At 36.4% G+C, this 124,121-nt stretch overlaps 1 protein-coding gene across 1 annotated transcript; it reads right to left on the bottom strand.

Moving 5' to 3' along the window:
* Positions 1-3,332: 3,332 nt before the first annotated feature.
* On the bottom strand, positions 3,333-89,422 carry LOC127809565 (uncharacterized). Its single transcript, XM_052348439.1, has 11 exons — positions 89,190-89,422; positions 88,519-88,660; positions 62,881-63,807; positions 62,668-62,792; positions 46,340-46,498; positions 45,232-46,195; positions 35,949-36,467; positions 35,538-35,860; positions 14,938-15,036; positions 14,710-14,835; positions 3,333-5,574 (listed from the first exon to the last, which is right to left on the bottom strand). Exons 1-11 carry the CDS (start codon positions 89,313-89,315, stop codon positions 3,799-3,801), a joined length of 5,286 nt encoding a protein of 1,761 aa, XP_052204399.1. The 5' UTR covers positions 89,316-89,422; the 3' UTR covers positions 3,333-3,798.
* Between the last annotated feature and the right edge of the window lie 34,699 nt (positions 89,423-124,121).

The following is a 124,121-nucleotide window of genomic DNA, read 5'->3' as shown; positions in this document are numbered from 1 at the left end:
TTCGAGTGATAGAAAGAACCGGAACAACTTACCCTGATGGGCCTATACAAACTTTCCAGGGGGTCACCCATCCCTGGATGACCCCAGGTTAAGCACGCTTAACTTGGGAGTTCTTTGCCAACATTCAGCCCAAAAGGTATCCAGCTGGTGTTGTTTCCTTCCTTACACTATCCTCGATATGTACTAACTTCTCTGGGCTCATGGGGTATTACAAGGTAGACCATACAATTTAATATCAAAGTCCAATAATTTCAAAAGAAAAAAGAAATCTTGATATCATTTTTAGTATGAATAACACTTATTTATCTTGCATACCAAATCCAAACTGCTATTTGGGTTCATTTATCTTCCATGAATTTTCCTCAATCATTGTTAGGTTTAGCTTTCACTCATTTTTGGTGTCTCTCGCCTTTTTATTTGTTATAGGTGCCTTTAATGTGTTTTATAACTTTTTAAATTATATTATCAGATGTTGTCGATCATCTTGTGTTTTAGTCTATGTTTTATGTAGGATCTCTTGTTAGGTACTCTTTTGGGTTCCAATCGACTCTCATATGCTTGTCTCGGCCCCTATTAGCATGAGCTCTCCTTCCCTTACTTCTCTTTCTCCACCCCACTTCTTTCTTCCTTTCATGTCGTGTTTGTAGTTGTCTGGTTGTTCCATCTAGCCAATTTTCCTTCATATGCTGAGTCAATCGACTTAGTACCATAGAATTTGACAGTTTGCTTCTGCTTCAAATTTCGTCGCCAAATGGGGTTGTCTTCGATGGATGGAGGTTCTTAGAATTGACGGTTCCTTCATCCCCTCAAGCTAGTTATGAAGTTCTTTGGTGGCTTCTGACTAGCTCGTTTCCTTCCTCTGTTAAGGTTTTCGGCCTAAAATCGTGGAATTTGACAGCTTGCTTCTTCTTTAAATTTCATCGTTGGATGGGGGTTGTCTTTGGCAGTTGATGGTTTCTAGCTTAGCTCGTTCCCTTCAGGCCTACTTTACTATTCTCTTTGGCCCCTTTACTTTTTGGGGCAGTTGTTGCTGGTCTTCTTTGTATCCTGGTTTCTTCATTGTACATGGTTTCTACCTTGCATGTTTGATACCTGTTTTGTTGTTAGTTGTTGCTTCCAACTTCAACTAGTGTGATGTTGTATTGTTTCTTTGTTTTAGGCAAGGTATGCCCTCCCTAGTTGTTCTAAATGCTTTTGCACTTTTTTTATTTAATGAATTTCTTATTTATAGAAAAAAAACCACTTATTTAGCTCGACAAATTAGCCTAACACACCACATCAGTCGGTAAAAGTAAGGAAAATCGAGAAATCCATCCCTTTCCAAACGCGGCATAGAAAATTTAACATCTTAGGGCATGTAATTGTAGTGGAAGTGAGGTAATTTACTCAAATATTTTGCACAAATTAATTTTCATCTTATTTTCTATTGTATAGTTTGTATTTTATTTTTTAAAAAAATAAAATCTACTTTAAAGCACATATAAATATTTATATATTTTGTAGAAATATTTTATGTAAAAAAATTTCACCTATATATTTGTGATTTCATTATCATCATAATTAATATCAATTGTACTTTTATCTTAATTAAATTAGAACTAGTGACACTACTTTAATAATCTATCTAAAAGGATAATGTTTCAAAATTTTAACTCAGATATCCTTTCTCACACAATTATCTAAAAAAAAAAAATGATAAGATAAACTTTTAACACCGTAAAAATTTCATTAGATAATGATAAATGAAAATAATAACCATCGTCCTATCATATAATTAATATTATGAAACTAACCAATATAATATTAAAACATCACATGTATATATTTGTGATTTATTATTAAATAATAAAAAATTTAGTGTCAAGTCTCAAAACGTAAAATGACATACAAAAACGTTTTAGGCAAGTCATTTTTTTATATTTTGATGTAAAATATTTTTATTTAAACATAAAAAATAAGTGTATTTTAACAAATAGTTTTTTTTTTCATTTTTTTGTATTTGAATAATAAAAAATTAGAACATTTTGTAAAATTACATTTTCTTTGATAAAATGCAAAAATAACTTACCAAAGAGAAATTTTGTTAAGTCAATTTTCTTCTCAGACTAAAATCAAAACTCTAGGAGTAGTTTAATTGTAAAAAATATTTTTGATTTTCTTAAAATTTATTTTTTATTAAATAATTAAATTTTCCATTAAAAATAAAAAAATTGATTCTTCAATTTTATATTACAAATTAAAAAAAATTATTTTTAATATTTTCTAAATTTTTAAAAATAAATATGATGACTCTTAAACATAAAATTTTAGATAATCTTTAATTATAAATTCAAATTAATTTTTTTAAAAATAGACCTTGCCATTTTAATAAAAAACAAACATTTTCTTACCAAAGAAAAAGAAGTCTTTTGTATTTGACTTAATATTTTTGTACACAAAAAATAAATAAACAATATTTTAATATATGTGAAAAATATTGTTCCGATGTACATAGTATGTGTATGTCCTGAAATCAAACGCTGCACTCCACATGATGATGGTTACAAATTTTAGTAATTTTTTTATTGGGTAAATTGCAAGCTTGAGATTTGACAAAATTATGATTTTTTTTTTATAAAAAGTAACAATAAACACTCATGCTGTTACATTAAAAAAAATAAACAATTTACTTTTTATTTTATTTTCTTATTATATTAAAAATAAAAAAAATGTCCAATAACTCTCCTCTCATATTGAGGAATTAAAAAAAAAAATAACCCACAGCCAAAATCCGATGCTGACTTTATCTCAAACCTAAATTTGAATTTAATAAATCTAAGTTTCAATTCGAAGAAGATAAAGAAAAGAAAGAAGAAATCAAATAGAGATACAAAAGGAAATAGTGAATGAAACGATTTGTTTTTTGGGTTCGAAAAAGAGAGAAAAAAAGAAGAAATTAAAGAGAGAAGAAAACATTTCATCTCAAATTTAGATCCAGATCTGAATTTGAGATGAACAAAAAACCTATTAGAGAGGAACAAAATAAAAGGAAAATAAAACTAATGTCTGCCGTTATCATTACTGTCATGACCAGTTGCCCCATTATTGTCACCACCATAACTATCCTCCACCTTTACAAACTGAGTGAGAAAAACAAAGAAAATAGAGAAAGAGAAAAGATGAACCACAGTCATCATCTTTAATCGAGAGAGAAAGATTAAGATAAAAAAAAAAAAAAGATTTGAGAAGAGAAAGAAAAGTGAGAAAAAAAATTTGACTTAAATATAAAAGTATTTTAATCATTTTATAAAATTAAATGATAGTTAACTACTAGTAAGAAAGAAACTGAAACATAATATTAAATCTCAGAAGTACTCTTTGTATTTTTTTTTAAATGTGAAATATCCTTTTTGCAATTACCCTAAACCTTAGGGTAACCCTAAACCTTAAAAGAGTTTTTCCTTTTTATTTACATGTTGACGGTGTTGCTGTGATTGCTCATAAATATACTAGCAAGAACATGATAGAAATCAGAAACCAAAGACACAATTCTAATATTCTAAATTCTAAATTCTCCGCCTCTTTCTAAAACCTGTACAACACCAGCAAAATGTCATTTAAAAGAGCATCCATCCAGGCCCCTTCAAAAACTTTGACCAGGTGGTTATCCCAGATTGGTGAAAGCTACAAAATCTACCAATCTCCTCCTCCTCCTCGCTATACCTCCTCCTTTTCAGGCTCCCCCTATACTTTGGAATCAAGAACCCTATAGAGACTTACAATTTTACTGGTTACACCTACAAATTCACACTAACAATGTCACTCGAGTTTGATTCCCCTTTCTCCTGCTGCTTCTATCACACAACTCGTATTTCCTGTGATCCGAGACGAGTCCAGATAAGATTTCCACAGTTTGATGGAGAATGGATATACGGATAACGCACGCTTATGGAAACTCTCAGAGATAGACTGAATCTCTGACAACTCGAGCAAAATGCCAGCTGCTTCTACCCAGACAAACTCCGCTGCCACTGGAACTGCTCGAATGAGGGCATTGACTAGGAGTGAGCTAGCCCAAAAAGAAACGCTGGCAGATGTCAGATCAGCAGGGTTGGAGCGCCTGCTCAACAGTTTACATACAGACATTGCTAGCTGATAGTTGGACGGAAGAATGTCTATAATGGATTCAGTCATATCCACCAGGTCCCTTATTTTACCGAATGTTTGGGGTAAGAGAGATGGGCCATGGCATACCTCAAGTACCGCATTTACGAGGGAGGAATCCGATGACAAACCACTCCATATGTTGCTAACCAGTTGCCGAACTCTTGGCTTCTTGATCCTCTGAATGAACTTTCTAGACAATGGTTGAGATGGGAAAGCCCGAGGGTCTACCATATAACTTTTCAAGAAGTTCAATATTCCATCACTAGAAGCATCCTCCAATTTCAAACCAGTGGCAAGCAAAAACATGGAATGCTCTCTCACGCAATGCTTATAATCCTCAGCAGAAGCAGCCTTCAATGCTCCATAAATGGCTATGCGCGCTTTAATGAGATCGTTCTGCACAAATTTATGGAGAGAGAGATTTAGCAGCCCGAACACAGCATCTATCTCACTAGAATTGGAAATCCAAGTATCAGGATCTAATGTTGAAGCTAAATTTGGCGAGGTAAGGGAGTTGTCTCCATCCATTGAATCTGCTACGTATTGTTGATATTGCACTTGCCAAACACAATGGAACCACCTATCCATTAGTTCTTTTGCAAAGTCAACTCTGCCATTCTGGAGAGCATATTCAGCATACTGGTTCCAGATGCACTGAATTCCTGGGACTTCTTCCGGCCAATTAACAAGAGCCTCTTCAAAACCCAAAAAACTTGCATTCCCAAAATCAAGATCATCTTCCCGCATCCGGGCTGACATTAAAATAAGTTCCAAGCAAGAAGGGTACAGTTTGATGTAATTCTCCAACAAGTTCCTACTGCATTCTAAGCCTTCAAGCACTGCTATACACCTAACGTGGTTGAGAGCAAACATATGTGATGCCTTGAGGGCACTTTCATTCACAAGTGATCCTCTGTCTATGCATGAACCCAGAGAGTCTACTGCCATATCCATTAGAGTAATTGCCTGCTGCTTCTCGTTGACTGTTAGATCCACGGAAGGCCACTGCATCTCAGAAAGTTCTTTCTCACATTCAAACCGCTGCACTATAACATCAGGCAGTTTCCTGTAGACCATGAAATACACACAGCAGAGCCATATGACATATTTATCATGCAGGGTCAAGCATGGAAGGATATCAGAAAGCAACAGAGAGTGGGGCTCGTCAGAATTCTTGGCAGATGGAAAAAGCCCATATATTTTGTCAACGGCCTTGCCAACATTCCCAGAAATGCACAGACAGTTCACCAGCTGCAAGAAAAGGTCCAAGATGCATGCACTTGAATGCAATGCATCACTTTCGGTGGCAGATGCATGGCGACAGAGAGCCAGGATTGCAGTATCATATGCAACTAAACGATCCTCGAGTTTTATCCGACTATTGATGTACATAAGCCAAAGTTCATAGGATCCTTCAGTTTCTTCAACCTGTAGAACAAAATAAAACTGTTTACAGATGATTTACCTTCCAATTCTAGAATAAAACACGAAGAAACAGTAAACTAGACTGAATCAAATATATAATTGTCAAAATACTAAGATAAAAACAAATGAATCAATAGGGAGGTCTCCAGATGCATATGATTGTGTAATGCCTGTTACATTCATACGTGAGTCTGTCAATGTAACAATCACCTCCAAAATTGTAAATGAAGAGGCTCTTGCTGGAGCCTGTTCGTTGCTCTAAGAAATAAAAAAACCAGACTTAATCACATTAACTATATCAACATTAGCAGGCAATTAAATTTTTTTTGAATCATTTTGATTATGGCAAAAAAAGAATAATGAAATAAAGTTCAGTAGTAATGTAGGACAGAAATAAATTGAAGAAAATAGGCGTGGGAAAACCTGAGAGAGAAGAACAGAGGAGGAAGCCAAGGGAAAGAGAAGAGGAAAAAGCTGAGAGGGAGAGCGAGTTCAGGGAGAGAGAGAGATCAAGAGAGGAGATAATTTTTATTCAAACTCAACTGTGTCAATTGTTTACATCCCCAATCCCTATTAATAGACTAAAATCTTATCACAAAATCTACAAATTCAAATTATGATATTTAAACAGAATCTACTAAAATCCAATCATAAAGCTATCAAATCAAATTATTAAATTCAAACAAAATCTAATATTTCTAACTGCAGTGCCCCAACCTAGTCTTAAACTTAGATTCTATAAAATCCTTCATTTTCATTAAAAATTCTTGCGTAATTATGTGCATGATAAAATTTCTTTGTTTCAACACCTAATTGCCTTTGGTACCCACATTTTTGTTGTGTTTCTTCCTATAATATTTTGTGAGTTTGCTACTTGATTTTCTTTGACATAAGAGTTGTAGCAAATGTTTTGGCTATAGCTACCTTTTTATCTCTAATGACTTACATTTTCTTTGTTGGATTCTTCTAGTTTTGTCCTAAGATTTTGGTTTTCTTTTTCAATTATATAGATCCTCTAAAACTTTTTGGGTCTTTTCTCCTTCATCATTTAAAACTTTTAATTCTTTCTTAAGTGATTTGTATTTCTAAATAAATCCATGAAAGAACTTTGTATTCTTCTACTTCTATCTTAGCATAATAAATTTCTTCTTCTTCTGTTGCTATGGAACATACATGGCCTTGATGTTGAACTACAGATTTTGAAGATGAAGGTGATCCGCTTGAATCATCTGCATCCTGTGCCGCAAAGCTCTCTTCTTGAACTTTTCTGCCTCTTTCAGCTTTCTTGTGCTTTCTCCTCCTCCTCTTTAGGCACTTATAATGTAAATGTCCTAATTTTGTGCATCTATAACATGCAGGAGGGGCATTCTTTTATTATCTTAGCCTCCAAAATTCATAGTTTTCGATCAGTTTATTGTTTTAGTGATGAGAGCAGTCCCTCTCACTACCACTACTTGACTCTTATTCTACCTTAAGCGCTGAAGTCTTGCCTTTAGTATCTTCATTTATCTTTCTCATCACACTAGTTTTGAGTGTGAAGATTTCCAATTAATTCTCCAAAATTAGAATGTAGTCATTATAGCCCGACAGTCAACTGTGGGAATGACTAAGATAGGAAGATCAAGATAAAGGTAAATTATAATCTCAAGGAGATACACTGTCATCATGGACATTTGACTCTCAAGTCAATTCCTGAAGCCTGAGTGAAAAATATATTTCCAAAAAGGTCAACTGAACCACTCACTGTCAACTGTGATGTCAGCTGCCAATTCCAGTGACCAAAATACCTCGGCTAGTTTTAAATGACAATCAATTGTTCTTCGGCTACACCAGCACGTTCCCTAGAACATGACTCTAATGCACAGAGAGCTTGTAAGATCAAATGCTAAAGTCAGAACAAAATTTGGTCAACTGAAGGTTAGCACCAGGAACCAATGACCAACAGAGGTCAACTAGTCATCAGACAGTTTCCCACTGCAACAAGTGGCCAAAAAAGGTTGGTTGACTCCCAAGCAGTCAACTGAAGGTCAACTGTGAAAACTAGTGACTAAAAGAGGTGATTCTCCCATCCAACAATTGACTGTTGGGTTGATTACTAGAACCAGTACTTGTAATAATTCGACTGTCACCCCAATAGTTAACTGGGTAGCTTCACTAGCATCTTTGAAAGACATATGATAGACATACGATAGGGTTACGTTAGGAAAGGTATCAAAAAACGGGATGAACACTTAATTACATACAAAAATGTCACATCAAGCACCTAAATAAATTACTTCCTCATGAGACAAGAGGATCGGTTATGTTGTAGGGATTGTAAGGTAATACCGGAAGATTGTTTGACTACTCATGTAAGGTGATACCAGAGGAGTGTTTGACTAGTCAACATAGACTCTTGGTACTTGACGTCTAAGTAAGAAATTGGAAGAAAAAAAATTACATAAAACAAAATCCAAGAATTAGGTGATGCGATTTAAAAGGGGATAAACAATTAATCTTCAAAGAAAAATTAAGAGGTAGAAGGGAATGGAATGGAGAAGGACAAACAAACCAAATATGGAGGGAAATGGCTACTGCCCTGAGAAGTACGACAAAGATAGTCCTTGGAGAGACAAGTGGTAGACCCCAAATCTTAAGGAGTCTTGGTGATGGAATGAAGAGATACAAATGAAAATTAGAAATAAGAAAACTTGCTATAAGGCTGTGTATTAGTGCAGCAATGAAGAAAACCTAAAAAATTATAAAGAAACGAAAAAGGCGGCAAAAAGAGCTGTTAGTGAAGTAAGGTCAAAAGCATATGAGAATCTAAATAAATGACTTGATACAAAAGATGGAGAAAGGGATATATATAAATTAGCTAAAGCAAGAGAAAGAAAAACAAATGATCTAAACCGAGTGAAATGCATAAAAGATGAAAACCAAAATGTATTAGTAAATGAGGGAGCGATTAAGGAGAGAAGGAATGAGTATTTCACAAAATTATTCAATAATGATGGGGACACAAGAGTTAAGTTGAGATATCTTAATAACTCCGAAGGGAATGTGACCTATACATTTTATCGACGTATAAGTTCAAAAGAAATAAGACAAGCATTAAAAAAGATGAAAAGTCAAAAGGCGGTGGAACCGGATAATATACCAATAGAAGCATGGAAATGCATGAGAGAAGAGGGCATATCCTGACTAACGAAATTATTTAATGCGATCCTTAAATAAAAAAAGATGCCAGATGAGTGGAGGAAGAGTACTTTGGTTTCTATATATAAGAACAAAGAAGATGTTCAAAACTATGAAAATTACAGAGAAATTAAGTTAATGAGCCTTACCATGAAACTCTGGGAAAGAGTAATAGAGCAGAGACTCAGAAAAAGAAATAGACGTCTCTGAAAATCAGTTTGGTTTCATGCCTGATAGGTCAACAATGAAAGCTATATATCTACTGAGGCGCCTAATGAAAATGTATCGGGATCATCAGGACCTGCATATGGTGTTTATAGATCTAAAAAAGACCTATGATAGGGTCCCTAGAGAAATATTATGGAGGGTTTTAGAGAAAAAAGGAGTCCGAATAGCCTATATACAAGCTCTTAAGGATATGTATCACGGTGCAGAGACAAGAGTTAGAACATGCGGAGGGGATACTGAACCGTTTAAAATTACAATGGGACTGCATCAAGTATCTGCACTAAGTCTATACTTATTTGCTTTAGTAATGGATGAATTCACTAAACACATTCAGACAGAAGTGTCATGGTGTATGCTATTTGCAGATGACATAGTGTTGGTGAATGAAACAAAAGAGGGAGTGAACACTAAACTTGAATTGTAAAGAAATAATTTAGAATCTAAGAGATTTAAATTAAGTAGAAAGAAAACAGAATATATGGAATGTAAATTTAATAAGAATGCAAGAGTAGAGGAAGTTATAATAAAATTAAAAGACCAAATCATACAAAGAAAATACCATTTTCGATATTTGGGATCAGTAATTCAAAGAGATGGAAAAATTCACGAGGATGTCATGCATGGAGAAATGCATCAGAAGTGTTATGTGATGGTAAAATTCCATTAAAACTGGAAGAAAAATCTATAGGACAGCTATAAGATTAGTTTTGTTATATGACTCAGAATATTGGGCAATCAAATATCAGCATGAACAAAAGACGAGCGTAGTGGAGATGAGAATGCTAAGATGGATGTGCGGCCATACAAGAAAAGATAAAATTAGAAATGAGGTTATTCGTAATAAGATAGGAGTAGTGCCAATCGAGGAGAAGATGAGAGAGATTAGACTAAGATAGTTTGGTCATGTGAGAAGAAGACCAAGAGACACTCCTGTGAGGAGAGTTGATGAAATGGAACAATTAGTCAAAAAAAGAGATAGAGGTAGACCCAAAAAAACTTTGGGAGAGACATTAAAGTTTGATATGAAGTATATGAACCTAAATAAAGATATGACAAAAGACAGAAATACATGGAAGTCTAGAATTCATGTAGCCGACCCCACATAGTGGAATAAAGGCTAGATATGTTGTTGTATTATTCTTTTATGGACTTGTATAGTTAATGTGACTTTTACAAATCAATTGACTTTATGAATGTCATGCCACCAAAACTAACTCGGTTAGGATAAGGTGGGGTAGATGATATTACGTGGAACCAAATGCTAGGCATCGTCAACCACAAACCAGTGAAGCTCAAAAATTAAAATGAGGATGGTGTACATATTATATGATTAATGGGATGATTATAGCTAATAGGAATTCAAAACTAAAATTCAAGTAGGAACGTATGGCTAAATATGGAAATAAGTCTAGGAAAATCTTAGCACAAAATAAACACAAAATTCGCAGAAAAAAAAAAAAAAAAAAAAAACCACCACCACCAACCCAAGAGGAAGGAAAGAAACAACAAACTGCTTTTAATCAGAGATGGTTACCCTGTTGAGTGGTCTGCTGCTTGTATCTTTTTTCTAAAAACTGAACAGGAGTTTATTTTGTTTTTATTTCTTTGGCTGAACTACAATTTTTTTGGGGAAGCCTGCTTTGTGTGGGCTGGCTACTAGGGCTCACTGTAGGCTTGGTCTTTGCAAATAACCACACTGGATTCGAATAAAATATAAAATGGATATGTTTAAAGGATTCTTGGGCTAGGGCTGTAAGGAATGCTTAAAGAAATCAAAACAGTTTGGGTCAGGAGAAGAGCTTAAATCCTTAATGACATCCTGATCTGAGACTTCTCAACTTCTCTCTTCTTTTCTATTTCTATCATGTTCTCCTTCAGACATGAGGACAAATTCAATGGCAGTCAATGAAAGGAGAGTTGATCACAAGGATCGAGAGAGAGATCAATCACCAAGAAGTCAGGAGAGTGGTTATGGGACTGAGAGAACATCTCACTGGAAGTTTCTGCAACTTTGGCATTTGGTGCAGGCAAATGTAGTGCTAAATGTGTCAAGGGCTAAACCTAGTTCTTGTGGCTGTTACAATAGAAGTCACAGATTGATGAGCAACAACAAACCGTAATCCCGAAGAGAATCCTTAGCAGAGGTGGAAGGAGATGCAATGCTGGCTTTTGATGTAGGCATGCTGCAGTGGCAATGGCTCCAATTGGTGCTATGGAGTGCATCTGTGTGTGTGATCACAACTGGTGAAGAGGAAGAGGAAAGGTGACAAAAAACAGTTTGTGACTACTAGATGATTAAATTTTATGCCAAAGTTTGGGGATGATTTATTGGATTGTTGCTGAAAGTTTTCTGAGTAGATGAAGAATTGCAACAATAGTTAATGTTGGTAGGAGAGGAAAGGAGCTGTGATGTTAGGGTATTGTGATGGCTACAACTGGCACTGATGATGGACTGAGCTGTGCTCTGAAACCAAATTTGATATGGGACAAGAAAGAAATTGCAGAAGGCGAAAGAGAGAAAGAAGTTGGGGAAAGGGGGAAGAAAAGAGGAAGAAGAAGAAGAAGGAGAGAGAAAGAGAGAGAGGACAATGAAATAATCTTATTAAAGCCAACCTTCTCAATTGTTTAGATCCCTAATACCTACTTAAGGACTAATATCTTATCACAAAAGCCTTTACAATTCAAATTAAAATCTTCGAACAAAATCTACAAAACTCTCATAATAAAATCTACCATAAATTCTACCAAATCTAAATTATAAAATTTGTTGAGTCATAAGTTTTGATTTGATGAGAAAACAAGAAGATGCTTGTTGATGATGATGATCAAAACAATATATTAGAGTTAGCAGATGATAGAGAAAATAATCGAGTAAGGCTTATAAATCAATCGAGTATATCAATCTTTTTAATCGAGTACAAATCCATGTTACTCGAATAATATACTGATTAAATCAAGTCAGAAATTCTATTTTCTTAATCGAGTATAAAGTCTTACACAATTGAGTAACCTTTTGTATCCCATCTTTTAATCAAATAAAATTGTTCTATACTCGAGTAATGTACTTGTTTAAAATAAGCCTGAAAGCCAATTCACTTAGGTTTACCTTTCTAATCGAGTAAAGTTCATTTGTAATCGAGTAAGCTATTTTTGTCTAAAAGATAATCGATTACAAGTTATGGTGTATTCGAATAAGCATAAGTTTATTCATGACTAAATATACATTTGAAATCGAGTAGATAATAAAAGTTTTTGGCAAAGCAAAATTAATCGAGTACTTAAAAATTGTAAACGAGTAATCATCTAAATGTACTCGGGTAAATATCATTTGTAATTGGGTACTTATTCTCCAGAAAGTTGTTAAGTCTTTGGTACTTTGATGTAATCAAGTACTTAAATTTGTAATGAGTAAAAGTTTAATTTCACTAGACAAAATTGAGTTTTCCAATCGAGTAAGCTTTACAATTTTCTATCGCAAAAATTTTAATCAAATAGGAGTTTTTGTAATTGAGTAAATTAGAAAAATAGTTGAATACAAACCTCCAATACTCAAGTAAACGTACAACTTAGTCGATTAAACTGTTGTTTATAATTGAGTAATATTTGGCAATTTTTGAATTTATAATCGTTACAGAGCATTTAATGCACAGTTTCTACTTTTCAAAATATTAAGTGTTGATGAATACTTTTCGGACAATTTGTGCATGAAAGTTGATTTTTTAACTGATTTGTGAGATGTTGTAGAGACAAAAAATAGTAGTTAGACACAAAGAACATTCTTTTATTCAAGGTATTCTAAAAGATGCATTAAAGACAGGAGCACCATATAAAGGGGCTGGAGTCTGAAGAAAAAAAAGAATGTTGAAACTAATCCACACGATTCTCTAAAGCCTTCAACTGCCTCATTGCCTGTGATCTTTTGAAAGGAAAAGAAAAGGAGAGCGTGCTTCCATTCTTATCTGTTTATCTCTTGCACACCCAAGAGAAGTCTTCAACTTTCTTGTATATCTTGAAAGCCTTCTCTTGTATCTTTTACTATCACTTTATTGTGAAGTTGTAAAGGTTAACCTTTACCTTTTTTGGAAAGGCATTAATTGCGGCTGATCCAGTCATAAAAGCGATTTGTTGTAAAGGTTTGTAGCTAAGTCTACTGCAAAAGCTACCCAAAAGTAAAGTTTGGATTGACTAAATCCTTGATTGAGAGCCAAGGTAGTGGAGTAGACAGGTTGCTAAATCACTTCAAAATTCTGGTGTGCTGCAGTCTTTTATTCTTTGTTCACTTTCAGCTTTAACTTGTTTGAAAATTTTATAAGGGTTAAAGCTTAATTCACCTCCACTCTTAAGCTAACTGTGTTTTAAAAAATTCAAACAAAAGATTCTAATATCAGAAATTAAAATTTACTAATGCAAAAATTCTTATCAAGTAGCCTACAAGTGCTCCAGAGACAGATCTACCCTTTTTATGTTATTTAAATGATGTGACAATACCATTTACCAGACCTAACAGGAATCAATATTCGTTGCTGCAGTCCATCTATTTCCAAGCCAAGCAGAAAGAAGCACAAGTGTTCTTATCTTATTTTGAAAGTTGATTTTGATTTTAGCTCAAGTCAAACCCAGTTAAATACAGGTTAACCAAGTATGCATAAACCAATGATTTTGCTTGCTTTTCACCCCGAGCTGCAGCAGTAAATGGTTTTCCAGGGGGACAATTCAATTCTACTTGAACAGGTCTTATCAAATATATGTTGGAAAAAGGGATCAACTTGATAACCAAAGTCAAGAAGTAAACATTCCGAGCACCAAAAAAGAAGTAAAATTTTGGAGGGAGAACGGTAAGAGACAGAAAAGAGGAAATTCTGCAGTTCTCATCTCCAGCATTCTTGCATTTGTATGGATTGCGACATCACAGCATCACAATCACAACAATTCTGGTAAGATATGAAAAGCTGACATAACGCAAAAACGGGAAAAGGCTCATAATCCCCTAGCTTTGCATTGGGATAATTCATTATTAATGATAAACAGTTAATAGATAATATCTGACAGGCAGAAAAAAGAAACTTCACATCTACAGAATGGATTGGAAAACTAACGATGCCTATGAACAGGTAAAAAATGTTTCAGTTTAATAACACCACCCAGAACCAAAGTTCCCCATGGAAGAAGTAAATTATAGCACTTTTAAATGGACCCCTCTACTCCTAAAAGAGAAAGGTAAGAGATACACATATTGTGCTCATAGCTAAACAATTTCAACTACCCAATAAACAAATCTTAACAGTAACGACCTGAAAAACATAAAAGAAAGGTCAGATTTCAGAAGTCGAGTAGTGTAAAATCTCAAGTATAAGGTTGTTTCCACAAATTGAACCCATGACCTTACAGTCACAAAAGATCAAACTTATCATTGCTACCAAGGGTTGCCCTCCTCTTTGCGAAGTAAAAAAACCCTCCTTCAATGCTTGCAAAATGGGGAGCCTCATGCACTGGGGGTGCCCCTTTTAATAAATCAGTCACAAATGACACCATCACAAAAAGAATAAGGCTGTTTTAAATAGTGCACATAACCATATCAGGCCAACCAAACTAAACAATAATACAACTAGGGGCCTCCAGATGACAATGGTGTCCAGGTGAAAATAAAAGCAAACTAACAGGAGTGTTGAGAGCCTCATTAAACAATAATGTGTGTGTGTGTGCGTGAGAGAGAGAGAGAGAGAGGCAACATACAGCGACATGAAAAATGTCATGCTTTTGCATTGACTTCTCACTGCTGTAGTAAATATGCAAATAAACTACCCAGAGAATAGTAGACGATGGATGGGCTTCAAGGGCTCGAACAAGCACTTTGAGAACCTTCATTGGAAATACAGAAACATTATGTAATCATGTAAGTGAAAACATTAAAATAAGTATGACATTACACTTTCAAATCCTCTGTGCAAATAACAAAATTACCTCTATCCTGGCCTTTATCTTATCAGCCTCCTGGCTGAGATGAAGAAGAGCCATTTCCAGAGCTTGGTCATCATCAGTAAAATGTTGATCAAGTTGATTCTAAGTACACGTGGATTGCATGAAGTTAGAATAAGCCATAGCCCATAAAAGAAATGATACTGCTCACAACATATTATGGATATTAAACACCATGAAGGATAGGACATATCGAAGTTAGGGAAAATACAACCTTGATCTCAATTTTGCAAATATATATATATATATATATGTGTGTGCGTGTGTGTGTGTGTGCGTGTGTGTGTGTGGCATCATCAGCAATATTATAAAGGGAAACATTTTTTTTGCACAGCTCCAGGGCGGGCAGGGGTGGTGGATTAGAGAGAAAATTTAGCAAAGACAGGAAAGCCAACCTCCATATGAATTATAATTAAAAATTGAAAGTTGTTACACAATTGAGTTGACCAATAAAATTTGCAAAACCAAAAGAAGATTCACAGAAGTGCTCCTTGGGCCCTATCAAACCTGCTAGGTATCTGTACATCCTCAGTAATGTGTGTTCCTCAACCAACATACACATGACATCGAGCACATAGGAACCCACCATTAACACTTCTCCAGGTGACACTTGCCTCTAGTCTCGAAGAAATGTACTAGTGATCCCACCATACCCCAATATTGCATATCATGAATCGAAAAAGCATACTCAATGAATCCCTAGCCACTTTGCTAACCAGAAAAATAAAAGCAGTTCGCATCCAACTCAAAATGTTATAAATGTTCCATAGTCTCCTCAACTTTCTTATACACACTGTAAACCTTCCCGTACTGACATTAAGAATATCACATCTAATATACAATCCAGAAAAGAAATCCACACAAGGAATCCCTGTTTTCCTGTTGCCATGCCCTGCATAGAAGCTCTCGCTACCACCTAACAAATAAAACAAACTAAGGAATTGAATTAAAATTTATTTGTTGGGTGAATTCTTTTAAAAGTTTATTTTCTTTTTTTTGTGGAGTGGGACTCCCCCCCCCCTCCCAAACACACACACACACACACAAAATAAAAGAATTCATCCACCACCTCCAACTCCACATAACACTGTAATCAAGATAGGAATCAGAGGATCCCAAATAATCCAGACTCAGTCGTGGCTGTAAAAGAAGAGATGAAAGAAAAATTGAGAGAGAAGTTGGAAGAAAGAATTGAAGCCTCACATTCTTAATCACGATCTCAAATGATACAATGAGACTAGTTGAGTTTATATACTACTCAACTGAGTCTCTAATAAACTAACTGTTACTGACAGCTGACAGTAGCAAATTGAGCAGGTAACTGCTGTCGGATCAAAACTAACTTGCCATGTAGGCTGCCACATAGACAACTGAGAATAAAGCTGCCTATTGCTAGTAACAAACTACATCATCTCCTCTTCTTCTCTTCTCTTATTCGTACACAGCAAGAACTAGGCCTATCCTTAACATTCCCCCTCAAATGACACCTAGAAGCTTGCATAGAAGCATTTTACTCTGCTTGCATGTGTCATGAATTCTTTAAGACTTTCTTTTCAACATTTCCTTCAAAACAAATTGAGGAGAAGTCTTTAAACATAATTTATTACACACAGTTAAAAATCTATCTCGAGGTGAACCCTTTGTTTATCAGCTGTCTGATGCTCAGATGGTAATATCTGATATCAACATCACGATACTCTGCTATTTTCTCTGACAAAATGAATAGCAATCTCAATATGTTTGGTTTGAGAATGAAAAACAGGATTTTCTACTATCCTCTTGGCTGCTGTATTATCACACCAAAGAACTGGTGAACTGGAGAAAGAATATCCAAGCTCAGTAAATAAAGACTAACCATAATATTTCTGTAACCCCTTGAACTAAGGCTCTGTATTCAGCTTCACCAACTGAAATTGCTACTACAGACTGCTTATTTTAACTCCAAATGAGCAGATTATTATCCATATATATACACACAACCCACTGGTAGACTTTCTAGTGACTTTACAGCCAGCACGGTCTGCATATGTGAACACCTCAATGGTCAAAGTATAGGTGAAGGAGTGAAGACAAGACCCAAACCATGTGTCCCTTTAAGATATCTTAGAAGTCTTTTACAAGCCTGCACATGTTGCTGTTTTGGACCCACAAGAAACTGATTGAGCTTGTTTTGCACGTGTTGTCTAGTATAGGTCAGATATTGAGGTGAACCAGTTACTTTTCTATGTAAGGAAGGATTAGGAAAAGGGTCACCTTCATTAGTAAACTGAGTGTTAAAGGAATTAAGTTGTATTCTGCTCCTTAGTTTGTATACGTTAGCTTTCTGCTTTAGCAGTTAGCTTTCTGTTGTAATTTGTATCAGTTTGCTTCCTGTTTGTATCCTAAGCCTATCATATAAATAGGCTTATTATTTCAATTTTTAATAACAGTTGGACGAGGCATTATTTTGCATTCTCTTTTCCTCTCTCATTATTTCTCTCAACTCTTTAATCATTATTACATGGTATCAGAGCCTTGCGACAAACGTCCATGGCTTCGAATCATAATTACAGTGCCTCATCATTGCCTCGATCGGATTATTCTTCTGATTCGCAAGTCGATTTTCCATTGGTTGCAAAATCTTTAAATTTTGTTCTGATCAAGCTTGACACCAGTAACTACTTGTTCTGGAAAGCTCAAGTGCTTGCAACTATCTGAGCCTTTGATCTTGTTTCATTCATTAACGAGTCTCAATCGCCTCCGAAATATATTCCAGATCCGAATACGACTACAGATGTCTCAGATCAAACGATTGTGAATCCAGCGTATCTAACGTGGATTCGTTCTGACCAGCTTCTTCTTGGCTGGTTGTTCTCGATGATAGACAAGGAAGTCTTTGCTCAAGTAATTCACTGCGAGTCGTCGAAGGAGGTATGGTCCTCTCTTGAGACTCTTTATTCACAACAAACTGTTGCCAAGTCGTTTCAGTTGAAGCAACGACTTAGGTCGGTTAAGAAAAACTCTCTTTCAGTGAATGATTTCATTTTACGTATCAAGACTATTGCGCATGCTTTAGCTGCGATTGGTGAACCCTTAGGAGATAAAGATTTGTTATTAGCCATCTTAAATGGATTGGATCATGACTATGATACTGTCGTGAGCCTAATTACTTATCAGATGGATGAGATCAATTTAGAGAAACTGCAGTATCCACTACTTATGCATGAGTAGCGTCTTATGTCTAAGAATTCTGGTGATTCTACTATTGATTTATCATTTGTGAATTTTGATTCTGCCGCCAATGTGAATGTTGCAACTCATGGTGGTAAATCTGGTAATGGTTCTGTCAATAACTTTAGAGAAAGATACATGTCTTGTGGAGGAGGTTTTGTGAATCGAGGCGATAGAGGCAAAGGAAAATTTGGTGGTCGACGGATTTATTGTCAATTATGTGGCAAACCTGGCCACTTCGTTGACAAATGTTATCATCGGTTCGATAGAAACTTTCAGCGTCCTTCTAGTCAAGAATTTGGTCAGGTTGGTTGAGGAGGTGGAAGTAATTTTCAGAATCAATCAGAGCCATATGCATTTTTGACTAGTCCAAGCGAGTCTAACGAAGTGTTTATGGATGATCAAGGTTCTACTTCCTCCTATAATTCTCCAGCTTCTTATCCAGGCTCAGTTTATCCGTATCAATATAATACTCAAGCTTCTTATTAGCCTTCTACATTCAACTCTCCTTGTTTTGTTGATTCTGGTGCCACAAATCATATCACAACCAGTCTCAACAACTTGTCTTTATCGTCTCCTTATCAAGGCACTGATAAGGTAACTGTTGGTGATGGTAAGTCCTTACCTATCTCTCATATTAGTGTTGGTCATTTACAAACTCAATCCAATTCTCGATCTGTTCTTTCTTTACCTCACATTCTTCATGTTCCTCATATGAAGAAGAGTCTTCCTAGTGTCTCTCAACTCACAAGAGATAACAATGTTGTTGTTGAATTTAACTCTACTTCTTGTTTGATTAAGGACAAGGACTCTGGGCTGGTGTTACTCCGAGGAACTCTTAGAGATGGTCTGTATCAACTGGTTTCAGCTTTTGATTCTGCTGTGCCTACAACATCTATAGCATCTCAGATTGTTAATTCTTCCAAACCCTCTGACATTGCTGCCAATCATTGCTTCAAGACCTCAAATGTTGTTTCATCCTTTCCTAATAATAATTGTATACAGCAGAATCTGATTTTACCAGATTTCCCTTTGAATGCAAATGTAGCTCAAGCAGTTTGTGTAGGACAGCAGTGGCATGCCAAATTAGGGCACCCTACATTTCATGTATTGAAGCATGTCTTGAATAAAATTCAATTTTCTTGTCCACAATCTGCTGTTTCATTTTGTGATTCATGTAAAATTGGAAAGTCACATAAACTTCCATCTTCCAATTGTCCTATTTCAGCTAAACATCCTTTGGAGATTGTTTACTTGGATGTTTGGCGTCCAGCACCTGTTGTCTCCATTGAGGGTTATCGATACTAAATTGTTTTTGTTGATACCTATACCCGATATTCGTGGCTTTATCCTTTAAAGTTGAAGTCTGATGCCCTCCAAACTTTCATTAATTTTCATAAACTTGCTGAGTTGCAGTATAGTTTTAAATTGAAAGCTCTTCATACTAATAATGGAGGTGAATTTAAAGCCTTTTTACCCTATCTACGTTCCTATTCGTGTCCTCACACACCTTAATAGAGTGGCGTTGCTAAAAGAAAGTATCGTCACATTGCTGAAATGGGTCTAACCTTACTTGCTCATGCTCACATACCTTTGTCTTTTTGGGTTTTTGCCTTCCAAACTGTTGTCTATCTCATTAACCTTTTGCCCTCTATTGTTCTTCATTTTCATTGTCCATTTGAGCTGCTTTATCACAAACAGCCTAACTATCTTGCTCTTCAACTCTTTTGCTGCACATGTTTTCCTTATCTTAGACCTTACAATAAACACAAATTCGACTTTCATTTTTCTAAGTGTGTTTTTATTGGATATAGTCATGATCATGTGGGTTATAAATGTTTACATCCATCGGGCATAATTTATATTTCTAGATATGTTCACTTTAATCTTGATGAGTTTCCCTATCCTTCTTTGTTTCAGTCGCTTGGGAAACCTTCATCTATGCCTCTTCCTTTTGGACCGTCAACTACACTCTTTCATCCTCTTCCTTCATTTTCCTCTAGTGTTCCTCGAGTGTCTCAGTCAGTTGTTTCTCCTTTATCAAATTCTGATCCTGTAATCTCAGCAGACAACTCTCCTGTGTCCTTTTCGTCCTCTAGTTCTTCTTCAGATCATTCTTCAGTTCAGCTTTCTCAACCTCCTCGTATACCTAAATATCGACTTCCTCCTGCACCATCTGTTCATCCCATGCTTACTTGTTCTCAAGCTAGGCAGTCTTCGGTTTCTTCTCCTCATGTTCTTTTTACTTCTGTAGAACCTAGTACAATTCATGAAGCTCTCCTAGATTCTCACTGGACTAAAGCTATGCAAGAGGAATTTACTGCTTTGCAGTCCAATCACACCTGGGATTTAGTACCATTCTCCTTTGATATGAATCTCATCGGGTGCAAATGGGTTTTTCGTGTTAAGTATAAATCTGATGGCTCCATTCTTAGATACAAGGCTCGGTTGATTGCTAAAGGTTTCTTACAAACACTGGGTATTGATTATGGAGAGACTTTTAGTCCAGTTGTTAAGGCTCCCACCATCCGTGTTCTCTTTTCTCTGGCTGTCAGTTTTGGGTGGCATATTCAGCAAGTTGATATCAACAATGCCTTCTTAAATGGAGACTTGACCGAGGATGTTTACATGACCCAACCAGAAAGTTTTACTGATTCTCAGTTTCCTTCTTATGTTTGTAAGCTTCGAAAATCTCTTTATGGCCTCAAGCAAGCTCCAAGAGCTTGGTATATTAAGTTGTGGCAGGCTTTATATGGTTGGGGTTTTGTTCGGTCTGTATCTGATGCATCTTTGTTCATCAAATGGACTGCTAAGGCAGTATTATTTCTTTTGGTGTATGTAGATGACATTCTTGTCACTGGCTCAGATTCCTCTACTCTTAAAGACTGTATTCATGATTTAGATACTTACTTTGCCCTCAAAACACTAGGGTCAGTTAACTATTTTCTTGGTTTTGAAGTGTTTTGGAATGAGAGACTGGGTTGTATCTCACTCAGTCTAAGTATACATTGGATTTGTTGCATAAAGCTGGTATGCAGGATTGCAAACCATGTGAAACACCAATGGTTTTGGGGACTTCTTTTACTGATGAAGGTGCTGATTTCTTGGATCCTTCTCTCTATGGAACCATTATTGGTTCTCTTCAATACTTGACCTATATCAGGCCTGATATCTCTTTTGTGGTAAACCAGTTTAGTTAATTTCTATCTGCTCCTAAAGAGCAGCACTGGACAGCTTGTAAGCGTTTGCTTCACTATTTGAAAGGTTCCATTGGTTTAGGGCTGTTGTTTACACTTGCTCCTTCTGATTTGACTCTAACAGTGTACACAGATGCAGACCATGTTGGCTGCAAACTAACCAGAAAATCAACCAGTGGTGTTTGTGTTTTTCTTGGTTCTAATTTGCTGGTTTGGAGTTCAAGGAAACAGTCCGTTGTCGCTCGTTCAGTAGGAGAAGCCAAGTATCGTGCCATGGCCCAAGGTATTACAGAAGTTATGTGGTTACAGTCCTTGTTTACTGAGTTAGGGTATTCTTTATCCCAAGTTCCTGTCCTATGGTGTGACAACCTAGCAACAAAAAGTATAGCCGAGAATCCAGTATTCCATTCTCGTACAAAGCATATTGAAATTGACGTTCATTTTGTTAGGGAAAAAGTGGAGAATGGTGAAATTGATATCCGGTATGTGCCTACTATGTATCAGGTTGTAGATATTTTTACTAAAGGTTTGTCAAGGGACAGGTTTTCTTTTCTCTGTAGTAAGCTTGGGCTTCGATTCTCTCCTGTTCATACCACTAAATTGAGGGGGAATGTTGAAGGAGTCAAGCCTTGTCAAGCCTTGTTGACTAGAGGTTTATATTGAGGTGAAATGTTAAAGGAATTAAGTTGTATTCTGCTCCTTAGTTTGTATACGTTCGCTTTCTGTTGTAATTTGTATCAGTTAGCTTCTTGTTTGTATCCTAAGCCTATCATATAAATAGGCTTATTATTTCTATTTTTAATAACAGTTGGACGAGACATTATTTTGCATTCTCTTTTCTTCTCTCGTTATTTCTCTCGACTCTTTAATCATCATTACACTGAGCACCAAATGTAAAAGGTGCAGAACAAGGTTTACAATTTTCTATTCCAGCTTTGAGTAATAGATCAGGATAAGCTTCAAATCCCAAGAAATAATTGACTGAACCAAGAGTTTGAAGAGCAAAGGTGCTATCATGATATGAATGAAGGACTGAAGAAGTTTAGGATCAGATCTAGTAATAAAAATATCATCCACATATACCAAAACAAGCAAGACTGATGACTGCACCTTTTTGAGGAACAGAAGCATTAGACACTGCATTGTGAATACCTCAAGATTTGAGAGCTGTCTTAAAGTTTGGCATACCAAGCTCTGGGTGCCTGATTTAGACCATAGAGACTTCTTAAGTCTACACACATAAGAAGGCCGTTGAGGATCTTCAAATCCCTTAGGTTGTGACATATAAACTCCTATGTTCAATCTCCATTAAGGAAAGTATTGCTAATATCAATCTGTTGCATATCCTAACCAAAAGTGACTGTGGTTTGATGAAAACTCTTAGCAACCAACTAAGCCTTGTACTTTAGAACAGCACCATCTGGGTTATATTAGATCCAAAATACCCATTTACATCCAATCAGATTCAAGTCAGAAGATTGTGGAACAAGCTCCCAGGTTCCATTATTCTGTAAAGCAGCACATTCTTCTTGCATAGCCTTAAGCCACATAAGGTCTAATAAAGCAGCTTTAACTGAACGAGGTTCTAGTTCATTCACTAAGGCAAGTGGCGATGCAGATATAGGTTGAGGAACAGTAAAAAGAGTAGCTTACTCTTTGACCAAGTGATCATAGGATGAATAGGTCTAGAGTAGGTTGTAATGTAGGCTGAGATGAAGAAGGAAGTATACTCTGTGGCTGCTGAGAAGAGATAAAGGTCTCTTGGTAAGAACAAGAAGTACCTGGAGACTATGGCTACAGATGCATAAGGAGATGAAAAAGACTGAAGATAGGAAATAGGTAAACTAGAATAGAAATTGAAGGAACAGGAGATGATAAAAATAAGACTTTATAAGGAAAAAAAATTCAGACACATTAAAAATACCATGTCTGGATATATATACCTTTCCTGAAGGAAGTAGACACTTAAACCCAGCATGTATTTGACTATATTCAATGAAAATACATTTAGAGGAATAAAAATCAAACTTATGGTGATTATAAGATCTTAGGTAAGGAAAGCAAGCACAACCAAAGGGCTGAAGAGATGAATAATCTGGTTGCTTGTGATAAAGCATCTCAAAAGGAGGAGAAAATTTTAGAGCTGAAGGTAATAGATTGATAAGAAAAACTGCAGTTTGAAATGCTTCCACACAAAAGTTCAAAGGCATACAACATAGGTTGAATAACATGTTGCTGAAAAATAAGGAAGAAACACCTTAAATTCACCACCATTATCGGATTGAAAGGATTTTAGTTTGGTGTTATACTACAAGTTTATGAAACCTAATAAGAGTAAAAGGGCTTCAGACTGCAACTTCAAAGGATATAGCAAGTATACCTAGTATAGGCATCGACAAAGATAATATAAAATTTAAATTCGTCAGTAGCAAGATGAGGAGCTGGTCCCCAAAGATTAGCATAGACAAATTCAAGAGGCTGTTTGGCTTTAATTTCATAATCATTAAAAGGTAGCAGATGTAATTTGCCAAAGTTACATGAATCATAAAAAAGAAAGAGATGAATGAGAACAGGAAACGTTCATTTTATTCAATATCATCTAAAGTACAAAAAAAATTTGAATGATCCAACTTTGTATGTCGAAGGTCTGATAAAGTTTTATTTTGAACTGTACTAGCTGTGAAAGCACTGGCATTGCAAAGCTTTGAGCCAGAATTCAACTTTATAGAAAAAGGCTGTACGCCTGAATACAATTGTGGAAGCAAGAGAGAGTCTTCAGTGGTAGAAACTGAGGCCAAACTGGAATGAGAAAATAGAATGGGATTTGAAAGTAAGGATGAACTTCTAAAAGATGCAGGTGCAAGTTGATAAAAGTCCATCCCTAAGTTGACCTACGAGTAGCACAATTCATGTTTCCTTGTCCTTAATCAAACAAGGATCAACATGAAACTCAGCAATAACAGTATTTTCTTTTGTAAGTTTAGAAACACTGATTAGACTCTTAGTCATTGCTGGAACATGTAAGACATTGGGTCAAGAAAGAGTGGAGGTCTCTTTCCACTTGGAAGATTCTTCCTCAGGGTGAACAGTCATTTCAATCTTTTTCTTCCATGAAAGAAAAATCTGTCAATAAATGATGAACTCCTGGATCAATTTTTATTTTTCTTCCGGAGTGAAAAGGACATCTGACCCAAGGTTTTTTACTTCACTCCGGTTTGATGGAATTGAATCCAGTGCTAGGGACAGTTAATGCTCAATCAAGTCCGAAGGTTCCGGCCGGTAAATCGGAGATGGATGACCACAGTCCTGACCTTACCAGCACCGGAGGTGTACTAAATGAAATCCACACTTTGACACCTGAGATTTCTAGCTCATAGTTCAATTGGACATGTAGCTTATATTCGTATTGGTTTCTCACAGTAAAAAGGGAGCAAGAAAAAAGATGAGACTTACTAAGCCAGAAAGGGGCAGTGCTTCTCTGTTCGCTAGGCTTTTGCACTAGAAGAGGCAAGAATCACCAAACCAGCGCCTGCTCCTCCTTCAGGAGGAGGAGAAGCGGGGCTTACTCAGCCACTGAAGTCGTGGTCTCAGATCGAAAACCAAGCGGGATCAAAACTAGCCAGAGGCAAGTCATCACTAGCAATCCTAAGTAGTGCTATTCTGTCTTCTGCCGGCTAGTTTAGTTTGTGTAGGTAAATGACTAAAACCAACATGTGTAAAATAGGTAACTTCTTACCATTTCCAACAACAGCTTTTTCAGTGCCTTGATACTGAGAATGAAGAGTTTGATTGTTGAGATTTGAGGTGATGTGCTTTGTTTCACCAGAATCAACAAACCAGGATGAGTCATTTAGGGTTTCAGGAGAGGCAAAGAAGGCTTCAGGTGTGCCAGAAAAGTGTGAATATCGAACCAAACTTGTCCCAGGTAAAGACACTCCAGTTGAACCACCAGTAGCTGTTAAATATGCTTATGATGTCTGAACAGCAGATTTACCAAAACTGGTAAAATTTGCATGCTGAAAGTTTCTATCAAATTGATGAACATCTATCAGCAAAATGGCCTGGTTTACCACACAGCTGACAATAAAACTTTCTTGAACCAGATCTACCTCTTCCTCTACCTCCTCATTGTTAAAGCCACCTCTTGTATTATTATTGACATTTCGTGACCAATTAGAAGGAATGTTGACTAAAATATTTCTATCAAAAGAATTAGCCAAATTCTGTATACTCAATCTTTGTTCATGCATAAGTAACAAGTATTAAATCTTTTCTAGCATTAATTATCTCATCCATTTGATATGTGATGACAGAGACAACTCTCATAATCTAAATCTAACCCACTGATAACAGCCAATAGGAAGTCTTTATCAGACAGGTTTACCAATAGCAGTAAGAACATGTCCAATTGTCTTAATCTTCAGGATATACTCACTTAGTAACATAGAACCTTTCTTAGTTGATCTAGGAAGTTGCTTTAGTTGAAAAGACTTGGCTATGGTTTGTTGTGAGTATAGGTTTTTGATGTTGAATAGGTGAAGCATCAAACGGTGCCATTTGGACTAGGAGATAGGAAGGCCACGTGTGGCAACCGTAGGCTGCCTTGTGACGCCTGCAGGATGGCCACACGCGGCAACCATCCCCTTGCTCCATCAGACGCCCGATTGCCATTTCGTTGGAATATTGATTGTGTTGCACAATTTAATCTCGGCCATTCATCCTATCTTTATGAGGCTCCATCTTAGCCGTCCATAATTGCTATTTATCTCTCGTCTCGGGATTTGAAGCTACACACGAGAAAAAGGGAAAAGGGAGAGGGTGTCTTCTTCGACCAAGGGTTTTGGGGGTTTTCTCTGTTTTTCTGTAAATGCTCTGTATATGCTTCTTTTCTTGTTCTCTAGTTCGATAGGTATAAGCCTCTAATATGTATTTGTGATTATTGGGCAATTTTGTTAGTGAACCAGTGATGTACAGAGAGTGTTTGTGAGCCATTTTCGAGAGTGTAATCTCCGTTTATCATATAGTGTAGTGAACTCTTCTCACTGGAGCTCAACGTGGACGTAACTCTGATTTGGGGTGAACCACGGTAAATCCTTGGCCTCTCCTTTATTTTTTCGGTTTACGTTTATATTTCTTGTGTGTTTGTTTATGCTTCTAGCCATCAAAGGCATTTCAGATAATCTATGATTGTTTTTATTCTGATATATGTTTTGAGTCATCTGCTATCCGTAACAATGGTATCAAAGCATGGTTATTAAGATCATCTCTTAGGGTTACAAAGTTCAATCAGAAATTGGTCGATTCAAATCTAGGGTTTCGCCTGTTTGTGTGGTCTAGGGTTTTTCTGAGAGTCTTTGTCAGCGGGTGTTTGTTGTGTGTGTCTCAGTTAGAGTCTAGAGTCTCTTAGGTTACCTTCGTGCAAGGCGAAGATGGCGTCTACTCGATTTGAAATCGAAACATTTGATGGCAAAGATGATTTTGAAAGCTGGAAAAAAAAAGGAGTGTTTCTCTCTCATCATAAGGTGTTGATAGCACTCGAACTGGATGATTGAAAATGGTCTGTAGATCAACTTGCTAGGATCAATGAGATCAGAGAGGAGGTTCTTAATCTGATATTCCTCCATTTGGGTGACAGTGTAATCTAAAAGGTAGACGGTATCTCCAACCCTCTTGACCTTTGGAATAAACTTGATTCTCTATTTTCTATTATGACTGCACCTAATTTAGTTTATTTGAAAGGTAGTTTATTTGAAAGGCATGCTGTTTAATTTTAAGATGAATACCTCTAAGTCTATGGATGAAAACATTGATGAATTTACTAGACTTGCATTGTTCTTAAGAGGTACTAATTAAGCATTAGGCAACACCAGTGAAGCTATGATTCTGTTGAATTCTTTACCTGATGACTATGATGTTAAGCATACTTCATGATATACTAGTATTGTACCTAGTTTGGATCTTGTAATTTCTGGCATTAAGGCTAGAGAATTGGAATTAAGCACATCTAAGAAATCGGGCAATAACATGTTTGTTAAGGATAAAAATGATAAAAGACATAATATAGGGAATACTGATCAATTTGGTGGGTCAGGGCTAAAGGGTAAAAAGAAAGAAAAGAAGTGAAAGCAAAAATGGAAATGTTATCACTGTGGAAAGGAGGGGTATATTAAAAAATAATGCTATGATTTCATCATAAAACAAAAACAAGGGGGGAATGTGACCACAACTGCTAATAACTCAAATTGTTTGGCTGAAATGCTTAATGTGTCTAATTTCTCTGTTGACAATAAATGGATTATGGACTCTAGTTGTTCATTTCATATGTGTCCTAACATTGATTGGTTTCAAAATTTTAATAACAAAGAAAATGGAACTATTTATATGGGTAACAACCATTTTTGTAGTGTTCAAGGTATTAGTGACATCACTCAAACTGGATGATAATAAAACAAGAACTCTCACTGATGTAAGATATGTACCTAGTTTGAAAAAAAACTAGATCTCTCTTGGTACCTTAGATGAGTTAGGATTTTCTTATAGAGCAGAAAATGGTTTTTATGCATAGGAAATGATTTAATCTTAACTGGTGCTAAGAAAAATGGTTTATATGTTTTGAATGGTTGTTATCATCCCTCCATCAACATGCATTCTATCTGCATTATTAATACTGATAAAACAGAACTATAACACTTGAGGCTCGGTCATATGAGCCTGAAAGGTCTACAAGCACTGTCAAACCAAGGCTATCTTGGATCAGTGTCTGTAGGGTCCCTTGATTTCTGTGAACCATGAGTTCTGGGCAAGCAACACAAGCTAAGCTTCCATAGAACTCTCCTAGCAAAGGCATGCCTAGAATACCTGCATGCAGACCTGTGGGGACCTTCTTAGGTTCCTACTCATGGTGGTAAAAAGTATTTCCTATCTATTGTAGATGACTTTACTAGGAAAGTTTGGGTGTTTCTACTAAAAACTAAAGATCAGACTTTACAAAAATTCAAAACTTGGAAGAGCATAGTAGAAAATCAAGCTGATAGGAAAATTAAAATTCTAAGAACAGACAATGGTTTAGAGTTCTGCAGCAGAGAGTTTGATAAATTATGTAACACTCAAGGTATACTTAGGCACAAAACAGTTAGGAATGGACCCCAACAAAATGGGATAGCTAAAAGAATGAATCAAACCCTACTTGAAAAAGTTAGGTGCCTTCTATTCACTTCTAATATGCCTAAGTCCTTTTGGGGTGAGGCTCTCTCAACTGGTGCTCACCTAGTAAATAGAAGCCCTTCAACAGCATTAAATCTTAAATGCCCTGAAGAAAAATGGGCCGGTAAAAAATTAAATCTAAATTACCTAAGAGTGTTTGGTTGTGAAGCTTATGCTCACAAATCTGAAGGAAAATTAGAACCTAGGTCCACAAAGTGTGTGTTTGTTGGTTACCAAGAAGAGACCAAAGGCTATAGACTATGGGAGAGACAATCAAGTGGAGTTAAAATACTTATCAGTAGAGATGTCATATTCAATGAAGCCATTTTCCCGTGTAAATCACTAAATATAGAAGAAACCAACACACTGAAAAAACCAAATTGTGTCATTTTAGGAGGCTCTCAAATTGAGGTGGAGTAACCTACAGGAAGTAACAACCTGCCAGCTGCTCCTACCTCATTAGATCCTAACCAAGGAGTTCCCTTACCTATGTCCAATGAGGATCATACCTTTGATCATGATGATGATCAACAGGAACAAGGCGATGACCCTGAGATTAAGGTGGAGCATCATAACTCACCTCAAAATCTCAGTGACTACCAATTAGCCTGTGACAGAAGCAGGAGGGTTATAAGACCTCCTACTAGGTATGTTTATTCAGATTTGGTTTATTGTGCATTAGTTGCAAGGATAGAATTAAGAAACAGTGAGCCATCCACATATGAGGAGGCTATCAGCTCCAAAGAATGTAACAAGTGGCAATAGGCCATGGACGAGGAAATGACATCTCTCATGGAAAATGCTACCTGGAAATTGGTCCCTCGACCTGAGAAGTAAAAACTAATCCAATGCAAATGGTTGTACAAGCTAAAGGAAGGTATGTCTCCCACTGACCCAATTAGATATAAAGCTAGATTAGTGGCTAAGGGGTTTATACAAAGGGAGGGTATAGACTATAATGAAATTTTCTCACTTTTAGTTAAGTTTAAAACAATCCGCATGATGCTTGCTGTTGTTGTTCAATTTGATTTAGAATTAGAACAATTAGATGTTAAAACAACATTCATGCATGGTGACCTTGAAGAACAAATTTATATGGTTCAACCAACTGAATATATTGACCTTGTTAAGCTTGAGCATACATGTTTGTTGAAAAAATCTTTATATGGCTTAAAACAATCCCCAAGAGAATGGTATAAAAAAATTGACAGCTTTGTCCTAAGGATTGGTTTTATTAGGAGTCAATATGATAATTGTTTTTATTTTATGCTCTCTAATGTTCCTATTTATCTATTGTTATAGGTAGATGATATTTTGATAATTAGCAAGTCTAAGTCAAAAATCAATGAATTAAAAATCAATCCTAAATACAAACTTTGATATGAAAGACTTAGGACTTGCTAAGAAAATTTTAGGAATGACAACAGAGAGAGATAGAAGTAAATTCAGCTTAAAAATTCATCAACATGACTATCTAGTAATAGTTGTTCACAAATTTGGCATGCATAACTGCAAGCCTGTAAGTGTTCCCTTAGCTGGACATTTTCTTCTGACTAAATCTTAACACCCTACATCTAACTCAGAAATTGTTAAAATGGAAAATATCCCATATGCTAATGCAATTGAAACCATTATGTACTCAATGATTAGTACTAGGTATGATTTTGCATATGCAATTTCCTCACTCAGTAGATTCATGTCAAACCCTGGGAAACCACATTGGGATGCACTAAAATATTTGCTAAGATATATAAATGGTTTTGTAAACATTGGTCTGAGTCATAAGAAGAGATATGATACATTTGATCTTGTTGGTTTCGTAGATTCTGATTTTGCCGAAGAAAGAGATACAAAGAGGTCTACAACTACCCTCTTTTTCATCTTAGGTGGAAACTGCATCAGCTGAAAATCACAGTTGCAGCCTCTGGTTGCACTGTCTTCCACTGAGACGAAATACGTGGCTGTGACTGATGCCTTCAAAGAGGTCGTATGGCTTCAAGGCCTTTTAAAAGAGATCCACTTGCTTCAAAGCAAAGTGGTGGTATTCTCAAACAATTAAAGTGCCACTCACCTGTCTAAGAATCCGATGTACCATGAACGAACAAAACATGTGGATGTCAGGTATCATTATGTAAGAGATTTGGTAGCTAATGACATTGTGAATATTCAGAAGGTGCCTACAAAAAATAACCCAACAGATATGGGTACAAAGGTGTTGACTGCAACCAAGTTCAAGCATTGCTTGGACTTGTTGCATGTTAGAGTTGGTTGATCAAACAATCAACAAGAGCAGTGAAGGTGAGAATTGAAGCATGCTGCACAAATATGAGAATGTGAGTTCACCTGTAGTTTGATGCTTCAAGGTGGAGATTGATGTTGAATAGGTGAAGCATCAAACGATGTTGTTTGGACTAGGAGATAGAAAGGCCACGTGCAGCAATCGCAGGCTGCCTTGTGGCGCCTGTAGGATGGCCACACACGGCAACCATCCCCTTGCTCCATTAGGCGCCCGATTGCCTTTCCGTTGGAATATTGATCGTGTTTCACAATCTAATCTCGACCATTCATCCTATCTTTATGAGGCTCCATCTCAACCGTCCAGAATTTCTATTTATCTCTCGCCTTGAGAATTTGAAGCGACACATGAGAAAAAGGGAAAAAGGGAAAAGGGAAAAGGGAGAGGGTGTTTTCTTCGGCCAAGGGTTTTGGGGGTTTTCTCTGTTTGCTCTGTATATGCTTCTTTTCTTGTTCTCTGGTTTGATAGGTATAAACCTCTAATCTGTATTTGTGATTATTGAAAAATTTTGTTAGTGAACCAGTGATGTACAAAGAGTGTTTGTGAGCCATTTTCGAGGCTGTAATCTCTGTTTATCATATAGTGCAGTGAGGTCTTCTTATCGGAGCTCAACGTGGACGTAGCCCTAATTTGAGGTGAACCATGATAAATCTTTGGCCTCTCCTTTATTCTTTCGGTTTATGTTTATATTCCTTGTGTGTTTGTTTATGCTTCTGGCCATCAAAGGCATTTCAAATAATCTATGATTGTTTTTATTCCGGTATATGTTTTAAGTCATCTGCTATTTGTAATAGTTTTTAAGAATATACCACAACACAATTCACATGATGACTCACAACGAACAACTTGAGCAGCACTTCTTTGCTGATTGTAGAGAATAACCAGCCTAAAAGTAATTGATTTGACCTAAGCCACGCAAGATATCCTTCATTCACCTTCTGATCATCTGGATTTCTGGAATTAGGATCTTGAATATGCTTCACAGGAGGTTTCTCCAATTTTGTGATGAATTGAACTAGGTCAAAGGTTCTAAATTTGGCAAGGATTTGAGCCTCCCAAAAGAGATAGTTATCTGTCTCCAATTTTATTGGATTATAGTTCAAAGATTTTGCAATTGAGGAGAAATCAAATTGCAACTGAGAAATAATAGAAGTTGAATGGAGATGTTGAACTTGAACTTTGTTAATGATTTCTCGCCATTGATGTGAATTGTTACAAACTCGATAGTGACAAAGTATGCAGTTTACTAATCCGGTATGAATTAGAAGGTCAGTAGGGATCTTAGGAGAAGACGAAGCAAGTGAGAGAGAGTTTTGAGAGGGAAGGAAAAAGGAAGAGAAAACAGAGAGGAGTTAATGAAGAGAAAGAATAAGATTTTTTTGATTTTTCATGCCTCTACAAGCTGGGTCTGGAGGGTATATAAGCCTCTAGCATGAGTGCTGCCACAGCAGATCCCATCCCTAATAACTAACTCTTTTGTCTTTTTCTAGGCCCCTTTACACGTGGACCCCTCCTCTAAAATATCCTATCTTCTTACAGCTACCATATTCCCAACGAGTACCATTGCATAAAGTAAATGAAAACATAACAATATAGCATAAAAGGAAAGACCACTAAGACAAATTCGAAGCGGCTGATATCACGCCATTGTCACTGTGTGTGACAATTGCCCCTCCCTCGAACAATTTCTTATCCTCAAGAAATGCTGAGGAGGCTGGCCCTGGGGAATCGCTGAAGGAGACTTGGCAAATATTCCCAGGTGCTGTTTCCCTTGTCTTCGCCCTGCCACTTGACCAGCACCTGAATGAGAGGGACCCCATGGTTATGGATCACTCTTCTATCCAATATTGCTTCTAGTTCTTCCATTCTTTTCTTTTCCTTAGGCAAGGATGGCAGCTCGGGGTTGACATGCTCCCTGCCTGATGACCTTTTTAAGAGAGAAACATGGAAGATGGGATGCATTCGGGATCCTTCAGGGAGTTGCAACTGGTAGGCCACCTTTCCCACCTTAGCTATGATAGTGAACGGGCCAAAATATCGGAGAGTTAGTTTAGTAACCGGTCCTTGAGTAAGAGACTTCAAATGGGGATGCTTCAATCGCAAATAAACCTTCTCCCCAACCTCCAGTTCTCTGTCACTCCTGCTCAGGTCTGCATATTGTTTCATTCTGTTTTGGGCCGAGGCCAATTCCTACTTGAGTTGTCTAAGTACCACCCTCCTTTGCTACAAATATTCTTCCACTGATGCAACTCTAGTCTACCCTCCTATGGCCGATAATATTGGGGGTTTGTAACCGTAATTAGCTTCAAAGGGAGACATTTTAAGGTTGGTGTGGTGGGTAGAGTTGTACCACCACTGGGCCAAAGTAAGCTATCTGTGCCACTGGTTAGGGTGTAGAATACAAATGCACCTAAGATAGGTTTCTAAACTCTGGTTTACCCTCTCCGTTTTCCCATCCGTTTGAGGGTGGTAGATAGTCGACATGTTGAGCTTTATCCCAATTGACCTCATAAGTTCTTGCCACACGATGCTGGTAAATATTATGTTCCTATCTGATATGATCACATTCAGCACCCCATGCAAGGCCACTATTCTGTCCATGAAAGCTCTGGCCACCTCTTGGGCCGTATAGAAGTGAGTCAACCCTATAAAGTGTGCAAATTTAGTAAACCTATCGACCACCACTAGCACACTATCCTTCCCATCTGACTTGGGTAGTCCCTCAAAGAAATCCATGGACACACTAGTCCAAGCTTGGTCAGGTACTGGTAAGGGCCGGAGCAACCTGAGGTAAGCAACATTTTCATACTTGCACCTCTTGCAAGTATCACAAGATAATACAAACTTCTTCATGTCAAACTTTAATTTTGGCTAGTGGAATAGTCGTTTAATCCTTAAGTAGGTGTTTTGGACTCCCAAATGTCCCCCTAAGGGAGACTCATGCAAACTCATGCAGCGACTATAGTATTTTTTTCCTTAGGTCCCCCTTACAGCCTATGACCACTTTGCCTTATAGTCGTAGCATTCCTTCTCTCGAAGTGTAACCCCCAGCCCCTTGTGGTCTCACCGCCACTTCTTGCATGAGATCTTGCACCTATTCATCCCCTTCATAGCTATCCACTACCTCATTACACCAATCCGACACTACTATAGTAATGGCTGCCAAGTTTCCATCTTCATAACATCTTGAGAGGACGTCTGCTGCCACATTCTCCTTGCCCTTCCAATATTGTATTGAATAGTCTAACCCCATTAACTTAGCCATCCCCTTCTTTTGTAGTTGAGTTTGCAATTTTTGTTGCAGTAAGAATTTCAAGCTCTCATGATTTGTTTGGATTATAAATTTACCCCCCCCCCCCTCTAAATAATGACGCCATCTATCCACTACCATTAGAACAACTAAAAATTCTTTCTCATATATACTTAGGCCTCCATGTCTCCCACTTAGAGCTCAACTTAAGAAGGCTAAGGGTCTTCCTTTCTGGGATAGTACTGCTCCAATACCATTGTCACAAACATCTGTTTCTACTACAAACAGTTGGCCAAAATCAGGTAACCCCAAAACTGGAACCTCACTCATTGCCCTTTTCAAAGGTTGTCTTGGCTTCCTGCTCCCAATTGAAGCCCCCTCTCTTCAAGAGTTCGGTTAGAGGTTTGCTTATAGTTCCGTACCCTTTGACAAATCGCCAATAATAACCGATTAGCTCAAGGAACCCTCTCAAGGCCCTCACGGTTGTGGATTTGGGCCAGGCCAACATGGTGTCCACTTTTTTAAGGTTGGTGCTAACCCCTACCCCAGAAATTAAATGCCCCAAATACTCCACTTGATTCTGCCCAAATGCACACTTTGACCTTTTGATGAAAAGTTGGTTAGCTCTAAGGACCTCCAGGGTGGTTTTGAGGTGAGATATATGTCGGTCCAAGGTGGGACTATATACCAAGATGTCATCAAAGAATACTAGGACAAATTTCCTTAGGTAAGGCTCAAAAATTAGGTTCATGAGGGACTGAAATGTTTTCATTTTCAATTTTTTTTTAAAAAATTGGAAAAATCACAAACAGAAAGGTGTTTCCACAATTTCCATTTCATTTTCATCTTACTGCCTTCCCCTCCCCAAGATCACTAGAGGAGTTACTGAATTCCCATTGACCCATATAGGAGTCATTGACAACTCCCAGAGAGTTGCTGAAGTCCAGCGATTCTGTTCTCTGTTGGAGAGTCGAGGCAAAAGAAGAAAGAAAACAAAGAAACAAAAAAGCAGAAGGCAAAACCCAAAATGCTTATTGAACAACATGTTAAGCTATAAACGAAAATTGAACACAAAAGAAAAATCAAAATAAAAAAATTAACTGAAAAATCGAAAGCCCTGTTCCCCCTGCCACCCTACAACTGGCGCTTCCCTTTTGAAGTGTCATAAAACTGACAAAGTGGGAGTTTTATACATAACAGCACAACATTCCTAGCAATCCCTTTGGGAGTCAAATAAAGAAAACCCATGAATTATCAAATATGCTACAGCTTGAGTTATAGAACACAAGATGGTTTGAAGAATTTCTGGCAGCTATACACATGCTCGCGCACACACAGAGTCAGAAGAAACAAAATAGATAAAAAAAAGACTAGAAATGGAGAAACAATACAAGTACTGAACAAACAGATTGAATTAGTGCCAACATACCATTTTGCCATTTTTACTGTGGAAGTATAATGATTGACTATTCCAACTCCCGCAGACCTCAATACGAGCTTCACTGCCATGCAAGAATGCTTCATCTGTAGATGAATCTGAAGGAAGCAAACTTGACAGAACCAAAGTAGTACTGAAACATTTCTGCCAGCACTGTCCACCAGTTAGGGCGAGGACAGATCCATAGGTATGGACATCAGCTTTCAGTGTCTCCAAGCAAACCAGATAAGTGGGTGGGGCCAAATCAAAATATTTGCAGGTATTTCTTGCACCATTAAAATTTCCTATGTCGGTTGATAGCCCAACTAGACAATCTGCAGAAGAAAGTGGTTGCAAAGTCAATTAAAAACAATAAAATTCAAGTTTCCAAAGTTTGTACAGATTTTCAGCAAGTATTCGTACCAGTACTATCAAAATTTTTAAGCTTCATACTTCTGCTGCTGTAATCTTTGGCATGCTGCCTTAAACACTCATCATTATTGCATTTTCCTCGGAGTTCAAACATACAAAGCGGCCAAAATGGATCAATTGCAAGATTGCAGGAGTAACAGCCAAGTTTCTCAGCAAACATATTCAGTGAAGTCTCATCCAATGAGTTTGAACTCAAAATGCTGGGTTGAATTGCAGCACAGGTACCACTATTTTCCTTGCCATTGCAAATATCATAATTGTGATTTTTTTTATTTCTACCCTGTAATGCAACTAAGCTGATTGTTTCCACAACCTTCAGGTGACCAAATGCACTCCCAAGAATGGAACATGAAAAGGTAGCAGATCTTGATGATTGGTCAGCTTCTGCGGAAATACAGCTATCCACAAGATCAGCAGTAGGGGATGCATATGTAGAAGAAAAGTTCTCAACATGGCCCTCATTGTCAATATGAACAGGAAGCTCAGACATGCTTTTTGCCCCACCATTACCTAATTTTTTCAACAAAACACACAACAATGAAAAAAGACCGACTAGCTTTTTAATCATCAAAAAATCAAGTCATTGAAACTAACAAGAAGACGGGCAATTATTTTTCATTGTGAAATGGCACAATGTAGAGATCACAATACCAAAACTAAATACGACGCTATAATCAGAACATCACATTAAATGTCAGAGCTGATAACACCACCATCCACCCTAAATCCAATATAAAACATCATGGCAGGACCACAAATCTACTGACCAGAAATCCACAAAGCTTTAAAATAAAAGTGCAATTACAACAAAATCAGAGTCATGCCCTGATCATGCCCGTAAATTACAAACTGCACCACCATACCCCATGATGGCTTGCAAACCACATGGTAACACAGATGCCAAGTGCCAAGGCACCTATGAAGACACAAGACAAATGCTGAAATGTTAGCTTCAAGGTGCATGTTTAAGGAGATAGCTTTGCTCTCTCGAGTAGGACATGCTTCCTTATGTGTTCACATGCCAACTTATGACCACTTATTTAGCCATCAAGGTAGTGGAAGAACCCACACATATTTTGTCTTACAACTTGAAATCCCAATAGAGCTTGAAGTAGAGGATTTTGATGGTGCTTCACACAACTTAGTATAAGAAATATTTTCATTTTATTTTCCAAGGACCAATATGGTTACTCAACTGGGCAGAAACTGCTTCCGTGTGTGAAAGGAAGTGTTACTTGAAGCAAGCTGTGCTTTGCTTCTTATTATTTTCTCCTCTTCTAATTATATTGTTTTCTGTGAATGTTGGTAGTCCTAGCTAGCTTAATTTCTTACTGCTATGTGCGACTTATGTTAGCGCATTTTCATTTCAGCTGCTGAGTATATAGGCAAACTCCGCCTGGGGATGTTATTCACTGTCGGTCCCAAGCCCGAATAAAGAAGGAGGGTTGTGTTAGGTAGCCGACAGCCAACGTAAAACTTAGTCAGATCCAAATCATGAACTCTAGACAAATTATGAAAAATCGTTTGAGCGTGGGCATAACCCTTCATAGCGACGCGCTACACTGCCCCCGTGTAGTGACAAGTGAGCTAGGGCCGCTGCATCGGCGCTCGGATATAGTGATAAATGAGCAAGGGTTCCCGCATTTGCCTGGACGGATGTGGGTAAAGAAGCTAGTCCAAATCAAAATCAAAACCAAAATCAAAATCAAAATCAAAACCAAAACCAAAATCAAAATCAAAATCAAAAACAAAATCAAATTCAAAGTCAAGGCCAAAAACAAAATCAAATCCAAAGTCAAGGCCAAAAACAAAATCATAGATTAAGGATTGGGTCATGGAACATAGAAACATTAACAGGCAAAGCTATGGAAGTGGTGGATGTGATGATTAGGAGAAAAATTAATATTATGTGCCTTCAAGAGACGAGATAGGTAGGGAAAAAAGCAAAAACTTTATCAGAAGCTGGATATAAAATATGGTATACAGGAACTGATCGAGCGAAAAATGGAGTGGGGATTATTATGGATAAAAGCTTAATAGATGAGGTAGTGAATGTAAAGAGAATAGGGGATAGGATTATTATGGTGAAGATTAGTCTAGGAAGAATGACTATGAATATCTTTAGTATATATGCACCACAAGCGGGGTTAGGTGATGAGATAAAAGCAAAATTCTGGGAGGACCTAGAGGGACTCATACAAATGATACCAAGAGGAGAGAAAGTGATTATAGGAGGTGACTTAAATGGGCACGTGGGTAGAGACGGAAACGGATATAGAGAGGTACACGGAGGGTATGGATTCGGGAAAATTAATAATGAGGGTAAATCTATCCTAGATTTTGCTATGGCATATGGGCTCATTATAACCAATACTAGGTTCAAAAAACGGGACGAACACTTAATCACATATAAAAATATCACCTCAAGCACCCAAATAGATTACTTCCTCGTGAGACAAGAGGATCGGTTATGTTGTAGGAATTGTAAGGTGATACCGGGAGAGTGTTTGACTACTCAACATAGACTTCTAGTACTTGACGTCCAAGTAAGAAATTGGAAGAGAAAAAATCACATAAAACAAAATCCAAGAATCAGGTGGTGGAATTTAAAAGAGGAGAAACAACTAATCTTCAAAGAAAAATTAAGGGGTAGAAGGGAATGGAATGGAGAAAGATAGACAAACCAAATGTGGAAAGAACTGGCTAATGCTCTGAGAAGCATGACAAAGGTAGTCCTTGAAGAGACAAATGGTAGAGCCCCTAACCTTAAGGAGTCTTGGTGGTGGAATGAAGAAGTACAATTGAAAATTAAAAATAAGAAAACTTGCTATAAGGCGGTATATCAATGCAACAATGAAGAAAATCAAAAAAATTATAAAGAAGCAAAAAAGACAGCAAAAAGAGCTGTTAGTGAAGCAAGATAAAAAACATATGATAATCTATATAAACGACTTGATACAAAAGATGGAGAAAGGGATATATATAAATTAGTTAAAGCAAGAGAAAGAAAAATACGGGATTTAAATCAAGTGAAATGCATAAAAGATGACAATCAAAATGTTTTAATAAATGAGGGAGCGATTAAGGAGAGATGGAAGGAGTATTTCACAAAATTATTCAATGATGGTGGTGACACAAGAGTTAGGTTGGGACATCTTAGTAACTCTGAAGGGAATGTGAGCTACACATTCTATCGACGCATAAGTTCAAATGAAATAAGACAGGCATTAAAAAAGATGAAAAATCATAAGGCAGTGGGACCGGATAATATACCAATAGAAGCATGGAAATGCATGGGAGAAGAGGGCATCTCCTGGCTAACGCAACTATTTAACGCCATTCTTAAATAAAAAAAGATGCCAGATGAGTGGAAGAATAGTACTTTGGTTCCTATATACAAGAACAAAGGATATGTTCAAAATTGTGAAAATTATAGAGGAATTAAGTTAATGAGTCATGCCATGAAACTCTGAGAGAGAGTAATAGAGCAGAGGCTCAGAAAGGAAACAAAGGTGTCAGAAAATCAGTTTGGTTTCATGCCTGGTAGGTCAACAATGGAAGCTATATATTTACTAAGGCGTCTAATGGAAAGGTATCGAGATCATCAGAAGTACCTACATATGGTGTTTATAGATCTAGAAAAGGCCTATGATAGGGTCCCTAGAGAAGTATTATGGAGGGTTCTAGTGAAGAAAGGAGTCAAAATAGCCTATATACAAGCCCTTAAGGACATGTATCATGGTGTAGAAACAAGGGTCAGAACATGCGGAGGGGATACTGAACCATTTACAACTACAATAGGACTGCATCAAAGTTCTGCACTAAGTCCATACTTATTTGCCCTAGTAATAGATGAACTCACTAAAGATATTCAGACAGATGTGCCATAGTGTATGCTATTTGCAGACGACATAGTGTTGGTGGATGAAACAAAAAAATGAGTAAACATTAAGCTTGAGTTGTGGAGAAACAATTTAGAATCTAAGGCTGCGTTCTCTTTGCTTTTCAATTTTCAGTTTTGAGTTTTGAATTTATTTTCAGTTTTCTATTTTGATAATCTGATTTTAGAAAATTGAAAACGCGTTCTCTTTGTCATTTTGAAAAACTATTTTTCAAAACAGAAAATTAGAAAACGCGTTGTCTTTGAAATTTTGAAAATATTTTTTTAATGATATTTTATTCAATAAATTTGATTATTAAGTAAATTATAAATATTTAATGTTAATATATTATTAAAAAATATATACATTTTAAAGTTAATGAATTTTGTAATATTTTTTTTCCATTACAATAATAAAATATGAATAAATAAATAAATAGATGTATTTTGAGTTTAGAGTTTGTTTTTGATGAAAACACTCAAAATAACTTTTTGTTGTTTTGAGTTTTCTTTACAATTTTTTTTTTTGTTTTCAAAAATGTATTTTTAAAAACAGCAAAGAGAACGCGTTTTCATTATTTTAGAAAATTGAAAATTAAAAATGACTTGAAAACAGTAAAGAGAACGCAACCTAAGGGATTTAAATTAAGTAGAAAGAAAACAGAATGTGTGGAAAGAGAATTTACTGCCAACTGTGTGGTAAACCAAGCCACTTTGTTGACAAGTGCTATCATGAGTTTGATAGCAACCTTCAGAGGAGTTTTGTGTATAATCAAAATGTTGGATGGCCTCAAATGGTTTCCCAATCAAATACTCAAGCTTATTCAACTTCCCTAAATGGTTCTAATGAGGTCTACATGAATGAGCTAGGTTCTATTTTAGGAACTTCTTATAATCAGTTTTCACAGACTCCTTACAACCATTTTTCACAGCCTATTGATAATGCCTCTCTACCAAAGTCATCTTTCACAGATCCTGTTTGGCTCGTTGATTCTGGAGCTACAAATCATATAACTTCTAATCTTGGAAATCTTTCACTTCATTCGCCTTACAATGGCAATGAATGTGTTTTTGTTGGAAACGGTAAGCAACTGTCAATTTCCCATATAAGAATTGGACATTTGTATGCTCAAACTAAACCTGCTTCTTCTATTTCCTTACCCAATGTCTTACATGTCCCTAACATGAAGAGGAACTTAATCAGTGTGTCTCAACTAACTAGAGAGTATGACCTTGTTGCCGAGTTTAATTCTAGTTCTTGTTTGATTAAGGACAAGAGTACCGGGGCAGTGCTACTCCTAGGACATCTTAAGGATGGGTTGTACCAACTAAGTTCAGCACTTGCTCCTGCTGCTTCATCTTCCTCATCCCAGTCTATTAAGTCTCAGCCTATAGCTTGCAGTACATCTTCTTTGCAAAGTACTTTTTCTTTTGAAAATAAATGTAAGAGACCGTTTCCATTTTGTCATGGATTGTCTCCTGATGTTCAGTTAGCATGTAAAGAACAATTATATCATAGGTGGCATGCCAAGTTAGGGCACCCATCTTCCAATGTACTGCATTTGATTCTTAATAAAATACATTTGCCTTCTTCTTGTTCAAGAGTTATTTTCTGCGATTCTTGTAAAGTTGGCAAGCTTAGACAATTACCTTTTGTTGATTGTCCAATTACAGTCACTAAGCCTCTAGAATTAGTTTACTCTAATTTGTGGGGTTCGTCTCTTGGATTGTCCATTAAAGGATATCAGTATTATATCATATTTGTGGATGCTTATTCACGATATACCTCGCTATACCCATTGAAACTTAAATCAGATGCCCTTTCCATCTTCAAAATCTTCACAAACTTGTTGAAATCCAATTTCAAACGAAGCTTAAGGCTTTACAAACTGATAATGGGGGAGAATTTAAGGTGTTTTTGCATTATCTTCATAATTGTGGGATCTAGCCTCGTTTCACATGTCCTTACACCCATCTAGAGATGGGAAATGGGCCGGGGCGGCCCATGGGCCGGCCCGCCTCATAGCCCGGCCCGTTACTGTAGCAAACGGGATGGGCCGGGCCGACCCGCCTAGCAAAATGAGGGCCGTGGCGGGCTAGCAATATGTGGCCCACGGCCCGGCCCACCAAAATAGCCTGTGGGCCAGCACATCAACTGGCCCGGCCCGGCCCGGCCCGCCTAGGATATAAATGCTTGCATCCATCTGACCTAGTGTATGTTTCTCTACATGTTCAGTTTAATCCTGATGATTTTCCATTCCTATCACTATTTACTTCTAATTCTGTTTCTAAGTCTTGTTCTCCCAGTTTTTCAACTTCATATTTTGAATCGATTCCTTTGTCAACCTCTCTTGGAGTAGCACAACCTGAGTCTTCTTCCTTGTCAAACTCAACTTCTTCTCAGTCCACAAGGTTTCTTTCTCATCAGGTTACTAATTCTCCTATTAATCCTCAACCTGTATTGTCTATACCTCACCCTTGTTCTCAACCTATACAATGTGTTTCTAAATACACAACTCCACCTCAGCCTTCTACTAATCCTATGCTTACTAGGTCCAAGGCCAAACAACTTCAATTGACTTCTCCTCATGCCCTAACCAGTTCCTTAGTTCCTAGTTCTGTACATGAGGCCTTCTTAGACCCAAGATGGGTTAAGGCTATGACAGAGGAGTTTACAACATTAAAACATAATGGTACTTGGGAGCTGGTTCCTTATTCTGATAGTATGAATCTCATTGGATGTAAATGGGTGTATAGAGTTAAGTACAATCCTGATGGATAAGTTCTTAAATTCAAGGCTCAGTTAGTAGCCAAAGGATTTCTTCAAACGCCTGGTGTGGATTATATGCATTTTTGAATGGTGACTTGACAGAGGAGGTATATATGTCTCAGCGTGAGGATTTTGAGGGTAGGAATTCTCCCTCACATGTTTGCTGGTTAAGGAAATCTCTTTATGGCCTTAAACAGGCCCCTAGAGCTTGGTATATCAAGTTGCGAGTTGCTCTTCAGTCATGGAGTTTTGTGAGATCAGTGTCTGATGCATCTCTCTTTATTAAACACGCCTCTCAATTTGTCATGTTCGTCTTGATCTATGTAGATGATATTTTGGTGACTAGCTCAAATTCTCAAGCTATTTCAGATTTTATTCATGATTTGGATAAAAATTTTGCTCTCAAGACTTGGGGTTCTGTGCATTATTTTCTTGGATTTGAAGCTCATCAAACTAACGCTGGAATTTATCTTACTCAGTCCAAATATGCTCAGATTTGTTGACAAAGGCTAGTATGATGGACTGTAAACCCAGTGACACACCTATGAATTCCACTAATTCCTTAGCTGATGAGGGTGAGGTGTTTGATCACCCATCACTTTATCGTACTATCATTGGCTTTAATATTTGACTTATACTAGACCAGATTTGTCATTTGCTGCAAACAAACTTAGTCAATTTTTGTCTTCACCGAAACAACAACACTGGGTGGCTTGTAAATGACTTCTACGATATATCAAGGGTACTTTGAATCTAGGTTTATTCTTTGCACCAGCTCCTATTGATTTACCTTTGGTAGTCTATACAGATGTAGGTCATGTTGGTTGCAAAGTCAGAAGGCGATCTACAAGTGGAATATGTGTTTTTTCCTTAGTTAGAATCTGATTGTTTGGAGCTCTCGGAAGCAAACAGTAGTGGCTAAATCAGTTAGAAAGGCAGAATATAGAGTCATAGCTCAAGGAGTAACTAAAATCTTATGGCTGCAATCTTTGTTTTTGAAGTTGGGTTATAGTTGTGGTTCTACTCCTATAGTGTGGAGTGATAATATGGCTGCAAAGAGTATTGCGGAAAACCCAGTATTCCACTCTCGCACCAAACACATTGAAATTGATGTTCACTTTGTAAGAGAAAAGGTTGAAAATGGCATTGTTGAAATTCGGTGTGTGCCTTCGTTACATCAGTTGGCTGATATTTTTACTAAGGGACTACTTGGTAGCAGATTCAGATTTTTATGTGAAAGGCTCAATCTCAAGAAGTCACCTATACAATCAGCCTCAAGCTTTGATGACTCTACAAACAGACAACTTGACAAAGGAGAGTCACAATTGAGGGGGAATGTGAAAGGAAGTATTACTTGAAGCAAGCTGTGCTTTGCTTCTTATTATTTTCTCCTCTGCTAATTATATTGTTTGCTGTGAATGTCGGTAGTCCTAGCTAGCTTAATTTCTTACTGCTATGTGCGACTTATGTTAGCGCATTTTCATTTCAGCTGCTGAGTATATAAGCAGCAACTCTTCTGTTTTCAAGTATTCTGAATATTCTGAAATTAGCATCAGTTCTCGAATCTCTCTCTCTGTTGTTCACTCCAGTTACTATTTTTGTTTGCAAATTTACACCATGTCATTACAAAAATATCTCAAAATGCTACTATATTGTGGCTCCCTCCTGAGCACATTATACCATTTAAAGGTACTGTTTCAGTATAAAAAATTTTAAACTCATTTAAAGAGAACCATTCTATTATTTACTATTATTATTTAATGTTTATTTGTCTTTTGTGAGAAGAAGAAGACTGAAAAAGGCACCTACGGGGCAAGTGAATGAAATGGAGAATGTTTATAGCAAAAAAGGGAGAAAAAGACCAAAGAAAAATTGATGGGAAACCCTTAAACACGACATAAAATATAATGACCTTAAACATCACATAAAATATATGGCTCTGGACAAAGATGGTTGGAGGTCTAAAATTCATGAACTCGATCCGCCTACTGAGATTAAGACGTGGTGTTGTTGCTGCTGTTGTTTTGTCTTTTCTATTGTATTTTGATTCATGTTCTTGCTCAGACTCCTGGAGTAGGCGGTACTTGACAAGCTTCCCCATTGGACTAGGCAAGTTCAACATATCCACTACTAAACACAAAAGCTTCACATGTGCAATCCTGCCCCAACCCAATACATACACACACACACACACACACATATATATATATCATGTTTTGCAAAATCACCTACCAGAGCATGCCAAATGAAAGGGAAAAAGACAAAAAAAAAAAAAATGTTTTAACATATTTCCCCAAAAAAGTTTTTCGAAGAAACATAGTTTACCAGCTTCCCTGTATCCAGTACATGTTAGACAATAGAAGATGTGTTCATGGCGTCTCATCTCTTTCAGTCAAGTAACATCAATGGTGAACTAAATTAAAAACCAATTTATGTTGATACAAGTCAGAAATAACATTTTGTACAATATAAGAATAAATATGTACAAATGCAAGAGGTATAAGAAAGCAAGATACACATAGATCTTTTTCCTCTTTACTGAGCATGCAATTCTAAATCTGACATTACTACTTAGCCTCTATACCAAAAGATAACTCAAAAAAAAAATCTTGATAAAAAGCTACCTCCCGAGACAGATCTTTGGCTTTGCACCATAGAGAATGGCACATTCTTGACACTTTTTTCTGCTTTCGTAGCAGCACCGCCATGTTCAAGCCCAGTTCCCATGGCAGTCTCCGTGTTATCAGTTTGATCCTTCTTTGACAGTCCTTTAGTTGCTAGCCTAGCAAAGAGTTGAGACCTTAAGGTTGCTTCAAGAAGTAATGAATCTTGAGAGCCATCAAGAGAAAAGTTTCTTCTTGCCTCATCATTCATATTCATTGCCCTTCCACCAAAATTCTGCTCCTTTCTCTGACAATCACGGCTCAAATGTACAGATTTTTGGTCAAATGAAAACATCTCTTCATCTTCATCTGCAGATGCATTAAAATTACTGCATGGAGAGCACACTCCATCTGCCATCATATCATCTTTACTATGCTCACACATACTTGTATCAGGCTCACTGCAAGGATTAGAAGTGAAGTCATGACCATCAGCTTGCTGATCTGATACAATTTGAAGAGCATTGTTGGCAGTTTGGATGTTTGAAAGATGGCCTTGCTGATTATGGACATTGAATTCAGCCTGCATTTGCTGGCTAGATGAAGGCAATTGATGCATATTATCTTCAGACATGTTATTTGGGGGATTTTGCCCAGCTTGAGCACAATTATGTAATCCAGAGGACCAGAACAGACCCAGATTCTCCATTATTGCAGATTGAACATGAGCTCCATAAAGTTCTCTTTTCTGGTAGAGATAAGAGCATCTAGCATTAGCCTCAATCAAAGCTCTTTGGGCATTACGATAAGCTCTTAAAGCATTTCTTTCTTCAATTTCACACTGACGCCGGTGCTCTTGTGCCTCCTCCAACTCCTTGTCTTGCAATTCCTCAATGTCAAACAATGACTGCATATCCATGTTTTTGTCCTGTGAGATGCTCACCGTACCAAAACAACTGTGAATGCCTCTATTATTGAGAGATACCTTCCATTCATGGGAAAAAAAAAAAGGATCAATCACAATTAGAACAACATTCAAGGCATTAATACAACAATATCCCATTGAAGGCTGTCTAAAACATACATCAGAGGTCTCCAAGTTGCTATCTGGAACATGGAAAGAGCATACCTGATGCGAGTTATTCAACAAAGGGTTTGATGACTTCTCAGCAGATTTAACTTGGCAAACCTCACCATCTCGTGTTCGGTGGTGGCTGGAAGTTGCTTTTCCCAAGGTCTGTCTATGACAACAACTAAGCTCTCTAGAATTCTTGAACTCCACAGGACTCTGCAAAGGAAGAATCACAAAGGGGAATGGCATGAGCAGCACTACAACATAAACAACAAAAGCCTTAATCCCACTAGGTGGGGCCAGCTACATGAATTCTATATCTAATGACTTAAGCAGCATTAAATGTTGAAAATGGATACTATTTGATTGTAGGCTTATCCATCTGTCACAAACCCACGCTAATAGATACAGGTTTAGGTGCATAGAGAATCAAAAACCTCTAAGCTAATTCCCCCCCCCGGCTGGGAGCATTCCAGTTTTTCTTGATGGGTCACTTGAGTTGGTCAATTTCAAAACTAGAAGACTTGATATATCCACTAAGTTAAGAGGATACTACAACACTCTGTGATGCGTAGTTTCTCATAGGCAGAAGGCAAGCACCCCCCCCCCCCCCCCCCCCCCCCCCACAAAAAAAAAAAAAAAAAAAGCAAAAAGCAAAAAACAAAATAACGACACATGATGAACATGTAGACTATAAACACTTCATAGCAGCCACAACATACTAAACCTTAATCCCACTAGGGTCAGATACATGGATTCTAGATGTCCTGTGATCTTTAACTATAACTTCTGTAAGAATTTCTTACCAAGCTTTTCTTGGACTTATGCTACCTCTTTTGCTATAAACTTTTTCCATTTCATGCACTGCTCTCGCTAGAGCATCTATTGGTCTTTTGGTCACATGACCAAACCATCTTAACCCCAGTTCACACATCTTATCCTTATTAGGTAATACTCCAACTTTATTATGGATAACCTCATTTCTAATTTTGTCCTTTCTTATATAGATGCACATCCACCATAACATCTTTATCTCAATCACAATCATATTTTGCATATGTTGGTACGTATCTAACATTTCATGTCATACAATAGAGCTGGTCTTGTACTCATCTAGTGAAACTTCTCTTTTAGCTTTAAAGAGATTCTTTAATCACATAAGACACGAAAAGCATTTTCCCATTTTAACTATCTTGCCTTAATTTTGTAAATAACATCCTCAATAATCTCTTATCTCCCTATCCTTTTACACAATTGATCCAAGATATTTGAACTAATCTTTTCTTAAAATGACCCAATCTTCATCCCCACTTTTATTTTTACTAAACTTAAATTTCATATATTCAATCTTCAATCCACTTGACTTAAAAGTTTTGGATTCTAAGGTGTCCCTCCATACCTCAAGTTTAATATTCATATCCTCTTTTACCTTATCTAACAAGACAATGTCATCTTCGTAAAACATACACTGAGGGACTCCTTCTTGGATGTACTTGAGCAAAGAGATAAGAATCCAAGGTTAACCCTTATAATCCAATTATAAATAAAACACCTCAGTATTTCTTTTACTAGTTCTAACTCATGTTTTTCATCTATAGTACATGTCTCTAATAACTTGTATATATGCAGCAGCAACTCAAACTGCCTTCTTCCTTAAAATCTTTAGAAAACATTTTTGATAACTTTGTCATAAAACTTTTTTCTAAATCTATAAATGCCATAGATAACTTTTTTCACTTATCTCTAGATTTTTCCATCACACAGGTTTTGGTTTCTCTTTTTTAACTTGCTCAATTACCCTCTCTTAAAGTTTATTAGTACAACTCATTAGCTTGATTCCTCTATAATTTTCAAATTTTTGAACATCTCCTTTGTTTATGTAAGTAAAAACTACAATATTCTTTTTTCATTTGTCAAACATTTTCTTCAATTAAGGATGACATTGAATAGTTCTATTAATTACATTCTTATTCCACATGTTTCCTTGCTTCTATCAAGATATCACCCAGTAGAACTATTTTACTTTCATCTTTTTCATGACTTGCTTCACATATTTCAAATAAATATTTCTATAGAATATATAATTCCTATTTTTTCAAAATTATTAAGATGCCTCAATGTAATATTCATTTCTTCACACTCATTGAGTAGCTTCAAGAAATATTCCTTTCATCTCTCCCTGATTGTCCCCTCATTTGCTAATACTTCTTGATATTCATCTTTTATGCTTTCACTTGGCTCAATTTTTTGCTTTAGCCAACTTATGCACATCTCTTTCTCCATCTTCTATAGAATATATATTTGCACAACTTATGTAAAGGCAAAAAGGCTGTGAGGTTGTAGGAGGAGGCGAAAGGCCTGGTGCCAGAAGAAGAAGAATAGGAGATGATCTGGCCATAGTTGTGTCGACAGCAGAGGCAACAGTGGTAGAGATCAGATCTGGTTGTGGGAGAAAAAGACAGATGGTGGCAGAAGACAGACAAGGAGGAGGCAGTCAGTGACGAAAGAAGGGGCTAGATCCAACTTTGGTTACGATTGTGCTGCTGGTGGCGGTGACTAGATCTGATTGTGGGGAGAAGGAGGCAGTCAGCAATGGAAGAAGGGCACCAAATCTGGCTGCAGCAGTGCCAGCAGTGAAGGTCACAACCAAATCTAGATACGAAGGAGGAAGAAGAAGGCAAGCTTAAATATGTGACAATTTGTAATTTGAAGAAAGAGTCAAGGGTAAAAATGTAATTTTGGTACCCATTCCATGGAATGAGTAGGATATGCATCGACTTGTTAATGGAAAGTCATTCCATCAATTGGAAGAAGAAGAAGGCAAGCTTAAATATGTGACAATTTGTAATTTGAAGAAAGAGTCAAGGGTAAAAATGTAATTTTGGTACCCATTCCATGGAATGGGTAGGCTATGCATCGACTTGTTAATAGAAAGTCATTCCATCAATTGGAGTGAATGGGCCATTCTATTCCTTTGACGCAACCAATTGCATTTTCAAGGGAATAATTCCCATTCCCTCACCCTCGACTCTGCCCAACCAAACATAACCTTAATAGATTGAAGTTAAGCCCTATACCAATCGATGCAATAACCAACAAAGAACAAGAACAAATTCAAAGAACACTTAATTAGAAATCATAAAAATCAATATCAAAGCTATCCCAAAGTATACATCCCAAAGAGATTATATAGTCTATTACTCCTATAGGAAAGTTTAAGTAATTCCCTAATTGGGATTCTAAATAATTGAAACATAATAAAAGATTTAACTAGGAAAGAAATAAACAAAATATGATAATTTCTATATTTGCACCTACAATAATCTGTCTGAATACATTTGCTTCCAAGCCCTCAATAGGAAAAAAAAAGGAAGATATAGGTGGGGAGGGGCAGACTCAGGAGACCGATAAGTTTCAGCAGGGAAAAATTTCAAGAATTGTATTTTAATTCAATAATTACCTCTATTACATCATTGCTACCTGTCTATGAGCTAAGGTTTATCCAAAAGGGATAAATCAAATTTCCAAAGAACTCTTACTAAAAATAAAACTAAAATCTAAATAAATTTTACTAAAAATTAAAGTTGAAATCTAAAACTAAATTCCACAATTTAAATAAAACCTAAACCTAATATCAAAAATTAAAATGTAATATTTCAAATTTCTCATCATTCTCTGTACACTGACCAAAAAAATCCAACCACGAGTTTTGTGTAGATTCTCATTGCTCAATTACCCAACCATAAGAAAAGTGGTTGGACGGTCTTCTGTTGTCTGCAGTGTACTCAAGTTCCTGGTGGTTAAGTGTTGTCATCAACACCAACCTACTCAAGTAGGAATAACTTGTTCCTATCATATAAAGTGTCTCAAAGAGGTTGGGTGTCAAGCTACTATAATTTAGCTCCTTAGGAATCTATGTGCAGTCTAAATTTGGGGAATTCACCCAGCGAACAAGGAAATGTTGAATCTGTCCATCCCTAATAAAAGAAATCTGCTCACCTAAAATAATGTCAATTTGTAACAAAAGGACAACTGTAATAGAACTTTAGGCTCTGGATCAAGGTCAACAAAAGGATCAGTTAGAAGAGTAGAATGACCTTTACATGCAATAATGTACTTGATATTAAATATAGAGCTAAACCCAAAGTTAGATGGCATATCAGTGAGACATATGATTGGTACAGCTTGGTTTGGTCTAGGTTGCATTATAACATAATTCTATTTGTGAAGTTTAAGTGTATTAGCTTGTAACTATTACTTACTTTACAACACTTTCAATTGGTTTTCTATAGTGAGGAAAATTAGGAAGCATCACTCGTGGGACAAAATTTATGGCATGCTAAAGATAGTGAACAGGAAATGGTATTCTAGGAAATTCAGAGGAAACATAATGAGATTCTTCAAGTCCCTGATAGATTACTTCCAATACTACTATTATCTTAGGAACTTCCTTAATTGCTACAAAAGATTCTCCCATTACCTTGTGCTCAACCTCTTTTGGGTTAGTGAACTACAATTTTTGTCAGTTTTCTTAGAAAATTATCCAATACATCAATATTACGTTTATGGTTCTGTTCTTGCAGATGCTCATCTTCACTTACTCCTTTATGTCCTTCATAATTAGGGTTGATAATTAAACAAGTAGCACATAACTGACCAAAAACCTTACTGTGATTGTGACTCGACATTTGAGGTTTCAGTCATTTGTCTCCTTTCCCTCTTGAAAGTGGCATACTAAGTGAAAGAGGATCTACCATTAACTTATTGTTCATAGAAGAAGAATGGTCCACATGAGAAAAGTTATCCCTACACTTCCTATATTGAGTTCTAAACATCTCAATCCTAGGGTTAATTTTGCAACTTAAGCTTGTATCTCCTATTCAGAGGCAATCATCTAGCCCAACTGGACTTCTGTGCCTTTAACACGCTGTAGCATATGGGCTAGTTGGTTTGACTCAAATGCACCAGTAAAAAATAAGGTAATTATTTTTGGAAATTCATTTAGAATTCAACAAATGTTTTTACCAAAATAACTAGTGAGACAAAAAGCTAGACATTGTCAACCACTTAAGGGAAGCTCAGAATCTAAACGAAGACAATTATGAATGGTATGATAATGATCATATGCATTTGTTCATATGGAACATATGACTTAATGGGATTAGTGAAAAACAGGATTATAAATTGTAAATGGGTAAATATGACTACAGGGTAGAGATAAGTCTACAAAAAGTTAGCACACAAATACAATTAACACTAAATGAGTAAATACAAATTTCAACCAGAAAAAGAGAAGAATACGACATCTTTGTTAGTAGTAATAGCCCTATCAATAGGTTTTGCTTGTGGGATAGAAAGTTAATGGGTTTTAATAGTGGTAGGCTTGGTTTTTGCAAGGAATTGGGCTAGATCAATTGGTGATATGATGTGGTTTTAATTTGGTTGCGATGGCTATCGAGGTACAATTAAATGTAATGGGTTCGCTTGTGGGGTTGATGGTCTCTATAATAAGATAATGGGTGAAAGGTGGGTTAAAATGCTTGGTCAGGCAGTTGTATCTAGGTTAGGCCGTGAAATCAAAATTTTAGGTATATCTCCAAAATTAGGTTTATGGGCTTAAGGGAAAAAAACACAAAGCAGATTGATTTCTGGACTAACGCGTTAATAGAAGGTTAAAATCTAGGTTGGGTTCCAAAATGGGTCGTCAAGATTGCACCAATTCATAGATTGGAAATCTATGGCACATCTCACTTTTAATCTAGGATTACAACAATCAGGGTTTATTCAACAAGAGATGGATGAAGGATTAAATGGCAAGTTAAACAGTTTTTGGAAGTTGAAAAAAGATAAAAAAAAAAAAAAAAATGAGGGTTGGGAAGCCTTTACATCTTGACATGAACTAGATTCATCAAGGCCAAGAGACTTACAACGAGATGGTGATGAATCATCGAGGCCAAAGGTGTGAACCGACAAGAAGAGTCTGGTTTCCCTAACGACAGTAACAAGAATCGAACAAGGGTTGTCTAGGTTTCAACTAAACAAGGGTATCGGTCAGGGGCATTCAACTTTGAGAATGTGTTGGTCAAGGCATTCAATTGTGAACAAGAGAACATCGGTGTATCTTGATTGATGTCAACAATGGTGAACACAAGTGTTTCTAATGGTGATATATGGTGACTTCAATGGAGATGGTTATGGCTCTAATTTCTTTGATTCTCCAATGTGTTCACTTCTACAAGTTCCTGATGGTTCAAAGAAGGAGATGATGGCTTTTGCAATGGTTGGATTCTAATACCAACTTGAAGATGGTGGCTCCGATGACTTCGGATGATCCAATGATGGTCTCCACAAAGGCTGTGATGAGTTTTATCAGGATGTTAGACTATTCAGGTGGATTCTTTGTTGTTTTGATGGATTCAGTGATGGTGTTGATAGTTTGATGATATGGTGTTGTAGCTGGTGGCGCAATTCATTGGATTGTTGCTGGAGGTTTTATGGGTTTGGAGTGGCAATGGTTGTTATTGCTCTGCTATTGTTGTGTGTTGTTGGTGGACTGTTGTTGCTCCATGATGGGTTTTGTAGATGTTAGAGTGCAAGTTTTGATGTCAATATAGCTGGCTTTGTTGGATTCTTGGAGGTAGAATGCTGTTACAAGTCTTTTGGTTGCTTCAATGGCAGAAAATTGATGGAGTGCCATGGATGGGTGTATGCTCTAATACAAAAATTGATGCAGGACAGCAGGGATTTGCAGAAAATTGGGGAAGAAAAGAAGAGAATATGAGAGAGAGAGAGAGAGAGAAGTTTCATGTAATGGTCCAAAGAAAGAACAAACAGGAGCTCAATGTAAGAGAGAAGTGTGTTTGAGCGCATGCAGACCTGAAGTGGCAGGTTTAGGTATACCTATAAGTACCAGGGGAAAAAAAGGGAAATGGTCTCCAGCTGGCAGTTGTAATGCAAGGTAAGTAACTCACTTCTGTCTTCCTTGTTGGTTCATATACATATAGGCTCATTGTGATACCTTGTCATGTACCTAGGGTTCGAATTGGCAACCGGAAGGATTCGATAGAACTAAGTCTAAGAACAGAGGGAATTAGGGGAAGATTGGACAGAAATTGGGAAGAATTTAGAGATAAATGCGGGAAAGCAGTAGAGAGAAACAAGAGGGAGATTGGAGAGAATTGTAGAGAGAGAATTAGAATTTCATGCAAACAATTCAAGCATAATCTTCCATCTTCAGCTGTGGCTTATATATAGCCAAACAGCCTCCCACATGCACTCATGTGCAATATAACAAACAGTCCAACTACCTATTAGCTAAAGACAAAGCCCTATAACAGAAAATACAAAAGGAAATGTAAACTCCTACTATTATATTTACTAATCTATCCTTGGGCAATCCTTAGGGTCATGACATACCCTTGGCTACCACCAATCAAATAGGCAAGAACTCGGCACTGAAATGGCCACCTATCTGACTGAACAAACCAAAAGTAGAATCTTTAACCATAAAAAATGAACCAGAAACCCCTCCCATTGATCTCAGTCAACCTCCATAACCATGAAAATCCCTTCAAAGGTGCAGGATTCCAAGACCCCAAGCTTGGAAAACCATACACCAAAAGGATCTTGGCCTTACTTTGATTAGAAGCCCATCAAATGGGTGCTCAAACCCCCCCCCAGGGGGTTCAACCCTAGAGTTTTGCCACATCAGCTCCCTTTCTTGCCAACACCTCCCCCCCCCCCCCCCCCCAGGGGCCACTGGCCAAAGGCCTGTGCATGTGCAAGGCTTGGAGAATCAAGCTCAGGGCAAGAAAAGTTACCTGACCTGAGACCAGTAAGCCACAAAACCGACCTAAATATGAAAATTCCACTATCCAGATTAAGTGAAGCTGACCCAAATGCTTAAGACCCTGACCAAAATGGATTAAAACTAAGTTATATGGGATTCAAGCTTGAAACCAACCGAATGATGGAAACCCAACCCAAAACTTGTTAAAATAGCCAAAAAACTGACCCAATTTCCTTCTTCTTTACCATGGCACAAATAAAACTTTTACTTAATTAAGACAAGGCATAAATTAATTTAAACCTACTAAATCCAAATGATGAATTAGGATAGAATGGCTCTTTTTAGGTTGACAGAAATATTAGAATTAAGACACAAGTCGAATTTTTGGTTAAATTATAAGAGGATTGACATGATATAAGGATTATTTTGTGTTTTTAGGTGCATCAAACAGGCCCATGGTGGGGCCCAACTGAGTACACACACTATGTTAGGACTATGAGTAGATTATTTATGATCTAATGGAGTTTTTATTCATTAAATCTTTTATCATGCATGATTTAAATTGAAAGTTTATATTTATGTATTATTCAAAAATCACTTTGCATGAAATTATTTTTCATACTAGCTATGTTTTCTTAACTACTGAAGAGAAAAAATGAAGAATTAATCGAAAAAGAGGTTATGTCAGCTTCATTGATAGACTTTGATTTATACAAGATTAGGAGATAGGAATCCTATCTATTGTACAAGTTTAACTTATCTAAACTACAAAACATAATTAGTTTAAACTTATAGATAATCTGAAAACAAAATAAGCTAAATAAAAGGAGAGATATTAGGCCTTATCTTCAGCTTTGAGAATTCCAAAACTTTAGGAGTTTTATCTCGATTTTCTTGAGGATAAATCTTCTGAATTTTAGTTTAATTATCCACACTCCCCCTCAAGCTTGGGTTGAAAAATGTTGTTCAAACCAAGCTTGGAGCTCATTCCATCAAAAATTCTTCTCGGTAGAGCTTTAGTTAGTATATCAACAACTTGATTTGTAGTGGGAGTATATACCAGCTGAAACATTTCTTCTTCCAACTTCTCTTTAATAAAATGCCGGTCTATTTCAACATGTTTTGTCCGATCATGATGGACTGGGTTCTTTGCAATGTTGATTACAAATTGATTGTCACATAGAACTTGAACTGGTTTAGGGATAGCCACTTGTAGTTCTTGAAATAATCTCCTCAACCATATTCCTTCAAAAAACCCTTGAGCGATAGCTCGAAATTTAGCCTCCGCACTACTACTTGTGACCACGGACTGTTTTTTGCTACGCCAAGTAACTAAATTCCCCCAAACAAAAGAACAATAGCCAAATGTTGACCTCCTATCACAAACAAAACCAGCCCAATCAGCATCACTATACACTTCTATTCCTCAATTATTTGTTTTTTGAAATATCAAGCCTTTTCCCAGAGTCAATTTTAGAAACTTTAAGATGTGATAGACAACATTCATATGTACTTCTCTAGGATCATTCATAAATTGGCTAATACAACTTACTGAGAAGCTTATATCAGGCCGCGTGTGGGATAAGTATATTAACTTTCCTACCAATCTTTGATACCTTCCCTTGTCAACTGGTGCACTTTCCTTGCCAAGATCTAACTTTGTAGTTGGATCCATAGGTGAATCAGCCGGTTTGCAACCCAACATTCCAGTTTCTTTTAGAAGGTCTAGAGTATACTTTCTTTGGGATACAGAGATACCTTCTTTTGATCTTGCAACCTCCATACCCAAGAAGTACCTTAGATTTCCGAGATCCTTAATTTCAAATTCCTTTGCAAGCATGCCCTTGAGATTATTTATTTCCAGTTGGTTATCTCCTGTAACAATAATATCATCCACATATATTATAAGAATGGATAATTTACCTCCCATGGTATGTTTGATAAACAGTGTGTGATCAGCTTGACTTTGATTGTACCCTTGTTATTTAACTACCTTTGTAAATCTCTCAAACCAAACTCTAGGTGATTGTTTGAGTCCGTAGAGGGATCGTTTGAGTTTGCATACCTTGTTTCTCATATGATTGGATTCAAAGCCATGAGGAATTTCCATGTAGACTTCTTCTTCTAGAGTTCAATTTAAAAATGCATTCTTCACATCTAGTTGGTGAAGAGGCCAATCTAAATTTGCAGCTAGAGACAATAGGATTCGGATGGTATTTAACTTTGCCACGAGAGCAAACATCTCTTGATAATCAATACCATAGGATTGAGTGAACCCCTTTGCTACTAGCCGAGCTTTGAATCGGTCAATCTGCCCATTTTCCTTGTACTTTACTGTAAAAATCCACTTGCAGTCGACAGGTTGTTTTCTAGGAGGTAGAGAGGTTATCTCCCATGTTCCATTTTTCTCCAAGGCATTCATTTCATCAAGAACAACATGTTTCCACTGTGGCTGTTGGAAGGCTTCTGTAATTGTATTTGGCACCTGCACCTTATTCAAATTTGATAAAAACACACAAAACTTTGATGATAGATCCTTATAGGATATATAGTTGTGTATTGGGTGCTGAGTGCAAGATCTTACGCCCTTCCATGAGGCAATAGGCCAGTCAATCTCATAAGTGGTTGCACTATCTAAACTATCCCCAAGATGATTACCACCGTCACTTAGAGAGGAATTGGGGCTAGTTTCTTGGTCAGGCCGATTGCAGGATTGGTGCTCTTTTTCTTGTTGGGACTTCCTTCGAGAGTAGACCTGAAATTCTTTGGTGGTAGGAGGATCTGGATGTATGGGTGCAGCAGATTGCAAAGTTTGTTGCTGCATAGGAAGAGTTTCCCAAAACTGATATTCTTGAGAATTATAGGAATGGTTCTCCCCCTGAATATTAGTTTTGGGATAATAAGATTGATGTTCAAAAAAGGTTACATCCATGGAGTTAAAAATTCGTTTATGCTTGGGAGAGTAGCACTTGTAACCTTTTTGATGAAGAGAATAGCCGATGAAGATGCATTTAAGAGATTTAGGGTCAAGTTTGCTTCGGAATTGCTGGTGTACATGCACAAAAATAGTACATCCAAAGATTTTAAGTGGGATATGAGACAACAGTCGAGTGTGAGGATAGAATTTGAGAAGGATTTGGCTCGGAGTATGATGATTTAGAGTTCGAAAGGGTAACCGGTTAATGAGCTAAGTGACTGTGAGAATGGCTTCACCCCAAAAATGTTTAGGGACATTTGTAGAAAATAGCAAAGAACAAGCCACTTCTAAGATATGCCGGTTTTTCCTTTCGACTACACCGTTTTGTTGGGGTGTATTCACACAAGAACTTTGATGTATAATGCCATTATTTGAAAGATAGGAACCAAGGATTAAAGAAAAATATTCCTAGGCATTATTGGTTCTGAGGATTTGAATTTTGGTATTAAATTGTCTTTCCACCATAGAATGAAACAATTGAAAAATGAAACCAACTTCTGATTTTTCTTTCATAAGAAATACCCATGTAAGTCGGGTATGGTCATCAATAAATGAAACAAACCAACGGAACCAATTATGTTTTTAACTCTAGAAGGTCCCCATACATCACTATGGATCATAGAAAAAGGATGTGAAGGAGAATAACTTTGACTAGGATAATTATTTCTCACATGCTTAGAGTATTGACAGATTTCACAATGTATTTTCTGTGAATTTTGACTCTCAAACAATGTTGGAAATAATTTCCTAGGGTAGACAAAATTTGGATGTCCTAATCTATAATGCCATAACATAATTGTATCATTATGAGTGGTGGTGGAATTGGAGAAACAAACTGAAGGAATGACCGAAGAGGTGTTGTTCTGAACTAGGTTATCTTCGGAGTTGATCTTAGCAAGGAGATAGAGCCCCAATCCTTCTTTAGCACTGCCAATCATCTTCCCCGAAGTCCGCTCTTGAAATTCACATACATTCTTTGAGAATTTGGCAATACAATCCAGTGTTCTAAAAGGCGCTAGGAGCTAGTCGGGCGCCAGGCTGGGGCCTAGCGCCTAGAGCGCCTAGGCAGGGCCTAGGCGAGGCCTAGGCGGCGCTTAAGAAAACTGCTATTTTTTTTATTTTTTAAACTTTGTGATATAATTTGATGTTATTTTTAACTAAATCAAAGTTGAAAAATATTAATAATGCAACATAAACCAATAATATATAGAATTAAGCATGAGAAATAAATTATTGTAATTAATAAATAACATTTTAATTAGTCATATAATCAATACTATAAGCAAATAGCTAAGTGGATTTTTTAGAAATATTATAGAATATATATAATTAATAATAAAACTAAATATAAATCTATAATTATATATAAATATTAAATAGAAAAGAAAAATAAAATAAAATAAAAACAAAAAACAAAAACGGAGCAAATGCCCCAATAACCACACACAGAGACGGGGAGACGGGAGAGAGAGAGAGAGAGAGAGGTTACGACAGATGGAGCTTGCCGTAGCGGAGATGGAGCTCGACGGCGAGGACGGGGGCGGCGACGATGACGCTGAGGACGACGATGACGCGACAGATAAGAGGCGGTGACGATGAAGCTTGGCGGCGAGGATCGAGCTGGACGCAGCGACAGTGGTGAGCTATTGGCGGGCCGATGAAGCTTGGCGGTGTTGAGGCGACAGCGTTGAGGCGGCGACAGCGTTCAGGTGAGAAGAGAGAAATAGGGAGATGTTGAGAGGTTCGATTTAATGATTTAGCAAAAAAAAACCCTAAAAATGGCTGAGCCAACGAGTTGGGCGCCAAGGCGCGCAGGCCGACTAGGCGCCGCCTGGGCCGCCTAGGCACCCAAGCCGGCCGATTACTCGGGCCGGCGCCTAGGAGGCCCGACTAGGGCAATTTCGGGGCGGCCAGCAGCCGCCTAGCGCCTAGGCGGCTGCCTAGGCCGATTTTTAGAACACTGATACAATCTAAATCAAATGTTAGTTTACTGATAGACAATAGATTGCAATCTAGATTAGGCACTAAGAGAACCGATTTCAGCACAATATCCTTGGAGATAGTAACAATTCTGGTTCCCACAACTTTTGATAGAGAGCCATCGGCCACCCTAATAGTCCAGTTCTTGTCACATGGCTAGAAATTGAATAACAAACTAATTTTCCGGTCAAATGATTTGAGGCCCCTGAATCAATCACCCAAACAGTAGATAAATCTCTTTTAGTGACAAATGCATGTAAGAAAGTACCTTTCTGGGCTATGGATCCAAATGCTATGGTTGAGAGCTAATTAGGTTGAGTCTTCTCAAACATGGACTTCAGCCACTCCATTTGTTCCTTGATGAATGGTGTTGGTGTTGCAACTGTAGTGGTCTCTTCTATGGACACTAGGTTGCCCTTACCCCTTCTCTCATGAGCTGGCTTCCAATCAACAAGTTTTCCATGTATCTCCCAACAAGTATCCTTGGTGTGTCCTGCTTTGGGGCAATGATCACACCATGGTCGTCCCTTCCTTGGTTTGAAATTCTGTGATGAAGTGCCTCTGGTTACTAAGGCTGAGTGTTCCAGATTTGATGTTGCTGGCTTAAGCATGATTTTCAGCCGGCTTTCCTCCCTTCAAACCTCAAAAAAAGCCTCTCGGAGACTAAGGAGCGGTTTTGTACCGAGTATCCTTCCTCTAACACCATCTAGATTCTTATTCAAGCCCATTAAGAACTTATACAGCCTCTTTTGTTCAACAATCTTCTTATATTTTGTAGAATCTTCTGTGTACTTCCATTCAATGTTATCAAACTTATCTAGTTGCAGCCAATATTTATTCAAAGAATTGAAATATTGAGTCACATGTGATTCACCTTATTTGAGATCATCAAGCAAGCTTTCAATCTCAAACAATTCAGAGGTGTTTTCAACATGTGAGTAAGCCTCTCTAGTAGCCTCCCAAATCTCTTGGGCTATATCATATAACAGAAAATTTTCTCCTATATCATTGACCATAGAATTAATGAGCCAAGACATTACCATATTATTCTCTGCTTGCCAACTCCGATATGTAGAATCTTTCTCTGCTAGTTTGGTTGATGCCCCAGTCAAGTAATCATCCTTTCCTTTCCCTTGTATGAACATCAAGATGGATTGAGACCATTGTAGGTAATTTTGCCCATTCAATTTATGTCCAGTAACAGTGAACATATTATTGTCAATGAGGCCTTGATTGTTGGTGGGTAAAGGAACGATTTCTGATGGCTGAGTACTCTTGCCAGCCATGTTGATAAGAAGGATAGAGATGAACTGGAAATTGAGGACACGCTTTGGAAGAAAGAACGGGAGGAGGACTATCGGGAGATTCTTTGGCCAAAGGGTGGCTCTGATACCATGAAGAATTAATTGAAAAAGAGATTATCTCAGCTTCATTGATAGACTTTGATTTATACAAGATTAGGAGATAAGAATCCTATCTATTGTACAAGTCTAACTTATCTAAACTACAAAACATAATTAGTTTAAACTTATAGATAATCTGAAAACAAAATAAGCTAAATAAAAGGAGAGATATTAGGCCTTATCTTCAGCTTTGAGAATTCTGAAACTTTAGGAGTTTTATCTCGATTTTCTTGAGGATAAATCTTCTGAATTTTAGTTTAATTATCCACCAAAAACATAGATGACATTTGATGACTATGACTTGCTACATGTTGATACACGGTTCTTGATATGATATGGTTGTTCACTTGAGATCTGACATAAAATTATGACATGATGTACAATATTGCTATATCCATACTTACTTTTGAGACATGTTATACGACTATGACTATGTGATTTGAACACAATAAGACATGATTTATTTACATAATAAAATATTTTAGTCCTACCAGGGGCATGATTCACACTTAAATACATATTGCATTGAGAAGACTAGTTAGGACACTGTAGCCAGTAACAAGATATGTTATACATTGGTGTGCACCACACCCATCCTATTTAAGAGGATAATGGCTAACCCCATGTGTTACCCAACTCACATGGCACGATATACAGTAGGAGTAAATTGAAAGATATTGATACCTAGATACTATGAGTCAGTTGAAGGACATTGACGCCCTAATATAGTATGAGTCAGTTGAAAGACACTGGCACCTAGATATGACTATGTGCTACTAGCTCTATCACCACTTGTTTCTTATTTTTTTTTTATGAGTTATTATGTATAAAAATCCTATGTTTAAGTTATATATATATATATATACACATATATCTCCTTTTTCTTTTTTTGCGAAGTGCATTATCAGAAGTTTTCTTGCATCAACTCCTTTTTGCTATATGCATTCACTTCTCTAAAATCCATCTTAATATAAGTTATCTGCTCACTGTGTCCTAGTGACTCATCCTATGTGTGTGTGCGTATATTTCATTAAAAAAATTTTGAGAGCGAGAGAGAGAGAGAGAGATTCTTTTTTAGAAGAGGCATTTTACTCAACAGAAGAGAAACCAAGTTTTGGCAGGGGCAACGTGGACAGATGTCAGGACCCTAGTCCTAACTGATGTTTCCTTAGAAGATAGAACTAGAAATTGAGGGAGAAATAGCAAGAATTGAGGGGGAACACACTGAAATTAGGGAGAACTGACAAAAATGAGGGGAGAATCCAAAAAAATGGGGGGAGAAAAATAGATAGAACTTGAGGGAGAACAGAGAATTCAAAAAACTTGATAACTCATACATTGATATCCTCAGCTATGAGGGTTATAGCTGTGTATATATAAGCAGCCCACAATTTTATAGAGCAATTACCACTACTCCAAACTGCTCCTAAATCACTCCACTACCCCCCACTACTCCATAACTGTAAATAAACACTAAATAAATATATATAACAACTGAAGATAAAAATAAGAAAATATCTTCTTAATTCTCAGAGTCATGACAATTCTTTCATTTATGTTTCTTGTTTTCTGTTATGCATGTTCCTGAACTCAATATAAAGAAGTAAATTTTGGTATTGAGGATACAATTATATGATATAGACAGATAGTAAGTATATTTACATAGATAAGACTCAGATTCACAGATTAAGCATTTGGCTCTATTGGATTTTGTTATCTAGGTGTAGTAACAGGATTTTCCACTAAGAATCATATGATAATGTATTTTACATTTCATATGCAAGGTACATTATTGACAAATCACAATCTTGACAGCTTATGTATAAAATAAGATTGTTTATAGGACTGGATTGTTCAATGGCTTTCAAGCCCCTACAGCAACCTCCGCCTCCCTAGAGATCAACACGGTGAAGCTCCCGCCCCCCCAAATTTATGGTCATGACATTTTACATCAGTAATGTCCATCTATAAGCTAAAGTATAACTAAAAATATAAAGCAAATCTCCAAATAATTCTTACTAGAAATAAAAGCTAAAATCTAAATAAATCTTACTAATAATAAAAGCTAAAATCTAAACAAATCTTACTAACAATAAAAGCTAAATCTTATTCCAGAATTTAAATAAAACCTAAATCTTAATATCAGGAATTAAAATTTTATACTTTACATTTCTCATCAAATGTGATGTACATAGAAATCAGAGGTAACAAATATGACTCTTCTTTTGCAGCTTACCGATTTCTTTGAAAATGTTTTAGCACTGTTATTTGCTATTCTTTCAGTTTGCTCAGATGATACAGGAGGATCTACTGGCCTAGCATTTTTATCGCACAGATTGCTATTAATGATGGCAGCAGCAACTGCAAAGCCAAAAGTATCCAATCGTGAGGTTCCCATAGTTCGATAGCAAAATATGATAAAGCAAGAAGAAACAAGCAGAATCTTGACCATCCTTAATGCAATTAGATTGATTTCCTGAAGAAATAGGGCCCTGAGCATCATCTTCCTTTTTCTTTTGAGCAGCTCCAGCATGCATTTTATGTTGAGTCTCTTTGCCTTGCTGGTCAAGATCAGTATTTCTTGGCTGACTGTGATTCTCCACCACAGTCTTTTCTGATGGGAGCACTGCCTGTACAGGAGGCTTTTGCTGCCGGACATCTGAATTCAGCGTTGGAGGTGGTTCACTGAGTTTTAGGCGCTTCTTGTTGGACTCTTTCAGCTCAAATGGTACAGAGTCAACAGAAGTAGCTCTGCATTTCCTAGTTGTGCCATTCTCCACATCCTTTATGTCATAATCCTTAGAAGAACCCAAAATTGGTTCCTTATTTTGCTTGGCAGATTTAAGCTTTAATTCCTTTTCCATAATCTCAATTTGTTGACGAAGGTCTTGAAGTTTACTGGTATTCAAATGCATATTTTGGTTAACCCCGTGTTCCCCACCAACTAATCTTCTGTTGAGGGTGTTAGAATTTTTGACACGAGATTGTAGCTTGATCATTGAGTGTCTACCATTCATGGAATTCACTCCATTGATTTTGTCTGTTGATGAGACAAATGTACGGCTCAAAGACGCTTTCCTGGGCATCACTCTGGCTTCATTTTCTGTTGTCCTTTGTATCTTCTGAGGTTTTGGCACTAAAGAAGCAGGCAGTCTTTGACTCCTATCCACACCTACTGGATTAACTCTAGTTTCTGATGACTTCAATTGCCTGAGCTCTTCAGCATCACTGCTGCTGTCATCATCTGAGAAACTTATCACAAATGGCACAAATGGTGCACGATTCCTCTCAGTGCTCTTTTGATAGTTTGGGCGTCCAGAAGTTATGGAAGGTATATCAACTGAGCTTTTAGAATTTTTGGTAGAAACACATCTTCCTGCAAATAAGGTAAGAGCAAGTCAAGATAAATCTGTTATGCCTTAGCAACTAATTGCAGTGCTACTACAGAAACAAACAATCCCTAAAAGATTAACAACATACACAAACATAATATGGCAAGAAGGTCAGCAAAGTGTCTATGAAGCAAATTAGAATGAAACTACAAATAAGAGTGCAAATAATCACACTGTAGAGTCAGATCTCACTTGGGCCATTGTTAATAGTAACTATGCACCCAGATTGCAGAGCCAGCACAAAGCTAGGTAACTTGCCAATTTGGCACTGAAGAAACACAGAGTTATATGTAAATAGAAACCTATAGATGCAAATACAGATACATACACATCACGTAAAAATTTAATTAGTTGTCGAATCCCTTGGATCTGACAAGGTTCTCTCCTCTTTGTAGAGAGAATTTAGGCAGGAATTGAGATGGGGGAAGGGAAATTAGACAATTGAGGAAGAAGAATTGAGAATGAAATGAGAGGGAAAAGAATCAGAGAGGGAAATTGAATGAGAATCAATTCAAATGGTATTTGATGCCCACAAATGAATTTGGGACAAGCTTATATACTCAGTCCCGGCGGGAAGTTGGTGCCAATAACAGTTACAACTTCCCGCATTCAAATTTTTACAACTCTCAACAATTACACTTACTCTACCCACATTTATACTTATTACAATAGCTCCCTTATGTTGAAGAAATTGATGCTGAATAGTATAGTGAATTGTTGTAATTAGTTATGTTGGTTGTTGTATTTAGTAAAGGATTAGTTAAGTAGCTAAGTCGGTTAGTTAGTTTGTTGTCAAGGATAGCTGGATATAAATAGTTCAACTATGCCTTATTTCATTTTGATTAATTCATTGATCAAGGCATTCTTCAGAACCTCTCATTCTCATTTTTCTCCTTGTGTGGTTTTATGTTTCTTCATTTCACATCTGAAACCCAAGTTACATGGTATCAGAGCCTTTGACCTACGTACATAGCATCTAATCAAGATTGCAGTGCCTCCTCGTTACCTCAATCAAACTCTTCTTTATCTTCTGACTCACAACACTATTTTCCTTCAGTTGCGAAATCCTTCAATTTTGTCCCAATCAAACTTGATACTAGTAATTACCTATGGCACAAATCTTAGCTACTATTAGAGCCTTTGATTTGCTTCAATTCATTAACAAGTCTTCACCTCCGCCTAAATATGCTCCAAATACAAAAGCATGAGGATCTGATTCACCGATTGTAAATCCAGCATACACGACCTAGATTCGATCTGATCAACTTCTTCTCGGATGGCTCTTTTCTACGATGGACAAGGAAGTTCTCGCACAAGTGATACATTGCGAATCATCTGAGGAGGTATGGTCTTCTCTTGAGACTCTCTACTTACAGTAGACAGTTGCTAAGTCATTTCAATTAAAATAGCAACTACGTTCAGTTAAGAAGAACTCTCTTTCTGTTAATGATTACATTTTGAGAATCAAAACTATTTCACATGCTCTAGTTGTTATCAGTGAATCCCTAGGTGACAAGAATCTGTTGTTAGCTATTTTGAATGGCCTTGATCATGATTATGAAACTGTGATTAGCCTTATTACATATCAAATGGATGAGATAAACTTAGAGAAAGTTCAATATCTCTTGTTAATGAATGAACAAAGATTAGCCACTAACAATTCATTTGCCTTTTCTTTTGTTAATTTCGATTCTACTGTTTCACCATCTATGAATGTGAATGTTGCCTCTTACGGATCTAAATCTGGCAATGGCTATGTTAATAATAGAGGAGGTTTTGTATCCCGTGAGGGCAATTATCTGAATAAAGGGGGCAGGAGTCAAGGTCAATCTGGTGATAGGAGATTATATTGCCAGCTACATGGTAAACCTAGCCATTTTGTAAACAAATATTACCACCACTTTGATAGAAGTTTTCAAATTGTTTCTGGTCAGAATCAAAATCTTGAAAATTTTGGTAGAGGTGGAGGTGGTTCTCAGTTTTAATCAGATCCGCATGTTTTTCTAGCCGATCCTAATGAAGCTTTTATGGTTGACTTAGGGTCTACCTCTTATGGTTATTTGCCTCAGTCCATAGATACTCAATCCCAAGCCTCATCTCGTGGGGAATCTCTTTGGTTTGTTAACTCTGGAGCAATTAACCACATTACCACCAACCTCAACAGTCTTTCTCTATCCTCTCCATATCACAGCGTTGATAAAGTTGTTGTCGGCAATGGTAAGACATTACCTATTTCTAATGTTGGTGTCAGTCATTTACATACTCAAACTCACCCTAGCTCTATTATTTCCTTACCTAATGTACTTCATGTTGAAGAGAATGAGGCATTGAGATAATGCCTTAGTGTGCTATTTGTTATTTCTATATGCTGTTTGTTTCAGTTATCATAAAGGTGATTGTGCCTTCTTTAGTCAATTATGAGTTGCTTATATAAAGCCAATTCACGATGTATTATGTAATGTTTTAGTAATCAAAAACAATCGGTTTCCAATTCTCGCTATTCTCTCAGCCAGTATTCTGTAATTCTTCTACCCTAGGGTTTCCATTCTTACATGGTATCAGAGCCACAACTTATCTGATAGCCTCGAATCAAGCTAACAGCTCCTCCTCTGCTCCTCCTCCTCCTCAATCGACATCAATTCTATCGACTGCTTCTCAATCTGACTTTGTTGCAATCTCCAAAGCGTTTAGCAACATTCTGTTGAAATTGGACTCTAAGAACTATATCTTCTGGAAAGCGCAAGTGCTGGCGACAATTTGTGCCTTCGACTTAGTTTCGTTTCTAACTAAGTCCTCCTGTCCATCTAAGTATGTCGCGAATCCAAATGGTGATGAGTGGACGATTAATCCTGAATATATGGCTTGGCTTCGGTCTGATCAATTACTTCTTGGCTGGCTTTTCTCTATGATTACAGAAGAAGTCTTGGCACAGGTGATTCAATGTGAATCATCTGCTAAGGTATGGCTCTATCTTGAAAATTTGTATGCTAGGCAAACAGTAGCCAAGTCTTTCCAATTGAAGCAGCAGTTAAGATCGATTAAGAAGGGCGATATGTCGATTAATGATTATGTACTGAAGTTAAAGACAATTAGCCATTCTCTTGCGGCTATAGGAGAGCCTTTAAATGATAATGAACTGTTGCTTGCAATTCTGAATGGTTTAGATCAGGATTTTGATAATGTTGTCAACTTGATTACTTACCAAATGGATGATATTGATTTGGAGAAAGTTCAGTACTTATTGCTTATACATGAACAGCGGTTAGCTGTTAAGAATGTACTACTACCAGTACATCAGTTTGATTCGTTGCATTCATCTATGAGTGTTAATATGGCATCACATTCCTCTAGTGCATCCAATACTGGTAATGTTGGTTATAACCGAGGAGGATATTCGTCGCGAGGTGGTGGTTCTGCTTTTAGAGGAGGTCGAGGTAGATCCTCTAATAGGAAAATTTATTGCCAATTGTGTGGGAAACCAAGACATTTTGTTGATAAATGCTATTTACGGTTTGACAAGAATTTTACTCGAGCTAACCAAGGGTTTGGTAGGCCTTCTAGTAGCAGTTTTAATACTGGAAACAACTTAGGTTCAAGTGGTGCTTATATGGCCACCTTTAGTGATTCTAGTGGAGGTTACACTCAGGACATGGGTTCAGTGACAGCATTACCTTGTGACAGTGTTCCGAAATCTTTTGCTTCTCATGAACACTGTTCTACGAACTCTTCTTTATCCAATCCAACTTGGTTTGTTGACTCAGGTGCTGCAAATCATATTACCTCAAGCCTTCAAAATCTGTCTTTACACTCGCCTTATCATGGTGGTGATAGAGTTACAATCGGCAATGGTAAGCAATTGCCTATAACTCGTGTTGGTACTGCTATTTTAGATACTCAGTTACCTCCTAATTCCTTCCTTTCCATTCCTAACATTCTGCATGTTCCTAATATGCAGAAAAATTTACTTAGTGTTTCTCAACTTACTAGAGATCATAATGTGGTAGCTGAATTTCACTCTAATGTGTGTTTTGTTAAGGACAAATGTACCGGAAAGGTGCTACTTCAGGGACATCTTAAAGATGGGCTATATCGGCTTGTTCCAGCTTCTTGTTTAGTTGTAACCAGTACTCCAGCTTCATCTCTAGCATCCTATCGTCCTAGTTCAACTTGTGTTTCTTTAGATACATGTAATAGAAATAAATCATGTAATAGACAGGTTTCATTTTCTCATGAACTGTCAAAGAATGTGAATGTAGCTCAGCATTCTAATGTTTGTCAAGATTGGCACAATAAGTTAGGCCATCCTTCGTTGAATGTTCTTCAAAAAGTATTGAATAAAATTGGAGTTTCTTGTTCTCCTTCCAATTTGTTATTTTGTGATTCTTGTAGAGTTGGAAAATTACATCAACTTCCATTTCCTACTCACGAAATTACGACTACTCGTCCTTTGCAACTAGTATATTTTGATCTTTGGGGTCCAGCACCCATGTTGTCTATGGAAGGTTTTCGGTATTATATAGTTTTTGTGGATGCTTACACTAGATACACTTGGTTATACCCCCTCAAGCTTAAATCTGACGCCTTGTCTGTTTTCATTACTTTTCATAAGCTAGTTGAAGTTCAATTTCAAACTAAACTCCAAGCTTTTCAAACTAACAATGGGGGAGAATTTCAAGCTTTCTTACCCTATCTTCCTGCTAATGGCATTCAACCTCGGTTTACTTGTCCTCACACTCATCAGCAAAATGGTATTGCTGAAAGAAAGCATCGGCATATCACTTAAATGGGCTTAACTCTTCTGTCACATGCTAAAATGCCTTTGAAATTTTGGGTGGAAGCTTTTTCTACTGCTGCTCATTTGATTAATATTCTACCTGCTTCTTCGATTCAGTTTCATGCACCCCTTGAGAGATTATATCACAAGCCACCCAACTATCATTTTCTTCAACCATTTGGCTGTGCATGTTTTCCCTTTCTTTGTCCGTATAACAGACATAAGCTTGAATTTCATTCTACCAAGTGTGTTTTTCTAGAATATAGCACCACACAAGTTGGTTATAAGTGTCTTCATCCATCTGGTCGAGTCTATGTGTCTCGCCATGTTCACTTTAATGTGCATGAATTTCCTTATTCTAGTATTTTTCCTTCAACTAATGCTTCAGTTCGTGTGCCTTCTGTCATGGCATAGAACAGTCTGTCTTCAGACTTCTTGCTGCCTATCTCTTCTTCATCTTCTTATTGTGGGTGTCCTCGAGTAGTTCCGTCTTCTCCTGCATCAGTGTTTCGTCCTTCTAACACTACTACATCAACTACCACATTCTCTAATCCAGCCTTCAACCCAGTTGTTTCAAATTTCTCCTTACCAGCTTCTCAACCCAGAATTCCAAAATATAAGCTTCCTCCTGCTCCTCCTATTCATCCCATGGTTACTTGCCTTAAAGCCAAACATCCTTATTTTTCTACCTCTCCTCATGTCCTGGTAAGCTCACTTGAACCCAGTTCTGTCAGTGAGGCTCTATTAGACTCATGATGGGTCCAAGCTATGGAAGAAGAGTACACTGCTCTGCACCGAAATCATACATGGGACTTGGTTCCTTATTCAAAGGATATGAACCTCATTGGTTGTAAATGGGTTTTTCGGGTTAAGTTTAAACCTGATGGGTCCATTCAAAAGTATAAAGCTCAATTGGTTACTAAAGGGTTTTTACAAAATCCGGGTGTGGACTATGCAAAGACTTTTAGTCTAGTTGTGAAAGCACTCACAATTCGAGGACTGTTTTATCTAGCTATTGCTTTTGGTTGGGAAATACAACAAGTAGATGTCAATAACGCCTTTTTAAATGGTGACTTGGCTAAGGATGTGTTTATGGCGCAACTAGAGGGGTTTGTAAGTACTGCTGCTCCTACTCATGTCTGCAAATTAAGGGAGTCTCTCTATGGCTTAAAGCAGGCTCCTAGGGCTTGGTACACCAAGTTAAAGACAGCTTTACTTGATTGGGGTTTTGTTCGATCTGTCTCTGATGCTTCCCTGTTTATCAAGAGGACTGATGCTTATGTGATTTTTGGGTTAGTCTATGTTGATGATATTCTTCTTACAGGATCTAATCTTGTTGCTCTACAAGCTTGTATTCATAACTTGGATAAGCAATTTGCTCTTAAAACCCTAGGTGTTGTTAACTACTTTCTTGGTTTTGAGGCTCATAGGAACAACAGTAAGCTATATCTTACACAGTCTAAGTATGCTCTTGATTTGCTGAAAAAGATTGGTTTAGCAGATTGTAAACTGTGTGAGACTCCAATGACTGCTGGTGTATCATTTACTGATGAAGGAGAGATGTTCGCTCATCCAGCTGTATATAGAACACTCATAGGCTCACTGCAATATTTGACCAATAGAAGGCCAGATATTGCTTTTGTTGTTAAGAAGTTGAGTCAATTTTCAGCTAGTCCTAAATCTCAGCATTGGATTGCTTGTAAAAGGTAGCTGCGATATATTAAGGGTACAATTGATATGGGTCTCCTTTTCTCTTCCTCTCCTGGTGATTTGTCTTTGGCCGTGTTTACTGATGCAAATTATGCTGGCTGCAAAGTTACTAAAAGAAGTACCAGCGATTTCTGTGTATCTGGGTAGTAATCTCATTGTTTGGGGTTTCTAAAAAGCAATCGGTGGTTGCCCGCTCAGTGGGGGAAGCTGAGTATCGGGTTGTTGCTTTGGGAGTGACAGAATTGCTATGGCTCAAGTCCTTGTTTGGAGAATTGGGTTATCCGGTTGGTGCAACTCCTATTGTTTGGTGTGACAACTTGGCTGCGAAAAGTAAGGCAGAAAATCCAATTTTTCATTCTCGAACAAAGCATGTGGGCGTTGATGTTCATTTCATTCGAGAGAAGGTTGAAAATGGAGAAGTAGAAATTCGCTATGTTCCTAACATCAGATCAAGTGGCTGATATTCTCACCAAGAGTCTGCCTAGAGATAGGTTCAAGCTGTTGTGCAGCAAGCTTGGGTTAATCCGAACTCCTATGCGTACTGATGGTGTTACAGCAGCCAAGTTACCGGAGCTTGATTTGAAGGGCAGTGTTGAAGAGAATCAGGCATTGAGATAATGCCTTAGTGTGCTGTTTGTTATTTCTATGTGCTGTTTGTTTCAGTCATCATAAAGGCGGTTGTGCCTTCTTTAGTCAATTATGAGCTGCTTATATAAAGGCAGTTCACAATGTATTATGTATGTTAAAATATGATATCGACAAGAAACAATTTAGAGAGGAATAGAGAGGGAGCTGAAATTGTATTATTCAGTTTTCCAAAGTTACAGAAAATGAGAACAAATGCTGATATATATAACCAGCCAACTTCGATACACAACTACCGTAAAAGCCAACACTTAATTTATAACCAGCAAGCTTAACAGAAAGCTAAACATAGAAAAGACTAACTAAACTTTTTAGTTAGTCATGTCTCGTGATCTCCAACATTCCCTCTCAAAACAAACTTCCTATTAGCAGCTGATTGTTCTTCACTTGTCTTAGAGTGAGCTTCTCCAACATTCCCTCCCAAAACAAACTTCCTGTTAGCAGCTGAGTGTTCTTCACTTGTCTTAGAGTGAGCTCCAACAGAAGCAGGAGACAACCGGATGCCCAAATTAGCACAAAGCAACTGAAATCTGGTCTTAGGAAGACTCTTAGTAAAAATATCAGCCAACTGATGAGAAGTAGGAACATATCTAATCTCTACTTCACCCTTCTCTACCTTCTCGCGAATAAAATGAAGATCAATCTCAAAGTGTTTTGTTCGAGCATGAAAGACCGGGTTTTCTGCAATGCTCTTAGCTGCCATATTATCACTCCAAATAATAGGCATAGGCTGAGATGTAAAACCCAGTTCAGAAAACAAAGAGACCAGCCACATTATTTCGATGACACCTTGAGCAATAGCCTGATACTCAGCCTCTCCAACTGACCGGGCTACAACAGTTTGCTTTCTGGAACTCCACACCACTAAATTGTTGCCAAGGAAAACACAGACACCACTTGTGGACTTTCTTGTAACTTTACAACCTGCATGATCAACATCACAATAAAGAACAAGTGGTAAACCAGAAGGAACTGGAGAGAAGAGTAACCCTTGACCAACAAAGCCCTTAAGATAACGCAATAAGCGTTTGCCGGCCACCCAATATTGCTGTTTTGGAGAAGACAAAAACTGACTAAGTTTGTTAACAGCATAGGAAATGTCAGGCCGAGTGTAAGTTAAGTATTGTAAAGAACCAATGAGTGTTCGATACAACGAAGGATTGGAAAAGAGTTCACCCTCAGATGTTAAGGCACCAGTGGAAATCATAGGAGTGTCACAAGGTTTACAGTCAAGCATAGAAGTTTTCCGCAACAAATCAACTGTATATTTGGATTGAGTAAGAAAAATTCCAGTGGAGTTACGAAGCACCTCAAACCCAAGGAAATAATGAACGGGCCCTAAGGTCTTAAGAGCAAAATCAGTGTCCAAATCACGAATGAAAGCTTGAAGAGTTGAGGGTTGAGAGACAGTAATCAAGATATCATCGACATAGACCAAAACATACATAACAAACTGATCAGTCCTCTTAATGAATAGAGAAGCATCAGAAATGGCTCTAACAAAACCCCAAGAATGCAGAGCTGATCTCAGCTTTGTATACCAAGCCCTAGGCGCTTGTTTAAGGCCATAGAGAGACTTCCAAAGTTTACAAACATGAGTAGGAAAGCAATCATCAATAAAACCCTCTGGCTGGACCATAAACACATCCTCATGAAGATCTCCATTTAGGAAAGCATTATTCACATCCACTTGTTGAATATCCCAGCCATAAGTCACTGCTAGAGTAAACAAAACAATCAAGTTCATATCATCAGAAAAAGGAACCAAATCCCATGTATGGTTGCGTTGCAACGCCGAAAATTCATCAGTCATAGCCTGAACCCACTGGGAATCTAACAAGGCCTCACTAACAGAAGTAGGTTCCAAGGAACTAACAAGAACATGAGGGGAAGAAGCAAGAAGTTTGGTCTTGGACCGGGTTTGCATAGGATGAATAGAGGGAGCTGGTGGAGGTAAAATATGAGGAATCCGGGATGGAGGGCAAGTGACCATAGGACAAAGCTCCATAGGAATGGAGTGCGGGATTGAGCCGGAGGAGGATAAAGTGGCTGAACCATGTGAACCAACAGGAGAAGACTTCACAAACCAATCTCCTCTAGAGGATTTATGCAACGGAAGAGATTGAAACACGATGGTGGAAAGTCCACCAGAGGTAGAAGATGATGAAGAAGAAGCCATCCTAGGTGAGGAAAACAACTGAGTATAAGGAAACTCAGTTGCATTGAATTCTACATGACGAGAAATGTAGATTTTTTCAGAAGGATGCAAGCATTTGTAGCCAGCTTGACCATAGCTATACCCAATGAAAACACACTTGGTAGAATGAAAATCAAACTTGTGTTTAAGGCCGAAGATAAGGAAAACATGTACAACCAAAAGGCTGTAGCTTATGATAATTCGGCTACTTATGAAAAAGAGCTTCAAATGGAAAACAAAAATGAAGAGGAGAAGAAGGTAAAAGATTAATGATGTGCACAACAATGCTGAAAGCTGGTAGCCAAAATGAGAGAGGCATATTGGCATGAGACAGCAAGTAAAGTCCCATTTCAGCAATATGCCTATGTTTACGTTCAGCTACGCCATTTTGTTGGTGAGTATAGGGACATGTGAATCGAGGTTGGATATCATGATGGCGAAGATAAGGAAGAAAAGCTTTAAATTCACCTCCATTATCAATTTGTAAAGCCTTAATTGTGGTCTGAAATTGAGTTTCAACTAACTTGTGAAAAGTTACAAAAACAGACAAGCCTTCTAATTTAAGTTTCAGATGGTATAGCCAGGTGTATCGTGTATATGCATCTACAAAAACAATATAATACCGACAACCTTCAACAGAAACAGTAGGTGAAGGTCCCCAAAGATCATAATAGAGTAATTCAAAAGGCTGTTTGGCTGTTATAGAACAATCAGCAAATGGCAACTGATGAAGTTTCTCAATCTTACAAGAATCACGAAAAGAAAGTGTAGAACGAGAACAAGGAATGTGAATTTTATTCAATATCAATTTCAGTATATGAAATGAGGGATAACCTAACTTGGCATGCCATTGATTACACACCGCGCTGTTAAAAGCGACATTCACAGTCATAGGTAGTTCAGAAGAAAAGGAATCTAACTTATTACAGTTATTTGCTGAAAAACAAGCACTACTGGAATAAGAAGAACAAGGAGTTGATTGAATAGGCTGGGCAGAAATGCTGTTAGCATGATCAAATGCTGAATGCAACTGATAAAGCCCATCCTTAAGAAATCCTCTGAGAAAAACCAGCCCAAAGGTCTTGTCCTTGATCAAACAAGAAGAGGAGTTAAATTCAACCACAAGATCATGATCTCTAGTAAGTTGAGAGACACAGATTAAATTCTTAGTTATGTTGGGCACATGCAAAACATTGGAAAGAGGAATGGTAGAAGCTGGATGTGTATGAGTATTCAAATGTCCAAGACCAACATGAGAGATAGGAAGTTTCTTACCATTGCCAACTGAGACTTTGTCATTGTCGTTGTATGGAGCATGTAAGGAAAGATTATTGAGGTTGGAGACAATATGGTTAGTTGCCCCGAAGTCAACAAACCATGAGGAATCTGGTAAAACAGAAGACTGAGTATTGTCAAAATTCTGTGGTTGAGAAAAATGGCCAAAGGTTTCATATGCTGAACCTACATCGCTAATGTAGGGCTCGTTAGAATCACAGTGAGAAGCTACATAGGCCCTTGGATCAAAAGAAGAACTCGTGTTGCCTCTGCCATAGACCAAACCAGGATTTTGACTGGACTGAAAAGAACTTCCTCTCTGAAAATTACGATCAAACCGGTGATAACATCGATCCACAACATGTCCTGGCTTTCCACAAAGCTAACAGTATACACGTCTATTAGATTGACGACCTCTACCTCTTCCTCCACGATTATAACCACCTCTAGATTGTATGTAACCTCCACCTTGATTCATTGAACCACCACCTCTTGCTTTGCTGTCACTTGGATTTACATTCATTGCAGACGGTAAAAACGACTCAGTAGTTACAGAATTCTTGACACTCAATCTCTGTTCATACATTAACAGAAAATACCGCACTTTGTCTAGATCTATGTCATCCATTTGATATGTTATGAGACTGACAACAGTCTCATATTCTTGAGACAATCCATTAAGAATAGCTAGAAGCATATCCTTATCATTTAGTGGTTCACCTATAGCAGTGAGAGAGTGTCCTATCGTTTTAATCTTGAGTACATAGAATCTTTCTTGACCGACCGAAGTTGTTGCTTGAGTTGAAAAGATTTAGCGATTGTTTGCCTCGAATATAAACTCTCTAAATATGACCATACCTCAGAGGATGATTCGCAATGAATCACTTGAGCTAAAACTTCCTTGTCAATGGTTGAAAACAGCCAGCCAAGCAACAACTGGTCAGATCGCATCTAGGTTAGATACTCTGGATTCACCGTTGTACCATCTTCTGCATCAGCGTCTGAAGTTGCTATAAATTTTGGAGGAGGTGAAGTCTTGTTGATAAACGGCTGAAGGTCGAAAGCACAAATAGTGGTAGAGATCTGTGCTTTCCAAAAAAGAAAGTTGTACAGATCGAAACATAGTTGAACGCCTTGGTCATCTTGGAAAAATTCGACTGAGACGCAAACAAGTGATGAAGAGACATAAGGAGGAAGAGGAGAAGCAAAAGCCGAACTCGGATGTGACGCCATGGATGTTAATCCAAAAGCTCTGATACCATGTTAAAATATGATATCGACAAGAAACAACTTAGCGAGGAATAGAGAGAGAGTTGAAATTGTATTATTCAGTTTTCCAAAGTTACAGAAAATGAGAACAAATGCTGATATATATAACCAACCAACTTCGATACACAACTATCGTAAAAGCCAACACTTAATTTATAACCAGCAAGCTTAACAGAAAACTAAACATAGAAAAGACTAACTAAACTTTTTAGTTAGTCATGTCACGTGATCTCCAACAATGTAATGTTTCAGTAATCAAAAACAATCGATTTCCAATTCTCGCTATTCTCTCAGCCACTATTTTGTAATTCTTCTGCCATAGGGTTTCCATTCTTACACTTCATATTCCTCAGATGAAGAAGAGTCTCCTTAGTGTATCTCAGCTTACAAAGGATAATAATATTGTTGCTAAGTTTAATTCTACTTCTTGTTTGATTAAAGACAAGGACTTGGGGCTGGTGCTACTCCGAGGAACACTTAAAAGATGGCCTATATCAGTTGGTACCATCATTTGGTCATGCTGTGTTCGAGTCCTAGGCTATTCCTTCTTTCAAGACCTTAGAGGTTGTTGCTACTTTTCCTGTTTCTTCAAATAAATGTACAAAACAGTATATGTTCTCTCCAGATCTATCATCTAGCATAAATCTAGCCCAAACAAGTAATGTCGAGGAGCAGTGGCATGTCAGATTGGGGCATCCTGCATCTCATGTACTACAACATGTTTTGAATAAACTTCATATTTCTTTTTCCAAGTTTGATATTTTCTTTTGTGATTCCTATAAAATTGACAAATTACACCAACTTCCATTTGCTCATTGTCCCATTACAGCAAAACAACCTTTAGAATTGATTTATTCTGACGTATGGGGTCCAGCTTCTATTACTTCTGTTGAGGGTTATCATTACTATCTTATCTTTGTTGATGCCTATACTAGATACACATGGCTATTTCCCTTGAAACTGAAGTCTGATGCCTTACCCACTTTTGTGAATTTTCACAAGTTTGCTGAGTTACAATACAACTCAAAACTAAAAGCCTTGCAAACTGATAATGGGGGAGAATTTAAAGCCTTTTTGCCCTACCTTCAGACCTATGGCATTCAGCCTCGTTTTACATATCCTTATACACACCAACAAAATGGCGTTGCTAAAAGAAAACATCGACATATAGCTGAGATGGGTCTTACATTGTTAGCCCATACTCATATGCCTTTAAAATTTTGGGTGGAAGCATTTCAAACAGCTATCTACACCTAAAATTTTGCTGTCCATTTGAGTTACTTTATCATAAACAACCTAACTACATTAATCTTCAACCTTTTGGGTGCTCTTGATTTCTCTATCTTCGACCTTATAAACAACACAAGTTTGATTTTCATTCTTCCAAATGTGTGTTTCTTGGTTATAACCATGTTCAAGCGGGGGATAAATGTTTACATCCTTCGGGTAGAATATATGTCTCTAGACATGTTAAATTTAATCCAAATGAGTATCCCTATCCTAGCTTGTTCTTACCCTCAGCTTGTTCCTCATCTGCATTTCAATCTCATGGTCCTTCAATCTCTATCCTTCATTTCCTTCCTTCTCTTTCTTCTGATGTTCCTCAAGTAGCACAATCTTCAGTTCCTTCCTTATCACCTTCCAATCCTGATGATTCTGTTTCCTCTCCTATTATGTCTTCAGAGCCTTCTTCAAATTAGCAGTCTTGTCAACCTATTCAACCCCATATTCCTAAACATAAACTTGCTCCAGCACCCTCTATTCATCCTATGATAACTCGATCTAAGTCCAAACAGCCTGTTGCTACCTCTCCTCATGCATTAATGAGTACCCCAAAACCTAATTCAGTCCATGAAGCTCTCTTAGATCCTCATTGGATTACGACTATGAAGGAGGAATTCTCTGCATTACAGCACAATCATACATGAGATTTAGTTCCATTTTCATCTTATATGAATCTTATTGGTTGCAAATGGGTATTTAGGGTCAAGTATAAATCTGATGGATCAATTCTCAACCATAAGGCTCGTTTGGTAGCTAAGGGTTTTCTTCAAACCCCTGGAATAGACTACGTGGAGACCTTTAGTCCTATTGTTAAGGCTCCCACCATTAGAGTTTTATTTTTCTTGGCAGTCACCTTTGATTGGAACATACAACAAGTGGATGTTAATAATGCATTTCTCAATAGGGACCTAACTGAAGATGTATACATGTCACAGCTTGAGGGCTTTATTGATTCCAGATTTTCCTCCTATGTTTGTAAGCTGAAAAAGTCACTCTATGGTCTCAAACAAACACTTAGAGCTTGGTACACCAAATCAAGGATAGCTTTGCAAAATTGGGGTTTTATTAGATTTGTTTCAGATGCTTCTTTGTTCATTAAGAGAACCACTAAAGTTGTATTGTTCATATTAGTGTATGTTGATATTCTTGTCACGAGGTCTGATCCTATTGCTCTTAGGGCCTGTATCCATGATTTGGACACTTATTTTGAGCTCAAAAACTTAGGTTTAGTCAATTATTTCCTAGGTTTTGAGGCTCATAGAGATGTTAGTGGTATGTATCTTACACAATCCAAATACACATTGGATTTGTTGAAAAAGGTGGGAATGCAAGATTGCAAGCCCTGTGAAACACCAGTGAACTTGGACATTTCATTGACTGATGAAGGGGATAGTTTTTTTGATCCATCACTCTATAGAACCATTATTGGTTCTCTCCAATACTTGACCTCTATCCGACCAGATATAGCTTTTGTGGTTAATAAATTGAGTCACTTCCTATCCTCTCCTAAAGTGCAACCCTCTCCTAAAGTGCAACATTGGATGGCTTGTAAACAGTTACTTCGATATCTCAAGGGCACAATAGGTCTAGGGTTGCTATTTGCACCTACCTCTAGTGAATTGTCCCTAACGATCTACACTGATGCAGACCATGCTGGCTGCTGTTAAAACCGAGACTATGATCTCTCAAGAATCACTCAAGAACCTCACCGAATTCAAACCAACATTGAATACTGAAAGTAGAAAATAAAAACAGAATTAAAAAGTAGAGAAACCAAACCAGATTGCAGCACACAAGATATACCCTGGTTCATGCCATTTACATGGCACTACATCTAGCAATCCAAGAAGCAATCAATCCACTAGAAACAAATCAAAAACCAGTACAAGAATACCCCTCTTTCACTCCACCTTGCCTCTCGAATACAATACTCTAATGAAGACAACAAGAACTAGAATCACACAGCTCTTACTCTCGCATCTCACTGTATTCGAACCCAAGGAATGAAAGATATGAATGAATGATGAAAACTGGCCTCCGCACCCGTCTATTTATAGACGAAAGGAGGCGGAAATATCTAAGGGGAAATAACTAACTTTATAAAAGTCAAATCCACCCTTAATAAAACAATTAGTTACATTTATGTCCTATTAACTAACTGCTGCCAAATCATCTTTATTTCTTCCTAATTTCTTCAATAAATCCAGCATTTAATTACTTTAGGCAAAACAGTAACAAATCTCCACCATTTTGCTTTAAGTAATCCTGGAATTTCAACCTTCTAGCTCTGTTCACTTCTTGAATATCCTGAAAACACATCAATCAAAACACATCAAACTGTAACAACATTAAGCAATGAAGTAATTTGGACAATGGGACTGCCTTAGTGAAAATATCTGCAGCATTTTCACTTCCAGCAACTTTTATAAGCTCTACCTCCTTCTCAAGGACTTCTCTTATAAAATGATATCTAATATCAATATGTTTTATTCTTTCATGATGACTCTGATTTTTGGCCAAATGGATGGCACTTTGACTACCACACTTTAAAATAATCCTCACATTACATCTTAGGAGTTCACTAATCAAACCTTTCAGCCACAAAGACTCTTTAACAGCCTCTGTTACAGCTATATACTCCGATTCGGTTGTTGATATAGCTACAACTAATTGAAGGTTAGATTTCCAACTAATTGTAGACTTCCACAATTTAAATACATAACCGGTTGTAGATCTTCTCCTATCTAAATCTAAAGCATAATCAGCATCAGAATATCCTATAATGTCTAGATTTTTAAAGTCATCAGCTCCACCATAAATCAGAACCTTGTCAATTGATCCTTTTAGATATCTAAATACCTATTTAACTGATGTCCAGTGTTCTTTCCCTGGATTTGCCATAAATCTACTTATCACACTCATGGCATGAGCTAAATCAGGCCTAGAACACACCATTGCATACATAATGCTGCCAACAGCATTAAAGTAGGGAATTTTCTTCATTTCTGATAAATTCTTTTTATCTGTTGGAGATTGAGCATGAGAAAGTTTAAAATGTTGAGCAAATGATATATTTACTACTTTTGCATCCAACATATGAAATTTTCTCATAATTTTCTATAAGTAGGTTTTCTGGGATAGCTGAAGAGTTTTGTTCTTCCTATCTCTACATATTTTCATTCCGAAAATCTTCTTGGCTTCACCAAGTTCTTTCATCTCAAACACTGACTTGAGTTTAAGTTTTAAACTTTGAATCTCAGCTGTTGATTGACTTGCTATGAGCATGTCATCTACATAAAGCAAGAGATAAATTGTTATTTTAGTGGAAATATGTTTAAGATAGACACAACAATCAAAAGAACTTCTTATAAACCCTTGACTTATCATAAAAGAATCGAATTTCTTGTATCACTGCCTAGGGGACTACTTTAGTCCATATAAGGACTTCCTCAACAAACAAACCTTGTCTTCTTTTCCCCTAACTTCAAACCCTCTAGGTTGATCCATTAGAATTTCTTCCTCTAATTCACCATGAAGGAATGTAGTGGTAACATCCATCTGCTCTAGGTAAAGGTCAAGATGGGCTGTTATTGCAAGCAGAATTCTTATAGAAGTGTGCCTTACAACTGGTGAAAACACTTCATTAAAATCAATTCCTGCTACTTGGGTGAAACCCCTAGCTACTAACCTAGCTTTATACCTAGGTTCAAGGCTATCTTGAGCTCCTTCTTTTACCTTAAACAACCACCTGCAGCCAACAATTCTTTTTCCCAAAGGTCTATTCACTAACACCCATGTTTCATTCTTTCTTAAGGAATTCATCTCAGGTTCCATGGCTTCCTGCCATTTCTGAGCGTCCTTAGAATTTATAGCTTCTTCATAGGTTTGAGGTTCTTCTCCTGCTGTTTCTTCTGCACTTAAGAGTGCATATGCAACCAGATCTGAGAACCCATACCTCACTGGAGGTCTACTTATTCTTCTTTGTCTATCCCTTCCTACATTATACCTATCTCCAATAGGATCCCCAACTGTACTGGATGAACCAGCACTGTCCATATGCTCATCTTCATCATAACTGGATGAGCCTCTCACTTCTATAGATCTATCAAGACTATCTTGGCTTGAGGATTCTTCACCAACACTTGGCTGGTCCTGGAATGGTTCTAAACGAGAATTTTGAATAGCAACAGCATCCTGATGTTGCTGTTCAAAATTTACAGCTTTATCTTTCCCTTTTCTAACTCCGCCTGGGGATGTTATCCACAGTCGGTCCCAAGCCCGGATAAAAGAGGAAGGTTGTGTTAGGTAGCCGACAGCCAACGTAAAACTAAGTAGAATTCAAAACATGAACTCTAGACAAATTATGAAAAATCGTTTGAGCGTGGGCGTAACCCTTCATAGCGACGCGCTACACTGCCCCCGTGTAGTGACAAGTGAGCTAGGACCGCTGCATCAGCGCCCGGATGTAGTGATAAATGAGCAAGGGTTCCCGCATTTGCTTGGACGGATGTGGATAAAGAAGCTAGTCCAAAATCAAAATCAAAATCAAAATCAAAATCAAAATCAAAACCAAAACCAAAACCAAAGCCAAAAACAAAATCAAATTCAAGGCCAAAAACAAAACCAAATCCAAAGTCAAGGCCAAAAACAAAATCATAGATTAAGGATTGGGTCATGGAACATAGAAACATTAACAAGCAAAGCTATGGAAGTGGTGGATGTGATGATTAGGAGAAAAATTAATATTATGTGTCTTCAAGAGACGAGATGGGTAGGGAAAAAAGCAAAAACTTTATCAGAAGCTGGATATAAAATATGGTACACAGGAACTGATCGAGCGAAAAATAAAGTGAGGATTATTATGGATAAAAGCTTAATAGATGAGGTAGTGGATGCAAAGAGAATAGGGGATAGGATTATTATGGTGAAGATTAGTCTAGAAAGAATGACTATGAATATCTTTAGTACATATGCACCACAAGCGGGGTTAGGTGATGAGATAAAAGCAAAATTCTGGGAGGACCTAGAGGGACTCATACAAATGATACCAAGAGGAGAGAAAATGATTATAGGAGGTGACTTAAATGGGCACGTGGGTAGAGACGGAAACGGATATAGAGAGGTACACGGAGGGTATGGATTCGAGGAAATTAATAATGAGGGTAAATCTATCCTAGATTTTACTATGGCATATGGACTCATTATAACCAATACTAGGTTCAAAAAAGGGACGAACACTTAATCACATATAAAAATATCACCTCAAGCACCCAAATAGATTACTTCCTCATGAGACAAGAGGATCGGTTATATTGTAGGAATTGTAAGGTGTTACCGGGAGAGTGTTTGACTACTCAACATAGACTTCTAGTACTTGACGTCCAAGTAAGAAATTGGAAGAGAAAAAATCACATAAAACAAAATTCAAGAATCAGGTGGTGGAATTTAAAAGGGGAGAAACAACTAATCTTCAAAGAAAAATTAAGGGGTAGAAGGGAATGGAATGGAGAAAGACAGACAAACCAAATGTGGAAAGAACTGGCTAATGCTCTGAAAAGCACGGCAGAGGTAGTCCTTGGAGAGACAAATGGTAGAGCTCCTAACCTTAAGGAGTCTTAGTGGTGGAATGAAAAGGTACAATTGAAAATTAAAAATAAGAAAACTTGCTATAAGGCGGTATATCAATGCAACAATGAAGAAAATCAAAAAAAATTATAAAGAAGCAAAAAAGGCAGCAAAAAAAGCTGTTAGTGAAGCAAGGTCAAAAGCATATGAGAATCTATATAAACGACTTGATATAAAAGATGGAGAAAGGGATATATATAAATTAGCTAAAGCAAGAGAAAGAAAAACATGGGATTTAAATCAAGTGAAATGCATAAAAGATGACAATCAAAATGTTTTAGTAAATGAGGGAGCGATTAAGGAGAGATGGAAGGAGTATTTCACAAAATTATTCAATGATGGTGGTGACACAAAAGTTAGGTTGGGACATCTTAATAACTTCGAAGGGAATGTGAGCTACATATTCTATCGACGCATAAGTTCAAATGAAATAAGGCAAGCATTAAAAAAGATGAAAAATCATAAGGCAGTGGGACCAAATAATATACCAATAGAAGCATGGAAATGCATGGGAGAAGAGGGCATCTCCTGGCTAACGCAACTATTTAACACCATCCTTAAATCAAAAAAGATGCCAGATGAGTGGAGGAAGAGTACTTTGGTTCCTATATACAAGAACAAAGGAGATGTTCAAAACTGTGAAAATTGTAGAGGAATTAAGTTAATGAGTCATACCATGAAACTCTGGGAGAGAGTAATAGAGCAGAGGCTCAGAAAGGAAACAAAGGTGTCAGAAAATCAGTTTGGTTTCATGCCTGGTAGATTAACAATGGAAGCTATATATTTACTGAGACGTCTAATGGAAAGGTATCGAGATCATCAGAAGGACCTACATATGGTGTTTATAGATCTAGAAAAGGCCTATGATAGGGTCCCTAGAGAAGTATTATGGAGGGTTCTAGAGAAGAAAGGAGTCAAAATAGCCTATATACAAGCCCTTAAGAACATGCATCATGGTGTAGAGACAGGGGTCAGAACATGCGGAGGGGATACTGAACCATTTACAACTACAATAGGACTGCATCAAGGTTCTGCACTAAGTCCATACTTATTTGCCCTAGTAATGGATGAACTCACTAAAGATATTCAGACAGATGTGTCATGGTGTATGCTATTTGCAAACGACATAGTGTTGGTGGATGAAACAAAAGAAGGAGTGAACACTAAGCTTGAGTTGTGGAGAAATAATTTAGAATCTAAGGGATTTAAATTAAGTAGAAAGAAAACAGAATATATGGAATACAAATTTAGTAAAAAATGCAAGAGTGGATGATGTTATAATAAAATTAGAAGACCAAATCTTACAAAGAAAAGACCATTTTCGATATTTGGGATCAGTAATTCAAAAAGATGGAGAAATCCACGAGAATGTCGCACATAGAATTAAGGCAGGTTGGCTAAAATGGAGAAATGCATCGGGGGTGTTATGTGATGGTAAAATCCCATTAAAATTGAAAGGAAAATTTTATAGGACAGCTATAAGACCAGTCTTGTTGTATGACTCAGAATGTTGGGCAGTTAAATACCAGCATGAGCAAAAGACGAGTGTAGCAGAGATGAGGATGTTAAGATGGATGTGCGAACATACAAGAAAGGATAAAATTAGAAATGAAGTTATTCGTAATAAGGTAGGAGTAGTGCCAATCGAGGAGAAGATGAGAGAAACTAGACTAAGATGGTTTGGTCATGTGAGAAGGAGTCTAAGAGACGCTCATGTGAGGAGAGTTGATGAAATGAAACAATTAGTCACAAAAAGAGGTAGAGGTAGACCCAAGAAGACTTTGAGAGAGACATTAAAATTTGATATGAAATATATGAATCTAAATGAGGATATGACAAAAGACAAAAATATATGGAAGTCTAGAATTCATGTAGCCGACCCCACATAGTGGGATAAAGGCTGGATATGTTGTTGTTGTTGTTGTTATCTTTCCTTTTCCTATCCTCATTTTCACTTCTTAAATCGATAAATGAATTTTCATTAAAGGTTACATCTTTACTTATCATGGTTCTAGGCATATCTTTTTCAAAATTCCACAACTTATACCCCTTAACTCCTAAAGGATAACCAATAAACACACACTTCTTAGCCCTAGGCTCTAATTTTCCTTGTTTTATATGTGCATAAGCTAGACACCCAAAAACCCTAAGGTGATCTAGGTTTGGCTTATGATTATACCACATTTCATAAGGAGTCTTAAATTCTAAGGCTGATGAAGGTAATCTGTTTATTAAATAGGCTGCTGAAACAACAGCCTCTCCCCAAAATGCTTTTGAAAGCCTAGCATGGAATAGCATACATCTTACCCTCTCAAAGAGGGTCCTATTCATGCGCTCGGCCAGGCCATTTTGCTTAGGATTTCCAGGGGCAGTAAGATGTCTTAAGATGCCATTTTCATTACACAATTGGGTGAATTCCTTATTACAAAATTCTAAGCCATTATCAGTTCTAATGACTTTTAATTTCCCACCCTTTTGATTTTCAATCATGATTTTCCAAGTTTTAAAAGCATCAAAAGTGTTATCTTTTGTTTTTAAAACAGAAACCCAAACTATTCTTGAATAGTCATCTATAATAGAAAGAAAATACCTAACTCCACCATGAGTTGGAGTTTGACTAGGGCCTCATAAGTCCGAATGGACATATTCTAAAGGACCTTTAGTGATATGCAATGCTTTCTTAGGGGATTTTGTTTTTACAGATTTTCCATAGATGCAAGTTTCACATGTATCTAAATCTGTCAATTTTTTAGAACCTAAGATCCCTTGATTAGCTAATTCTTTAAGCCCTTGGAAACTTATATGAGCCATCCTAAAATGCCATAGTTTTGATAGTTCATAGGTCTTTTCTTCCCCCATGGCTGCATCTCCACATACTGTGGAAGCTATCATAACAAATATCCCATTTTTAAGGACTGCCTTCATACATATAAGATATCCTTTAGCTACTTTAAGAATATCCCCACAACCACTATAACTGTAGCCATTCTTAGCTAATTCTCCTAGAGAAATCAGATTTCTTTTAAGTTCTGGGACATACCTAACAGATGTCAAAATTTTGATTGATCCATCAAACATCTTTAGCTTAATATCTCCAATCTTCTTTATTCCACACTCTTGGTTATTACCGAGAAGAACCTTCCCTCCACTCATGTCTTTATAATTCAAAAACCATTCTATGTGAGGTGACATATGGAAGGAGCATCCGGAATCTAAAACCCATACCACTTCATCCGAATATTTTGAAACCACAAGAACATCCGAACTGTCATAGTCCAATTCCTGAATTGAGTTTGAAAACTCTGATTTACCTTTATCAGAAAAATCCTGCTTCTTTTTAGGGCAATTTTTCTTTATATGTCCTTCCTCATGACAATGAAAACATCTAAATGTTTTCTTGCCATTTCTGGACTTCGATCTAGACTTTCCTTTAGCTTTAGGGTCTTTCTTTTCAGATCTATGCCTAGTTGACAGGGCATCACCAGCATTTTTCTTAGATTCTACTTTCTATTGTAAACCTTTAGAATTAAGGGCACCTATAACATCTTCTAAAGATATGGTATCTCTTCCATGCTTTAAAATGTCTACAAAATGCTCATATGACTTAGGCAGTGAATGCAACAGAATTAGGGCCTTATCTTCTTCTTCATATGATATACTTAAGTTTTCCAAATCAAGACACAATTTGTTAAATTCATCAATATGATTTTGAAGCTTCTGCCCTTCTTGCATTTTGAAAGTAAAAAATTTTACTTTCAGATATAGCCTACTTGAAAGGGATTTAGTCATATATAGGCTTTCTAATTTGGCCCACAAATCCTCGGCAGTTTCCATTTTAGACACTTCTCTTAGGACTTTATCTCCTAAACTCAAGATTAGAGTGTTGAAAGCTCTTTCACTGATTTCTTGCCTACGATTATTGGCTTCTAATCTTTGTTCGACAGTAGCAGTTTTTGGGAAAAGTTTTTGGGGTGCTAAAGCTTCCTTTAACCCTAAATTTCCCATTAAGGCTTTCATCTTAATCCTCCAAAGTCCAAAATCATTTGTGTCATCAAATTTTTCAATATCATACCGACCAGCTGGGGTTGCGGAAGCCATAGTAGACAACTCGACTATAGGTTTCTAAAGATTCTATAGGTTTCTTAATATTTCTTGATTAGAAGACCTAAAGCTCTGATACCAAATTGTTAAAACCGAGACTATGATCTCTCAAGAATCACTCAAAAACCTCACCGAATTCAAACCAACATTGAATACTGAAAGTAGAAAATAAAAACAGAATTAAAAAGTAGAGAAGCCAAACCAAATTGCAGCACACAAGATATACCCTAGTTCATGCCATTTACATGGCACTACATCTAGCAATCCAAGAAGCAATCAATCCACTAGAAACAAATCAAAAACCAGTACAAGAATACCCCTCTTTCACTCCACCTTGCCTCTCGAATACAATACTCTAATGAAGACAACAAGAACTAGAATCACACAGCTCTTACTCTCGCCTCTCACTGTATTCGAACCCAAGGAATGAAAGATATGAATGAATGATGAAAACTGGCCTCCGCACCCTTCTATTTATAGACGAAGGGAGGCGAAAATATCTAAGGGGAAATAACTAACTTTATAAAAGTCAAATTTACCCTTAATAAAACAATTAGTTACATTTATGTCCTATTAACTAACTGCTGCCAAATCATCTTTATTTCTTCCTGATTTCTTCAATAAATCCAGCATTTAATTACTTTAGGCAAAACAGTAATAGCTGCAAAGTAACCAGGAGATCTACCAGTGGGTTATGTGTATTTCTTGGCCAAAATTTGTTGGTTTGGAGCTCTAGGAAAACAGTCCGTGGTGGCTTGTTCTATGGGAGAAGCCGAGAATCGTGTAGTAGCACAAGGAGTAACTGAAATCATGTGGTTAAAATCTTTGTTTCTTGAATTGGGCTATCTATTAGCCCATGTTCCAATCTTATGGTGTGATAACCTAGCAGCAAAGAGCATAGCAAAAAATCTAGTGTTTCACTCACATACCAAGTATATTGAAATAGATGTGCACTTTGTTCGGGAAAAGGTAGAAAATGGAGAGATTGAAATTCGGTATGTTACTGCTCTACATCAAGGGGCAGCCATATTTACCAAAGGACTATCAAGGGATAGGTTGTCATTTTTATGTAACAAACTTGGGCTCAAATTATCTCCTATATATTCTCATGAGCCAGCAGTTTCAAACAAGACAAAGCTTACCTGTCCTAACTTTGCCAAGAGGTCTAATCTGAGGGGGAATGTTGAAGAAATTGATGTTGAATGGTATAGTGAATTGCTGTAATCAGTTATGTTGTTTGTTGTATTTAGGAAAGGATTAGTTAAGTAGCTAAGTCAGTTAGTTAGTTTGTTGTCAAGGATAGCTGGATATAAATAGTTCAACTATGCCTTATTTCATTTTGATTAAATCATTGATTGAGGCATTCTTCAGAACCTCTCATTCTCATTTTTCTCCTTGTGTGGTTTTCTATTTCTTCATTTCACATCTAAAACCCTAGTTACACCTTATAGGTACACGACATCAGTATTCAGTAAAACATAAATTATTAAGATATCATCACAGTTTCCCCCTTCTTTTTTCCTCCTGAAAAATGAGGTCACAAAGTCTAGTCTCTTTATTAGGCGAATGCAGCCAAAGCTGATAGGATTTCCTTGGTGAGCTCCAAATGCTGAAAAATATTTTTATGAATTAATATAATTTATGAAGTGAGTCAGTCAGAACAATGCCAAAGCAAATTCATCAATGCGGCATGTCATAGTTCAACGTGAATGAAAAACAGACAACACTCCATAAGAGAGCAAGATCCAACCATTAAAAACATGACAAGATACTGTAAAGCTAAAGCAATTAAGCATAGTGGCTGACGGCACTTACCCACACCTTCCTTAACACCCTCGGCACTTGTGTTTAGTGAAGTAACAGAAACAGCTTCCTCTCGAGCAGCAGTTGTAGCATTGTACTGAGAAGTAGAAGGGGCGGGAAGTTCCTCTGGGATATAATTCAATCTTCTAGGACCCTGGATCACCCATTTTAAAACATTTCAGCAATAAAAGGGGAACTCCATGCTACCCTAGTAAGGATTCCAACTAGAACGATTTAATATGAGCAAATTAGAAGGCACTCAGATCTATAAAGGCCACAGAGGATAAAAAGCGAACACGAAAGTAAAACAACGCCGAGGAGTGGAACAGAAGAAGTTGCATTACCAATTGAGAACTAAAATAAACACAAGAAGTAACCCAAAAGAAAAATACATTCATAGCAACCATCTCAAGATACACAAAAGCGGAATATGAATCGGACAAGAATAACAGTTTCAGCCAACACAAATATGAAAACACATCAAAAACAAAAAAGAAAGATGGGACGCAAAAATCAGAAGCAATAGGTAGAGTCATCCAGAGAACGACAAAGCCAACACAACACATATTCTCATCAAGTGACGACGTGAATTTCGCAGTGAAGCAGAAAGTAACCAAACGGAAGAGTGACGAATAAGCAACAATAGCGTGGGATTGGAATTAGGGTTTTGATAAGGTAGTTACGTTGACATCGTCGTCGGCGTCGGTGTCGGAAGAGGAGAGCTCGCCCTCCTCTCTGCTTTTGGAGGAATTGCTAGGGTTTTCAGGGGAGAGAAATTTGGCTCGAAGCTCATCGGTGGTTCCCTCCATTGGCTGCCCTCTCTGTTTTCCCCTGGTGCTCGCGGTTCCGGGGAGCGCGAGAAAGTGAGGAGGAAAATTCGGAAGGGATTGATTGAAGGGAAGGGAAGGGAAGAGAAGAAAGAGCCAGCACAAGTACCAGAATGCCCTTCTTCACGCTCAGATATTGCAACGTTAAGGATCCTTTGTTATTGTGTACGAATTACTTCGATTAGTAAGTAATTCAGCGACTATTTCATTTTTTATTAGAGCACTCATTCCTTTTAATTCTATTCAATTCAATCCCAAACACAACTTAAGGTAAGGGTGTGCGTCGTTTGTTGCGGACCGTCAAATCGAATTTGAATTTTGGCTCCACCTAGTTTAAAAATTTTTAAAAATTGAATTGGTTTAAAAATTAAACATAGTTTGTGATTTGATTTCCGTTTGTGATATAAAATAACTATAAATTATTGGGTGAAGACATGAATGCACCTATGTACTTTATTAAAAAAAATATTATGATACCCTAAATTTTCAAAATATTCCATTAACCTATTTTTAAGAAGTCTCCTCATTTCACTCTCTATTATATTATAAATAATTTACTTCTTATTTTGATTTTGTCACGAAAATTGTGTCTGCTCCAACAACACTTCCTATTCTCTTCTTTATTTAACTCCTTATTTTATTTATTTATCAATAAACTTCAATTTTATTTATTTTACCTTACATATATATTTAACTACTATAAAATTTTATTATTTATTTTGTAATTTAATAAAAAAATTATAATATTAAATATTAATATATTTTAAATCAATTTACTAATTTTATAAAAAATAATTATTTAACAAAATATAATTTAATAACAAAATTAAGATTTTAATATGATAAAATTAAAATTCTAACAACGGTCATATTCCAACGGTTATATTTTAATGACTATATTTCAACGGTCATATTCCAACTTCCATATTCCAGCCGTTTATAAATAAATGATCCATTTGATTAAAAAATTTACAACCCACAAATCTAAAACATCGACTCACATTAGCCACCATGTCCAACATCAATCGTATGTTCTTCCGAATGATCCATGAAGAAGTTCAAGACAATGAAGAATAAGAAGCTATTGTTACAACATTAGTTGAACACCATATTCAATCTGGAGATCACGGCTCTATATCACGTTGTCGTGGATCCGTGATGAATCGACGTGTCATCAATCGCAATAGAGTTGAAGGTCATGAGAGGCTTTATCGTGATTATTTTGGTGATTTTCCTACATATCCACCACATTTATTTTATAGAAGATTTCGTATGCGTCAATCATTATTTCTACGAATTCAAGTAGCAATTGAATCACATGATTTATACTTTGTTCAAAGATATAATGCTGCAGGAGTTCCTGGATTATCATCACTCCAAAAAATACAACTGCATTAAGGATGCTTGCATATGGATCACTTGCAGATGTTGTGGATGAATATGTCAGGATTGGAAAAAATACAGCAATAGAAAGTTTGAAAAGGTTCGTGAAAGCAGTGGTTGAGGTATTTGGAGAGCAATATTTGAGGCGACCAAATAATATTGATATTGCAAGGTTAATGACCATGGCTAAGCAACGCGGTTCCCAGGAATGTTGGGCAGCATCGATTGTATGCATTGGAAATGACCCAATTACACAATGCATGGCATGGAATCTATACAGGTCATGCCCGTGAACCAACCATTATTTTGGAAGCAATAGTTTCATATGATCTATGGATATGGCATGCTTTTTTTGGATTACCGGGATCATTAAACAACATTAATGTATTAGATAGATCCCATGTATTCTTAGAATTAGCAGAAGGTCGTGGTCTTGAAGTAAAATACACCATCAATGGACATGAATATACCATGGCATATTATCTTGCCAATGGTATATATCTCTTGTGGTCTATTTTTGTTAAAACCATTCCATCTCCTCAAGGGAATAAGGTGAATTTTTTTGCTGCACAACAAGAGTCTGCTAGAAAGGATGTCGAATGAGCATTTGGAGTCCTACAATCACAATTTGCAATAGTACGTGGACCGGAACGTTTTTGAGACGTTCAAACACTCAAAGATATAATGACGATCTGTATAATCTTGCACAATATGATAGTTGAAGATGAACGTGATACAGTTCATGAGGGTGTGGATTTCGAATATGATATAGTTGCTAGCACTCCAACAATTGAATTGTCTCGCAATCGCACAAATGAAATTGTGGACTTCATACAGGTTCACCATCAAATTCGAGACAGCCAAGCTCATATGCAACTCAAAAATGATCTTGTGGAGCATTTGTGGGAATTGTATGGTAAACAATCGAATTGAAATAAATTAATGTACTTGTTTTCTATTGTATTAATAAAAAATTGTCAGTTTCAAGTCAACATCTGTGAGAAATAGCCATCAAGTTAGATGTTCATGAACTTCACCTAATTCCAACTCCATACATTAATAAAAGGAAACGATACATACATTAATGCCTACTCCAGTTAGAAATCTGGGAACCTTGCATTAATAAAATGAAAAGATGCATACATTAATCCAACTCCAATTACAAATCTGGGTGCAACCTTGCATTTCGCTTTTTCTGAATAATTTCAACTTTGAGAGCTTTGTAATATTCATGTCAAGGCCCGCTCCCGGATTTTTCGGCTAGCACAGAAAGTCCGAGAGAAGGTCTATTAAGAATGGATACAGATATTCAAAATTTTCAAGAAATTTCCTTTCTGAGCTTTCTCACTAACAATAGAAGCCATAATAAATTACATATCATTCAATACATTAACATCTTGGGCTTATTGCCCATACATTTTCAAAGTAAAAGGGCACTCACGCTTTAAAATAAAATGAACCCTCTATTTCTTACCCTCAACATACACCCACGAATCTTTGAGGTCGGGACATCTCTGTACACAACTAATTTGAACATGCCCCACAAATATCTATCTTCCATTACCTGGAATGACAAAAGAAACAACGTGAGCCACAAGGCTCTGCAAATATATAGCAAATGAAGTATCCATAGCATGATACATGAAGGCATGAATAACTTAGAGCCAAAGAAAGACCATTACCCAACATCTAGATACCTATTGGATTCATGCCTTCTAGACTAAACAACAACATCCTCAGAGAAATATACTTCCTTTTTTGGTTCATCAACCCATATTTCAAAGTGAGCCATAAGACTCAACAAGTATACATATATATAATACCAGGAGCACGAATAAAGGAATGGATACAAAATAGAGTACACCCAACTCCCCAATACAATTTAAACCCATCATTCAATTCTCATTTATAAAACCATTATATGAGCAACCATATGCTACAACAATGAAGCAATAGGGTTAAGGCATGGAAAAATCCCAAGTGGAATAGATTCGACTTTCCAAATATGGTAGCATTTTCCATTTAATTCCCATCAATAAAATCATTCCAATGCCATGCCATTATGCACTTTATGCATCAATTCATTCCCCATGAATATATAAACCTTCATACTTCACATTGGCTCTCAAGCCCTTTTTTTCACATTAGCTCTCAAAGCTATTTATTCACATGCATGAATGCATATATATATATACACAATATCGATTTGCCACTCATTGGCTCGAGCATTGCCTACTGGGTTTATGGCCACCTCACCCGCATCAGGCACTCTTTAGGATATCCTTTTCTTTTCCCATTTGCGAAGCATAGCCGTCGCGCCAAAATAATAGCAATAGGGCGCAAATCGTAATGCCATGCAATGTTCTTGGAATCTCACATAAGTAAATCATACATGCTCCGTTATAGAAATGTACACATCATGAACATCATGCACATTTAAACATGCCAATAACATATTCACTCATGAGCCCATGCATGCACATAGGCATATCTTCAATCACATCCTTTTATGGCTACTCCATTTTATTTAAGGTAATTATTTATCTGGAGTTATTAATGCATCACCCATGAGACTCCATGAACATACCAACCAAGGATATTTCTTAACAATCTCCTAATTGATTATTATTATACCTCCTCATGCAAGTCAATTGTATTTTTATCTTATGAAACCCATTTATTTACATATATATATATATATCTTCAAACACATCTTATCATTTAGAAGATTGAGGGATATATAAAGGAGCATTTAAAAACAAATTACTTTAACATTCTCACTTGATTTGGGTTAAGAAAAGCTTTAATCAGCTCAAATAATATCCAAAATATATGATATTATATATCAAATCGAAGCCCTCGAAGATCCATGGATGTAGTTGAGGGCATGATTAGAGGGTTTTGTTTTGTATTTGGAGCCTTGATGCCCTTTAATTTTTAAAATGTTGGGTTGTAAACCCAAGTTTATGATGTAAAGAATGATGTATAATGTTATTTTTGGCTCTTATTGACAGTGAGAAAATATGGAAATGAAAAGAAATTTTGGCAAAATGTTAAGTGATGTTTATATCTATATCCATCTTGTGTGGACCTTCTCACGGATTTCCTATGCTAGCGAATGATCCGAGAGTGGGCCATAACAGCTTAGTATCAGAGCAAAGGTTGGGACGAGAGGAGTCTCTGTACATATAGGAATGTCGGATAGAGTTAGGACTATATCTAGTAGTCCGAAATCGAGAAGTTAAATTAAAGTAATAATTATAAATAATTGGTTATATAGTAAATGGGTGCATGTAAAGAGGCCGTCGAATTGAGGCTGAGGAAGGAGTACCTCGTTACTTGCATTGTCACCCCGTGGAAAAATACTTGGGAGGTATATTAGTACATTGAGCGAGTTGAGAAACAACATGGGAAGGTGGTGAGAGAAGCTCATATAGAGGTCTATTGGTTATGAGCTAAATTAGGTTGAGTGTTGGAAGGACGCTTTGTAATACCCAAGAACTTTGGGTTATTATTTTAAAGGAAAATTAGAAATTCGGGAAAGTTAGGTATCTAAAAAGCCCGAAAAATTTATCGAATCAACCGAAGGGAGTACCCTAAGGCTTAAATGTCTAAGGAATAGGAACGCCTCTAGTGAGCATCTGGAGGCATGATTTTTAGGACCGAAAGAAAGTGGATCAGAAACAGTTTTCGGTACAGCTAAAATACAGCTACCATTTAGGCTGTAAAATTGAATTCTCGTAGGAGACTCCCAGAATGATAATGAACACCTTTGGAAGCTTCGGTCTATCGATTAGAGCAACCTTTCAGAAGTTTCAGGAAGAAACGAGTAGGTTTAAAGCCAAAACGAAGAAATGAACCTAAGTACAATTCTTCGAAGTTGCCCGAGGGGGGCCAAAATGTCATTTTTTTCAAAAAGTTGCAAAAGGGAAATTGAAATAATTTAACTTGAGGATCTCAAATGAAATATTAGAATGTTCAGGGGCTAAGTAAAAAGGGGCAAAAAGGTAAAAACCAAAAATTGAAGGGCCAAAATGCAAAATCCCAAAAATGGCAACCATGGAAAGCTGACCAAGCCACGAGGGGCGCCGAAAGCTTCTGGGATTGCATAGACAATGGTCAGGCAGGGCCAAGTGATGATGATGAGCCGACAATGGCCATCAAAGTGGCCGAAAATTCGAGAAATTCGACCATGAAAGCTGGCCAAAAATGGCAACCTGCAACTCGCTTTTTTTCAGTCAGGAAGGGTGTTTCCAGGTCCATCCAGGGGAGGGGGAGACTCCAAAGGCAATGGGCTAAGTGGCCATGGGCAAATCGGGCTTTAACATCGCCTATAAATAGAGCATGTTATAGCCAAAAATTTAAAACTTTGAGCTTGAAATCGAAGGCTTTTTAGGTCGAATCAAGGGGCAAGGATAGAGGGCTTTTGATCCTTGAGAGTAGTAGAAGTATTCTGGAGAATTTGGTGAGCAACGGAGCAGAATCGAAGGCGAATCGAAGCTTCGTCGGAACCTTAGGCAGTCCGCTGGCCGAGAGTTCGAGGCCTCCGTTGGCCGGCTTCCGGACCTTCTTTGGAGCCCATTCAAGTACCCCTAGGATCGATTGGTCATGAGCTTTCATTTGGTATAATTTTTGCATTTTTTCGGCAAGTCGTGGCCGGAGAAAATGACCGGCGCGTAGGCCCCGCACGCTAGTCTCACTCGCCCTAGCACACGCCAGCACGTGCGGGCTTGGTTTTTTGTGAAATTTTTTTTAAATAGTTTAGAAAATTATCTTAGAATTTTCTATGTAAAAATATTTGGAGAAAAATAGGTGTAGGTATTTATTTTGGAATATTAGTAAGGAAAAATTGAAGAAAAATAGAGAAAAGGCAAGAAAATTAAAGAAAAACAGGTTTTATTGATTAATTAAACAAATATCTTGTCTAGGGTGCTTTGGGAAGTGAGGTGAAACATTTGGTCCGAATTTCAAGGTTGGCACGCAAATCGAGGTAGTTTGCACATTTTTTGAGGTTTCCCGATAACTGTGAAAGGTGAGTGGTTTTGTCCCTATAACTCATATATGATATGATTTCCTTGCTATACATAATATTTTCACATGTTATGATCATTTTCGTTCATATACTATTGCATGGGAAAACGTGATATATGCCCGACACGATGTTTTTGTCATATTGAAACTCGTGCATAGGGTTGGGATGTTACCTTAAGAGTGTAGCCGAAATTCCCCTAGGGCAATTAATGGAACAACGTTAGGTTTATCCTGCAAGAGGTTCAGGATTCTGCCTAAGGTTCCGTGCCGGGCTGGTGGGTCTGGGAAGTTACATTGTGGGTATATGTTTATAATTGTCCATGCATCATGCATCATTCATTCATATTTGTCTAACCCTCACTTAGAAGATTTCATCTTCTGATATCGGATTATGTCCCTGGAATATTCCACGTTCCAGGCGAGCCGAGTAGCCGGAAGGGCAAAGAAGTGATCGAGGCATGATCATGGTAGAAATTTTGTGGGACCCATGTCGGACCAAGACCACATATTTTATTCGGATGTATTGTTTAAATTTTAATATCGTCTATAATGTTATGTTGGGTTAACGATTTATATGTACCCACATATGTTATGTTTTCGAGGTTTCTTACAGGTTCTGATCTTGCTTCCGCTATGTTTAAAGCGTATCATTCCCTTACTTTATTTGGGAGTGTTATTAAATACAATTTATGTTGAGGATTTATTGCCGATTTATGTTTGATGAAAAAAAAAATCCTAGCATATATTAATGCCTTGGAAGGTGGGGTGTTACACGCTTGAATGGAGACCATTGTCCCGAAAGGATTAAAGGATAAGGACCCATGGGTCGACTGAGATGGTGAGTGAAGTCCGGACTAAAGTCCATTTGTAAAGAGCGATCATGATCTTATGTGGTGATCCAAATCCATGAGGTGTTAAATTGGAGCTAATTTCTCGGAGTGGTCAAGAAAGCCATCGTCCCAACTCTGTTGCTATGTTACCTTAGTATAGAGGAGGAAGTCCAAGAGGACAGAGATGGAGAATGGAACAGAGGCCTGCAGGGCCCAATTTGCAAGAAGTAGTTTTCCTGTTAGTATTATCTCAAGCTTGGCGCCATGCCAGGATTGATGGACCCCATGCGCGGGGGAGTATAATTGTGATTATAGCAGTTGGAGAAGGAAGGGATTGATACCCTCTAAAGCAATCTAACCCTGCGAGAGATGAGTAATGGTGTGTCGCATTTTACGACATCTGAGGTGGCGAAGGTAAGTTTTATCCCTATGCTCAGGGAGTTGTTGCCCCTTGTGTATGAATGTGTCAAGGGTTGGTGCAAGATAGGTGACGAATGATTAGTTGTTGCAAGTTAGGGTGCACCACTAAGAGCTTTTTGGCAAGTTGGGCCACGTTCCGTGCTGAGGAAAGTGGGAAGAGCACTGCATAACTTTTAAAGAAGAAATTGCGCTAGTGGTGAAGCGAGGGAAGAACTAAGTTGGGATTATATGAAAAGCACGTGTCATTACCTGCCTGAATTTTTGGTTTGGGTTTAGGACAAGGATGTACACAGTGAATTAAAGGAGAAAGAAAGAGTAAGGACTTCCATACGAACGCATGTGTATGTATATATGTAAAACCTAAACAAGGCTAGACCATATAAAAATGTAATGCTATTCTGTAGGCTAATGAGAAGCTAAGGGAAAGAAAATAATAAGGTGAGAGCCTATTTCAGTATAGCAGCTGTTGACCGATGGTAAGGAGTTGTTGACCAGTCACGAACAGTCTCCCGTTTCCTTTCGTCTGTCGACTGTGTTTTTGCTGAGTGTGGTTTTCTAAAACCATTAAAATAGTAATGTAGGCAATAGATATATATATGTATGTATGTATGTATAGTCAAGTTTGATGCGGTATCATTATATATATTAATAGCACTTAGATGATCATAGATCAATTCATAAAGAGATGAGGAAATATGGCAGTGTACGGGAGTGCACAAATGGTTATACCTGAAATAAGTGATCATGACAGGTGAGAACCCCATCGTAAGAGGATGATTGTTGGGATAGTTGTTGAGGCGGGGCACTATATCTAATAGTGTCATGTAGTTTAAAAGGTATCAGTGAATGGTGAGGCGGGGAAGTAAGTCATCCCAAAGTCGATACTATGGTTCATCGATGATATGAGGATATACCCGCTGAGTGAGAAGACTCGTCAGGAGTATTTAAGATCATTTTGACCAAGAAAAAAAAAAAGTCGCAAGATGTATGCCATGAGTGGCAAATGTGAATTTTGGTCAAAAGAAGCAGTTTTTTTGTGGATCTTGCCAAGGTCTGAGTGGTAGAGAAGTGATCGCCATTTATGATCATTGCAAATATAAGGAGTCACTCAGACAACAAGGTGTGCAGTTGGTTGTTAAAGAGAAATTTTGAGCGTTACTACTCTGTTGTCTTGAACGACTTGGAAAATGAGTTAACTTATTGGGAAAGACCTTCTATAGAGAGGTTTCCAAAACTTGAGCATTGAATGGTATGGGCTTTGATATTGGCCACATCTATGGGCCTGAAGGATGCATGTGATTATGCCTTTGGGTTGAAGTCCAATGCTGTGTCTCATCCACAGCTATCAGGCGGACAATAAGGATTATTTCGATATTGGAGGATATGCTTAGAGTATGCATAAGGAAGTTCCATGGCTGTTAGGATGATCAAACATAGTTGGTGAAAGTTGCCTACAATAATAATTACCACTCTAGCGTTGGATAAGTAAGTGGGGCGAGTTATGGTTAGATGTGTACAGAGATGTCCTAGTCTCGAAGATCCATGGATGTAGTTGAAGGCATGATTAGAGGGTTTTGTTTTGTATTTGGAGCCTTGATACCCTTTAATTTTTAAAATGTTGGGTTGTAAACCCAAGTTTATGATGTAAAGAATGATGTATAATGTTATTTTTGGCTCCTATTGATAGTGAGCAAATATGGAAATGAAAAGAAATTTTGACAAAATGTTAAGTGATGTTTGTATCTGTATCCATCTTGTGTGGACCTTCTCACGGATTTCCTATGCTAGCGGGTGATCCGAGAGTGGGCCCTGACAATTCAACTTAAAGTTCATCCATATTGCTATTATCAACTCTAATAATTCTTTCTTCATAAAGTTGTTGTTCGCGTTTTTCCCTTTTTCTTTATAGTTCAACCCTATCTTTTTCCAACCTTAACATCTCATTCATTTGTTCAATTAATAACATTTGGGATTGCGTTCTCTTTTCAGTAATTTCCTTCAACATGTTTGCTAGTTCTCCAGTAGAAGAGTCTGTTATGTTGGATTTATTTTTTCGCTCTCGTTCTTTTGTAGCATTTCTTCCCATTGGTTGTTCCAATGAAGGCTCATTGTGTCGGGCGTCAATATCATCTAAGTTCATCGAATCGAAAGTAGATGGTGATGATGTTGCTGGACTTGCATGTTGAGAACTTTTAGATTTTTTCTTTGACGAACTCGTAGAAAATTTTGGTGCATATCGCAACTTATGCCAGCAATGTAGAAATGTGAAAGTAGACTTTTGTATGCTCTTGTACATCTCTATTACTTGAGAAATCTAATAAGTTAAAAATAATGTCAATAATTATGACTATCAACATGATATTAATAATTAGCAACAAAAGAATAATGGAGGTTACCTTATCTTGTTCTGTTGTTCCACTTTGATTTCTGCCATCTATTTGGTTATAATATCCTTGAAATTTAGTCACAGCAAGTTAGATTGTAGATCAACGATGCATCAACGAATTGAAATTTCGATCAGATTCAAACTCCTTATATTGATGAAAATAGGCATGAACTCTTTCCCAATACCTTTGTTTCGTTTGATCGTTACCATGTGTAGCATCCGTACTAATATTTAGCCATGCTGACACGAGCATACAATCGTCTTGCATTGAGAAATTTTTTGTTCGTACCTTTCTTTGAGTGTTGACTTCGGATGAATCAGGTAAGGATGGAGTGGCCGCCACATTTGCATATTTGTCTACAATATTCTGATCATAATTGAGTAAGTTTATGTAGTAATGGTCATTATTATTTCCTTCCATGGCAAACAAAATGCAATTGATCAACTTGAGACAAAAATTAATATTTAAGGAATTCAATTAGATAACACAAGGTATCAGGGTTTAGAAAAGGAACAAAATAAGGTTTGCCAGGAAATAAAGCATGAAGCATGTAGAAGGAAGGTTCTTGAAAAAGAGATCAAACACAACCAAATCTCTTGCAACTTATCTCTGTTTTAAGTTAAATGAATAGCATGGTTTTAAAGGAAAGTCTATTATAACCACTAATTGCGTCGGATGTTAGGGAAGAAGAACTTGTTGAAGCACTTATTATGTGATTTAAGAAAATGCCATTCTTCCACTAAACTATCTCCAGCAAGCTTCATTATTATTTTTGAACACTTAATATACAAAATAATTAAATATATACATATACAAAATAAATAATCAAATACATAAATTAATCACATATACATCTACAAAATTAATAATCAAATACACAAATTAATCACATACACATCTACAAAATTAATAATCAAATACACAAATTAATCACATACACATATACAAAATAAATAATCAAATACACAACTCAATAACCAAATAATACAAAAAAGACTCCATGAGGAAGTGACCAGGAAGACGCACCAGGAAGACACTGGAGATGCTGTGAAGAAGACAAAAAATACACTAATCACCAAGAAGATAAAAAATATCAATCATATAAAATAACACTGCCGCCACTGTGAAGAACTCAATATCAATATCAATATCAAAAAATACACAACTCAATATCAATCATATAATAATACAAAAAATATACAAAATATAAAAATGTAATACCAGGAAAACGTTGTGAAGAAGACTCCACAAGGAAGACGCTGAAGCTGCTCGTTGCTGTTGTAGTTCGTGGTTGTCGTTGCTGGAACTCAAAGCTGGATCTCCTACTGTCGCCGCTAGTCGTTGTTGCTGCTATTCGTGGCCACTGTCGTCGAATCTGGTGTGTGTCGCCGGATCTCTTCCTGCCGCCACTGCTCTGCAACTCTTTCACCCTTCCCTCGTTTAGTTTTCTCTTCTCGCCTTGAGCAGTTGGGGGGTGAGGGAGATATAGCGAGAAAAATTCACTCGTCAACATTAACGAGGCATTTGAAGGTTGTCAAATTTTTAGCGAGGAAATATAGCTATAACGAGCTTTGCTGGAGCTCATTTTCAGTAATATTCTCGCCACAAATAGCTTTGGCGAGCTGAACTTAACTCTGCTGCAGATAGCCTTAGACATCTATATTTCAAAAAAGTATTAGCTATAAAACGCCTCAATAAAATAAGTGAAAACACGCACTAGTAAGAGTGTGAAGCATGGCTATTGGATCAAATGAAGATGTAAATGCACCCTTATACTTTATTAGAAAAGTCTTGTATCACCCTGAACTTTTAAAATGTTCTATCAGACACCTATACTTCAAAAAAGTGAAATTATTAAATACCTTTTTAATTTGTTATTAAATTAAATACACCACATGTATTTTATCAAAACATTCAATTATATGCCTGTACTTAAAAAAAATGTAAAGGAATACTCGTATGGTGGTGTGGGTAAAAATAAATTTTTTTTACATGCATCAGATATATACAGTGGAAGTTAAAAACACATATCGTACACAGGTTGAATATTTAATCAACACATATATTCATCACATAAAATACAATAAATAAATACTTGAAATCCAATGTCAAGTTGAGGTATAGAAACTATTTTTGTACTGAAACCGATCCACCTTACGTTGCTGTGGTTTTATGCTGTCCACACTTAGCGTATTGTTCGGTATCATTTTGGTCACCTTTTCTCATGCTAGATTAGAGGTTCCCTGTATCACCAGCACCCGTGTCTCTATTTTTGGCATGACAATCACGCACCTGTAATTTTAACGAAGTAGAATAGAATAAGACAAAAGTAGAAATTACAGAGGAAACAAGTAGCGAATGCCCTCTGTAATTTCCTCTAGCATTTTCTCGTCCAATTCCACTGCCTCACCCCACCACATCTGCCTTTTCAATTTGATGCCACATGTAACGCAATTGGGAGGCTGAAACGGTGACTAGGAGTCCACTGGCGACCACCAGGAGTCGACTGCTGCTATAATCAACTGCCACTAATAGTGAGTTGACTTTCTTGCTTTAACAAATCAACTTTTGGCCCGTTACGTCATTAACACGTAATAACCTATAACCAAGACAAATTATATGCATGATGTTGACACTAGACGTAACACTATATAGTGTGTGATTTTTCTACTAGCAAGCAAATAGCATAAAAAACCCATTTAGGTGTTGGCTAACACCTTGACTCATCACAGAAATCTCTCCATATTCTGGTGATGATTCGAGAGGTTTTGGATAGCACTCAGCAATGGTCTAGGATAATATAAGTGACAATGAAGTCTCACTTCAAGTGAATATATTATAGTTGAGGATTACCGTGTACTATAATATTTTCATCACCTAACATCCCAATTGAGCGAGAGCTATAGAGTGATGAACTTATAAAGTCAGTAAATATGTGTCTGACCTCGTCAATGCGACTAAATGACACTTCACGAAAACATATTTTCTGATAATTAATAAGCCCTAGGCAGGGGCTATTCTGTCACACTAACAATAGATCACATAGGACGTCCACCCCATCAGTTACGATGAGAATGAGAAATCATATCCCCAGCACCTGTCTCCATATACCAACAATACAAAACTACATAGATGAACATTTATACCTCGCAATTGGATGGTTCGGCTAATTAGTAAATCTCGCACACTAATACACAAAATAACCGTGCAAGTTCAAGTCTAAGGATCAGCTACACTATCGCAACTAGACGACATGACCATTATCCACTATGCCATGTGGTCAGTTATTAGCGTCTCATTCAGTGTGTTGTTCCCCAACAACCACCTACGGGGTTTACTAGAGACATCTCCATGTCATATGACATGTGACATGTAACACCCCGATTTTCAATTACATAACGATGCATAATATAATCTAACATCACCTATGAACGTTATGAAAACCCTTGCCAACGGAAGCACTGGATTGAACCTGAAAGCTTAACCAAAGCTAAATAAAGGAAGTTTCCACTATATTTCATTTACAAGTACAAGAAATGCTTACAACTTCCAATACTCCAAAAAGACTCAACACATCACTGTAGGTACAACTGTAGGACACTCACCCACATACACACACTTCTTACAACCTTGAGTATCCTAGCTGCTATTTACAATATATCATTCGGGTTACATGGATACAAAATGAAATAATAACCCCAAATCTAACCAAGCACCACCTTTTTGCCCTTACTTGAACTGGAACCTAGAACACCTGATATGTCTAATAAACCTGAGACGTTGAATGTCCAAGGCTGTGAAGTGCCAAAGTTAGATAATGACATCTAAGTGAGTAGTATAGGAAAGGAAAGATTGTGCATGCAAATGTAATATGCAAATATGTCATGAAACCTCCCGTGTGGCAGAGATATCGAGATGTTGCAATCACCCTTTCTAATCCATCACGTTCAAACATCCCACATGACCACTTTTCTGGCCTAACATGATGGCCCTGACGTCAACTAGCCACACACACCGCAATGATGCATGACAAAGTAAAGAAATATTCTTAGTTAAAGGAAAGACATGATATCCAAGTCAACACCCATACCTAAATGAAACTAAAATGATCGGAATGAAGCAAAGCATGCAAAAACCACTCACCTTGATTGTTTACCTTTTGGGTGTACTGTTTACAGAGAGCGGGAATGGGTTTTGTGGCAGTTTTTCCAATTGTTCGGCACGAACTTCAAGGAAGCCCCAAAAACTTCGAAAAAGCCCATTCTCCCTCATTTCTCCACAAATTTTCCTTTTTTTTTTTTTTTTTTTTTACAAAATTCTACCCCTTCTCTCAAAAACAAGATCCTCCCATTTGATCCTCTCAATTTGGCATGAAATCGCCTCAAGATTATTTGGAATGGTTTGTGAGCAAACCCATGACCCTATTTATAGACTTCCCAGGCCAATCATACGTCCACCTTATGGGATCATCATAAGACTTTAAATCCTATCTTCAAGTGGCCAATGAATGCTTGTCACACGTCCCAAACTTGGAGGCTAAGCAAAAACAAAGGCTTGGACTTCAAAATTATCCAAAGGTGGAATGAAATGTTATTTGAGATCTGCAATCATGATTTAGCTATATTGAAATAAGTTTGAAATCCATAATCATAACTTAGCTATATTGGAATAAGTTTGAAATCCGCAATCATGACTCCCAAATGGTTTAGTTGACTTAGTTTATTATCCTAATGATCCAGTTACAAAGTTTCAAAAATTACACATTGGCCCAAACTTTTTGGATAATTGCACTTAGACCCATTTGGAACTTAGTCCCGGACTATTTTTAATTGCATTTTAGCCCCCGAAGAAAGGATAAATTACGCTAAAATCAGATTTTAGGTAAATTATACTTTTATCAGAACTTCAATATTTATGATTTTGCCCCTGACTCAGAAATTGAATTTTTCCTTCAAGACTTCCACAATCCTTTGAAACACCCTATTCCTTCAAATTTTTGCAACTAAATATCTAGGGTATTTCCTCAAATTTGAGTCTAAAAATCTTGGGTATTACATAACACACAATTCTCCGATTAGTATCTCATACTGAACAAGGTAGTAAACTCTGTGTTAATCTATACTCGACTAATTAGAGTCCTCATTCGATTAATCTAAGAATCATGAATCATTTAAGAAGTCATGTTACTAGAGAATTGTCACACAATCTCAACATCTTTAGAATAGGATTCCCAAACAAGAGATTTAGGGATTCATTCATATAACAAACTCGAGAGTTTATGAATGATAATAAATATGTTTTTTTATTAATAAACAAAATGATACAATAAATGTATAAATTATGAAGTCGCTAGATGTCATCCAAATCTAGCATTAGAGCATACAACACTAACAAAATGAAACTGTTGGTCCCTTAGGATATGGCCACTCAAGATGGGGGTGAATTGAGTTATTAATTTTTTTTTCAATTTTAATAAATATTCTTGATTAATGATTTTATTAAAAAATATATATTTAATAAATATAATAAATTATATTTGAGATTAATAATAAATTTAAGCCACAAGATATAACAAAAATAAATACAATGAGGCACAACACAATTTATAGTGGTTTGGTGTCTTCACATACACCTAATCCACTCTCCCAAGGTCTAACCACCATTGGGGTTCTACTAAAATAATTTCACCAAGATTTCTATACTAGCTTACTTTAGAAACTAGATACACACCTAGATTACAACAAATTCTAGACAATCACTATACCAAGGTTTTCTTCCTAGCTTACCTTGGAAACTAAATTCACCTAGATTTTAATGATTCTAGGAAACTTATACAATTCACAATAGTAATTTAAATGTTACAAATAATTTGTCTACATTTGGACACAAATAAGCATTTAAGAATAAATTATATAAGGTAATAATATTTAAATAAATAAATAAATTTGTAACCTTAAATGGAGAAGTTCAGATTTGTCGTAAAAGACTTGAAGAACTTTTCTCCTATTGTCTTGAGACTCTTTGGTGGATGTGCAATAATACTTCAAGAGTCTCGAATTGATTGAATGTTTTGTTTGAGAGTGTTTGAGAGCTTTTAGGTGCTTTGAATATGCAATGGAAGTACTTGAATTTTCAAAAAATGAGTTAGGGTTTTTTTTTTTAAGCATTTTAGCCAGTAAAGAAAGGGTTAGTATGAAATTTAAAATTAAAAAAATATTTAGTTTTTCTCAAACAATAAGAAAACATGTCTTACCTTTAATTCAAAATAAATTTACTTTTGCATGAGAAATTAAGATTTAAAAATTTAAATATAAGTTTTTGAGATATAAATGATTAAAACAATAAAACATGTCTAAAAATAATCTTATTTAATTTAAAATAAATTTACTTTGGGTATGAGTAAGAGAAACATGTCTAAAAATAATTCTCCTTTAATTCAAAATTTGAAAATTCAAATATAAACTTTTGAGACATAAATGATTAAAATAAGAAACATGTCTAAAAATAATATCCTTTAATTGAAAATAAATTTACTTTTTGTATGAGTAAGAGAAAACATGTCTAAAAACAACTCTCCTTTAATTCAAAATTTGAAAATTCAAATAAAATCTTTAGATACACAAATGATTAAAATAAGAAAATATGTCTAAAACTGATTCTTTTTTAATTCAAAATAAATTTACTTTTTACATGAGTAAGGAAAAATATTTATATCATAAAAATATTTTTGTTAATCATTAAATCTTAATTAATATGAGCAAGTTGGCTCAACATTCTCCTCCTTTTTAATGATGACAAAAAAACATGATTTATGAGGTGATTAATATGATAAAATATTTTTGAACTCCCCCTTAATTTTATACTTTAAGCTCGCTCTTTCAAAATATTAACAGCATAAAAATGTTTTGGATATACCTTAATAGATAAAATAATTTGTAAGAGTTTTAAAGACCAAATCTGATTGCCTTGTTTGCACCTGCTTGATGTCCTATCTCTCAGATATACTATTTCTTCACATATACGAAAAAAATATCATAATACATTTTTCTCCCCCATACAAAAATAATATACAATTCACACTCTCATACATACAATCTCTCATCTCATAACATCTTATTCTTCTCCCATTTTTTTCATAATCAAAAAGACATTGTTAACGAAGAAAATAAAGATTTAAACAATATAGTCCATGAGAGAAATTTACCAAGAATAATCCACATAAATAATATGATGGATAATAAATAGAAAGTACTAACAATATAGATGTAACGTTAAGTATTAAAAATAGTACAACATATCCATAATGGAATTTTGCGCTAACAATTTCAACCATAGATATAAGATTACACAACATAGAATATATTTACGAAGAAAATAATCATAGAATAGTCAAGCATTACAGAATCTACAAAGCAGTAATCTAAGTCATCCACATTTATAGTTTTGGATTTTGCCGATGCTTAGTGCTGATGATGGTTGCCGAACACGACAGATCCAAGTTCATCAATATCATCTGGGAATGGCCACTGGTTGTTGCTAGTTTCGATTGGGTAAGGTTGCGAAATAGCCTCTTGGAAATAAGGAAACGACACATTTTCTTCTTGAAAGACTAGGTTTTCAAATGTAACGGCCCGCCTCCCAGAGCCCCTGCTAGCATAGAGGATCCGTGAGAGGGTCATTACTTGAGTGATATAAAACAATAACACAAACTAAAAACTCAAACACCACCCTTATAAAACCATACCTTTTTAATCACATACCAGCTCATAGTCATTCTTACATAAACATTCATATTGTGAGCCCAACTGGCTTACATAACATATATCCATCTCAAAATTATAAAATGTTACTCTAATATAAGCACAACGACACCCAGGACCTAGTCTCGGGAGGACTCTGTACTTGCTATCATGACTCGATGATTTGGACCCAACTCTGTCATACGCACCTGCGATCTCAAGATACTCTTACTTAGAATGATGGAAAGTAAACATGAGTCACAAGACTCAGCAAGCTCTAAAAAGAAAGGTTGTAGGTTAAAGACAGAACTATTCCCATAACACCCCATGCAATTCATGCTAATGCAACAACACACCATGCCATGAACCATGCGTGTTTCTATCTCGAATGCATAACATAAAGTAACTTTACACATAAACGGTCATTAGGGCCCACATAAGACACACTTTGGCGCCCAAGTCCCATATACATACTTAGTGCAGCCTTATATAGGCTACCATATCATCATTCATGACTTGTATTTTCTTGTTCTTCATAATATGTGTATCGCATGAGACCATTCAACCTTAAGTTCAAAACTCGCACTCCCCGGCTAATCTACCGGGTCCGTGTCTCGTAATCCACTCATATCATAGCCTTGCACTCCCCGGCTAACCTACCAGGTCCGTGCCATCATCAAAATCACTCTCCTCACTATGCAATGCAACACATAAGAAATGCAATGGTATCTGTAGCATAAACATGATGTCAAGGCCCCCATAAATCAAGCATCAGGCCATGCTACGCCCACATAGGAAGACATACATGCGAAATGCACTAAATGCACTGGCTCACCTAGGGAACCCAAGTTGGCTCTTAGACCAATCGGGTCATGCAAATGTTCACACATCCCGTCACACACAAAGCATGTCCCTCAAGTGAATGCAACCCAGTCCCTATATAGCACACACATCATGATATGCATAAACCAAGGCGAGAATCTGGCAGTACTAGCTCTTTTGGCCCGTCTAGCGCTTATCGCAATAGTCGATGACTAACGCCCATACATTCAGTCATCAACTGCCATGACCCACGGTAGACAGTCAGTGGTTTTGTACCCCATACCCTTAGACACACATAATCAACATTTAATTCATATCTTTTAGACTAAACATTACATAACATTTCTTCGTAACTTTTCACGTACACAACCACATAAACATCATAATACCGTTCTCATTCTCATCTCTTATCATGTTAATGAACCATTCGCTTTTCCCATTAAATTCTTTAACATAACCTAAGAACCTAGCCTGTCAGGTTCGGCATCATTCCCAAGGAAGCGGAGTGATACAAAACCCCATGATGGATGAACTGAACAACACCAAAACATCATTTGCTTAACTTATTCAATCACGAATAAACCCATTATTAACATATAAGCCACGGATTAGTTGCCACGCGGATTATTATTATTAATGGGTGGAACCGAGTCATGGTGAGAAAGTGGATAAAATACGAGAAACCACATGGACTTTTGCAAGAAATTAAGAACATGAGAAGAGGGTTAGGAGCTTGCCTGCAGATAGCCGATCCTAGCTTCTCTCGTACTCCCGCTACGAAGTAAAATAGTTAAAGAAAATAATGAGTTCTCGGGCCCCAATTAATTAATTTCAACCGTATAAAATTAATATCTCTATGTATATAATGTTCTAATAATTTATTTAACTTACCTGGACATTTATAACGCGGATTAAACTAGATTTCCTCCCACTTTCCTTGAATTTTTCTCTCCCACGCGCTGCTAGTTGAGTCCTATCTTTTCCCACTTTTTCCTTCTGTTCTTGCTGGCTCGAAGGCACCCAAATTGGGCCTAAAAAGGTGCAAAATGAGTGGCTGGGGGAAAGCCATGTGGAAACCACTGGGAGCACTACCGCATCCCCAAAACGACGTTGTTTCCGAGAGGATTTTGCTAAAAAATCAGCAAATCTCTCCTAGCCTCATGCGCGTGCCCGCGGGTTCGATCCCGCATCCAGCCCCTGGCTCCTCTCGTGTGCGACCGCTCGCGCTACACGCCGCCTTCAACATATATATGACCCCCATTAATTTTAAGTGAACCCACGACCACATTCGCAATTTACATTTTAGCGCACCCGACTTCCATTAATTACACACGTGCCCTTTTAATAATTTTCCTTACACTCGAATTTCCATTTTCACTTATTTCACTTACACCCCAAATTTCCAAATAAATCCCCTAACTTAATTTATTTTATTTTTTCATTATTCCTGTAGATACTCCCAAATAAAATAACTAATTATCCTAATTACTCATTTCCTCTAACAACATAAATTATCATTTCTTTCTAAATTCTCAAATATTCAATAATATCCTTAAACATCCAAGTTGATGATGATTATTTATCTCCCAAAATTACTGGACATTACATCAAAATTTCAAATAGGGTTTGGATCATCCATGAGGAAAGATCCATTATCATAATATGGGTTTGAATTGGTTTCTAAGTAAAATCAATTTTGAACATTGAGACTGTTTGTATAAGAGTTTGCAAATAGTAATTCCTCCAATAAAGCTAGATGAAATTGAAGATCGACGATCTACTGTTGGAGGGAAAAAATGTAGGAGACATAGTCGTAAATAGGATCTTGAAGCCTAACTTGAGCTTTATACAGTAGTGTAGCGGTAGCCCTATAACGGTCACTAATTGAAAGCTGGGCCAGGAGTTTTGAGGCATTATTGGCACCAAAAATCTTATGGATATCTGCAAAATCAGTAGGTCCTTCTTCATGCAAGAAGTAAGGAGCAAAAATGCACTTCTTTATACTTTGCAAGCACCACACGGAGAACTGGTTCCTGACATGATTTTCTAGTTGTTTTTGAAAAGAAGAAAGGATAAACTGACAAATTTAACTAAAAATTTGGACGACACTTTAAATGCCCTCACGAAGGCTCATCTATTTGGATGTAGTTGGGTCGGGGCGATGTTCAACATCACCAACACCGAGCATTGGAATTCGATAAACAGGAGTAAAAAACGAAGATGCATGAAAAATGTCTCGTACACAAAGATTGACCCCTAGCCCGTGGCCAAGAAGACTCGCTCCTCTTCCCCACAAGGTCGACACCCAAACAAACCCTCATGCCCAGCTGCTGACAAAAAGATCCACGACCTCAGCACAACAACATTGCCTTGGGAGTCGTACCAAAAAGCAGACTTGAAGGTGACTCAGGTATGGATGTAGCACCTACATTATCCTCGGGAGAACCAGAGAAAACAGAAATATCAAAAGTTGATACCATATTCCTACTTCGAACTACGTTTCAAATACCCCGATCTATATGTTGAATCAATCCCCTAAGCTCAACCAGCAAAGCCTAACGGCTAGGCACCAGATTCCTCGCTGAGAGCTCTCCCACAACAATTACAGAATCACTCTCTTCCCTAGATTTGCTCCCTGAACTTGTCAGATCACTCGGCAACCAGCAAAAAGAATGGAAGGGAAAAGAATAAAAAGAATTAGGTTTGAGAATTTACTTGTGGAAATAACGATCGATCGAAGGCAGAAAGAATGCAGAAGCTCTCAGAGAACTAGGGTTCAAAAATCAAATGCAAAAGTGAGAAATAGAAAAATGACCTATAGGTGTCCTTATATAGATATCACTCAATGGTTGCGATCTAGGCCCATTCCTAATGACGAATCAGCACCGCATGATGCATCCAACAGACATAGATCAGGCGTTGCCAATCACCCATAAAGATCGCGCCACTTGTTACGCCAGACACACATTGTGAAGGTGAATGAGGGATTTTTTTTTTTTTTAACAGAAATGAGATTTGCACAAGAAATGCGCTCTTCAAATCCATTTGATATAACAAGAAATTCATGTGAGAGGCAAAGGCTAAAAGCATCCTAATTGCTTCTAACCTAGCTACAGGGGCATATGATTATTCAAAATCGATACACTCCTCTTAGCAGTATGCTACAAGTCTTTCCTTGTTTCTTATTATATTTCCATTTTCATCTAATTTATTCTTAAAAATTTATTTTGTTCCAAATCTGGAAAAATCTTTTGGTTTTGGAACTAATTTCCAATCTTCATTTTTCTTGCACAACATTGATCCAAAATTCATCTTCTAAGGCTTGATCCATGCAAGTTGGCTCAATCATTAGATATGAAGGCCACATTGTAAAACATATAGTCCTTACACCTTGACTTGGTTCTCCAATTATTTGATCTATTGGATGATTTTGCACAAATTTATAACTCTTGGAAAGCTTACCTAAATCATCCCCATCTAATGATTTCTCTTGATTTTGTGATAGAGAAGTTGATGGATCATTTATAGATTTTTCTTGAATATTTAGTTTCTTAATCTTCTTGGATGGATCTATTGTTTTCATCTCCTCTTCATCTTCGATTCTTATATTTGACTTAGGAGTCTCATTGAATTTTACATGTATGGATTCTTCCAAGGTATTTGTTTTAATATTGTATATTCTATAAGCCTTTCTAGTATTTAAATATCCAAGAAAGATTCCTTGATCACTTTTAGCCTCAAACTTTCCTAAGTTGTCTTTTGTGTTCAAGATATAGCATTTACATCCAAAGGTTCCAAAATAAGATACGATAGGTTTTTTTTTTTTCTCTCTAATGTATCTCAAATGGTGTCTTCTTTATGTCTTGCCTTAAAATAAATCTATTTAAAGTGTAACAAATGATATTAATCGCTTTGACCCAAAAATAGGTAGGATATATATTCTTCAAAAGCATAGTTCTAGCCATTTCTTGAAAACTCCTATTTTTCTTTTCAACCAACACCATTTTGTTGTGGGGTTCTAGGAGTGGAGAGTTGATGAAGAATCCCATGCTCTTCTCAAAACTCCATGAATAATCTATTCTCAAATTCCCTCTGATTATTTCTTAGAGAGACAATTTTATCATTTTTCTCTCTTTGAACTCTTTTAGCTTTCTTGACAAAGTTTTGAAAAACTTCATCATTTGAAGTCAAAAGCATAACTCAAGTAATTCTAGAGAAATTATCTGCTTCAGCATATAATGTTTTCCACCAAACTTTTAGTTTGTGTGGGTCCAAATAGAGCTAAGTGCAAAAGTTGTAGAGCCTTATTGGTTGATATTTCATTCTTAGAAAGCTTAACAACTAGATCAAATTTTCCTTGATTAGGTTTGGATTTGCATAACCTAATATATTTTTTATGCCACAAAAAAAAAAAATATTGTCATTTTTTACCATTTGGCATTATCTTGGAAAGAGACAGACTTTCCATCTTTGGAAGTGAGATCTTATAAATAGATCTCTCACCAGTCATGTGACGTGAGCATCCACTTATCCATATATCATTTACTAGCCATTGTGGTCCTCACGCACATCTACATATTTGAAAAGATCACGTTTTAGGTTTGGGTACTCATCTATAAATGGGTCCCTTAAATCTTTCTTCATTAGGATCAAATGATTTAATTATTCTTGATGTATGTGGATGAGAAGCAACATTTAAGATTTTATGATCTAACTCATTCATTGTTTGTATTACTCCTTTGAGTATCCACATTTGTACTATGTTGTTTCTCTTAGCTTGGGGTCTCCATCTCGGTTGTTTCCATTTTCTCTTAGGTGTTTTGTACCTGGATTTGGATTTTAAAATTTTATTTAAAATTAATGTGGCTAAACTTCTTTCTATGGCTTTCTTTTCTACTAATAATTTATCGTTTTGAGTTTTTAATATTTTGTTTTCCTCTTCAAGATTAATTAATTGATCTTTTAATTTATCTTCATTTTCTTTTTTGAGTTCTTGTGATTTTTCTTTTAAGTTCTTTATTTCATTCTTTAATTTTTCATTTTCTTCTTTATGATTTTTCTCGATTGTTTTTACTTCTTTCTTAATAGATATATATTTTATATATAGTTTTTCGTATGCTTTTTGTAATTCTTTTAACTCTAAGTTATCTTTCTCTTCTTCATCTTCTTCTATATCCATAAATCATACATGTGCCTTTTCCTTGTTGGATTGGAATGACTCACATAAATCATACATGGGATATGAATGTGTCATCCATATCTCATGTAGGAATGACATTTCTCTTTGATTTCTTGGCTTTTTTTTCTTCCTTCTTCTTTTTCTTTTTCTCCTCACGTTTGAATGCTAATGTTTTCTTTTTCATTATACTCTTTAGCATCTTCATTCATTTTCCTTAGCATTCTAAAAATATTTGAGGCTTTTTCGAACCATCCATTCAAATTACTAATTGTCTCACTAAGCCATAACTTACATATTTAATATTGAGACATAAGAAAACTCATTTTAGAATTATTGGTTCCTTCATGAATTCTCTCTAATTCTTTCCATAATTCATGAGATGTGGAGCATAAAGACAAATTTCCTCACTCATTAGGCATTAAAGAACTAAGAATTAAATATCTTGCCCTATGATCCATTTCTATTTTTTCTTAGGTCTTTCTTTGACCATTCATCCTTATATTGAGAGGATAGATCAAATTCATCCCTAAGAAGTCTTTATAAAAGATAGCTTATGGAAATGATATAGGATTCCACCCTAATCTTCCAAAAAGCATAATCCTTTCTAATGAGCATTGGAGGACTAGAGGGGATTGAGACATCACTTAGGGATTGACTAAAATAAGAGGCCATTATAAAATCTTATGCTAAGATTTGATATTGATAATCACAAATATTTTAGGACCCACTCTGATACCAATTGTTGGTCTTTTAGGGTATGGCCACTCAAGAGGGGGGTGAATTGAGTGATTAATTTTTTTTTCAATTTTAATAAATATTCTTTATTAATGATTTTATTAAAAAATATATATTTAATAAATATAATAAATTATATTTGAGATGAATAATGAATGTAAGTCACAAGGTATAACAAAAATAAATACAATGAGGCACAACACAATTTATAGTGGTTCGGTGTCTTCACGCACACTTAGTCCACTCTCCCAAGGTCTAACCACCCTTGGGGTTCCACTAAAATAATTTCACCAAGGTTTCCACACTAGGTCACATTGGAAACTAGATACACACCTAGATTACAACGGGTTCTAGGCAACCACTATACCAAGGTTTTCTTTTTAACTTACATTGAAAACTAGATTCACCTAGATTTTAATGGTTCTTGGAAACCTATATAATCCAAAATAGTAATTTAAATGTTATAAATAATTTGTCTATATTGGGACACAAATAAGCATTTAAGAACAAATTATACAAGTCAATAATATTTAAATAAATAAATAAATTTGTAACTTCAAATGGAAAAGTTCAGATTTGTCGTAGAAGACTTGAAGAACTTTTCTTCTCTTACCTTGTAGCTCTTCGACAGATGTGCAATAATACTTCGAAAGCCTTGGATTGCTTGGATGTTTTGCTTGAGAGCGTTTGGGAGCTTTCGGGTGCTTTGGATATGTAATGGAATTACTTGGATTCTCAAAAAATGAGTTTAGGGAGGTATTTATAAGCATTTTATCCACTAAAAAAAGGATTAATATGAAATTTGAAATTCAAAAAATGTTTAGATTTTATCAAACAATAAGAAAACGTGTCTCACCTTTAATTTAAAATAAATTTACTTTTTACATGAGAAATCATGATTTGAAAATTTAAATATAAGCTTTTGAGACATAAATGATTAAAACAATAAAACATGTCTAAAAATAATCGCCTTTAATTCAAAATAAATTTACTTTTTGTATGAGTAAGAGAAACATGTCTAAAAATAATTCTCCTTTAATTCAAAATTTGAAAATTCAAATATAAGCTTTTTGAGACATAAATGATTAAAATAAGAAAACATATCTAAAAATAATCTCCTTTAATTAAAAATAAATTTACTTTTTGTATAAGTAAGAGAAAACATGTCTAAAAATAATTATTTTTTAATTCAAAATTTGAAAATTCAAATATAAGCTTTAAAGACACAAATGATTAAAACAAGAAAACATGTATAAAAGTAATTATCTTTTAATTCAATATAAATTTACTTTTTGTATGAGTAAGAGAAAACATTTATATCATAAAAATATTTGTGTTAATCATCAAAACTTAATTAATATGAGCAAGTTGGCTTAACAAAAACTATTATACATTTTTTAATTTGTTGTTAAATTATATACACCCATGTACTTTACCAAAAAAAGCCTTGTGATACCTTAAATTTTCAAAACGTCCCATTAGACACCTCTACTATGAAAAAATAGAATTACTAAACCCCTTTTAATTTGTTATTAAATAATTAATTTGTAATTAAAAAATAGAAAACTAATGTTACATTTAGTTTTAGAATTTTTTTATCAATGCTAATTTTATAATTAAAGATGTACTAACATTTTATATTTTTAAAAGTAATAGCATTTATTTTCAAAAAAAATTAAAAATATATTTTTCTAGTTTATTAGATTGTATGGATGCCACATTTTATTGTTTATGTCACGTCACTACACCTGCATTTAACGCTTTCAAACTATCCTTAAATGGTGTCTAATAAATATTTAATAGTTCAACTTTTTAGAATATAGGTGTCTAATGGGTATGTTAATAGCAAGTCAAATTGTTCATTACACTCAAGTTAATCATTCTCAACAAAATTGATTAAAGAAAACCTCTTATAAGAGGACAATTAAAAATCCAAAATAAGACTCATAGATTATTATATTTAACAATCCAAAAGCATGCTCACGTAAGAGGAAATTGTATAAGAAAAAACAACACATATTGCTGCTAACTAACTCTTTCAATTTGAGATCTTCAATGCGCCAGATTGGTTGTGCCTTGTGATGTTTGAATGGTGGAACTAGTTTGATTGTCTTGTGTAATGGTGGTTTGCTTCCTACTCATTTGCATCTCATCCTTTTATCTTTGTAATTGTTTGGATGTAAGAGCATCTTTGCCTTGCCACTTCAGTTTTGGTGGTTTAAATCCAAGATCACCAGTTACAACAGTATAACTCTTTATTTTGTCTGACTTGCTAATAACCATTGAGGCTCTACTTGATGTCTACAAATGAAAAAATGGAAAACCCAAAATTTGTTGAGCATGAGGTTCCCTATTTGAGATGAAAAACAAAATGAATTTAGATTTAGGAATAGAAATGACTTACATTGAAGGTTATTCCACCAATTCTATCATTGTAATATGCACCAAATCCCTAACACTCTTGGCTTCTTTGGTTCGTTTGCATCTCTTTTTGATTTGCACTACTTGTTGCAACACTTATAGATATATATATTCATTTCCAAAACTAGCATTTCCCACCCTTATACCACCCAAATCATTCCCTCCATTCTGTCTTGTTGGTGTTTCACCCAGATTTTGACTATTTTGATTATGTCAACACTAATATCATTACAATTATGTAACAAATAAAACAATGCACTAATTTAAAATGTTGAAGTTAAACCATAATTGTGCTTACCTCATTATGACTGTCTTGCTTTCGTTTACATCCTTTAGCATTGTGTCGTATTGGTGTTTCACCCATATTTTAACCAACATTTTGACTATTTTGATTTTGTCAACATTAAACAACACTAATATCATTACAATCACATAATAAATTAAACAATGCACTAATTTTAAATATTGAAGTTAAACCATAATTGTGCTTACCTTATTATGACTATCTTGCTTTCGCTTACATCCTCTAACATTGTTTCCTGTTGGTGTTTCACCCGTATTTTGACCAACATTTTAACCATTTTGATTTTGTTAACACTAAACAACACCAATATCATTATAATCACATAATAAATTAAATAGTGCACTAATTTAAAATGTTGAAGTTAAATTATAATTGTGCTTACCTTATTATGACTAGCTTGCTTTTGTTTACATCATCTAGCATCGTGGCATGTATGCTTGCATATAGAACATGTCATATTAACCATTTTTTCTTGAAAAATTACTAGTTTTCTTCCCAGGAGAATCTTTATCTTTGTTCTTCTTTTTTTTTGGTCGGGTCTTCTCAATTTGAGGAGGTTCCATTGCAGGGTTATTTGAATAAGACCAAAACTTCATGCCCCTAACTGGTTGCAAATTATGTGAATATGACTTTAAGTAAGTCTCCTTCCTGTACCATTTAGCAATGAAGTCTTCTGGATTGAATTTTCTATGAAACATGGCACATATGGCATGTTGACATGGGATGCCCTTTAATTTCCAATAATGTTTATTTCCTTAGGTCCACTACATGACCATACTCTCCCTCGACTATCTCAAATCCAAAATCCCCATTGAAAGTTATTTGAAATTTCATAGTAAGTACTTTATTTAGTTCCAACTTATCCATAGCCACTGGTGATATATTACATATCCAAGTGGATGTAAACTCCCTTATCACTGCTATCATTTTTATCAATTGGATTCTAAAATCCTCTAGCATGGAGATGATGGATTTAAATCTAACACCTAATATCTAACCATTAAAAGTCTTTGACATGTTAATTTCAACAACATCAAACAGGCTATGAGTTTTAAAGAAAGCCCTATACCATGTTTGATGATTATAACATAACAAATCTTCAACAATACCATTGCCTAATTCCCACAACTTCTTCCTCATCTCTTTCCCCTCCACTTCTTTGCCCAATTCTTCCAAATGTGTCTTGCACATATTCTATGTTCGACTTCTGGAAGCTCATCATTTATGGCTAGAATCAAACCTTGTTATATAAAAATAATATCTATTATGTCATTTTTAACAACAAAAAAGGATGTTGCAATTTAACAAAAAAGTGTTAAAAAAGTTGATTATCATTACCTTTTGTATGTTTGTGACTATGGTCCAACCTCCTCCAGTTGTAATTCTGAAGCCCTCTTTCATTGTTGCAATGAACCACTTCTAATTTCTTTTTTTTTCTATGCCAACAACTCCATAAGCCAAAGGGTACATTTGGTTATTACCATCTTTTGAAACAGCCACAAGTAAGTACCCCTTACATTCTGTCTTTAAAAAGCAACCATCCAAACCAATGATTTTCCTACAACCCTCTAAAAAGCCTTGCTTAATTGCATCGAAACAACAATAAAATTTATTGAACCTTTGCCCCCCATCCCCCATTCTTTAGCCTCTTAGCTTTAGCAAAGAAAGTGGTACCAGGGTTGGACCTTTTAATTTCATCAACATAATCATACAGTTTTGCAAATTCAACCCTATAATCCCCCATTGCCCTATTCAACACTTTATTCTTCGCCCTCCTACAAACTATTCTTCTGACAAACACATTCAACTCTTTCCTACATATTTCTTGAATTTCCACAATCTTTATTCCTGGTTAGGATACTATCCTTTTTTTATATTGCTTGGCTATGAACTCTAAATTACACCTTTTATTTCTAGTTGTCCTATAGCATTTGTGAACTGGATTATAAGTTTTGATTATGAAGTTGTTGGTCTTGGTCTCAAGACTAGCAAATCGCAACCAAGGATAACCTTTTCTACCCTTGATTCTAACCCTTTTTTATTCTTTTTTCCTTAAAACAACATCAACCCCCCATTACAATAGCATACTTCAAAACATTCTCTCTAAATTTCTGCACATTTTTAAATACCATTCCAAGTTCCCAGTAAGACACAACAACATCTAGATCAAAGTGGGTTTTCCTCTCCTTATTTCTTTGTTTCCTTTCTATTAACTCCTCTTCTGATTAAGAATCACCAGCATTAGAATCATCTGGATCTGAACTTCTTAGATATAGCTCACCACCACCTGTTTTTCCTTCATAAGATCTGTTACATATATCATCACCATTAAACTCAGCATCAATCCCAGCCTCCCCTATTTCTACAGCTCTTAAAGTTGTGTTTTCTGCTGGTCTACCTTTTCTGGCTCTATAATTTCTGATATTTTGTCTTGCTACCACAAGCTCCCCATTCACATCACTACCATTATTTGGATTATCCTAAGGTGCATCATCACTTTCATTCTCACCCAGAGACTCAGTTAAACTACTTGAGTCTTCACTAACATCATTATCCAGCATCTGATTACTTCTACCAGAATCCTCATTACCACCAACACCTAACCCCCTAATTGTTTCTCTATCTTTATTCAATGCAACACCATCTCCACTTATATTAAAACCCTCATTTGTCTCAATTTGTGCATTTTCATTTTCCACGCGTACCATATCATTTTCCTCCACATGTTCAATATATAAATCTATAATACTCCTATTTACAAGTTTATTGAATACATCCATTATAACATAATCCTTCCATAACATCATAAAGTACTCTACATCACCGACTACAACATCTTTAAGGAATACAGAGTATATTTGCTCATAACCTAAATCACTTGCATTGTAGTGGCCCACTCTCGGATAGTCCCGCTAGAATAGGATATTCGAAAAGAGGTCATCACAAGGATGATATAGAACAATAACATATAACACCACATTAACATCCTTAGATAAATTCAGCGGAAGCCAACATAAAGGTTTACAACATCTTGGCACCATGGCCTACACAAAAATGAAATACAAGGGCACCAACAAATTTTACAACATAAAATTTCCTTACATATGCCCTCTTCACAAACACTAACATGGACTATCTAATCTGAGAGGTCTCTGTATGCCACTAACCTTGGGCTCTAGTCCCACTGAACTCACCCTTAATCACTGCTTTACCCTTACCTGGAAAGACATGAGAGTAAACAAGGTGAGCCACAAGGCTCAGCAAGTATATTTATAAAGCATGGAGATATAATCAAAGGCATGGATAATCAAGATAGAGTAAACAACTCTATGAGAAGATATTAGTATAACACGACTCATAAGTTTTCCATTTACATCAATTTCCCATGCCGTGATTATTATACATACTATGTAGTCATTTCCATGCTCATGCACATGCATATGCACAAATAGTAAGGAATTTTCCACATAATTTCCAAGGCTCCCACGGCCAAGATATCCGTACATGAATATATATGCATCACGAAAATACATCAATAAGCAATAACAATTTGAACCACACCTACTGGGTTGATGGCCACCTCACATGCGTCAAGCGCTCATAGGATATCCTTTCTCACCCATGGACATAGTCGTCGCGCAAAATAATAGGTGCAAAATTAGTATAATCATGCATCACATATGCATATCCCAATTTTATATCAATCCTTAATGATTAAGAAAAATCTCAAATCATGCTTATCATGCACAATTACATAAATTAAGGTGTGCACTATCTTATGATCACATGGTAAATTTTAATGCATTTATTTACTCATACTTATAGAAATGCCCAACCAATATTTACGGTATATTTTTACCCCAACAACAACCACAAGGAACCAAAATTTATATATGCAAGAAACACCAAATCTTGCATGACACTAGACCCTAATCAAGAAATGTCATTCCTTAAGAAATGTAGGGTGACACAAAACCCTATTTAGATTTTAGCAATGTTCATCAAGAAAACCAATTAATATTGTAAGATTTATCGAAATAAGAAGAATAAAACCCTTTTATCCAAAAATGAGGGTTATCAAGAATAATTCAAAAAATGAAAGAAACTAGACAAAAATCATAATTTTAAACATAGGAAAGATAGACTACATAGGAAGAATTGAATAACAACATTTTTCAAAAATTTCCAGATTTCAAACATATTTTCAAAAATCCTATCCGGGCTCAATATTTGGTCAAATACCACAAACGATATACCAAATCAAAGCCTAATGAGTCTAGTTTCTGGAACAACAACTAGATTTGAAATCGGAAATAATCACAATGAGATATTCCACAAAAACCGAAACAAGGCAGAATTCGTAACAGTAATTTACAGAATTCTAGATAGAATTCAATAAGGTTGTTATAGGTTCAAATCATAACCAAAAATTTCAAATCTTATACTGAATCAAAGCGTATGATATCTAGTTTATAGAAAAATAAGAGGATCAAAATTTGGATATAACCATAGAGCGTTATACCCCAAAGAGTACAACAAGGTCAGTTTACTCGAAAGCAGTAAAATTTCCAGATCTTAGCAGGGATTTACAAGGCTATCACAGGATCAAATCTTAGTCAAAAAATTCGATTCTTGTGTCTAAAATGAAGCTTAAGATGTCTAGTTTACAACCCAATAAATGGATCTCAATTTGAATATAAACACAAGGAGTTATAGACCAAAGAACATAGCATGATTAGTGAATCGAGAATAAAAATTTAAGAGCAACAACTTAAAAATGAAGGAAACAAGCCTTCTAAGATAGAAACAAGGTTGAAGAACTTGCATTAAAAGATAAACAAGAGAAGAAAAACTTACAAAATCATAAGAAGAAGAAGAAGAAGAAGATCTTGCATATGAAACAAGAAGAAAGAGAACTTGCCTTAGATGGTTGCAAATCCAAAGAGATGAAGACACCCCTTCAATTTGGAAATTCTCCACTTGAAGCTCCAATGAAGAAGAACAATGGAGGAAGAAGAGACAATCAGGAGAGGGAGAAGAAGAAGGGAACAAGAAAGTAAGAAGGAAGAAAATGAGGGGGAAATGGAGAAGACTTGTCTCCCAACTCCCTCCAATCCATCTCATTTTTGGTTTTCCTTAGTTTGCCCCTCATACTAACACACAATTCAAATATCTCTTACCCCTTTTGGTCATTTTGCCATTTTCTTAATCCTTTTTCTTTTTAATTAAGATACCATTCTCTATGCCCATAGCCCAAGCCCAAGTCAAAATATATGGCCCAATCCAACTAAAGCCCAATGGACTTTTCTTGAGATTTGGATTCAATCCAATTCATTTACACTTAAAATTTAATTATTTATCAATGGCCTAATTCAAAAATAAGGCCCAAACCCATTTAGCCCACAACTTTGAGGCTTTTCCACACTTTATTTATACTCACAAAGGCATTGATCCACCTACATTTATCTTCTCACAAAAATATTATTTTCATTAATTTGCCCCATTACCAATGCATATAATATTTTCAACAATTAATTAATTAAGGCAACAACTCTAATGTGTAAAATAAAATACCCATAACACCTAGACCTACTAACGCAGGGCGAATCTAAATGTGAGTTGCCCTGGGTTGAAGCCCAGGACAGCCCACAAAAAAAAAAAAAAAAAAAAAAAAAAATTTAAGATAAAACTTAGCCCAAATTCAGTTTAGCCCACCCCCAACCCAGCCCACCCTACTCTACAATGCTGGATCTGCCCCTGCACTAACAGGTCGTTACATGCATAGTCCTTGAATTCCACTATAGATAACTTATCAAGGTCTATGTTAGGCATAATTGTTTTAGTCCTACCAATGTACCTCATTACAAGTTGACACTCAAAAGTTCCACCATGGTGCCATTACAAGTTCACTACTTTATCCATAATATATAACTTAAATAAAGAAATGTGAAAACAAAAAAAATAAAAAAATTGGACTATAAATTGACAGAAAAGACAAAGATAGAATAATTTTTTATTTAGAAAAGAAAGTGCATACTGTTCATTTTTATAAATAATTTTTTTTGCAAAATTTTAAAAATAAAAATTACAATCACACGGCCCTAAGTTATTTTTTTTTAGATATACAAAAGTAAAAAATTAAAACTGCGTTCTTTTTACTTTTTAATTTTTAATTTTGAGTTTTAAATTCATTTTCAATTTTTTGTTTTGATAGTCTGTTTTTAGAAAATTGTAAACGTATTCTCTTTGTCATTTTGAAAAAATATTTCTTAATACAGAAAATTAAAAAATACGTTTTTTTTTAAATTTTGAAAATAAATTTTTAATGATATTTTATTCAATAAATTTGATTATTCATGAAATTAGAAATATTTAATGTTAATATATTATTAAAAATATATATATTTTAAATTTAATGAATTTTATAATATTTTTTCTATTATAATAATAAAATATGAATAAATAAATGTGTTTTGTGTTTAGAGTTTGTTTTAGATGAAAACAGTCAAAATAATTTTTTGTTATTTTGAGTTTTCTTTACATTTTTTTTTTGTTTTCAAAAATGCAATTTTAAAAACAACAAAGAGAACACGTTTTTATTATTTTAAAAAATTAAAAAATAAAAATTAAAAATAATTTAAAAATAGCAAAGAGAACACAATCTAAATATTTCGTTGGACTTCTACTGTCAAAATCTTAAATTAACAAAATCACAAAATATATATACCTGCAATAGTGGAATTAAGAGTAAAAAATTCGACAATCTCGACAATTTCAATTTTTGATTGCTTCTAGTGTTCATTGAAGGGTTCAATTTTATACACACACACACACATATATATATACATAAAAAATTGAACCCTCCATTTGACAATCCCAACTTTTTAATCTGGATTTTACACCATACCTGCAATAGTAGAATTAAGAAGTAAAAAATTAAAATTTTTGGAAGCAAATGAATAGAGGATTTATATATATATACAGCTGTAATCGAAGACTGCAACAGGGATGCCAAACGTTGATTTTATATATATAACTATATATATATAAACTTGCAATAATTCAGAGATTGCAACAGATACCTATATGTATATATAAATAGATTGGAGATTGCAATAGAGATTGACAGTTGAAGTTTTATTTGCTTATTCCAATGTGTCTAAGTGTGTTCTCTTATAAAAGAATGTTTGAATATATTTATGCAAGAGTGCTTGATGCTTATTCATATAAATTGTATATGATTTTTACGAATTTGGCCGTTAACGGTCAAATTAAAGAAGCTGTGAGTGTGTACAGGTTTCTATGCCAAATCTTCAAAGTCTCAAGCTTGTATAAAAGGCTATGAGCAACAAGAGATGTTGTTGCTGCTATGGAATCAATCTAAGTTGTTGATGTTAATCTAAATTTAGTTAGCTATATTTTTTCGGGCCAGTGCTTGAAGTGAGTGTTCGTCATACTTATTCTTATTCATTTCCAAGCTAATATCTGGCGAGATGAATTGCATATCTTTTTAAACCAAATAGTATAAGAGAGTTGA

Source organism: Diospyros lotus, chromosome 9, assembly GCF_014633365.1.
Source record: "Diospyros lotus cultivar Yz01 chromosome 9, ASM1463336v1, whole genome shotgun sequence".
Lineage (NCBI taxonomy): Eukaryota > Viridiplantae > Streptophyta > Magnoliopsida > Ericales > Ebenaceae > Diospyros > Diospyros lotus.
This window is presented reverse-complemented; position numbering and strand designations above follow the sequence as displayed.

Excerpts from the sequence above, each read along its gene's own strand:
- LOC127809565 (XM_052348439.1), bottom strand. The coding sequence starts at position 89,315 with ATGGAGGGAACCACCGATGAGCTTCGAGCCAAATTTCTCTCCCCTGAA. Across the intron at positions 62,793-62,880 it reads ATCTAATTGCATTAAGGATG|TTGCTGCTGCCATCATTAAT; the intron begins GTCAAGATTCTG and ends TTGGCTTTGCAG. Across the intron at positions 46,196-46,339 it reads TGTTGAATAACTCGCATCAG|GTATCTCTCAATAATAGAGG; the intron begins GTATGCTCTTTC and ends CATGAATGGAAG.